The sequence below is a fragment of the Festucalex cinctus genome, chromosome 8, assembly GCF_051991245.1.
Source record: "Festucalex cinctus isolate MCC-2025b chromosome 8, RoL_Fcin_1.0, whole genome shotgun sequence".
In the NCBI taxonomy this organism is placed as follows: domain Eukaryota; kingdom Metazoa; phylum Chordata; class Actinopteri; order Syngnathiformes; family Syngnathidae; genus Festucalex; species Festucalex cinctus.
Window position 1 is genome coordinate 18521291 of NC_135418.1, and position 113802 is coordinate 18635092.

Sequence of the window (113802 nt, forward strand, 5' to 3'; positions counted from 1 at the left end):
TGAGATTATATGATTAATCAAAAAAAAAAAAGTTTAGCAAATCTGTGGAAGGCTGTATTTGTATCCGAGAAGATAACACAGCTTGCGTGCTCCTGATTGTTTGAAGTAATTTGTTAAGATCACCACAGTGGTGTTTTTTTTTTGATTATGTATATAAATGCACTTTTTTCCCACACTGCCAATCATAAGAAGCATCTGCTTTCATTGACACTTATGATAATCCTTGAAAATTTTTGCTCCGGGGGCACAGAGGTCACCATCAGTTACTTTATCAGGAGGCCAAAAGTGGTACGAAGGTGCGGAAGGTCTCTGTTTTCACTCTGATATGTGTTTCGGTTACGGAGGCATTATTGAATGACACAAGTCACGGGGGGGAACTTCCCTTAAGGGAGCTCAGAGCTTCTGAGAGGGATGTGCAAGCTAACCGCTGCCCAGCTTGGGCTTCCGGCTCTGGGGCAACTGAGCACGCCGGTACCCCTCGCAGCTCGCAACAGCACCACTATCACCCCGCTCCAGACACTGTGCCAGGATACTGTGGTGACACAACTGCGAGCCGCTGTTCCTCCCTTGTCAACAAGACTGATGGATACAGAAAGGATAAGAGGAGATGATAGCAGGACTGATTGATATCTAACGACGCCACAGAGTAACGGGTATGCAATGAAAAAGGTGCGGAGAAGATTTAAAAAAAAAAAAACTCCAGCAGGCACTTAGAGAGAGAAAATGCCTGACGGACAAAATTGCATTTGATGGACACTGTTTATTGGCACGTCATTGATGACATGAACACGATGCATTCTTTTGTGATTTACTGCTTCTTGTGCGTTTTAGCTTTATCTATAGTTTCTATAGTTGTCAGAGTCTAAAGGTACAAAGCACCCCAAGTTAAATTAGATAGACAAGACAATAAGTTTGTCAATATAGGACTAATCAATAGCGGTTTATCATCTGTACAATTCTCCAGTATGCTTTTAAGCCACCAGGGGGCAGAAGATTTTATTTTATTTTTTTCTATCCTGTACTGTTTAATGCAGCACAAAGATCAAACTCAAATTAAACACGATATGTATAAATGTGTTTAATGGGACAATATTATCTGGACAAAAATTGACAGAGACAGAAATGGACTCCTAGTGTGTCACTATTTCTGACAACGTGTCTGTTGAGAGAGCAAGTGTGTTATAGTGAAATACTGAGCCAGAAGTAGGTCTCGTCTGTGTTTTGATCAGTCTGTCGAGCCCCCTCGGTCGTTAATAATAGACTCCCGTCTGGATGAAGAGACTGACAGCTCATCGTGAACGTCCTAAAATTGGCACAGTCATTCACACTCTCACTGACCATGTAAACGTGCACACATGTGACTCAAATGTTTGTATGAAGCCCAGCCAGAAAGGGAGACACTCACTTGATGCCAAAGTAGGTGTAGTTTAGGGTATAAAAAGTCTACACACCCCTGTTAAAATGTCAGGTTTTTATTTTATGAAAAAAATGCCAAATTCATTCTTTCAAAGCTTTTTCAAGCATTATTGTGAACTTTTTTTTCTTCTTTTTTTTAAGAGATGGGAAGTAAATTAAACTTAGCACTTTAGATGGTGGCAGTTATCTGATGACTCCAATTTAACATGAGTTTCAATGTGGCTGGTTAACTCGATAGTCTATACACAGGCACATCACCAGTTACAAGAGGGTGTGCTCACTTATGCAACCACATTATTTCAGTTTATTTTTAATTCCCCTTGATTTTATTTTACTTTTTCCCCCCATCACTTGTACTGGTCATAGTTCAGGATAATGGTGGGAAAAAAGTTTTGAAATTATTTATCTTTTTTTTTTTTTTTTAAACATGGTTGTGTAGATACTTTACATTCATTGTAGATGAGTGCAGCAAAGTGTGAGTGCAAAAAGCAAATGTGTCTGTCTTGGTGTCATTGCTGAGATGTAACAGAGTTGCAGGCAGACCACAGAGGTCTATGAGCAAGGTTGTTGAATGCTTGTCATCTCTGTGCTGCACGAATGACAAGCTGAAAGATTTGGAAGCTAATTCAAGTACCACAGTGATCTGTTTAATGTCACATTCTGGAATTTATTTATAGTCTTCAAGTTGCATTCATTTTGGTGACATGTAGTCACAGTGTTGTCAAATAGAAAAGTACAGATTTTTTTTTTTTTTTTACCTGAAGTAAAATGTGATTGCAACACGCAAATGATTGTCAATACAATTTCTAAATCTACCGTGCGTCTCCTTTAGGGTGTAACAAAATTTTTTCCCATCTTTACGAAGAACCTGCAAATTTCTGCGGCCTAATCTTCATCTCTACCCTCTTAAAGGAGTACCGTTCGCCAGTTCGCCCATCAGTCAGGATGTGCCATGTCCCCCAGTAGATACCGTTAGTCACACCGCTGTAGCGCCCCCGGTAGTAGTGCCCGTTCAGGTTGGCGGCCAGGCAGGCGTCAAACCACCAGCCTGCGCCGTAGTAGTGAGCGCAGTTTCCAGCAGCGTAGCGGTCGTGATCTCGGTCGGCGGTGCTGAAAGATCTGCCGTCGTGGTTGTAACGTTTGCTGTAGATCAATGCATTGCCGGCATCACCGGAATACTCGCGCGATGTCAGGCGGTACCTGGAGGAGGCGGGAAAGATTGTCATTTCAAGATCATGTCTGTGAATTAATAATAATAATTATTTATTATTTCATTTTAATTTAATTGTACTATTTAATTATTATTATTTTTATTATTATTTTTTGCTTTATTATTATTTAATAATTTAATTACTTATTATTAATAATTATTAATTAAGTATTAACAGTGTAGTATTCAGAGGTATTCTTTTAACAGTTTTATTATTTATGGTTGTGGCATTTGGTAACTTGGCCTTCAGTAGAGACTCACCCGACTCGAGCCACCATTTAGTATCACTTCTATCACAATTGAAAGCGCACTTTAATAGCACTCAACACATAACGTCAATATTGATGTAATAATGTGGCAAAAACATAAACATTGTAAATAAAGTTCATCATGCTCACTAGAAATGCTAATTATTAAATATACTTACTGTAATAATGTTTGCAGATTATGACGTGTTTTACTCGTCAAACTTCACGTAACAAGTTTTGCTCTGCCAACCAATCAGAGGAAAGAACAATGCTGGCATTATGCTGCATTCGAGAAAGGTGGGAAGTCGGATTTATCCCACTCGGATTGTCCCAGTTCCGACCTCAATGCATTTGAGGCAAATGTAAACAACAAAGATGGCTGATTACAATAAATTGTAGGTTGTTCTGATTAATACAGTCAGCTGAAATCACGTTGGGGTATCTAAAGTTACTTTTTTCCCGAATATACCAGTATAATGTTATGATATTTACAATTGTGTAAATTATGTTTTGACATTGTCGAGTGATGTCAGATTTTACACTCTTAAAAACAGTTGGGTCAAAATAACCCAACAGATCCTCACTTGGGTCAATTTGACCCAACATTGGGTCAGTTTGAGCCACTTTAAGGTAAAAAATTGGATCATTTTCTATAAAACAATCCAGATTGTTGGGTGCAAAAAGAAATCCATAAAGTTGGGTGAGATCTTTTATTTGGGTCAATTTGACCCAACTTTCTATTTTTTGGTTTGTTATTTCGATTACAAAAGGGTAATTTTGAATAAAACAATCCCAAAAGTTGGGTCAAAATGACCCATAGTGTGGGCTGGTCCATTTTGTATCCATAATTGGGTTAAATTTCACCCAACTGTTTTTAGAGTAAAACCGGCCAGTGAAGTCGGGGTCCAAGTTCAAAGCATGAAGTCGGAAAAGTCCGACTTCCCACCTTCCTCGAACGCAGCATTATTGTGGCCCTTCCTCGTGAGGTGAATTTGAAATCGGATTGGTTAAAATAACAGTCACATTTGAGATATAGTTTAAGTTACAAAATCACACAAAAAAAATCTGACATCTACATACTGTTAGTAATTCAGCCATGTGAAATGGTCCATAATGAACAAAATAAAATTAATATAATTTTATGGTGGAAATATTGGACTTTATTCAACTGAACTGTTTTTCTTTGATGATTTTTTTTTTCTAGTTTCCCATCCATCCATCCATCCATCCATGCATTTTTTTTAAAACCACTTACTCCTCACAAGGGTCACAGGGTGCTGGAGCCTATCCCAGCCGGCTTTGGGCAGTAGGCGTGTGTACATCCTGAACTGGTTGGCAGCCAATTGCAGTTTCAAGTTTCCCAAATCTGCTATTAGGTTAACAATATTTTACCCATTTCATGTAGCTGAGGTTACGAAAATGGATGGATGTATTTCATAAACGACTATTATGTCTGTTGTGCTTCACCTCTGTGCCTCTGCGGCCACTTTGAAGTTGTTGTATGTGGCGTGGCGCCTCTGATGGTGCCAGTCCTCCAGCTCGATACGAAGCTGGTGATGGCCGGCGGACGTGAGCGTATGCAGTGCCGCGTTGCCCAGCCAGTGTTCCCCTTGCGGATTGCCAAAGCCCTCCCGGTATTCCCGCCATGTCCTGTTGAAGTCCACTGAGCCGTCCTGCCGATTCTGGATCACCGTCCACCCGCCTCCCGTCGTCACCATGTCACATTTAGCCTGAGCCAAAACAAAGACTTTGATATTCCAAAGCGCGGTTCTAAAAGAAGCAGGGTGCAACGGGGGTGCGCTAAATGTGAAATACCTCCAGTGCTGGTCTGCGCGGGTCAGGCTGAATGGTGTAGATGCCGTTCTCTTTGATCCCCAGTCTGTAAATCTCTGCACAGTCCTGAGGATGCAACCTTTCCAAAGGGGCGACTGACAAGAGTTCAATTTCATTCCATGAATTTGTCAAACTATCACTGCATTCAACAATAGTCACGTGACTTTTTTTTTTTTTTTGTCCTTGTACTAGAAGACCTTTTGGTCAAATTAGTCTGTTTTTCTAGCAGATGTTGCTGACAACTTTATGAAATTCCTAACAAAGGAAAAACAATGATGAGGACTATAACGCTATAACTTTATAAAAAGCCCATTATTATTTTTTTTTAATAACGGTGAGTTTACATTAAAGTTTTTTTTCACTGTTTAATCATAGTCCATACACCATAAGTGTCAAGATTGAGGTTTAGTGGCGGACCCAAATGCAGGCAAGCAGGGCAAGGAGGCAGAGATGAAGGTCATGTGGCGTTCGCAGTGATACCGTATATGCTGAATACAAACTAAGTCGATCATCATAACATGGACTGATTCCTTCATACGGTTATTTGTATTTTAGTCTCATTTATAATGGGTGCTTTAAATGTGTCACCTGTAGGAGGATGATGTGTGATGCTCTTGAGGAAAAGAAGCAGGTCTTTCACCCTCTCTCTTCCCACCGTCGCACCCTCTGTCAATGACAGAGACACATATAGGTTATCATCACGCGGGTCACGAACAGAAATAGAAGCACTTTTTAAATGGAACTCGTGTCAGGAGCCGTAAAAATCGGTGTCTGTGCACATGTGGACGTTTCCGTCCTTCACCTTATGGTTAAATTCTGATACACTCACCTATGACCGACACTTACTATTGCCTCACTGAGATTCTGTTTACTTTGTGGGGGGGAGTGAGTTCACTAGCATGTGTGTTTGTTTTTCTATTTGCATGTGTTGTAAAGGGGGTGGGGGTGCTCATATGTGCGCAATGCTAACCCAGTCGTTTAGCCATGGTCCCGAGGGCCTGGCTGTGACAGTGGAGGTCACACTCTGTCAGCACGGCTGCCATTAGCGCCAGGATGGCCCCCAGTGAGTTGCCGTCCTGGCCAATCCGAGCTCCTCCCGTTTCCCGGTGAGACAGCATGCAGCGCTGCAGCTGAACCAGACGCTCCTTCACACCTCCGTCCTGCAAAGACAGTGGCCATATATTCTCTTTACGGAAAAAGTGTAGCCTACTGGATACCATTTGTTATGATTATGCAGGCAACATGTGAGGTTATTTTAGTTAATGGAAACGAATGAAAATAATAATAAAAACAAAAATTGAAAAAACTATTTCGTTGACGAAATAAAATACAAATGCTTTAAAAAACAAAAAACAAAAAAAAAACTAACTAAACTAACTATACAATTATTGTGAAAATGTCCTTCGTTTTATTATGTTTTTGGTAATTAATTTAATTATGATTGGGGATGATTTTAAATGTGATTTTAAGTATATTTATTTTGATATTAACTGGAATAAGGACGTTTGAGAGTGTGTCACACAAAAGTGACGCCATCTAGCTGCAGCCAATAGAAAAGCACTTACAGATGACGTCGCTCCGAGTCGACAATTTTGCGTGCTTGACTTTTGGCTCCCGAAATGCAACGCTCTGTAAGAAATCCGTTGCTTTTTTCTTTTTACCATGGTGTTTACTATATATTGCGCAGAAGTAATACACATTTAAAAAAAACAACTATATATATATATATATATATATATATATATATATATATATATATATATATATATATATATATATATATATATATATATATATATATATATATTTAAATAACTAAAATAATAAAAACTAACTGAACCTACCTGAAAACTAATTAAAACACGATAAAAAAAAAGAATAAAAACGAAGTAAAAACTAACTAAAAAAATTCCAAATCTATAACAACCGTGGTGCTGACATTTAAAACCTAGTGTGAGTGTTTTGTGTCACTCTCAATCTCGTCTCTTACACTTAAATCAACCGCGCTGTCCCTCATCCACTTGTCGCTCGAGCTCAACACAAAACAAACAATGAGGACTTTTCTGATGTACAACAAATTTTATCCTTCAACCACTCTTATGAATTTCGTGGGCTTTCTGTCCCATGAGACAAGACCTGCCTGGTCTATGACTCAGCATCCAAGAACTCCTTGACAATGTAAGACTTTAAAAAAAAAAAAAGTGAAGCTGTCACTCACCTGTGGCTGAACCTGTGTGAAGTCCGGCCTGTGCTCCACCTTCCAAGGGGCATCCGAGATGGCCGGACGTGAGACTCCCTTCCTGCAAGCCTGTTGACCCTCACACGCGCCGGTTCCCTTTCCAATAACAGACGGGAGGGGTGCTGCCACCAGATTGTCCCTGCAGGGAGGCTGCGTGCAGGCTGACGATGCCTGACAGGCGAGCAACGCTCCCGCACACAATGACAACAGAGCAAGCATGCCCAATGAACCAAGAGGAGTCATATGAGTCAACGCAGACGTTGCTCCTGGAGGCCGGCGGTGATGTTTGACCAACTTGGAGATGTCTGTCCTGTTCTTGATCTCTTCAAACGTCTACTCTTGTCACATTTCAGGAATTGGCTCTTCATCTAGTGTTTTGCTGGATTATCCTTTGATTTTATATCTTTCTGCTGTTGTCCCCCTAGTGTCCTGTTTGCTGCAATTGATTCTGTCACCTCTCTTTTTGTCTTCTTCAGCTGCTCAGTTCATGTCAGTCTTGGTCATCCTCTTTCTTTCTTTCTCTCTGCTTTGGCTCAGATTCCTACATACGGACTAATGCCCCCCCCCCGACACACACACACATCACACACACACTCATTTACACCCACACAGACCCCACTAATTCTGTCACTCTTTTAAACTGCTCACAGCAATTCACACACACACACACACACACACACACACACACACACACACACACACACAAGCATCCCAAAGTGTTCCTGGTTTATAGACTTTTGCATTTTCACCCAATTTCACAAGACAGTTGCGGTAGTCCATATCTGTCAGGCCCATGTTGAAAGTGGTTTATTTTCAACGCGCCCACACTAAAGGGCATGAACCATGTCTTTTAGTCATGCCTATCAATACTGGGGATGAAGAAATGCAGCAGACGCGTCACGAATGTGTCCCTCTATTAGCCTAGTCTTTTGTGACATCTTCTCACTCACCTTCTTTTGTGGCGCAGTGTGTTTACAAATGGAGTTTGGAGGTTGAGGAGGTCATAAATACGTGGTCTTGAATAGGTGAGGGAAGGCAGGAATTTCTCAAAAAAACATCCCAGTAGAGCCAGTCAGAAAGTGTTCTGCTTGCTTAGCTAACAAGATGCACAATCAACGGACAAGTGACATTCAGTTGGAGAAAAAAAATGGTGAAGATTTATTATACACATCAACAAAAAATACTCGTAGTCATTAACACATCTGCAAGAGACCCCTTATTTCCCTCTGAATATTTCAGGAACCGTTATGTACATGTTCAAGTGTAGCTTGTCATAGATGGGCCAACTCTGGACTTAGAACTCTGCAGTAGTCTTTTATGTTAAACATGGTCGAACACCATCAGTTTCATTTTCATGAAAGTCCCTCAAAAGACTAAAAATGTTTGTTATGAAAATTACCTAGTCGGCATCGTTGGAATCTTAAGCAAGGGGACACTGCCACCGAGTGGTGGGGGATGACATTTCTATTTGTTTTTCATTCAATCAGTGCAAACTATGTTAGACAGTAATTCTAACATTAAAAACAAACAAAAAAACAATGTAAAACATTTTTAAACTTGAATATATATATATATATATATATATATATATATATATATATATATATATATATATATATATATATATATATATATATATATATACCATATAAAATATCAGTAAATTATATAGATATTTAAGAATAAGGGGAAACGAAAAATAGATTTAAAAATATATTGCAGTAATTACATTCCAAACAAAGATATCACTGAGTTATTTTAAAATATACTTCTAAAAAAATTAAAGGAACAAAGTGTTCCCTTAGTGTATATGCTATGTATGTACTGCTTAAAAAAAATCAAAACAATTAAGGAAACACCTTGTCCTTTAACTTTTTTTTAGCAGTGTATTTATGCATGAATAGCAATTAACAATGGAACGCATTAATTTCTTTGTTGCTGTGTTTTTTTTAATCATTCATTCACACAAGCCTACATCTCATAGGCCACACATGGTCTTCCAGGCGGAGAGGTGAACCCACACCAACCGGCACCGAAGGCAAGTGACTGTTCCACTCCTCCACCTGGAGCACCAATGGCGGGCATTAAAATGGCAACAGGTTGCGGGGTCAGACGTCACCAGCAGTGACGTAGATGTGGGCGGGGTTTCGGACAAGGAAGTGAAAGGGGAAGCGAAGATCCAAGAGGGGAGTGAGGGCGCACATACTTAGCTCGCTGGTGGGCTAGCCTTCTGATAAAGTGCCAAATTTGCCAAGTGACACTTAGGTACTGTTTCAGTTTATGATACATTTTGTTTTTAGTTGCTAAAAATAGGTAACTGTGTCACAACAGCGACATCGAGTTAGGCAAAGATTCCGGTGCCGGCGAGCTAGCTAACGTAGCGACTTGATAGCTGTCAGCGATCGACAATAGCTAGCTGGTTAGCCAGCACATCCCAGCCGGCAAGAATACGACATCCTGTGCTGTAAACAAAAAGTAAGTGTGGTCATTTTTACGATTGTGAAATTTGGAATGAAGGGAAAGTGTGATTACTGTGCTGGGACTAAATCAAATGGGGAGCTGTTTGTCAAAAACAAGGCCTCCTGTGGGCCTCACTTCATCAAGAAAGACGGCAGGTCCAAGTCGAATATTCTTCAAGATTTTACATAGAATGTGGGGGGTATTCGGACATGAGAAAATGGGAGTCACGTCAGTGCATAAATGCTGAGCGGCGCATTTATTCGGATATGTTTCAACACGTTTTCAATCCAAATATCAAAACGTGCGTGATTCTGTCGCCAGGAAGACTATTTTTTTTTTTTTTTTTTTTTTTGTGCATGTCAGATTTATACTGGGCTCGCTGTGACTCACAAGAGTTCACGTCGACACACGCTGCTCGCTGTACTAGATGACGTGAAGTTGCACAATAATGTACCCATCTGAAAGACAACACCTGGCAACGATCATGTTTTTGGATGCACAGAAACATTTTAGTAGATGGGCTCGATTTGCAGTACAAGAAAGCTCATGCGTAGTGTTGACTTTGAGTCGATATTTTTCTGATATAGTGTTTGGACAGAAGCTGTTTTTCATTGCAGTAGCATGATTATGTGGGCTGGACGATCACATGCTGGCAGAAAATACACAATTATCGCTTTTGTGCTCATTGAAATATTTAACCCAGTTATCAGCATGACTGTCTAACATTCATCAACGGTTTGTCACCTCAGTTTTCTTAAAAGTATCAACTGGAGTCAGCTACTGCTTCTCATAAAGCTGTACATGAGTTTCTGTGACATGTAGGGAAGTGAGAAGGGAAGATTGCTGAAGGAAGTCTACATTAATGCATTATAAAAATTAATTCATTCTACTTGTACACTAACCAATCAGCTCCGAGCCTGTTCCAAGCATCGCATCCACGTCACACAGTCCCTACTTTCCCAGCTGCTCATCAACACTGGTGCTTGGCTAGCTTTTGCACTAAAGTACAAGGACTAAAGAAGAAAAAAAAACATCAGCCAACCTCTGCTTTTCAACACTCTGCTGAAGTCTCTCAAAACTTGCTGATAGCTGGCGGTTGAATATGGCAAGGTGCATGTATGAAAGCCAGAGTTCAATCCGCATATCATATTTGTGCAGCGATATATTTCCTTATAAGGATACTAACATAGACAGTATTGTTTGTTACCATCCACTAAAATCTTTATTCAGATATTTGAACTGCTTACTGGTTTCCTCTACAAAAAGCAAAGTCAATATTCTTGTATTGGACTAAAGATTAACTGCTGGTAAGGAATGTGAGGTGAATGCTGGAATGTAAATGAGAGATTAAAGATATTTCACTCCAGTGTTTATCAGTCTCTAAATGAACGGTTTACTCTGTTCTGTACGTATTTAAAAAAGGAAAAAAAAGAAGTAAAAGCACAGCTTGCCTAATGCATAACTGCAATTTCTTACACAAGTATCTCAAGATTACTCACTACTGAGATTTAACGACAGTTTGGCAGCATGAACACTTAAATAAAAAAATACTCCAACAAATCTTTCTGCATTGTTGTTTACTCCAACACAGCGCTGTGACATGAAGTAGTAGTTATAGTAAAGTGTGACTTACTTGTAGATGAGTGATCTGTTCCTCGTGGTTTGTCCATTTGCACATTTACGTTTACAAACGGTAAGCATGATTTTTCTTCAGCGAGAGCATGGCAAACCTTCTTTCTGTTTTTTTAAATATAGCTTTTGAAGAATGACCTCCAGAAAGAAAGTTCTCTTGAAAGTCATTATCCTTGGAGATTCTGGGTGAGTTGTACTTTTATTTTCTTGTTTTAGTTGTCGCGTCACATTCTTTACAGATTTATAGTAACTACAGGGGTCCTTATGACAATACTGACATATGATTTTAAGATTTCAAGGATTAATACAAATTCCATTTATATCTGATTATTTACTTAAAGTCAACCCAGAAAGTTTCTTTACAATAATACTTTCTATTCAGCCCCGCTAGTCTAAACACGGGATTCTGAGTAATTTTATGTTTGTGGAATGAGTTATGTAGAAAAATACACCTCGAGGGGAGGCCATTTTGTCACTTACTGTCAAAATGGCTGCCCCCAGACAGAGATGGCGACAAATGAGTGGGGGAAAATTTGAACGCCAACCTAAATAAAATGTGTACCCAAAGCTGAATCACCTTTACCTTTAACGACGTCATTCAGTGTTTTTTGATGTCTATCATGATGGCACATCTTGACAACAATTGAGCATCACGAGCTTTCCTGCTGTCTGTCTGTCGTGTCCCACCAGCGTTGGAAAGACGTCCCTCATGAACCAGTATGTGAACAAAAAGTTCAGTAACCAGTATAAAGCTACAATCGGCGCAGACTTTCTGACCAAGGAGGTGATGGTGGATGACCGACTTGTTACCATGCAGGTTCGTCAATGCTTACACATACAAGAGTGACATCCGATTTCATTCCTATCAACACTGTAATACGATCCTGACAAGTAACAATTTTTCACTCCTCAGATTTGGGACACTGCGGGCCAAGAGAGGTTCCAGTCGTTGGGCGTGGCATTCTACCGCGGAGCGGATTGTTGCGTGCTGGTGTTTGACGTGACGGCACCCAACACCTTCAAAACCCTGGACAGCTGGAGGGATGAGTTTCTGATCCAGGCCAGCCCCCGAGACCCCGAGAACTTCCCCTTTGTTGTGCTCGGAAACAAGATCGACTTGGAGAACCGACAGGTGGGCATTAAGGATGATGTCGCCCACCTCTTTGTTGGCCAGACTACACAGCACATATTCAAATGCACTCATTTTCAAAATTTAAAACTTTCCGGTGGAATAAATTTGAATTTATTGGAATAAACCAGGATTTTTATTTTGCTATTGTTTTGCATGCATTTCCACTAATGGCAAAATAAAAACATTTATATGTAGGCTTATCATTTACTGAATTCCCCAGTAGGCGTTAGCCAATATTATGTTTTGACGGTACGATAACCATGAGCCAAAGAAAAAAAAAAACTTTTTCATGATATTAAAATTACCGGAAAAATTACCTTTTTAAAAAAAAAAAATATATATATATATATATATATATATATGTATGTGTGTGTATATATTTATATATATATATATATATATATGTATATATATATGTATGTGTGTGTGTATATATATATATATATATATATATATATATATATATATATATATATATATATATATATATATATATATTTGGTTAAATAAAACGGTACTTTTATTCCCACTGAACACAATTTATTCCATTTTAAAACAAAGTATAGAATTTTTGATACGATTAAAATGTATACCATTTAAAAATAATATATAAATATGTGAACATTCTTCTGTTTTAATTCTTCTTAGTAAGTTACAATATTTAGAAAAGACCCGTGGTCTAATCATGTTGTCCTAAGGGCTAACTAGTACACACAGGCACTTTTTTTTTTTTTTTTTTTTTAAAGCACAATATGCATTAAACAACAGACCAAAAAAGGCATCCGCGTTTTTAGTGTCCTCATTCCTCCCTCTCTGCCTCAGAAGGGGGGGAAGAGTCCACTGGAAGTTTTTTTTACTCAACTCTGCAAGCAGCCAATCATATGTGCCCTGCTTAGAAGTCCCCTCAAAAATGAAAAAAGGTGATTATTGGTAGTATTCGTAGTTATTGAAACTGCGACTTTTTAAACCACTAAACTGTGAAGCTAATCATTAGTTAACGCCTATTCCCCAGCTTAATTTACGATGGAAATTTACTAGAAATTTGGGGGAAATTTTCCACTCCTTAACAACCCGATGGCTGCATGACTTCAGCAATCAGTGCAAGTGCGGTTGCGTTTACAAAGCGGTTGAGGAAAGGAAGACCTGCTGAATGCAAAACTCTTCATTCTGTTTAGGTTAGTTGTTGAAACATCACGTCCCGATGACAACCTTGAAATCCAACTTAATTGTAAATATTGAACTTGGGTGTCACCAGAAGAACGTAAACAAAGTGTCCTCAGCGTGGCAAAACTGCTGCCTCACAAGTTTAGCAGTAGTGGTTCTCACGCCAGCTGAGCGTATTTTGACTAGTTCTGTTCTCATGCAGATGCAGTGTGACTTGAGTGCAGTCGTCTGTTGCGATGCGCCCTGGCTGATTGTGATTGGCTGACGACCAGTCTCGTCAACTACGATAGGTTAAAGTTCCCCCTTAACCCCTTGAGAGGATAAACAATTTAGAAAATGGAAGGATGTGTGATTACACGAGGACGAAGGGGAGGGAAAAATGGTTAACATTTGACATTCAGTGCTGATTAGCCATTGTTTTCACACAGCCCTTTTCTTCACGTCAACTCACAGGTAACCACCAAAAGGGCTCAGGCGTGGTGCCAGAGTAAGAACAACATTCCCTACTTTGAGACCAGTGCCAAAGAAGCCATCAACGTCGAGCAGGCTTTCCAGACTATCGCACGCAACGCCCTCAAACAGGTGAGTGGCAGCGACATGCGTTATTTGTGACGCCCTCAGGTGTGGTTTTATTTTGACCAGACCAGAGATGGCAGAAGTCTAGTGAAAGTAGTGATTGCAATTTTAATCCGTGTAGCACTTTAAGTTGCAATTCCTGTTTGAAAAGCACATTCTAAATAAAGTTTTGTTTTGTTTTGTAATGTTTTGACCGTGTTTGTGTTGTACAGGAGACCGAGGTGGAGCCGTATAACGACTTCCCGGAACCCATCAAACTGGATCGTAATGACAGAACAAAGCCACCAGGGGGCGGCGGCTGCTGCTGAGGGACTGCCAGCAACATCTCCTCTCATTTTTCGGCGGATCGGTCACCTCACCTGCACCTCGCTCCCAGGGAAATGCCCTTCCCTGCAAGTCTTCCTCCTTCATTTCATCCTCCTCACGCAATAAGAAGCCACTCACGGATGTACCGCCCCCCCCCCCCCCCCTCTCTCTCTCTTCAATTCCAACGAATTGTGATAAACTTGGTGTCCGAAGAACACACAAGAGGAGAACAGCGCCCCCCCACTGGCACTCCGTAGTGAACCATCAACTTGTTGGACCGGACGACGGCACCAAATGTTGAGACCGACTGGGAACATAACTGGACTGGTTGATGCTTACTCGTGTGTGATGTTGGCTTAGCTCAGCATCCCAAGAAGCTCTTTCTCTTCTCTTTACATTGCCTGTTAAAAGTAATCATCTTGAACTATATGTATACATATATATAAATTACATATATATATATATTTGAATTGGCAGATGTTACATCTCAAGCCAATCTGAAACGCCTTTTGTTTTGTTTTGCACTTTCTTTGACTTTATGTGTTCTAAATGTAGAGGGATGACTGATTTTCGGCAACGTCTGCCATTAAATATGCCTTTCCTTTGAGGTTAATATATATTTCTTGTCACTTTTCCCTGTTAGAATTCCCCAATTGAACACGTTGATTGTATGGCCCCCTCCAGTATAGACTTTTAATTGCTTCTCACTTCTGCAAATAATACACTCATTGAACTACTCCTTTTACTGTTTTTTTGTGTTCATCTTTCAATGCTACCAAATGCCTAAATATGTCACCCACGTCTCTTCTCACTAAAATCTGCTTGTAGCTCAGGTCAGCCAAGTACTTCATATTTTTAATGGATTCTGTGTTACGGTGTGTAGACAAGTCAGGCTGATGGATGGATGGAAACGTCCATGTCAACAAAATATCCATCATCTGTCATGGTATTATTCTTTTTCCTTGTAGAAACAAAATCACTGCAATGCCAATAACGGTGTCAATGGAAATTTGAACGTCGAATAAACCTCTTGAATATAGCTGCACTGATACTCTATTGGTCTTTAAAAGAGTCACCTGGGGTAAGTACTTCTCATATGTATATGTACAGTGAATGTATAATATGTATTTAAGTATGTGTGTATGTATAAAGCTCTCTCTATGATTATGACTAGTTCATAATCATTAAGACAATTAGCCAATGACCACTACAGGATTAAAAAAAACAACAACAAAAAACAGTACAGTGCTGAAAACCATTAAGTCTTCCTTTTACGACGTATTCTAATCAACTTAAAACGCAATTGTAAAGTCATATTGACATTAAATACACAACGTACAATGCATTAAAAAACAACAACCCTATTTGTCATACATGAAAAACAGGAAGAACGGGCGACGTATTCTTCCATCGCTAAGCAAAGTCCGTCGTACATCGGAATGTTCGTAAGTCTCGTCACCACGCCCCTCAAGTCAGTTTCCTGTTCCTCGCCTCGGTGACTTTGACTTCCGGTTGCTTGATCAAAGAGCGGCTACTTCCGCTTTGTAGCTGCTTTTCCTGACACATCAAAATGGTGAGCTGCAGACGTTTGTTCCTCGGTGCCTTTTTTTTTTTTTTTTTTTGCTTTTCTCTCCGTGCAGTAAACGTGTCGCCTAGCTTCGACAAATGCGCCATTATCGTCAACGCGCTGGGCAAAATGTAGCTACTGCTTTCCTTCAAACATGCTACGTAGCTAGTTAGCTAACAGGCTAATTGTAGCTAGTCGGTTCTGTCGTGGAATGTGCGTATTAATTTAACATTTAATCCGAACAGAGTCGACCATTGTCCTAAACGATGACTCTTGGAACAACTATAAAGGAAAATAAGGACTGTGGCAGTCAAGTGAAATGCTAACAAGCTAAGGTTAACAGCTGCTGTTGCTGTCAGTTGAGCAGCCTCCATCGTGACTTACGAACATAAAAAATGAATGAATCAGTAATTAGAAATTAATTTACTACAAACTGATTCTACGTAATACAAGTTTGTATGTCCTAATCAATAATTAAATGCAATACTGTAGTGCTATTTTTCGTTGTGAAAGCATGGATTGATGCCATTTCTATTTATTTCAGTGAGGAGCAAGGATTTGAAATAGAAGCATTTTGCGTTAAACTGTGTGTTCCTCAGACGGCCACCTTGCGGCCCTACCTGAACGCGGTGCGAGCCACCCTGCAGGCCGCCCTGTGCCTGGAGAATTTCTCTTCTCAGGTGGTGGAGCGACACAACAAGCCCGAGGTGGAAGTCCGGTGAGTGTCGCTTTTGTTATCTTCCGAGGAAGTGCCGCGAATAACTGCATTCTCTGTCCGTTTCGCGTCCACGTGCAGGAGTAGCAAAGAGCTTCTCCTCCAACCGGTCGTCATCAGCCGCAACGACAAGGAGAAAGTCCTCATCGAGGGCTCCATCAACTCGGTCAGAGTCAGCATCGCCGTCAAGCAGGTGAGGCCGTCGTCGTCGGTGGCAACCATCTCTCATCCCGCACAATAACACGATGGCACGTCGTATCCGCCAGGCTGACGAGATCGAGAAGATCCTGTGCCACAAATTCATGCGCTTCATGATGATGAGGGCGGAGAACTTCTTCATCCTCAGGAGAAAACCTGTGGAGGTGAGCAACAGGCAACAACCAATCACAGCTCACTTTAAGAAAAAAGGTGAGCCGTGATTGGTCGTGGCTTGATCTACTGTTGATGTCAGTTTCAGGTGATAGCAAGTAGCAAAATGGATAAAAATTGGTGGATTTTGCTGCTTAATTCAGATACTACAAACACAATACCAATCAGAATGCTGTGTTGTTTGTGTGTTCAGGGCTACGACATCAGCTTCCTGATCACCAACTTCCACACGGAGCAGATGTATAAGCACAAGCTGGTGGACTTCGTCATTCACTTCATGGAGGAGATCGACAAGGAGATCAGCGAGATGAAACTGTCCGTCAACGCCAGAGCTCGCATCGTCGCGGAGGAGTTCCTCAAAAATGTCAGATGTCAACGCTTCATTTGTTACAATGATGGGGGGGGGAATGGCAAATCTAACAAGAATCTTTTTGTTTTGCAGTTCTGATACGGGAAAAAAAACATTCCCCATGGGTGTTGGTGTGAGAAGAAAGACATCAGTCAAGATGACAAATATAAATAATGTACAAAATGTACTTACTGTGCTTCTTCAAATCTATGTGGACGAGCACAGGCTGGATTTGTTTTCCCTGATGATTGAAAGTGTTTTTTTAATATATATTTTATTGTGCTATGCTTTTTGTCATGACCATGAGGCAATCAATTGGTGCGCGTTATGTTTTATTACAGAGTTCAACCTATTGAAATCATCCAAAAATAAATATACTTGCTGGTAAGAAGATTCACTGAAAAATCTCAAATTTGCATTCGTGTGACGTTCCAGCTTATTGATGACCCGTTAAGCCACAATAGAAAGACAATGGCTACCAAGCAGAGAAACTTTATTGACATTTTTACAATAGAAAAGAGCAGCAAGGAAAAGTATACTTTTTCACAACAGTTGTGTACATAAACCAATACAGAATACAATAAAACAGACATAGATTACCTTTATAATCATTTGACAAACATGTTTACAGGCACAAATCTGAAAACTGTGAAAACAAGTATTTGGAGTATGAAAGTTGGAGCAAGTGACAGTTGATTAACATTGATTTGAAACATTGAGTGCACTTGCCTCTCCAAAAGATTTTTCCCCATGGTCAGTCCAAAAGATTTTTTTTTTTTTTTTAAAAAGCCACTAAATTGTTACCTGATTTTTTGTTTCCAGACGTATCAATGACATGTCTGCATTTGGAACATTTCATAAAATAACCCACTTGGTCGAAAGGCTATTGAAAAGAAGTTACAGAGAGCCGAAAAAGCACCAGTTGACGACCACTTCTGTGAACGTTCATAATTTACACAGCTTATGAAATATTTCCTCAAATAGTGGCCGTCCCTTCCACCAGTGGTGTGCATGCTCCCTCTAGTGGCACACAAAAGAATCGCTGCCTAAAGTCCGGTTCAAAATGACTTTTGCGTGCATCACTGCTATTTATATAGTGCTTTTTTTAAGCGACTCCATATTTGTCTTTTTTTTTTTTGGCACTTGACATAAATCTTTCTAAATAACGTCCTGTCCACTATTTGCAGAAATATTGTACATGTTTGTCATGTTCAAATCACTGAATCCATGACTGGATGTTTTTTATATTACAGTGTGACAAAAACGCACAAGCCGTCCATTTGGAAAGTTCCCCCCCATGGAGTCGGAGTAGAAAACGAGATGCTCGCGTCGAACGTCTTCATGTCGTCGACTGCGAGCGTCCTCGGACAGGTCAGACAGGAAGCGCGATCGAGGGCGTCAGAAGTGCGCCGGCACGGTTTTCAGAGCGGCTTCTGTGCTACGCTGCATGCTCACATTCTGCCAGAGCCACAGTTTTTGACAGCAACAGGGAAATAAAACAGATGGGAAAGTATTTATTATGTCGCAAATTTACAAGACAATACAAAAAATGGAAATGGCATTAACACTGATCATCATGGAGAAACGTCGTCAGGCTACATTCACAATGAGAACATTTAACATGATTGATGAGGTCATGTGCATTATTTATGAGGTTCCTTGTGTGTTGGCTTCATAGGACACATTAAGTGGAAGACAGACACTGGAGGTAGATGTTTGTAAAGCATCTATCAAGGCATGACAGGAAAGGACGGAGGCGTGCGTGTGGACAGCGAAGAGTTCTCCTGGTTGAGATGAGTCTGGGTACAAAAATAGTGGTGAGAGGAGGGGGTTCACTCCTGATTGGTTGTGGCCGTTCGCTTACATACCTCCGGTCGCTCTCGGTGTGTGTTGACGGCATCCACGCCTAAATAGATAGACTCCACTTTGCATCCTGAGGAAACAAACACTCATCATCATGTTCCGTTTTCTGCATAATGAGGAGGAAGACGACTTACCGTACGCCAACGGGGTCAATTTCAACACTGTGTGCAAGGGGCACTTCAGATAAGGCAACTCAACTGTGAAATGAGATACAAACACATTTCAATTATGTAGCTTGAAAAAAATAAAATGAAGTCAATGTGTGTTACCTGCCGTCTTGTCAAGGAAGTAAGCGAGGAGGCATCGCATGACGGCCTGGTGACAAATGACCAAAACGTTCTCTTGCCTCTCCAGCTCCATGATGACGGGCTCCAGACGCTGCACCAGGTCTTCGTACGACTGAGAGAACACGCCCTTAAGAACTATACTTTTTTTTTTTTTTTTTTAATAAATGAGCAGGTGCACTGCTGACCTCTCCTTTGGGGTAGCGGTAGCGGTATTTGTCCTGGTCTCTTAGTGCGAACTCCAGAGGGTAATGCTCTTGGATCTCTTCATACATCATTTCCTCGCACACGCCCTGCCACACGAGACGAGAAGAAACGACAAGTTAAGCAGCGGCGTAGCCAGAAATTCTTCATTGGAGTGGGGCTCAAGCTGAGTTTATAATAAATAAATACAATACATGCCTTACTATACATGGTCGTTTAAAAAAAAAACAAAAAAACGGCTTACTATACATGGTCATTTAAAAAAAAAAAAGCCTTACTATACATGGTCGCTTAAAAAAAACACACACACACACACACACGTCACTATACATGGTCGTTTAAATAAAAAACAAAAAAAACACCTTACTATACATCCATCCATCCATTTTCTTGACCGCTTATTCCTCACAAGGGTCGCGGGGGCTGCTGGCGCCTATCTCAGCTGGCTCTGGGCAGTAGGCGGGCGACACCCTGGACTGGTTGCCAGCCAATCGCAAGGCACACAGAGACGAACAACCATCCACACTCACACGCGCACCTAGGGACAATTCGGAGGGCCCAATTAACCTGCCATGCATGTCTTTGGAATGTGGGAGGAGACCGGAGTACCCGGAGAAGACCCACGCGGGCACGGGGAGAACATGCAAACTCCACCCAGGAGGGTCCGAGCCTGGACTCGAACCGGAGACCTCAGAACTGGGAAGCGGACGTGCTAACCACTCGACTACCGTGCCGCCCCCTTACTATACATGGTCATTTAAAAAAATAAAAAAAAATAATGCCTTGCTATACATGGTCGTTTAAAAAACAAAAAAAAAAAAAACGCCTTGCTATACATGGTTGTTTAAAAAAAAAAAAAAAAAACGGCTTACTATACATGGTCACTTAGAAAAAAAAATGCCTTACTATACATGGTCATTAAAAAAAACAAAAAAAAACGCCGTGCTATACATGGTCGTTTAAAAAAAAACAGAAAAAAAAACACCTTACTATACATGGTCATTTAAAAAAAAAAAAATGCCTTGCTATACATGGTCGTTTAATAAAAACAACAAAAAAAAAAACGCCTTGCCATGGTCGTTTAAAAAAATTAAAAAAACCGCCTTACTATACATGGTCATTTAAAAAAAAAAGAAAAAGAAAAACCTTACTATACATGGTCGTTTGAAAAAAAAAAACGCCGTGCTATACATGGTCGTTTAAAAAAAAAATGCATTACTATACATGTTCATTTAAAAAAAAAAAAAAAAAAACGCCTTACTATACATGGTCACTTAAAAAAGAATGCCTTGCTATACATGGTCGTTTAAAAAAAAAAAAAACGCCTTGCTATACATGGTCGTTTAAAAAAAAAAAAAAACGCCTTGCTATACATGGTCGTTAAAAAAAAAAAAAAAAACGGCGTGCTATACATGGTCGTTTAAAAATAAAAAATAAAACGCCTTGCTATACATGGTCGTTTAAAAAAAAAATGCCTTGCTATACATGGTCGTTTAAAAAAAAAAAAAAAACGCCTTGCTATACATGGTCGTTTAAAAAAAAAAAAAGAACGCCTTGCCATACATGGTCGTTTAAAAAAAAAAAAAAACGCCGTGCTATACATGGTCGTTTAAAAAAAAAAATGCCTTGCTATACATGGTCGTTAAAAAAAAAATGCCTTACTATACATGTTCATTTAAAAAACAAACAAACAAAAAACGCCTTACTATACATGGTCACTTAAAAAAAAATGCCTTACTATACATGGTCGTTTAAATAAATAAAAAACAAAAACAAAAAACGCCTTGCTATACATGGTCGTTTAAAAAAAAAATGCCTTGCTATACATGGTCGTTTAAAAAAAAATAAAAAAAAATAAAAACGCCTTACTATACATGGTCGTTTAAAAAAAAAAAAACGCCTTACTATACATGGTCACTTAAAAAAAAAAAATGCCTTGCTATACATGGTCGTTTAAAAAACAAAAAAAAAAAAAACGCCTTGCTATACATGGTTGTTTAAAAAAAAAAAAAAAAACGGCTTACTATACATGGTCACTTAGAAAAAAAAATGCCTTACTATACATGGTCATTAAAAAAAACAAAAAAAAACGCCGTGCTATACATGGTCGTTTAAAAAAAAACAGAAAAAAAAACACCTTACTATACATGGTCATTTAAAAAAAAAAAAATGCCTTGCTATACATGGTCGTTTAATAAAAACAACAAAAAAAAAAACGCCTTGCCATGGTCGTTTAAAAAAATTAAAAAAACCGCCTTACTATACATGGTCATTTAAAAAAAAAAGAAAAAGAAAAACCTTACTATACATGGTCGTTTGAAAAAAAAAAACGCCGTGCTATACATGGTCGTTTAAAAAAAAAATGCATTACTATACATGTTCATTTAAAAAAAAAAAAAAAAAAACGCCTTACTATACATGGTCACTTAAAAAAGAATGCCTTGCTATACATGGTCGTTTAAAAAAAAAAAAAACGCCTTGCTATACATGGTCGTTTAAAAAAAAAAAAAAACGCCTTGCTATACATGGTCGTTAAAAAAAAAAAAAAAAAAACGGCGTGCTATACATGGTCGTTTAAAAATAAAAAATAAAACGCCTTGCTATACATGGTCGTTTAAAAAAAAAATGCCTTGCTATACATGGTCGTTTAAAAAAAAAAAAAAAACGCCTTGCTATACATGGTCGTTTAAAAAAAAAAAAGAACGCCTTGCCATACATGGTCGTTTAAAAAAAAAAAAAAACGCCGTGCTATACATGGTCGTTTAAAAAAAAAAATGCCTTGCTATACATGGTCGTTAAAAAAAAAATGCCTTACTATACATGTTCATTTAAAAAACAAACAAACAAAAAACGCCTTACTATACATGGTCACTTAAAAAAAAATGCCTTACTATACATGGTCGTTTAAATAAATAAAAAACAAAAACAAAAAACGCCTTGCTATACATGGTCGTTTAAAAAAAAAATGCCTTGCTATACATGGTCGTTTAAAAAAAAATAAAAAAAAATAAAAACGCCTTACTATACATGGTCGTTTAAAAAAAAAAAAACGCCTTACTATACATGGTCACTTAAAAAAAAAAAATGCCTTGCTATACATGGTCATTTAAAAAAGAAAATAAATAAATAAAAAATAAAACCTTACTATACATGGTCGTTTAAAAAAACAACAAAAAAAAAAGCCTGACTATACATGGTCGCTTAAAAAAAAAACAAAAAAAAAAAACGCCTTGCTATACATGGTCGTTTAAAGAAAAAAAAAATGCCTTACTATACATGGTCGATAAAAAAAATAAAAAAAAAACACGTTACTATACATGGTCGTTTAAAAAAACAAAAAAAAAACAAAAAAAAAAGCCTTGCTATACATGGTCGTTTAAAAAAAAAAATGCCTTGCTATACATGGTCGTTTAAAAAAAAACGCCGTGCTATACATGGTCGTTTTAAAAAAAAAAAGAACGCCTTGCTATACATGGTCGTTTAAAAAAAACAAAAAACCGCCGTGCTATACATGGTCGTTTAAAAAAAAAAGAGCCTTACTATACATGGTCGTTTAAAAAATAATAATAATAATAAAAAAGCCTTGCTATACATGGTCGTTTAAAAAAAAAAAATGCCTTGCTATACATGGTCGTTAAAAAAAAAAATGCCTTACTATACATGTTCATTTAAAAAACAAACAAACAAAAAACGCCTTACTATACATGGTCACTTAAAAAAAAATGCCTTACTATACATGGTCATTTTTAAAAAAATGCCTTACTATACATGTTCATTAAAAACAAAAAACAAAAAAAACGCCTTACTCTACATGGTCATTAAAAAAACGAAAAACAAAAAAAGCCTTACTATACATGGTCGTTTAAAAAAACAAAAACAAAAAATGCCTTGCTATACATGGTCGTTTAAAAAAAAAAAAAGCCTTGCTATACATCGTCGTTTAAAAAAAAAAAAAAAACGCCTTGCTATACATGGTCGTTCAAAAAAAAAAAAAATGCCTTGCTATACATGGTCGTTTAAAAAAAAAAAAAAAAAACGCCTTACTATACATGGTCGTTTAAAAAAAAAAAGCCTTACTATACATGGTCGTTTAAAAAAAAAAAAAAAAAAAAGCCTTGCTATACATGGTCGTTTAAAAAAAAAAAAAAAAAAGCCTTGCTATACATGGTCGTTTCAAAAAAAAAAATGCCGTGCTATACATGGTCGTTTAAAAAAAAAATGCCTTGCTATACATGGTCGTTTAAAAAAAAACGCCGTGCTATACATGGTCGTTTAAAAAAAAAAAAAGAACGCCTTGATATACATGGTCGTTTAAAAAAAAAAAAAAAATGCCGTGCTATACATGGTCGTTTAAAAAAAAAAGAGCCTTACTATACATGGTCGTTTAAAAAATAATAATAATAATAAAAAAAGCCTTGCTATACATGGTCGTTTAAAAAAAAAAAATGCCTTGCTATACATGGTCGTTAAAAAAAAAATGCCTTACTATACATGTTCATTTAAAAAACAAACAAACAAAAAACGCCTTACTATACATGGTCACTTAAAAAAAAAAGCCTTACTATACATGGTCATTTAAAAAAAAATGCCTTACTATACATGTTCATTAAAAACAAAAAACAAAAAAAACGCCTTACTCTACATGGTCATTAAAAAAACGAAAAACAAAAAAAGCCTTACTATACATGGTCGTTTAAAAAAACCAAAACAAAAAATGCCTTGCTATACATGGTCGTTTAAAAAAAAAAATGCCTTGCTATACATGGTCGTTTAAAAAAAAACAAAAAACGCCTTGCTATACATGGTCGTTTAAAAAAAAAAAAAAGCCTTGCTATACATCGTCGTTTAAAAAAAACAAAAAAAAACGCCTTGCTATACATGGTCGTTTAAAAAAAAACAAAAAACGCCTTGCTATACATGGTCGTTTAAAAAAAAAAAAGCCTTGCTATACATCGTCGTTTAAAAAAAAAAAAAAAACGCCTTGCTATACATGGTCGTTCAAAAAAAAAAAAAATGCCTTGCTATACATGGTCGTTTAAAAAAAACAAAAAAAAACGCCTTACTATACATGGTCGTTTAAAAAAAAAAAGCCTTACTATACATGGTCGTTTAAAAAAAAAAAAAAAAAAAAGCCTTGCTATACATGGTCGTTTAAAAAAAAAAAAAAAAAAGCCTTGCTATACATGGTCGTTTCAAAAAAAAAATGCCGTGCTATACATGGTCGTTTAAAAAAAAAATGCCTTGCTATACATGGTCGTTTAAAAAAAAACGCCGTGCTATACATGGTCGTTTAAAAAAAAAAAAAGAACGCCTTGATATACATGGTCGTTTAAAAAAAAAAAAAAATGCCGTGCTATACATGGTCGTTTAAAAAAAAAAGAGCCTTACTATACATGGTCGTTTAAAAAATAATAATAATAATAAAAAAAGCCTTGCTATACATGGTCGTTTAAAAAAAAAAAATGCCTTGCTATACATGGTCGTTAAAAAAAAAATGCCTTACTATACATGTTCATTTAAAAAACAAACAAACAAAAAACGCCTTACTATACATGGTCACTTAAAAAAAAAAGCCTTACTATACATGGTCATTTAAAAAAAAATGCCTTACTATACATGTTCATTAAAAACAAAAAACAAAAAAAACGCCTTACTCTACATGGTCATTAAAAAAACGAAAAACAAAAAAAGCCTTACTATACATGGTCGTTTAAAAAAACAAAAACAAAAAATGCCTTGCTATACATGGTCGTTTAAAAAAAAAAATGCCTTGCTATACATGGTCGTTTAAAAAAAAACAAAAAACGCCTTGCTATACATGGTCGTTTAAAAAAAAAAAAAGCCTTGCTATACATCGTCGTTTAAAAAAAAAAAAAAAAAAAACGCCTTGCTATACATGGTCGTTCAAAAAAAAAAAAATGCCTTGCTATACATGGTCGTTTAAAAAAAAAAAAAAAAACGCCTTACTATACATGGTCGTTTAAAAAAAAAAAGCCTTACTATACATGGTCGTTTAAAAAAAAAAAAAAAAAAAGCCTTGCTATACATGGTCGTTTAAAAAAAAAAAATGCCTTGCTATACATGGTCGTTTAAAAAAAAAATGCCTTGCTATACATGGTCGTTTATAAAAAAAAATAAAATAAAAAATAAAAGCCTTGCTATACATGGTCGTTGAAAAAAAAAAAGCCTTACTATACATGGTCGTTTAAAAAAAAAAATGCCTTACTATACATGGTCGTTTAAATTAAAAAAAAACAAAAAAAAAAACGCCTTGCTATACATGGTCGTTTAAAAAAAAAAAAACGTCGTGCTATACATGGTCGTTTAAAAAAAAAAGAGCCTTACTATACATGGTCGTTTAAAAGAAAATAATAATAAAAAAAGCCTTGCTATACATGGTCGTTAAAAAAAAAATGCCTTACTATACATGTTCATTTAAAAAACAAACAAACAAAAAACGCCTTACTATACATGGTCACTTAAAAAAAATGCCTTACTATACATGGTCATTTAAAAAAAAATAATGCCTTGCTATACATGGTCGTTTAAAAAAAAAAAAACGCCTTACTATACATGGTCGTTTAAAAAAAAAAAGCCTTACTATACATGGTCGTTTAAAAAAAAAAAATGCCGTGCTATACATGGTCGTTTAAAAAAAAAGAGCCTTACTATACATGGTCGTTTAAAAAATAATAATAAAAAAGCCTTGCTATACATGGTCGTTTAAAAAAAAAAATGCCTTGCTATACATGGTCGTTAAAAAAAAAATGCCTTACTATACATGTTCATTTAAAAAACAAACAAACAAAAAACGCCTTACTATACATGGTCACTTAAAAAAAATGCCTTACTATACATGGTCATTTTTTAAAAAAATGCCTTACTATACATGTTCATTAAAAACAAAAAACAAAAAAAACGCCTTACTCGACATGGTCATTAAAAAAACAAAAAACAAAAAAAGCCTTACTATACATGGTCGTTTATAAAAAAAAAAAAAAAAAAAAAAAAAAAAACGCCTTGCTATACATGGTCGTTTAAAAAAAAAAAAAGCCTTGCTATACATGGTCGTTTAAAAAAAAAACACAAAAAAAACGCCGTGCTATACATGGTCGTTTAAAAAAAAAAAAAAAAACGCCTTGCTATACATGGTCGTTCAAAAAAAAAAAATGCCTTGCTATACATGGTCGTTTAAAAAAAAAACACAAAAAAAACGCCGTGCTATACATGGTCGTTTAAAAAAAAAAAAAAACGCCTTGCTATACATGGTCGTTCAAAAAAAAAAAACGCCTTGCTATACATGGTCGTTCAAAAAAAAAAAATGCCTTGCTATACATGGTCGTTTAAAAAAAAAAAGCCTTACTATACATGGTCGTTTAAAAAAACAAAAACAAAAAATGCCTTGCTATACATGGTCGTTTAAAAAAAAAAATGCCTTGCTATACATGGTCGTTTAAAAAAAAAAAAAAAAAGCCTTGCTATACATGGTCGTTTAAAAAAAAACAAAAAAAAAACGCCTTGCTATACATGGTCGTTCAAAAAAAAAAAATGCCTTGCTATACATGGTCGTTTAAAAAAATAAATAAAAAAAAGCCTTGCTATACATGGTCGTTAAAAAAAAAAATAAAAAAAAGCCTTGCTATACATGGTCGTTTCAAAAAAAAAAATGCCGTGCTATACATGGTCGTTTAAAAAAAAAATGCCTTGCTATACATGGTCGTTTAAAAATAAAAATAAAACGCCGTGCTATACATGGTCGTTTAAAAAAAAAAGAGCCTTACTATACATGGTCGTTTAAAAAAAAATAATAATAATAAAAAAAGCCTTGCTATACATGGTCGTTTAAAAAAAAAAAATGCCTTGCTATACATGGTCGTTAAAAAAAAAAATGCCTTACTATACATGGTCGTTTAAAAAAAAACGCCGTGCTATACATGGTCGTTTAAAAAAAAAAAAGAACGCCTTGCTATACATGGTCGTTTAAAAAAAAAAAAAAAACGGCGTGCTATACATGGTCGTTTAAAAAAAAAAGAGCCTTACTATACATGGTCGTTTAAAAAATAATAATAATAATAAAAAAAGCCTTGCTATACATGGTCGTTTAAAAAAAAAAAATGCCTTGCTATACATGGTCGTTAAAAAAAAAAATGCCTTACTATACATGTTCATTTAAAAAACAAACAAACAAAAAACGCCTTACTATACATGGTCACTTAAAAAAAAATGCCTTACTATACATGGTCATTTTAAAAAAAATGCCTTACTATACATGTTCATTAAAAACAAAAAACAAAAAAAACGCCTTACTCTACATGGTCATTAAAAAAACGAAAAACAAAAAAAGCCTTACTATACATGGTCGTTTAAAAAAACAAAAACAAAAAATGCCTTGCTATACATGGTCGTTTAAAAAAAAAATGCCTTGCTATACATGGTCGTTTAAAAAAAAACAAAAAACGCCTTGCTATACATGGTCGTTTAAAAAAAAAAAAGCCTTGCTATACATCGTCGTTTAAAAAAAAAAAAAAAACGCCTTGCTATACATGGTCGTTCAAAAAAAAAAAAAATGCCTTGCTATACATGGTCGTTTAAAAAAAAAAAAAAAAACGCCTTACTATACATGGTCGTTTAAAAAAAAAAAGCCTTACTATACATGGTCGTTTAAAAAAAAAAAAAAAAAAAAGCCTTGCTATACATGGTCGTTTAAAAAAAAAAAAAAAAAAAGCCTTGCTATACATGGTCGTTTCAAAAAAAAAAATGCCGTGCTATACATGGTCGTTTAAAAAAAAAATGCCTTGCTATACATGGTCGTTTAAAAAAAAACGCCGTGCTATACATGGTCGTTTAAAAAAAAAAAAAGAACGCCTTGATATACATGGTCGTTTAAAAAAAAAAAAAAAGAGCCTTACTATACATGGTCGTTTAAAAAATAATAATAATAATAAAAAAAGCCTTGCTATACATGGTCGTTTAAAAAAAAAAAATGCCTTGCTATACATGGTCGTTAAAAAAAAAATGCCTTACTATACATGTTCATTTAAAAAACAAACAAACAAAAAACGCCTTACTATACATGGTCACTTAAAAAAAAAAGCCTTACTATACATGGTCATTTAAAAAAAAATGCCTTACTATACATGTTCATTAAAAACAAAAAACAAAAAAAACGCCTTACTCGACATGGTCATTAAAAAAACAAAAAACAAAAAAAGCCTTACTATACATGGTCGTTTATAAAAAAAAAAAAAAAAAAAAAAAAAAACGCCTTGCTATACATGGTCGTTTAAAAAAAAAAAAAGCCTTGCTATACATGGTCGTTTAAAAAAAAAACACAAAAAAAACGCCGTGCTATACATGGTCGTTTAAAAAAAAAAAAAAAAACGCCTTGCTATACATGGTCGTTCAAAAAAAAAAAATGCCTTGCTATACATGGTCGTTTAAAAAAAAAACACAAAAAAAACGCCGTGCTATACATGGTCGTTTAAAAAAAAAAAAAAACGCCTTGCTATACATGGTCGTTCAAAAAAAAAAAACGCCTTGCTATACATGGTCGTTCAAAAAAAAAAAATGCCTTGCTATACATGGTCGTTTAAAAAAAAAAAGCCTTACTATACATGGTCGTTTAAAAAAACAAAAACAAAAAATGCCTTGCTATACATGGTCGTTTAAAAAAAAAAATGCCTTGCTATACATGGTCGTTTAAAAAAAAAAAAAAAAAGCCTTGCTATACATGGTCGTTTAAAAAAAAACAAAAAAAAAACGCCTTGCTATACATGGTCGTTCAAAAAAAAAAAATGCCTTGCTATACATGGTCGTTTAAAAAAATAAATAAAAAAAAGCCTTGCTATACATGGTCGTTAAAAAAAAAAATAAAAAAAAGCCTTGCTATACATGGTCGTTTCAAAAAAAAAAATGCCGTGCTATACATGGTCGTTTAAAAAAAAAATGCCTTGCTATACATGGTCGTTTAAAAATAAAAATAAAACGCCGTGCTATACATGGTCGTTTAAAAAAAAAAGAGCCTTACTATACATGGTCGTTTAAAAAAAAATAATAATAATAAAAAAAGCCTTGCTATACATGGTCGTTTAAAAAAAAAAAATGCCTTGCTATACATGGTCGTTAAAAAAAAAAATGCCTTACTATACATGGTCGTTTAAAAAAAAACGCCGTGCTATACATGGTCGTTTAAAAAAAAAAAAGAACGCCTTGCTATACATGGTCGTTTAAAAAAAAAAAAAAAACGGCGTGCTATACATGGTCGTTTAAAAAAAAAAGAGCCTTACTATACATGGTCGTTTAAAAAATAATAATAATAATAAAAAAAGCCTTGCTATACATGGTCGTTTAAAAAAAAAAAATGCCTTGCTATACATGGTCGTTAAAAAAAAAAATGCCTTACTATACATGTTCATTTAAAAAACAAACAAACAAAAAACGCCTTACTATACATGGTCACTTAAAAAAAAATGCCTTACTATACATGGTCATTTTAAAAAAAATGCCTTACTATACATGTTCATTAAAAACAAAAAACAAAAAAAACGCCTTACTCTACATGGTCATTAAAAAAACGAAAAACAAAAAAAGCCTTACTATACATGGTCGTTTAAAAAAACAAAAACAAAAAATGCCTTGCTATACATGGTCGTTTAAAAAAAAAAATGCCTTGCTATACATGGTCGTTTAAAAAAAAACAAAAAACGCCTTGCTATACATGGTCGTTTAAAAAAAAAAAAAGCCTTGCTATACATCGTCGTTTAAAAAAAAAAAAAAAACGCCTTGCTATACATGGTCGTTCAAAAAAAAAAAAAATGCCTTGCTATACATGGTCGTTTAAAAAAAAAAAAAAAAACGCCTTACTATACATGGTCGTTTAAAAAAAAAAAGCCTTACTATACATGGTCGTTTAAAAAAAAAAAAAAAAAAAAGCCTTGCTATACATGGTCGTTTAAAAAAAAAAAAAAAAAAAGCCTTGCTATACATGGTCGTTTCAAAAAAAAAAATGCCGTGCTATACATGGTCGTTTAAAAAAAAAATGCCTTGCTATACATGGTCGTTTAAAAAAAAACGCCGTGCTATACATGGTCGTTTAAAAAAAAAAAAAGAACGCCTTGATATACATGGTCGTTTAAAAAAAAAAAAAAAGAGCCTTACTATACATGGTCGTTTAAAAAATAATAATAATAATAAAAAAAGCCTTGCTATACATGGTCGTTTAAAAAAAAAAAATGCCTTGCTATACATGGTCGTTAAAAAAAAAATGCCTTACTATACATGTTCATTTAAAAAACAAACAAACAAAAAACGCCTTACTATACATGGTCACTTAAAAAAAAAAGCCTTACTATACATGGTCATTTAAAAAAAAATGCCTTACTATACATGTTCATTAAAAACAAAAAACAAAAAAAACGCCTTACTCTACATGGTCATTAAAAAAACGAAAAACAAAAAAAGCCTTACTATACATGGTCGTTTAAAAAAACAAAAACAAAAAATGCCTTGCTATACATGGTCGTTTAAAAAAAAAATGCCTTGCTATACATGGTCGTTTAAAAAAAAACAAAAAACGCCTTGCTATACATGGTCGTTTAAAAAAAAAAAAAAGCCTTGCTATACATCGTCGTTTAAAAAAAAAAAAAAAAAACGCCTTGCTATACATGGTCGTTCAAAAAAAAAAAAATGCCTTGCTATACATGGTCGTTTAAAAAAAAAAAAAAAAACGCCTTACTATACATGGTCGTTTAAAAAAAAAAAGCCTTACTATACATGGTCGTTTAAAAAAAAAAAAAAAAAAAGCCTTGCTATACATGGTCGTTTAAAAAAAAAAAATGCCTTGCTATACATGGTCGTTTAAAAAAAAAATGCCTTGCTATACATGGTCGTTTATAAAAAATAAAAAAATAAAAAATAAAAGCCTTGCTATACATGGTCGTTTAAAAAAAACGCCGTGCTATACATGGTCGTTGAAAAAAAAAAAAGCCTTACTATACATGGTCGTTTAAAAAAAAAAATGCCTTACTATACATGGTCGTTTAAATAAAAAAAAAACAAAAAAAAAACGCCTTGCTATACATGGTCGTTTAAAAAAAAAAAAACGTCGTGCTATACATGGTCGTTTAAAAAAAAAAGAGCCTTACTATACATGGTCGTTTAAAAAAAAATAATAATAAAAAAAGCCTTGCTATACATGGTCGTTAAAAAAAAAATGCCTTACTATACTTGTTCATTTAAAAAACAAACAAACAAAAAACGCCTTACTATACATGGTCACTTAAAAAAAATGCCTTACTATACATGGTCATTTAAAAAAAAAAAATGCCTTGCTATACATGGTCGTTTAAAAAAAAAAAACGCCTTACTATACATGGTCGTTTAAAAAAAAAAAGCCTTACTATACATGGTCGTTTAAAAAAAAAAAATGCCGTGCTATACATGGTCGTTTAAAAAAAAAAGAGCCTTACTATACATGGTCGTTTAAAAAATAATAATAAAAAAGCCTTGCTATACATGGTCGTTTAAAAAAAAAAATGCCTTGCTATACATGGTCGTTAAAAAAAAAATGCCTTACTATACATGTTCATTTAAAAAAAAAAAAAAAAAAAAACGCCTTACTATACATGGTCACTTAAAAAAAAAAGCCTTGCTATACATGGTCGTTTAAAAAAAAAACACAAAAAAAACGCCTTGCTATACATGGTCGTTCAAAAAAAAAAAATGCCTTGCTATACATGGTCGTTTAAAAAAAAAACACAAAAAAAACGCCGTGCTATACATGGTCGTTTAAAAAAAAAAAAAAAACGCCTTGCTATACATGGTCGTTCAAAAAAAAAAAACGCCTTGCTATACATGGTCGTTCAAAAAAAAAAAATGCCTTGCTATACATGGTCGTTTAAAAAAAAAAAGCCTTACTATACATGGTCGTTTAAAAAAACAAAAACAAAAAATGCCTTGCTATACATGGTCGTTTAAAAAAAAAAATGCCTTGCTATACATGGTCGTTTAAAAAAAAAAAAAAAACGCCTTGCTATACATGGTCGTTTAAAAAAAAAACAAAAAAAAACGCCTTGCTATACATGGTCGTTCAAAAAAAAAAAATGCCTTGCTATACATGGTCGTTTAAAAAAAAAAAGCCTTACTATACATGGTCGTTTAAAAAAAATAATAAAAAAAAGCCTTGCTATACATGGTTGTTAAAAAAATAAATTAAAAAAAGCCTTGCTATACATGGTCGTTTCAAAAAAAAAAATGCCGTGCTATACATGGTCGTTTAAAAAAAAAATGCCTTGCTATACATGGTCGTTTAAAAATAAAAAATAAAACGCCTTGCTATACATGGTCGTTTAAAAAAAAAATGCCTTGCTATACATGGTCGTTTAAAAATAAAAATAAAACGCCTTGCTATACATGGTCGTTTAAAAAAAAAAAAGAACGCCTTGCCATACATGGTCGTTTAAAAAAAAAAAGCCTTACTTTACATGTTCATTTAAAAAAAAAAAAAAAAAAAAACGCCTTACTATACATGGTCGTTTAAAAAAAAAAAAAACGCCTTACTATACATGGTCACTTAAAAAAAAAAATGCCTTGCTATACATGGTCGTTTAAAAAAAAAATGCCTTGCTATACATGGTCGTTTAAAAATAAAAATAAAACGCCTTGCTATACATGGTCGTTTAAAAAAAAAGAGCCTTACTATACATGGTCGTTTAAAAAATAATAATAAAAAAGCCTTGCTATACATGGTCGTTAAAAAAAAAATGCCTTACTATACATGTTCATTTAAAAAACAAACAAACAAAAAACGCCTTACTATACATGGTCACTTAAAAAAAATGCCTTACTATACATGGTCATTTTTTTTAAAAATGCCTTACTATACATGTTCATTAAAAACAAAAAACAAAAAAAACGCCTTACTCGACATGGTCATTAAAAAAACAAAAAACAAAAAAAGCCTTACTATACATGGTCGTTTAAAAAATAATAATAAAAAAGCCTTGCTATACATGGTCGTTAAAAAAAAAATGCCTTACTATACATGTTCATTTAAAAAACAAACAAACAAAAAACGCCTTACTATACATGGTCACTTAAAAAAAATGCCTTACTATACATGGTCATTTTTTTTAAAAATGCCTTACTATACATGTTCATTAAAAACAAAAAACAAAAAAAACGCCTTACTCGACATGGTCATTAAAAAAACAAAAAACAAAAAAAGCCTTACTATACATGGTCGTTTATAAAAAAAAATAAATAAATAAAAAAAAACGCCTTGCTATACATGGTCGTTTAAAAAAAAAAAAAAGCCTTGCTATACATGGTCGTTCAAAAAAAAAAATGCCTTGCTATACATGGTCGTTTAAAAAAAAAACACAAAAAAAACGCCGTGCTATACATGGTCGTTTAAAAAAAACAAAAAAAACGCCTTGCTATACATGGTCGTTCAAAAAAAAAAAACGCCTTGCTATACATGGTCGTTCAAAAAAAAAAAATGCCTTGCTATACATGGTCGTTTAAAAAAAAAAAGCCTTACTATACATGGTCGTTTAAAAAAAAACCACAAAAAAAACGCCGTGCTATACATGGTCGTTTAAAAAAAAAATGCCTTGCTATACATGGTCGTTTAAAAATAAAAAAAAAAACGCCTTACTATACATGGTCGTTTAAAAAAAAAAAGCCTTACTATACATGGTCGTTTAAAAAACAAACAAAAAAAAAACGCCGTGCTATACATGGTCGTTCAAAAAAAAAAATGCCTTGCTATACATGGTCGTTTAAAAAAAAAAAAACGCCGTGCTATACATGGTCGTTTCAAAAAAACAAAAAAAAAACGCCGTGCTATACATGGTCATTTCAAAAAAAAAAAAAATGCCTTGCTATACATGGTCGTTTAAAAAAAAACAAAAAAAACGCCTTGCTATACATGGTCGTTTAAAAAAAAAAAAGCCTTGCTATACATGGTCGTTTAAAAATAAAAAAAAAACGCCTTGCTATACATGGTCGTTTAAAAAAAAAAAAAGAACGCCTTGCTATACATGGTCGTTTAAAAAAAAACAAAAACGCCGTGCTATACATGGTCGTTTTAAAAAAAAAAAAAAGCCTTACTATACATGTTCATTTAAAAAACAAACAAAACAAAAACAAAAAAAAAACGCCTTACTATACATGGTCGTTAAAAAATAAAAAATAAAAACGCCTTACTATACATGGTCGTTTAAAAAAAAAAAACGCCTTACTATACATGGTCACTTAAAAAAAAAAAAATGCCTTGCTATACATGGTTGTTTAAAAAAAAAAAAAAAAAAAAAAAACGCCTTGCTATACATGGTCATTTAAAAAAGAAAATAAATAAATAAAAAATAAAACCTTACTATACATGGTCGTTTAAAAAAACAACAACAAAAAATGTCTTACTATACATGGTCGTTAAAAAAAATAATAATAATAAAAACGACTTACATGGTCGTTTAAAAAAAAAAAAAAACGGCTTACTATACATGGTAACTTAAAAAAAAAAATGCCTTGCTATACATGGTCGTTTAAAAAAAAAAAAAAAAAAAAAACGCCTTGCTATACATGGTCATTTAAAAAAGAAAATAAATAAATAAAAAATAAAACCTTACTATACATGGTCGTTTAAAAAAACAACAACAAAAAACGTCTTACTATACATGGTCGTTAAAAAAAATAATAATAATAAAAACGACTTACATGGTCGTTTAAAAAAAAAAAAAAAAACGGCTTACTATACATGGTAACTTAAAAAAAAAAATGCCTTGCTATACATGGTCGTTAAAAAAAAACAAAAAAAACGCCTTGCTATACATGGTCGTTTAAAAAAAAAAAAATGCCTTGATATACATGGTCGTTTTTAAAAAAACAAAACAAAACACCTTACTATACATGGTTGTTGACGTAGTCAGACATGGTCATCTTTTTAAAACTGTCATACTATACCCATGGTTGTTTAAAAAAAATCAAACAAAAAAAAAACCCTTACTATACATGAATTGTCGTTTTAAAAAAAATGCCTTACTATACATGGTCGTTTAAATAAAAAAAATAATAAATAAAAAAACGCCTTACTATACATGGCCATTTAAAAAAAAAAAAAAAAAGAAAAAACACCTGACAAGACATCATTTAAAAAGATAAATAAATAAAAATGCCTTACTATACCTGGTCATTAAAGAATAAAAAAAACAAAACAAAAAAAAACGCCTTACTATACATGGTCATTTAAAAAAAAACAAAAAAAAAACGCTTTACCCATGGTCAAAAAAAAAATACAAAAATAAAAATAAAAAAAAACACCTTACTATATATACATGGTCATTTAAAAAAAAAAAAACGCCTTGCTATACATTGTCGTTTAAAAAAAAAAAATGCCTTACTATACATGGTCGATAAAAAAAAAAAGCCTTACTATACATGGTTGTTAAAAAAAATAATAATAATAAAAAAAAACGCATTACTATACATGGTCGTTTAAAAATAAAAATAAAAAAATGCCTTACTATTACATGGTCGATAAAAAAAAAAATAATAATAATAATAAATAAATAAATAAAACGCCTTACTATACATGGTCACTTAAAAAAAAAAAAAAGCCTTAATATACATGGTCATTTAAAAAATAAAAAATAAAAAATAAAATAAAACCTTACTATACATGGTCATTTAAAAAAATAAATAAATAAATAAATAATAAAACCTTACTATACATGGTCGTTTAAAAAAACAACAACAAAAAAAACGTCTTACTATACCATCCATTTTCTTGACCGCTTATTCCTCACAAGGGTCGCGGGGGCTGCTGGCGCCTATCTCAGCTGGCTCTGGGCAGTAGGCGGGGGACACCCTGGACTGGTTGCCAGCCAATCGCAAGGCACACTGAGACGAACAACCATCCACGCACACAAGCACACCTAGGGACAATTCGGAGCACCCAATTAACCTGCCATGCATGTCTTTGGAATGTGGGAGGAGACCGGAGTACCCGGAGAAGACCCACGCGGGCACGGGGAGAACATGCAAACTCTACCCAGGAAGGTCCGAGCCTGGACTCGAACCGGAGACCTCAGAACTGGGAAGCGGACGTGCTAACCAGTCGTCTTACTATACATGGTCACTTAAAAAAAAAAGAAAAAAAAGCCTTACTATACATGGTCATTTAAAATAATAGTAATAAAAATAATAAAATAAAACCTTACTATACATGGTCATTAAAAAACAACAAAAAAAAACAACACTTTACTATACATGGTCGTTAAAAAAAACAAAAAAACGCCTTACTATACATGGTTGTTTAAAAACAAAACAAACAAAAAAACGCTTCACTATACATGGTCGTTTAAAAAAAAAATTTAAAATATCGCCTTACTATACATGGTCGTTAAAAAAAAAATAACAAAAAAAAACGCCTGACTATACATGGTCGCCCCTGCTGGCTCAGGGGCCCAAGCAATTGCTGGCTTTGCCTCATGGCAAACTACGCCTCTGGGTATGGGGGTGGTCAGAGAATGCCACCCCTGGCCACCACGTAGCTCCATCACTGGAGTTTAGGTGCTTCAAAATGTTTGGGCGAGCGCAGCATATCCCACTCACGGCGTCGATCTCGTTGAGAGATTTCCACTGTTCGTACGGCACGCCCAGACACTCGGCCGTCTGGATGGTCCTCTTCATCTGGCTGGTCCACACCTTCAGATCCTTGATGCTCTGCTCCTGGATGTACTTCCGCAGAGATTTGGCATACTAGCAAACAAACAAAAAAAAAAAAAAAGACTTGCAGTAAGAACTGCAGAGTCCAGTTCAGACATGTGACTTTTTTTGGAGCACCTCTTTCCCCCGCGACGACAACGCAGAGTCGCCCCCGATGCGTCCCTTGATGTTGAGGTCGCTCTCGCCATGCCGACTCAGGTAGATGGAGCGCGGCGTGATGTGGATGTTCATCAGGTAGTACACGATGCGGCTCTGGATGTGGTCCTGCACGCGGTTCACCAAGTAGCGCCGGCCCACGTCCATGATCTTGATGTAGGGCATGTCCCTGAAAGAACAGTTGGTACACGGCGCTCTTTGGATGGCTGTTTGGAAGAAAATGTGCACATTGATTGATTGATTTATTGCTTCAAAATCTTGAAATTGTATTTATTTTTAATTAATTTGTCTTTTTTTTAAATACATTTTTAATTTAGATTTAAATGGGGAGTATTTCGTGGAAAACACTATATATTGCTGTAAATTTAAGAATATAATGATCATAATAATAATAATAATAATAATAATAATAATAATAATATATAAAAATTCAATGCACTTATAATGGCCTTTAATTATACGCGGATTTTTGCTACCCTTATCAGGGTCATAATAATTTTGGATTTTTCATTGTGGTTGGTTTTCACTACATCTTGACGTTTGTTTGTTTTTTTTTAAATTTGGTTAGTTTTAATTAGTTAGAGCAGGTTTGTTAGTTTTTAACTCATTCAATCCCCCAAAAAAATGTTGTTGTTTTTTAATGCAAGAGCATACAGAAGGCTTTGATGCACCTTCTGAAATGAAGAGGTGGCTTAAAGCAATGATAAGTTATTGCGGCCGGCAGGTGGCAGCAGAGTATAAGAGATCAGCCAGGGCCATGTTTTCGTCACTGTTTTTACCAGGAATGTGAATATGGACGAAAACTTACCTATATTCTAATGCTAATTGCTGCAAAACGGAAACAGATACAAATACACTTCTAATCTTTCTTTAGGTGTGTTCCATGTTTTTATAGCAATAGAACAGAATATTCGGTGGGCTTTGCAGGATCAATCAAAATCCAACAAAACAGCCGGAAGCAAAGGGGCTTGCTTCGGTGAAAATGGCTGGGAGTGAATGAGTTAATTATTTTTTTACTTTTTTTTGTAATTCTTCATTTAAATTTATTTTTTATTGGTTTAATTAGGGATGGGCTAGTACCTATACCAGGCATCGTATTGGTACTCACAATGGCGGTCTCTTGTGGCTGATCAGGAACTACAACTAAGAAATTAGAATAGAAAATTGGCATTCATTTAAATTTGAACGAAAATGGTTACATTTGGGTATATACATCTTTCTTTAAAATTATTTGTCATTGTGTTTTTTGGGCAAAAATTATGTATCAAAAGCACTGGTGGTATAGTTATCAGTGACTACACACGAGTTGAGTACTCGTACAAGTATTGGTTTGGGGGAAAAAAGTATTATTGATAATCCCAAGTTTTAGTATTAGTTTTTTTTTTTTTGTTTTTCAAATATATGGAGCAATTTGTCCAGTGTAAAATAAGAAAAAAAAGTTCACAAAGTATTATGTAATAATTAATAAAGTAAACTACAATTCTCAAACAACTGACTTTTCTTCATCTGATCGGCCGTACAGCAATAATGAAATAAATATGTTTAAAATAAACTCTGAAAGTGTATGAAAACAATTGAAAGATGAAAATAAAAAGGCCATTTTCACTGTAATTATAGTTATATAATGTGACGTGTGTTATTTAACAAAAATAAAATAAATATTTAAAAACTAATAACTTATTTTCTTTTGTATATGAAATATTTTTCCAATTTTATTTTGTTATTCATTAGTTTTGGTTAACTGTAATAACATTGCTCTTTAAAAAAAATAAAAATAAATAAAAAATAACACCTTGGTCTCTAACTAGCTCATTAGATTGTGTAAATGTTGTTGTGCCACCTCACCTGTCCAAAACCTCGTCCAGAGGCTGATATGACGACTCGTAACACTTGATCCTCTTCATAAAGTCTTCAATGGCCTCTTGAGTGCCGCAGTGGATGTAGTCCGGATTGCCGAGCTTCACTTGCTAGTGTGATGTCAAACACACACGCTCACTTGAAGATGTTGCGTTTGTTTGAATGCGAACGGCGACGTCGTCATGACAACAGAACTCACCACGATATTTTGCGTGATGACATCCGGGTCTTCGCACACGGACTCCACAAAGAACACCTGAATGCACCGCAACTGCGTCAGCGAGCTGGTCGCACAACCGCTCTGCCGCACTTACCTTGAAACCATTTTGCTCGGCAAACTTGACGATGGCCCCTCGTCGTTCTCTCGTCGTGTTGGTGGCGTCGAATACCTGACGTCGTAGCAGAAACGTCAACTGGTGATCATTATTTTTGCTGGTTTTGAATGAAGGAGAAGACTCACGGCCACTTGGCCTCCTTCAACGCTGAGGTACTGCCGGACGTCGTTGAGAGCCGCCATTGCGCAGTGACTGCGGGGACACGCACGTCAACACACATGCAAGTCACTAAATGACAACATCGTGGAAAATGTTGACTTGTAACAGTTCACGTAAAACAAAATAAAGAAATATACACTCTTAAAAACTGTTAAAATAATACAAATTGGGTCAAAAACGGGGACCTAGCCAACTTTTTGGAGTTATTCAATCAAACCAAAAAGTTGTGTCAAATAAATAACTACAACAATTGGGTTGCTTTGTGGTTTATTACTTTAATTTGACCTTATCTTTAGCTCAAAAAGTTGTGATAATTTTTGACTCAATTCAATTTGGTAATTGCGTTAACTCCAACAATTGGATGAAATTAATAAGCCAAAAACAGTCCCCCAAAAATTAGCTTTCTTTGTTGGTCATGAATTTAATTTGACACAAAAAGTTAGGTTGGCTCATTTTTTACCCAATTCAATTTGGTTATTTAACTATTTAACTCATTTGCTCCCAATAACGTATAAATGTGGGGGGTTTTTGTTTGTTTTTTATGTTTTAAGTGTCCCAAAGACGTATTTATACGTTTTTGTTTTTTTTTATGCTAGAGCATACAGAAGACTTTGATGCAGCCTCTCAACTGCAAAGAATTGTTGCAGAAATGGTAGTTATTACACAAATGGCCAGCAGGTGGCAGCAGAGCAAAGGATATCAACCAGGGCCATGTTGAAAAAAAGCTCAGTTACTCACAATTCTAAATAGATTTGTGAAAATTGATAAAACTTAGCTATATTCTAATGCTAATTGATACTTGTTTTTTCTCCTGATGAAAGAAGACACTTTAATCTTTCTTTTGATAGGTTCCATGTTTTTATAGCAATAGAACACAATATTGTGTGCCTTGCAAAATCAGTCAAAATCCAGCAAAACAGCCAGGAGCAAACGGGATTGCTTCTGTGAAAATGGCTGGGAGAGAATTTAATTAATCCAAAAAGTTGGGTCAAATGAACAACACCCCCCCCCCAAAAAAAAAAGCAACCCCAAAAATGGGTTGCTTTTTGGTTTATTAACTTAATTTGACCCAATTTATAAACAAAGCAGCCCAATTATTGGGGTTGTTTTGTGTTAAACAACTCAAAACGTTGGGTTGACATTTTTTTTTTTACCAACTGTTTTTAGAATGTGATGATTCATTACACACACAGTTACAATTTTTATGATTTTTTTATTAATTTTTTTATTTTTATGGTCAACTTATTTCTGGCAGAAACCCCAAATGAGCTTACACTTAGCGCCACCTGTTGCTCTGGCATGCAAATGCATTACTTTTTGCATTTTATTTGAAACTAAACTGACATAATTTGCTCTATGTGCTAACTCACCGTCTGATTTGTAATCCCTCTTCATTATCTGGACTGAAAAACTCAAAGGATTTGTAGATCTTCACACACTCCCGACGGTACTGGCCCACATTGAACTCTGTTACACATTTGAAAAAACAACTTTCATGCTATACAGATGCTGTGGTTCACTCGCCATTTAGCTAAATAAAGTTGCAGGTACCTTTGGTTGGCACTCCGATCCAGTTTAGGTAACGTGTCAGCTTCTTGGAGATGTAGGTCTTCCCTCGCGCCGGGAGGCCCACTGTCACGATGAGGGTGGGGCAGTTGGTCATGCATACTGTCCCAAAACAAAACGAAAAAAAAAAATCTTTTCTGAACACTTGTCAACATCAACGTGAAAGTAATACAGGAAATGAGGGTCCTCCTGACAAGACAAAGACGTGAAATGTGGATAATCACAAAAGAGATGATGTAGCATGTCTCAACATATGGAGTCTGCTACTTTCTTTTTACCCATTAGCAATAATAATAATAATAATAATAATAATAATAATAATAATAATAATAATAATAATAATAAGCCTCTCTTGTCTTCCATAATTATAAACTCTGTGGATTAGCGTACACATCATACATGCAAATTCCAAATTGCTAATTGTTAGCCTAATTGAATTGCTGGTGTTTCTGCAGAAGTTCCAGGAGGAAAAGAGCAGCCAGCAAGTTGAGAGTGGACTCGTTCCAATGACTGATGCAGCAGCAGTGAAAGCTGCAGCTGAAACGGCAGCACATCACGCAGGGCTTGACTCAGCAAAAACAAAGGGGACCTGCGACAGAGCCATCCAGAGGGGAGAGGAGTTGGCCTGAGTGCGTTTGAAAACAACCCACTGGTGTTGTGGACACATTCAATTAAGTCCCGTTACTTAAGGCCGAAGCACGTGACCGTCTGGAGCGAAAATAGTGCCAAAAGCAAAGGGTAAATATTGATATAAAACACATACATGATACAACTTTAGACGACTTAGGAGCCGTCCTTTTGCTGCATCTTACCACGTCTCTGCGCAATGTGGCCACTCATGCCCGGCAACCAGATCTTCCTCAGCGGGTTCTGCGTGAGCTCCCGCGAGCAGGCGTCAACCAGATACTCCTCGTTGTCTAACATCATTCACTGCGATGATGATAATGATGATGAAACTGCTGGTCCTGCTGATGACCAAAAGTAACTAACTAAAAGCTCGGGCTCGGTTCTCCGCGCATTGAGGCTGCGGGGGGAGGATGTCTCATATCAGCTGAGGAACAGCAGGTTGTCGCTACCGTAATAACTCGGAGAGTGCGCGCAACAATAAACGAGGGGCAAAAAAACAAAAACTTAAATGTGTCAGTACAAACATCTGAAGGGTGATATTTTAACATCGTATTAAAACCACAATAGAATAAGATAAAAATACACGAAGAGTTTCGGCTTCGAGGCGTACAGCTTTTGTTACCGTAAAGCCACGGTTTGCGAAGAGTGACGCAACTAGAAAAACAGTCGTTTCATAGAAAAACAGCGTTTGCGTGCGGAGCACGTGTACAGCGAGTGCAAGCGGCGATCTTGGCCAATCAGAGAACCACCGGAAGCCCGGCAGCCAATGAGCGCGACGCAACAACACAACAACCAGCTCGTGCCTGGCAGCTGGTAGCCCTCAGATAAAAACAAACACAACCTTAATATTTTACTCACGATTTCTCATAAACTTAAAAAAAAAATAGTCGCCCAGTTAAAGATATTACACATTAAAATACTTACTTTTTTTGTGACTATCAATGCCGAAATCATTTTCATAATTAATTTTAAGTGTAGGTTTTGTGACTAAAATGTGCAATTTACTATTACAGTATTACTGACTCATTTAAATGTGTCCATGATGCAACTTAGTGTCCTTTCATGTGACACTTAGATGTAGTGACACAAAAACGTCACCAGATAGCGCTGTTTGACCACTTTCACATTCTGCATTCGTTTGGAAGACAAATATGCGGCTGTTTATATGGCCCCTCCAAAAAATTGCCACGGACGGACACTTATTCATTATAATTAAATATGTAACGCTAATATTTTAAAACAAGAGCTGATTTAATTGTGACTAGAGTCGAACGAGATTTACATGCCTGAATTTTCCCCGGCATTATTGTAGACGAAATATAAGACTGTAGCATGAATTGTGCAGCGTTACAGCGCCACTTCAGGTCTGACGTGTAAACTACAGCATTTCAGCGTCTGTGTGGACACATAGCTACTATTTTTTTTTTAAAGAATAATAAATTAATATTAATATTAATATTAATATTAATATTAATATTAATATTAATGTTAATGTTAATGTTAATGTTAATATTAATATTAATATTAATATTAATATTAATATTAATAATTCCGTGTTTACAGAAACCTTTTTAAAAACTAATAAGTAAAACATCGGCTCTGTGTGAGGGTGTACCCCACCTCTAGCCCAAAAGTCAGCTGGTCTAATCTAGAAAAATGGATGAATGGGCAATCAATTATGCACAAAATGTTACAAAATGTTGATGCAGGAAGCATGACGACTCACTCCAGTGTTAGAAATATCATCACATTATTACACGTAGCAGCAATGAGATTTGGATGGGGGGAGGGGGTGTGAACAGAATGGATTGACATCATCTTCTCGACTATGATGCACGGACAAAAAAGGCTCTGGTTTATGTTTCATTACTACACGAACAAGATGCAGCGGAATCCCTACCCTGGCATTTAATTGTGCCCAATATAACAAATGGCTCACATCTCCAGATGTAAACTGCGATGACAACAACACAGTGCACGCATGCGCATGCGCCGCCACAGTTCTGCCTGGAGCCTGTAACGAGCTTTGGAGCGAGAGGGTGAACTTTCCCCCAGATTCTGCCTCAGACTCCTCCGGGGAGGGAGGGAGCGAGCGAGAGGGATGATTTTATGGCATTATAGGCCTTCAGAGAAGCTAGCCATACTGCACACACAACAAAGTCATATTATATTTGAGTATAAAGATGGAAATCTGAGTTGTGCGATAGATGCTCGATGCACACGCAATCCACAGTTGGAATGTCATATGTTAGCATGACCAGCAGCAAGCCATTTGGACTAGATTAAGATCAACAGAGCACGGTGCCATGATGCCACCTTGCATGACGTCAGCTTGCCAGTACATATGTCCAACACATACAACAGCATCACATCTTTATGAGGGTTTGACACAAGGCGCAGATCCCTGCTTCATTCTGACATGACCGCCGAGTTGCATGCACTTTCCAGAACTCCCTCTAGGCATTATGAATTACATAATACAGTCACAGACCGTTTGTATTATCACTGAGTCATTGGCTTATATAGGTCGCGGTAAAAGGCACACACAATGTTTACAGTACACTCACTGTTCAATTTAAACACAGCTTCAAAAATGAAATGAAGAGGAACGAGGCTTTTTTTTTTCATCTATTACGTGCACCGGCATGAGGAGATCAAGATTCCAACTCATGACCCCTCAACCTCTGTACATTGCTTGAAATCCAACCCCTCACCTGTCCGAAACTTGATGCTGAATTCTAACTTGAACTTGAAACACTAAACCTAATTCCTGCCACTATAAACCCAACTCCATACTTCAAATTTTACTCGTTTACTAGTCAAAGCAGTGTCAGAGTAGTTAAGTACTCTGCTGTTAAATTACAAAACATATCAAAAAGAATGTCGCACAGTCGGGTGCAGACTGAAATAATACATGCTTGGAAAATAAAAATAAAAATAATAATCGCATAGTGTAAAATGTAAAGTTAGGTACTCTGCTGTCAAATAAATCACATCCGAATGGCATAATTAAAAAAAATAAAATTACTTGAGTAAAATCTACAACCTAAACATGCAAGATACATCAGAAAGGTTTCATGACTTGTGTCATGTCACAAAAGTTATATTTCAAATCCAAGTTTTCCCCTAATCTAATGCACGTTCGTAGCCTTCTTTGACACACCTTCAAGCTCTCCTATAAGATACTTCCGGCACAGCTGCATTGTCACTGCCATATTGATGTCATCTTCCAACTTGACGACCTGCTTTAGCTTAGGAAAAGGGGCGGAAATACATGTAGACAGATCGGGTGAGTTTAGTGGTTTAGTGGTTCGGTTCTTCTCAGCCAGGAACTGTCAGATGCTCGGAATGAAGCTGCCATGAGTTTTGCTGCGTCAACTCTCACCTTTTCTCATAATGAATAAAACAGCCATAGGATCTTTTTTTGCCCACATTGAAAGCAAAAAAATATATATCATAGGGTTTGAAATATCTTTTTGGACACCCGCCACATAACTTTTCTGACTCACCTCATGTGCAAATTGCAATTAAAAATATTTTTTCTTAACAAAATTAAATGGAATATAATGCTACTATATGAAAAGTAGACCGATTTTACAAAACGACAACAAAAGCATATGAGGAAACACTTAAAAGCGTTTACGCAGCTTCTCCACAACACCAGCTTACTTCCTTCCTTGCTAGCGAACTCGGTCCAAAAAAAAGAGAAAAAAAACACGCAATGGGCGACATTTGACAATAAAATAACAAGTGTGCATTAAACAAATGTCATCATAAAAAAAATGTTAATTTAGTGTAAGTGGGTGCTTTCCGCAGCTTTCCTCTCATCGGCATCCGGAAGCGAGCCTACGTGACAGACGCTTGTTTACTTCAGCCCGCTGTTAGCCAAAGTAGCACAGCTGTCGCTCCTAAAGCGACACTTTCAATAAAGGAACTCTTGCAAAGGTAGAGCGACAAAAAAAAATAAAAAATCCGGCTTACCTGCCCTGACCCGCGTGTTCCTCGGGCGGCAGGAGCCCCTCATAGTCCGGGTTAGCACTGCACTAGTTCCACGCGCGGAGATGGAGAGAGGAGAGAGAAGAGGACGTCCACACTGGAGAGCCCAGCGGAGTCGCTCGTTCCGCCAGCAATGAATGAAGGGCGCGCGCGCACCCTCCCGGGCACGCCTACTCACGTAAAGCAGCGCACGCGCACGTTCATTTGTTTTTGTTTTGGTCGTCCACTTCCACTGGCCCTGTCGAGTGATGATGACATCTTGAAACGACGCTTGGGCCACATATAATTTAAAAATAAATAAATAAATAAAATTAACCTCTAAAACAGTTCTAGATTTATATGTCAAATTATTAATTTCAACAATAACCTAGTTCTCATTTAACGAATTTATTTACTATCATAACTTATCCCCATTTAAAAAAAAAAAAACGTTATTCATAATAATTCAATAGAATAACACGAATCATTTACTAAAATGAATAAATAATACCAAAAGTAAATGTTAGGAGTCATTTTAAGAATTAAATTCTTTATTCTTATGTATTTATTATATATTCTTTATAATTAATGTACTTACAATTAATTCGGCAGTTATCTAAGCAAAATTATAAATGTACAGTATTCATAAAATTGGCTATTGTAATACTACTACTACTACTACTACTACTACTACTACTACTACTACTAATAATAATAATAATAATAATAATAATAATAATAATAACAATAATAATAACGTTTTATCCTGTATATAATTAAATTATGACTAATTTGAAAATTATTTAATCAAATACTTATTTTACGGCATACAGTATTAACATATATCATTTATATATTATACAACTAATTATGATTAATTTAATCAATTTATTCAATTAAAACATAGTTTATTTTATTTAATAAAATCATGCACTAATTTTACAAATCATATTATATATTATTAATAATAATCAATTCACAACAATTAAATCAAACATTGTAAATTTTAATCAATTATAACAATTTGATCTATTATTTAATAAAATGCATAAAACGTTAGAGTGGGCTATATGGGAGCTGCTTGATGTGGAGTTTTATTAAGATCTCCAACAAGGTTGGACATAATAATCGCCTTTATTACAGTATTGTGAATCTTTTGGCGCAAGCAACTGTCGTCATGGCAACAATTTACTATTATTATAGACCTGTCCAAGAAATTTAGGAAGTCAACCAGAAAACACATGTATAGAGACATTGTCAGGATGTGTTTGACGACTGAGGAAAAAGAAATGCCACTGCCCCAATCAGCTATGGTGACCAACAACTTGGACGGTGGACCTCTGTGATGCTTCCATTAAAGTGGACGTCAACAGATTTCAAGTCATTTTAACAAACACATTCTTGACACCACTGTTGCCACGTAGGAAAGTGCAGCTATTTGACTGGCCTGCCTGCATTCCAAACGTGTTTTGTTTTCAATTAGTACTGTATGGCACCAAATATGTGCACTACCGGTACTGAAAAACAAACATGGTAAATGCTATACTTGTATTTTGCTTCTATTTATTAGGATGTGAAGAAAAGTGTCCAATTCCTCACATGCAAAACCACACTTAGCATGCTCTTAAACGTGCATCTCGGCAAACCAAAACACCTTTAGGTACTGAACTCCTCCACATGGACTTGATCGGTTGATGGGTGGAATATAATATAATAAAACTCAAATCAAATGGCTCTACTATGTTGCTGTTAATAAATAGCCTAATAGCGATTGGATTGTTGTAATCCACATGAACTTATCACTGGATGTCTATTCCACAGTGCGGCTTTAAACTTGAGCCTCTTTTGCAAGCAAACAAGCTAAAATTCCTTTAGCTCGGCCTCACTGCAGCCAGAACAGTTAAACCCTAAGTCAGCTGCACAACTGACGAGACATAACACTCAGCGAGCTATGCAAAAGTCCATTTGCGTTTTGCAGGAAAGGGGAGGAAGAATTTGTAAACCTGGACCGGTCCAACAGTAACATGAAGCACGGCGGATTAGTTCTGCAAGTTGTGCGCAGTTTATGTGCGAATGGAAAAGTACAGACACACCCTCCACCATGAGAAACTATTGTTATTAAAAGGTCAAGGAAGACTGCACGCAATTGTGATATGAAAAGAATGATTCTTGCAAATGATGTGTTGTGACGGTGTGTCAAAAGTGGATACCTCAATAAGATTTTTTTTTTTCAAAGTAATTGCGAAACATATCGCAAACATCACATGACCCAGAAACACAGAAAATGCAAAGTAACAGGGATTAGGTGTGCATTAAAGCCCAGCTCATCTTGTGTTCTATAAAATAAAAATAGAGCCTGGACTGTCGACATTAGTGCACAAAATTGAATAAAAATGCATCATGACATCTGACAAAGACTTGTGAAGTTACATTAGTGATGCTTTCCGCCACATGCTCAATGTCCTCCAGGCTGGATTATGGCAGAATCTTAATTCAAGTTAATCGTTGATGTCATCATACACATTTTAAGAGCTTCAAATGAATAACCTTGAACATTTCCTGTCAAAAATATTGTTTCATATGACCTCACTAGTCTCAACATGGCATTCTGATTAATATTACATTTGTGGAATAGGAGTTTTTTTTTTTTTTTATCCATCTCAGGGGGCGGCCATTTTGCCACTTGCTGGCGACTAAAGATGACATCACAGTTGCTCAGGGCTCGGGCAACGACCAATCACAGCTCATTGGTTTTCTGAAGCTGAGCTGTGATTGGTTGTTACCTGAGACCTGAGCAACTGTGATGTCATTTTCACTTGACAGCAAGTGACAAAATGGCCGCCTTCTGATATTGAAAAAAAAAAAAAACTGCTGTATTTTGCTGCTTAAGTCATATTCCGCCAACGCAATATTGACCTGAATACCGTATAGTGGGGCTGCATAGAACATATTTTATCCATCCATCCATCCATCCATTTTCTTAACCGCTTATTCCTCACAAGGGTCACGGGGGGTGCTGGCGCCTATCTCAGCTGGCTATGGGCAGCAGGCGGGGAACGCCCTGGACTAGTTGCCAGCCAAGGCACATATTTTAGCAATAATTAAAAAAAAAATTTTTTATTAATAATAAATGCACAATCTAACTCTTTTAAGTTTCAATTTTACAACAGATTTTCACTACATAAACTGAATCCATTTTTTTCTTTTCAATTTTTTTCCTTTCATATTTTTCATTATTAAACATCCGTCTTCATAGCTTCTCATTAGGGTCACTGGTCAACTGCCGCCTCCCCCAGTTGACTTTGTGCGAGACAAACCACAATCACATTTATTAACCATAACCACTACTAGCAGAAGAATATATCACATCAATCACATTTCACTTTTATGTGGTGTTTTATGACGTTTCATGTACTAGAGAGGTCTGACGACAACGTTATAAAGCATTTAAAGTGCGATTTTATTTGAAATACTGCACAATATAGCTTTACATTCAACATAATAAAATGCTCCCTATACAATAGATAATGTACACAATATAGTGGCCATTTCTCTGTCATAGTTGTATTATGCTGTCATAACTATATATATATGTTTATTTATTTTTGTCTTCGAGGAAAGCAATGTGGTGATGACAAGGCCAGTTGTATAATTAAAAACATTACCCCTGGTCAGAAAAAGGACAATGTGTATTACAATTAAAATGAGCGTCATCGTCTGGAGGCAGCGGCCTCTTGCGTCTTTTATTGAGCAGAGGGTTGTTGGACGTGTCCAGGTCTTTAATCCTCACCTGTTCATAATCAACACGCATGGTGGCCAAGGCGCTGGTCATTTCCTCCTGATGGACACGCAAACAACAACAACAACAACAACAACATCTGAACTTGGCTCCCTTGTGGACACAAATTGCAAAACTCTCACCTTGACGTCGTCCCACAGTTCCTTGTCCTCCGTGAGAACGCGAGAGGTGTGGAGAGGAGTGAGCGGGACCACCATGGACTGCTGCGTGATCGATAAACACGTGTGAGAATAACACATTGACATGGAATAACACGGTGCGTGTGGATTGTCAACTTACGCTGATCCAAGGGTGGCTCATGAACTGGCCGATGGTCATCCTCTCATTGGGGTCGGTCTTCAGGAGCTGGATGATGAGCTGCTTGGCTGCGGACGACAACATCAAATGTGGTTAGGAAACAGACAGGAGAACATGCAAACTCCAGGCAGGAAGCTGACATCCAAACCTGCTGCTCTAATTTTAAAATCTTAACTCTAACCTTCCTCCGAAACATTCGCCCACTCAGGGTCGGGGAATTTGTATTGTCCCAGTCTGATCCGCTGCTTCATCCCAGGAGAGATGGCCTGGCCTGTGTTGGAGTAGAACGGAGGGAATCCGCACAACCTGACAAGACATATTTAACATTTTAGCCTCCGTAATTTCCTCTTGCTTAACCTAACGTACACAATGACACTCACAGAATGTACATGATGACGCCCAGAGACCACATGTCACATGACTTGTCGTATTTCTCTGGGCCGAGCACTTCAGGGGCTGACGGGACGGATAAAGAGCAACACACAAACCAAGAAATGCATTTTGTGTGAATGCAATGCTGTAAAACAGCTAAAATTGCTGGGAAATGAACTGCAGACCGCACAACATCGCAGCACACATATACTGCAACACAAATATGGTGGCTGATCAACAGACGGTTGACAAATACAAAATAAATTTGAATGTGAACACGTTTGACCAACGAAAATTATTACCATATTTTATCATTTCAAGTAAAGTTCAGATACTATCATTGACAAATTCAATACTTAGAAAAGTAAAATTACTGCATTTATGATTCCGAGTCACTAGTTGAGATGTTTTGGGGTTTTTTCTTCTTTTTTTCCTCTGACTTGTGAGCAGAATTTTGAGATTTGAGTGCTAGATTGTGGCAACTCACTTCACTACAATTCAAAATGTACTTTCTTTGGCAATCATCGTCTCCATGTAGCTACTCCAGAAGTCTGTATACTGTTTACTGCCCCCAGGTGGGCAAGGTACACACACACAACAAGGAGCAATACAGTTACAATGAATTACAGTATAATGTATAAAGTGCTTAATTGGCCAAAATAATTCTATTTAATTATCTTATATAAAGCACAATATGGTTAAGAGCTATTTGCCTTATTAAAAAAAAAAAAAAAAAAAAAAAAAAAAAACATTGCAAAAAATGTGTCTTTTTTTTTGGTAGGGGTATTTCAATTTATTTCAGTGGGTAAATAACAATTTGATGACCCCTGCATACTTGTGATTTGGCAATTGTGGATTCACCAATATAAAAAAAAAATGTAGGAACTATAATAAGAATTTATAATAATAAATAAATAAATTCATAATAATAATAATTTAATTTTTTAACTTTTTGATTCACCCCCATTTTTGTTGAAAACACTTATTGGAGGTTTATTCACATTTCAAAAATGTTTAATTTTTTAAAAACTATTTTTAATGTGGCTTCAATTCCAGGCGGATTTTCAATGGTCCGGTCTAAAACCCGGCAAATGGTGGGGGTCTACTGTATATTCTATTCTATTTTTTTATTTTATTGTATTTTTTTAAACTGTGCCTTTATTTCTATGCAGAAGTGATGAAAATGAAGAAGAATAAGAAAAAGAAGAAGAAGAAGTAGAAGAAGGAGGAGGAGGAGTAGGATTAATCCCGTAGAAGAAGATCTTAAGAAGAATTTAAGAACAATTTAAGAAGAAGGAGAACATGCCTGTTACATGATGAACTTACCGACATAATATGGCGTATAACAGGGAGTTTGGAGAGAATTGTGCACAGTGGTCTCCTTTGCAAAGCCAAAGTCGGTCAGTTTGAGTGACGCATTTGTCTCCTTGGTGCTGTAGAGCAGGTTTTCAGGCTAAAGCCACAGAGACAAAAATATCATCTTTAATCATAAACAATATTTACATCTTTAATGATCTGCTGTCTTACCTTCACATCCCTGTGAGCGATGTCCATTTGGTGAAGGTACTCGATGGCCGAGCCGATGTCACGCATGATCTCTGATGCCTCTAATTGGGCAGCCATAATACAGATATAATGTTTAGCGCCAGTTTTGCGAGTGTGTGGACCTGCGTGAGGAGGGCTTCATGAAGCGTGACCCGACCCACCCCTCTCAGTGAAGGCCTGGTCCCCTCTGGCCTGAATGCGACAGAACAACTCGCCTCCCTCCATGCTGAAACACAAAAAGATGAGCACTGAGGCAGCAGGAGCCCCCTACCAAATTACCATCAGAACAAAACAACGGTGCCATTATGTAACCTCAGTTTAAGTTTGCAGCTCACAATTTATGTGTAAAAGTAGCAATAACTAACTATGCATGCCTACATTCATGACAAATGTCACAATTATAGTAAAAGCAGGAAATTACATTTTAAAAACAGATCGCAGTAGGATGCAGTTGAATTGTACCTCAACGCGAGTGACAATTAAAATAATAAACACTGCAAAATGATTCAAACGTTCACCACTCCATGACGATGAGGAGACATTTCTTCCCCTTGTGCATGTTCTCATACAGGCTGAGGATGCGGACCACGTGCGGACCACCAGAAACTCGTCCGTGCAGCTCCACCTCACGGCGGGCTTTAGGTGTGTCGTATAAAATCTGCTCCGCACAATCATGATCAGAAGAAAAGTTTACACATTAAAAGCCCAAATTTTACAATAATATTTTCTGGTTTTTATATATCATATTTGTGGAATATGAAGGGAAATACAAATCAATTATGTTATTAGTCTTAACACAGCATTCTGTTGAATATTGCGTTTGTGGAATATGAATACAGCAGCAAAATCCACCTGTTTTTAATCCATTTAATGCGGCAGCCATTTTGCCACACAGTTGCTTAGAGCTCAGGTAACGACCAAGCTCACCTGTTTTCTGACTTTGGTCATGTGACATTCGCAAGTTGAGCCGTGACAGGCCATTCTGAGAAACTGCGATCTGTGATGTTTTCAGTCAACAGCAATGGCAAAATGGCCCCCTGAGATGGTTAAAAAAAAAAAAAAAAAAAAGGTGGATTTTTCTGCTTGATTCGTATTCCACATATGCAAGATTGTGTTTAGACTCATCGGGCTCCATAGAACATATTATTTTAAATAATTTTTGGAATTTACTTCACTTTTAAGCAGAAAAATCCACCTGTTTTTAGCCATCGCAGGTGGCGGCCATTTTGGTTTGCACTTGCTGTTAACTGAAAATTACATCAGTGTCTAATGGCTCAGCTTGTGAACATCACATGACCAAACCCCGAAAACAAGTGAACCGTGACTATGTTGTTAATTATGCTCTTGTAGTTTAAATTGTAATATTACCATTCACCACTAGATGGCTTAGTTGCACTTGCACCAGGCGTGATTATATTCGATTGTATTTTATATTCTTATTCAAAAATGTGTTTTTTCCAGATTTGGAATCAGTAATAGCATTTTGTGTGAGTAGTCGTGCAGTAGAATATATTTTTTTTAATATAATAATAATAATAATAACGTGCAAAATGAGTTCTTGCACTATTGATATTCTGTTCAGCAGTTTTGTGCCGTTCTGGGCTGGATTTTTCATCGAGGACTGAAATATATATGCACAGATTTTGTCCACATTTAAAATGACATTTTGCTCATTCAGCTGGTTAAGTTGTGGTCCTAGAAGTGTGCAATTGTGGGCTCCATCATTTGAGTTTAATTCATGCGCCACCGTGAGAGAACGAGTGCAAGTAACCTTTAGGGCGCATTTGTGTCCAGTCTTCTTGCAGAAGCATTCCAGCACTTTGCCGTTGATTCCCAGGCCGAGTACGTGCGAGGTGATCTTGTAGTCGTCAGTCACCGCGTTCTTCCTCAACTTCACGTGGGTCACGTGAGCAGGAGGCAGGTCGGAGAGGGCGACCAGGCTGCTGCTGCTGCTGCTGCAACCGGAGTCAACTCCAGGGAGGATGTCGCCCGTCCCAGGCTGCGTCATCCTCAGCTCGTCTTCTTGCTTGATGTTGTTGTGCGTGTTTTCTTCGGTACACATTACGTGTCATTCTAGTTCACGTCCGCACGCACCCGGCAACTTTTAACGCTAAATGCAACATACTGTACTTGATTGAAGTACGCCAATCCTCCGCGACTTGCTGCAGAAAAGGGGGGCGGGTACGTGCAAAGGCAAAAAACTGTACGTTCACAGAAGGTAAAGCCGAATGTAATCATCATACATTATTGAAAGGCTGAAAAGTGGTGCATGGTGTGCCTAACGACAGGATGTGCCTCTCCCTGCAGGATGAAGTTCCAATAGCTCCCATTCAATGACGTCACTCTTCCAATGAAGCCAGTTTCTTAAAGGACCAACAACGCGCAAATACGCATGGTGGCATCCAGGGTTATCCATCCATCCATCCATCCATTTTCTTGACCGCTTATTCCTCACAAGGGTCGCGGGGGGATGCTGGAGCCTATCTCAGCTGGTTTTGGGCAGTAGGCGGGGGACACCCTGGACCGGTTGTCAGCCGATCGCAATCCAGGGTTATAATTTACGCAATTAATGTTAGTTAGTTACACACATAAATTAATGAATGAATAAATAAATAATGCAGCAACATACACTTTTGAGTGAGGGTCTACTCTGTAGGCAAATAAGCTCTCTTATCCACCAGGAAATTAGAGAAGAGAGCCAAAGAAAGCGATTTAAAAAAATAAATAAATCTGAAAAAAAAGTGTAAGCCAAAACTCATGTGTGAGGGATTGTGTACATATTTTTGTGGTTGTAAGTTTTTCTTTATGTGGGAGAGGTTTTGTTTGGGCCTAAATGTCACCTCATACTTGGAACTTCTTGACAGGAAATATGAAATCAGCTCACCCATAACCCAAATGAAGACAAGCACTAAAGAAAATGTGATTTATTCTAGAATTAATTAATAATCTATATTGACACACCTGTATTGTTTGTCTCATTCGATAAACCACGTGTACGAAAGCAAATGTCTGGTGTTTGCATTCAGACACTCGAGCTATTCAAGGTTAGCCCTGCAGGGCCCGGTCCAGTACATGCTCATCGTGTACTGGAAAAGGCATGGTGACCCGCAGCTGCCGATCCGCCTCCATGGTGCGCTGGATTGTCTCGTAGGCGTTGGAGTTTCCACACCAGCTGCGACGAGCCACCTTCACAAACAAGAAAAAGTCATTCGCATCAGAAAGAAGTCATCTGTCAAATTCACTTTTCGGTATCGTCTCACCCCATTGGACACATCCCAGTTGAGCATCAGAGAGGCTCGCTTGGCCGCTTCGTCAGAGCCGTCCAAAAGCAAACCAAATCCTCCATTCATCACTTCACCCCTGTAGGTGGCGCAATTAACATGTTTATGTTACGAAGTCCGGCCCTTGGGGGACATTTGTGGCCCACTACATGCTTTTCATTGCCACAACATATTGCAATAAAAATGTTGATGTTTGCATGAGAGGTTTCTGTATGTAGCCCCCAGAGAAAAATATTTGGACATCCCTGACAAAAGCCACATCACTGACAAAAGATAACTGACCAAAGCCTTACCAACCAACACCGCCACCGTTGTGCAGAGCTACCCAGGTGGCACCCCTGAACGCATCGCCGACAAAGTTCTGGACTGCCATGTCTGGAAGAAGTAAGCTTGTCATTTGAATGAACACTGACTGAGGGACTCAAAGTCAACAGCATTCATAATACATTAATTAAGTGGAAGTCAGATGAGGCAACCTGCACATACCTGCACAGAAGGCAGAACCATCATACACATTGGAAGTCTCTCTGAAGGGACTGTCGGTACCACTCACATCATGGTGGTCTCTACTTATCACCACTGGAGCCTGACACAGATAAGTCCACTCATTTAGAAAAGGTCCACATAGCATATATATATATATATAAAAAAAAAAAAAAAAATCAAATAAAATGTGAACGCAAAATTGTTTAGGTTATGAATAAAATAAAAATAAATAAACAATATAAATAAATTAATAATAATAATAATAACAAAGTAATGCCTTCTCATTTGTATGCATACAAGTATTTTATTGTATTACATTTATGAATAGTAAAGCAAAAACATATAACAAAGAATAAAAAAAATATACATATTTTAAATGACCAATATTTGGGGAAAACAGCTCAAACACCAATAAATCAAGAAATAAAACAAAATTATAATAACAATTTAATAATACTGATACTATATTAATCCATTCTCATTTTATGCATAAAAGTATTTTATTGTATTATATGTATTTTTTTATAGTAAAGCAAAAACACATAACTAAAAGAATTTCAAAAAATATATATATTTTAAATGACCAATATTTGGGGAAAACAGCTGAAACACCAATAAATTAGTAAAAAATAATACAATTCTAAGAATTTAATAATACTGATAAAATATTAATCCATTCTTATATTTATGCATAAAAGTATTTTATTGTATTACATGTATTTACAGTAAAGAAATATATATAGCTAAAAGAATAAAAAATATTTACATATTTTAAATAACCAATATTTGGGAAAATACAGAGTAAAAGAAGATGCTTCACTTTCTTACCGAAACTTTTCTTTCAGCAACAGCTCTGTTGATTGCCAAAGCAATAGAAACTCTTCCTTTCTGGTCTGAGTAGAGAATTCTGGCCTGCGATCCCACAACCTACAGGAAGTGGGCGCACACGCACATATACAAGAAAATCCTCTCCTGTATCATACGAGCCGCTTTGTGAACCCCCACACACTAAGTACTGTAGTTCCAAACCATTTTGTGTTTTCCGGCCTCTCTGATCCAAAGGATGTTGTCGTTGTACTGTTGTCTGACTCTGTCACCCACATTGGCCTTCAAATCCTCCAGGACCGAGGCGGCGATGTCGTCGGTTACGGCGAGGTCCTGAGGGTCGCCGGATGTGCATACCCAGCGAAACGGACCGAAGCCCAAGGAAAAAATGTCTCTGGGAGGTGGAGACAAATTATTGCTCACAAGAGAGAAAATGGGACTCATGTCATCTTCACTTGTTCAATATGGAAGCAGCACGATTCATGCAAAGTTCAACTGTTTTGTTTCCTTTTTTATGTGCGAGGACCACTTACCCCATGATGTGTTGGACATAGGACGGGTAGCGGAATTCTGTCGCTCCGCCACCAACCTTTTCCACCTCGGCTCCTATGAAAACAACAAACAAAAGTTTTTGGTGTTAAAATAATAAATTCACTACTCACAATATGCACTACTGCACTTTTGGGTGAAATTTCAAACTTTCCAAGTTATCTTATTATGAGCTGAACATGTCCAAGTGTAATGCTTAAGGGATACTTAACTCATTGAGCCATTTTCAGCAGTAAGAAGTTAATATTTTGTCTATCATTAATTATTTTAATTCACTATTTTTCATGTACAATTAATACCTTTAAAAACACATATTGCCACTTGCTGTTGACTGGCTCAGTTTGCAAACATCACATGACCAAATTCTGAAAACAGGTAAGTCGTGATTGGTTGTTACTGGTTACCTGAGCTCCCAGCACCTGTGATGTCATTTTCAGTCGACAGCAAGTAGCAAAAATATGTTTGCAAATGTATTGTTTGTTTATTGAACATACAAACATAAACAAGTATCAGAAAAAAAAAAAAATTAAAACAATTAAAGGAAAGAAGAAACTTACACAATCATTGGCGATAGTTTACATGTTCAAAGGGAGTAGGAAGAATTAATTATTAATTGTATAAGAAAAATATTAAAGTTATTAAATTATTTCTAGACAAAATATTAACTTTTTATTGCTGAAAACGGCTAAATGAGTCAACTACCACTTTAACTACTGGTAAATAAATCTGGGTAAATCCAGACTGCCATATTTAAAAGTATATTCATATGTTTTAAGTTAACTGATTCACTTTATGCGATTGGCTGGCAACCAGTTCAGGGTGTATCCCGCCTATTGCCCATAGCCAGCTGGGATAGGCTCCAGCACCCCCATGACCCTTGTGAGGAGCAAGCGGTTTTGAAAATGGATTCGCTTTATTCGAATGAAATTCACAGATTTTTGGTGATTTTAAGGAATCTAAGTAAATAAATGCTAAAAGTTATATGATTTAAATGAAATAGAGAAAAAATACTGAACAGTTGGACATGTGCATTCCATAGTTTCGCAAAAGTCACATTAAGTTCACTGTAGTGCATTTTAGGATCACCCTAAAATATCACCCAAAAGCCGCTAACATTTTGTGAGTTATCGTGAACCCAAGCCAATTAATTACATTGTCTCATTAAAATGAAAATGAGTGTACCAGCTCTTTGTGCCTCCAGTAGAAAAGCGTTGCCATAATCCCAAAAGAACATGCCCGCATCCGAAAGTTTATTAATAGCATTCACCTGTCTCTGGAGGCTGTGTAAAAAAAAAAAGAAAAAAAAAGGATAGCGTGTTAGCTACTTTGATTCATGGATCCCACCGTTTTAGTATGTCCGACGTTACCTTTCTTTGATCATGCTGCGGAATCGACTGGGATCAGCGGACATGAGCTGGTTGGCCTGGCGGAAGCTGAGTTGTACCGGGTAATAGCCTCCATTGAAAGGGTTGTGGAGGGAGGTTTGATCCGAGCCCAAATCCACCAGGAGATCACCCGTCCTCTGGTACTCCAACAGAAGCCTTTCCCTAATCAACAATCACAAATGGAAAAGTTTCACACATGTATAAAAGATGCAACTTTCACTGTAAATGTGATTTGTGCTGTACGCTCACCACAAGTCCACAATGTTGCCATGGTAACCCAAACTGAGAGGAGTCTTTGAGCATCTGGTTTCCCTGTAAGGCGCCAAAATGCTCATTTGTAATTCCTGAACATGCACAGCTTGAATGGCTCAATAAGGTTTGTTATGACCTTAACAAATAACACAAGCATGCTCCTATTTAGTAGTCATGCAAACATGTACTGTATGTGTTACCTGATGCGTTTAATGCAGTGTTCCAAATCCCTAGTGACCTCCATCAACCAGCCTTGCTCATGTCTCTTTTTGAGAGGAGTCTCATCCACCTAACAGTCACACATGTGACGTCACTCAGTCACACGCTCTCACATTGAAAGCCATCGCTGCCTCACCTCCGCAATGACGCCAACGCAACCGGCAATGACGGCAGCTTTGGCCTGAGCGCCACTCATGCCCCCGAGGCCGGAGGTCACGAAGACGCGTCCCCTCAGGTCACCGGAGCCCAGGTACCTCCGACCGGCGTTCAGCACAGTCAGCTGCACAGAAAATTTGATCATAATGAGTATTTCCAACATGGCACAATATTAGGTACACCTCCACAGTGCAATAAGATGCATTAAAATCACAAAACTAAGAACTGTGAGTCAGATGTGCAAACCACGCTTACTGACCTCATGCCACCAAAATAAGAACATAAAGTATATAAATGTTTCTTCAAATTCGATGGTTTTTAAGATAGATAACACTTTGTCAACAGCATTGAGAGTCCCATTTGCAATACTCTCAACTTAAGTGGTCACATTCTCAACATAGGGAACGTGTTTGATTTTGTCAAGTCTTTCAATAGCAACTTTAATTAAACTATCTAATCTATACCTACATTAGCTATAGTCACACATTGGATTACTAATTACTCAAACTGGCAGCCATATTGAGTCATACACTCTAGTCACATTTGGGTCAAAAATAATAATTATGGGGGGGGGGGAAATGGACAGATCCTCTACTTGATTCAATTTGACCCAACTTTGGGTCAAAAATTGAGTCATTTTTTTTTTTTTTTTTATAAAACAACACAAAGTTGGTTCAGATGCTCCACTTGGGTCAATTTGACCCAACTTTGGGTAAAAAAATGGGGCCATTTTGTTTAAAACAACCCAGAATGTTGGGTCAAATTGACCCATAAAGTCGATCAGTCCATTTTTGATCCATAATTGTGTTACTTTTGACCCAACTGTTTTTAGAGTCTAGTTGTTATTTTAAATTACACATAATGGTATACACATAGAGTGACAGAATTTGATTTAAAAAAAAAAAAACTATTTTGTACCATAGTGCCATGAACAATCCCTTGAGGTCCAATGTAACAGTAGCTACCAGCTGTCATTTGACCATACCTAAAATAAATATACAAATTGACAAATACATACAAACATAAATATGCCAACATTTCACTGCATTACCATCATTGTAAATCATAACACGAAGAATGCCTTGAAAACCTACATTGACACACCAAGAGCAAACATCCTTTCATATTCCTCTCTGGAGGAGTAGTTTGGAATAACCTGAATGAAAGCATGAAGACAGTCATGGCATTAGAATGTGGTGAGAATAGCGTGTTACGTTGCAGGCTTTTACCATGCCGTTGGTGATGATGGCGCGGGGCGAGGAGGGCAGGCTGGGGAACAGACCCATGGGGTGACCACTGTACATGACCAAAGTCTGCTCTTCCGTCATCTCACTCAGATAATTCATCACAAGACGGAACTGAATAAAATGGAACTGCACTTTCAGTATCACTTCATAGTCCAGTAAGATTTCTCAAATGAGTTCAAATTTGAACGAGAAGAATAATGTTATAGTTTCTTTCATGGTAGATTAATGTGTTAATGTTTCTTTTGAGGTTGAAAAATAAGATTTATTAGCAATGAACAGCCTTTTTGAGAGGTGGAATATGCCCACCCAAATAATATGAATTACAAAATAAACCAACTGCAAAACAGATTTTGACATAGAACACACAAAAAAATAAAAATGGTATAATAAATAATTTGAACAGCATTTTTTTATTTAAAAATAAATCACTACACAAAAACTTTGTACGTTATATCACGCGTTACGCGTACTGAGGAAACGACCAATTACGGCTCGCTTGTTTTCTGGGTTTGGTCATGTGACTTAAGCAAATTGTGCCATGACTGGCCTGATTCTTGAGTACACGCAATGTCATCTTCAGTCAATGTTGTGTACATCAATAACAAATATTTGGCCAAAATAGGAAAAGATGTCACCGTACCTGAGCCCAATTACTGAAAACTTGCCCGTTTCCTCCATAGGTGACGAGTTCCTGAGGAAACTAAAACATAAAATCCAGTTAGATTATTAGAGAGTTAAGAAATCAAATAAATGAAGCTGCAGAAGAAACTTACCTGGGCCACTGCCGGGTCTAAGTTGTTCATGATCATCAGCATGATGGAGGCCGCTTGGCGTGTGCGGCATGGGTACTCGTGTATCGGGTACGCTCTGAACAAGAGAGCAACCCCCAAAACTGTCAACATGTACTTGTCACGCTCTTAAAAATATCATTGAAGTTTCTGACAATCACATTGCTGTCTTACCTCAGACGTAACGCGGGACAAAAGCGATACATGTAAATGTGCCCGTACTGGCGGAGCTCTTGTGCAAATTCTGGTGCGAGTGTTGCATGATGGGCCGGGGGGAAATAGCGCAGAGCATTTCTTAGTGCCAGCTAAATGGGGGGGGACATGTAAATATGCATAAAAAATATAGGTCACAAGCTTTTCTTAATTATTGACTCAAGTCTTTGCTTCACTTTTGGCCAATCAGTGACCTTGGAGAATAATCAATACTGTAGTGCACCAAAGCCGTCAAGTTATGTTGCAATATTGACCCCCACGTGACATGACACTCACAGTCACCAGTCTCACTGATTTTTAGTTTTTGTTTTTTTAATCTTGTTTGCAATAGCCGCACTGTGAGGTAGTGGTGGTCAGGACATCTACCTTACAGATCTGGGTTCGAATCTCAGCTCAGGCCTTCCTGTGCGGAATTTGCATACAAGTAGAAGTTCATTGAAGATTTACCAAGAGATACTTTTTGGGTACTGATTAATGCAAAGGGCTACTTTTATACACACTTCGGATATAATAAATTTGTACACTATAAATAAAACAAATAAAAAATAAAAAATGCACACTCGTTTTTCCTCCAAGAAAGCTTTGGTGTGCACAAAACTGACCTTTGAACTATAGTATTATTCATACTTTAAAAAAAAAAAATAAATGTTAATCTAATAGCATAATTTCCCAAGTCATTTTTAATGCGTCCAGAAAATAAATAAAAACATTAAAAAAAAAAAAAAATAATGGTAAAATTGCTTCAATGTAAGCTAGAGGCATAAAGAAAACTTTTTTTTTAATTTTTTCAGCTTATAGGCAGTAGGTTCTGCTCCCATGGGTGTGAAAGCTGTCTGGACCCCCAATTTCACTGGTGACCAGTTCAAGTTGTACACACACACCCACAGAAAAGCAAAGCACTTTGCAGACCAAATTTGTGAGGTACAAATGATGGAATCTACTTACCCGCTCCTCTTGGACTGTGAGGTTTGGAGTCCGAACGGGCGCATGGGGCACATTTGGGTCTCTTCCTCGATTCTGGGGCAAAGGATCCAGAGGTAAGCCGCTGCATATTTCCTTTAGGGTGGCCATCCTGTCGAGTCCTCAATTTAAAAAGAATGCGGAAGGACTGCTGCGGAATATTTGAGGCACTCGCTTCGGAGTTGTCCTATTGGCTTTTGGGTCATCTTTGCCCCCTGAACATCCACCAATGACAGAAAATGATGTTGGGTAATTATTGATGGCAAAGCATCATGTGCCTCAGTGGTCAAACGTACCTCTGACCTCTGGTACTTGCGTACACAAAAGTGAATGCCAGAACATTTGAACAACAGACCAAATACAGTGCACCCTTATGGTGCAGTATATTCACTAATTTTGATTATAATATTTTAAGATAATACACATTTCCCCCCAGGATTTCCACTCACATTTTCTGTGGAAAACAAAGTTAATGTTCATCAGTTTTTTTTTTTTTGAAACAATGCATTTCAATGGGCATCCATAACGTAGAGGTCTTTGCTGTTCACTCCTTCATTACACCCCACACAGAAAAAAATGATGGTATGCGTTTATTTTAGCAATTTAAGTGACTTGCACGCCATTGGAAGAGCTGAGGTAAATACTTTGCAGACGGTTTGGCCTCACAAGCATCATCACCCTTGGAAGGGCAGGGACCTGAAGTGTCTTCACCAGTCCACTCTATGCAGTACAATACATAAAAATGTACATTACATACATTATACGTATGAAATACAAATCAAAATAGTGAGACTAGTATGCAACAAAGAATGGATGTGTAAGCTTCTTTGTAAATAAACTTTTGTTCTATGATCAGCTTAGTATTTTACAATCAAACATTGGTATACAAACCAAAAATGAAACGAACTAGCACATGAAGGCTCACCTAAATCTTTCCCAAACAAATGGCAGTTAGCTTTCCACTGAACTCCCTGTGCTATTTGACTCCTGCACAGGGTCAGATGTGGACTTGGAATCAGCAGCTGAGTCAGAGGCTTCTTCTGAGGTCTGTTCAGCTTTAGATGCATTTTCTTCTGGTACCTCGTCATCTTCTTGAGGGTAGAGTTCAGGATAGCGCTGCATGCACTCTTGCATTGCTTTGAACTGATCCAGGCACTCTGAGCCCTTCAGCTCCTCTTTACTGTAGTGGAAACAGGAGAAGGCCTCCTTAAATTCGGTCCCACAGGGGCCACTGGCCATCCCACCCAGGCAGGGGCAGTTCCAGTTAATCTCCCCACTGGGAAGAATCAAGCCTAGTAAGACAGAGTAATTAAAAACTTAAGACTAAGATGAAGGTCAGCATAGAGAAATCCTCGAGTGCTATCAAGAACTGAGTAATTGAGGCCAGCCCCTATGGATGCTGCCTTCAACTACTTAAATATCATTTCACACATTAACAAAATAACAGATTATTTCATTTACACATAATTCATTGACACCAAGTACTACGTTACTGTTAGTGCAGGCTGTGGCGACATCTTGCGGCATTTTATGGCATTAGTCACTACTTTCAAACCTTTCCTTGTTCCTCACCTTGCTCCTCATAAGGATCATCTGGATCTTCCTCAACAAGCTCAGCGTTGCTGGGTGTTGCATGATCCTCTTTGGTGACAAAGATTATTTTGTCTTTACCTGTGCGGGAACAATCACGTGGTTTGTGTCATGTCAGTTGAAAACAATGGAAGAACAAATGATGAACATGTTACCCATTCAAGGTTAAGTAAACATTTTTAACAAATACAGGACAATCAATCTCATACGTTGCAGCGTATTTTCCTAAGTCTTAATGCTAAAAGACATGAATTTACATATTTACATACTGGCTCAAACTTGTGTCATAATTTACTTCCATACTGTATGAATGAGTTAGCCGAGCTAACCCAGGGTGCTTACCCTCTTCCCTAACAGTAGTCATTTCTTCACAAATGAAGACGTGAAACCCAATTTAGTGGAGCAGCAGCAGCCCGCCGGGTGCAATTGGTGTTATAGAAACATGTCACAGGCATACGACAATGTCATAACGTGTTAAGCATCTTCAGCTGTTTCACAACTGCGGGCGACGATCCAGGAAGCTAACTAGCTTTAGCACAAGTCACATGTGCTTTTGAGAGCCAATAGGAATTGGCGTATGAGGTCCTCGTTGCGTCACGTTTATTTTTTTATTTTTTTAATGCGGAATCGTTCTTTATTGCTTATTGATTTAAAAAAAAAAAAAAAAAGAATTGTTAATGTTACTGTTAATGATGCAAGAGGCTGCTCCTTGAATCACCTTGGTGTGATGTCAATGTCATGGCACGTCTTTTTCAAGTCACTATGGCGCCTCCTTCAGTTTAATAATTTACCCTACAAATAAATTATCGTGTACAAACAACCTGAACAATGGACGTTCTTCCAAAATGTTTATTGTAAACGTTTGTTCTGAAATGTTTGCATCTACTACGTATTCCAAAGCCTTAAAACAAATTCCATCACATTGCCTATGTACACAAAATAAATTATCTGTCGAGGGGGAAAAGTGACAAAATGTTTCTCGAAGCAGACAATAAAAACAAAGGACAACTGAAGGACATGAATATGTACCACTGAGTTAATACTGCAACTCTCTTGGATTGCCTTTAAAAAGGCAGAGACCTGGTTTGAGTGACTCAGTGGCAGACACACAAAAAGCAGTTGGATTTACCTGCCAGACAGAAATGTTAAGACTCGCATACTTTTGTTCTTCACTTACATTATGTTCTATTAAAAACATCCACAGGAACACTGATTGGGAAAGGACAGTACTGAACTCCATGTCGGAGACAGTTTAGCTTCTAGTCTGCACCTTCTTGAAGATGTGAAAAGGTTGTGTGCTTTCTTGCACACAGCAGGCATTGGCCCACCATCATCCCAGCCAAGTATGCCCGCATACTGAAGTTTTATCATGTTGGTCGGGGATAAAAACAGCCCCTCACAGTCAGCCATAAAAGAATATTGGGGAGCTTCAAAATGGAGTCAAAAAATTGTTCAGTCTTTTGTGTTTCTAGATGAGTGGAGGTAGCACAAGTTCTGTCGTCTCACGACATGTCATTTGATGTGAGAATCCTGGACGCCAAAATATCCTGAAGATAGGAGTGCTTCACAAGGGTGTCGAAAATACACAAGATGGCGGCGCTGATAACAGTTACAAGATTCCTAAAAGAAATATCCCCCCAGACTGCCTACTTCACTCTGCTCTTTGACAAAAATCTCAAAGTACTGATAAATGATGGTGACGGCCAGCAGGATTCCCGTGCCGGAGCCGATCGCGCCAAGGAAGTCAGCCATCACGGATAAGCCGCCGATACACAGCCCGCCGAATGCAGCCGCAGTTGGTATGTATCTAAAGCATCAAGGGAGAAGAAGAAAAGAGAAAAATGTGGAGTGAATACTTACATTATCCAGTAGAAATACAGTAAAGTGTCACATTTTGAATAATTTATACATGTTGTGTCTGTACAGGAAGATAAGACAAAAAAAAAAAAAAAGTGATTTTACCTGTTTAGTTCATGGACCATAGAAGTCTCTCTGTGTCCCCTCATCACCATTTGCTGCTCTTTAAGCTGTTTTGCCACCTGCACGATAAATGAAGTTATTATTGTTATGAGTCGAGTAGAGACTACACCACAACAGACGTGTGGAATTAACTTGAAAAGTATGTAGAAGTTTCATTTTACATCTTTTGCGGAGGAGCCCGAGACTTCGATCCAGGTTTTGGAGAAGAAGGCACAGGATCCAAGCATGAAGGCAATATAGATAAGCGCGTGGACGGGATCTTCTAGAACGGATCCAAATGACTCAGGCGGGGAGAAGTAGTAACAAAGACCGCCGACAGGATACGCCCGAGCTGGACCACCACTTGCAGCGTCCTACAAACGCAACAAACAACATGACATCATTTGTCATTTCATCAGTACCTTTCATGAAATAAAGTCAAACGCCGCAGTGACTGAAATACTGGACCCATCATTGTAAACAGGAAGTGTACTTACAGACCACGTTCCGAGCAGATTGACCAAGAAATTCCCACTGAAGCGCGTGGAAAGCATCTGCGATATGACGTACAAATTGGAGACCAGCGCCGACTGCAGGATGATGGGAATGTTGGAGGTGTAGAAGAGCTTGATGGGGTAGGTGTTGTACTGGCCACGGTAGCGAGCGGACTTGATTGGCAGATCCACTCGGAATCCCTGCGAGAGGTCAAGATATCTTTTGACAACACCTTCCCATGCATATTTCATCATAGATGCCTGTTAGGAGCTTTGGGATATGTGTACACATGAAAAAAACAACTCACTTGGAAATATATGACTACAGCAAAAACAAAGACTGTCGCAATGAGGTTCATGAGGTTGGGAAGGTTCTGTCTGTAGAAGGCCTCTCTCAGTGCACGCACTTTGTCCGTCCTGGTTGCCAGCAGATGGAAAAGAGCAATGATTGCGCCCTCAAATTCTGTGCCTGCAAATGTCAGCGCCATAGTAAGAACAATTAGAAATACGAACAAAAACACATATTCAGCACTTTCCCTGCAGATTCTTCATACCTCTGCCAGTGTTGACGGTGGTAGGACTGAAAGCCTTCCAGACAATCGTTTCACAGATGTTGGTTGCAATGAACAGTGAAATGCCCGAACCAAGACCGTAGCCTTTCTGGAGCAACTCATCCAGCAGCAGCACGATTAGGCCGGCCACAAACAGCTATGGAAAAAAGATGTGCGGTGTTAAAACTCACCTTGTTTGTTCAGACATCAAAAATAAGCAAAAAGAGGAACTCAATGTTTTTGTTGTGGCTTTTGGTGGTGCGCTTTTAAGATTTGATTAACTTTTAAACAAAAAAAATGTACCTAAAGTAGAGTCAACAAAACACTACACTCTACAAACATTTTTATTATGGCACTATCAGGATTTGTTGTCAACTGACTGGATGTTAATAAGATGGCATCAAGAGGAAGTATCACTAACGAGTGGGTGGATGACCTCATTCAGATGATGACACGTCGGAAGGGAATTGAGAAAGAACAGTGATTTCTACCCCCCTTTTCTTTAATGCATAATGTATAAGTCTCTCCATTCCATTTGTCCTCGTTTTTAAGTTGGTCGTACCTGAATTATGATGAGCAGACAGATTCCAGCTCCCATCTCTGAGGGGTCACCATACATGCCAGTCATTACGTAAACAATAGCCTGGCCAATGGTGATGATCATTCCGAACACTGAAAGACATTGAGAAACATCAGATTATCTTCATTTCAGTCACCAAGTGAAATTAGAGTACCGGTAGCTTTTTTTGTGTGTGTGTACATTTCTGCGCTCCATTGAAGAGGGCTCTGTCTTTGGGTGTGTCTCCAACTTCGATGATCTTAGCCCCAGCAAGTAGTTGCATGATCAGGCCAGAGGTGACAATAGGTGAGATACCCAGCTCCATCAATGTACCTGTGAGAACACTCTCATATTAAACAGTGAACCAGTCATGTGATACAGTACAATTCCATGTGTTCTATGTTAGGGTGATATGCTCATAATAGATACATACCTCGATTTGAGGCCAGAATCACTCTCATCCAGTAGAATGGATCTGCAGAGTCGGATGACATGATGCCAAACAGAGGGATCTAAATGAAAAAAATATTACAACACATTTCTGTTATCCATGCCTTGATACTACTACACGCAAACATCTGTTGAAGACAGTTTAATTGTAGATACACAAAATGTTATAAACCTTAGTGTGAAGCTAATCCATAGTGTTTGTTTTATTTGCCTGACAACTGTACTATAAGAATTTATTTATAACAATGTATAATAATCCTTTATTGACCCAGTGATGGGGAATTTGTTTTAGGAGCAAAAATGGCATTTTCAATTGACAGTTGCAATTAAATTTGTTTATCAGAATGCAACATTTAACAAAAATCTAGATCGATGAAACAAAACTCACTTGGCAGCAAACGAGGAAGATGAAAAGAGTGATGGCTGTCCATAGAACCTTCTCCCTGAACTGGATCTAAACCAAGACCATCGTAACACGTTTTACAACAGTCTCAAGAGGAGTTTACAGGTCCTTGTCATTACTTTTTGATTGAGTGGCACAAACCTTTCTTTCAGGTTTTTGGATTTCTGGCAAAACTGCACAGAATGGCTTGATCACTTCCAAGAATTTAACTGAAATCAAGCAAAGGTGGACATTTCTCATGATTTTACCTGCTACCGTGAGACGTGGCAATGAATGAGGGGCGGACTTTACACTACGAGGAAGAATCGCCGTTAAACGTGGGGAAAAAAAACAATACTGGATAAATAATAACATAACCTTTCTAGCTACATATAACACTGCATTACAAGTGTTTGCTTACAGCAGTTAGCGGATGATTGAAATCAGAAATTGACAATGAAACGTCGGCGGTGTTAAGCGTCGTCATCACTAACTTCCCTGTCAATGTATTTGAATGAGTGGCTAACAAGTTAGCATCAGACGTTTACCGTCAGTCAAATGACGGCACTCGGGTTAAAATATTCATCGCAAATCATAAATACATTGTTTCAACAAGCAGTTTATCTTAACCACAAAACTAGTTCGCAAGCAACATGCGCAAAGGGCAAACATTTGTTCTAAGCTAGCTTGCAACACTCGCTAACATGCAGCGCTACTACGTGTTCCATTTACTAAATTAAGTATACACAAGCAGACTAGAAACAATGCTGAAGTCACGCAAGAGGATACTCACTTCCCATGATGTCCCGAATGTCCACTGGATGTCTCTTTTGTTAAGACTTGTCTTCCTCAGCGATCAATCTGTGCAGGCGCCGGGAGTGTGCGACGTGCGTGCGACAGACCGTGCGTGTGTGAACAGTGGAAGAGAAACCCAACAGACACGTCACCATTTCTCGCGAGACAAGCAGTTTCCCCCTTTCTTTAAAGTTTAAAAAGTATATATTTATATTTTCACTTTTGGACTTTTGTGGCAAACTGCAGTTTCAAAGAATGAGCTCAAAATAGTAGCAAAATATGATGACTGTTAAAATAAATCAACATGAAGCCTTGTGTGTTATATCATGAGCCAGAAGACGGCAACAGAGAGCTGTAGATGAGAAGCTCAGCCATGAACCCTGCACATTAATTAAATGTCTCACCTGTATTTACCAATTTTTATTGATCCAGTTTACATGAGATAAATCTCACACTACTAAACAAAGATCTAGAAAAAAATATGACAATTGAAATAATGGTGATATTGTCAAATGTACTCCTTACTAAAGCTGAAAATCACAGGAAGCCATGACTTATTTTGTTGTATGAATGGCAACAGGTGGCTACAAATGTTTACTGTACCTCCTGCCATCTAAATATAAATGTGTATATATATATATATATATATATATATATATATATATATATATATATATATATATATATATACATATATATACACACACACATATAGAGACAAATTAAGAGAAATTTGCACCCCTGATAATCACTCACGACACACCAGTGGTGGGAATCTCTGGAATAGGAAGAGTGTCCTGCAAACCTGGCAGTACAAATGTGTCCAATTAATATATTAGCTTTATTCTATCTTGTTTACCAAAGGTTACACACACCTACCAACTATTGCGCCTCCTCGTTATTGCCATTATTCCAACAGCAACGTACAAGAGTGCAAACAAAGGCAAGTTCGTACAACACTTTCTGAGCGAAATGATGATTATCACAGTTTCTCCTACACAATAAGACAGGTTCATCGCCTCACTTCAACTAATTTCACACCCGCTGAAATGTACACAATTTAATCTGACCATTTCTTGCTTTCTTATTGAAAACTGTCAGCGATTGAACTCAAAACAAAGCTGGACAAGCATGTCTCTTATAATTCAGGAATACAATGACAAAGGCAACGCCTTGTCTCTTAAAAAAAATCCTGGTATACGAGTTTGACACACTAAAAGATAAAGATGAAAAGCTTTTGTCAAGAAGGTTGCAACAGTTCAGGAAAGTTACGCAAAGTCTGCATAAATTCTTGATGCTTCCCTACATCTTGGAAGTTTGACTGACACTGTCACAATAGAAGTTTTGATTATTCCACCATTAAAATTGGTTTACTTGTCATTTTTATTCTAGGTTTCTTTTATGTGTCAGTTTCCACAAATAATGTTACTTTTTTGTATATAACACACAAGGAAGATTTTGTTTCTGCCAGACTTACTGCACATTTGAAGTTATAGTGCCACATTTCATCACAAACAGGCAGATGAGGACAGATTTAGTGGTGTTAGTGTGGTTACATTCCGATACACATCCATGGAAGGGAGTTTGAGGGAGGGTGGGAGAGGCAATGAAACGAAAATGAAAACGGGTGGGAGCAAGTCAGAAGACCATGATTCCCAACAGAAGAGTGAGTTACTTCCTGTCTGGCTCTCCTATCTCTCTTCCCAAGAAAACTACTTACGCGACATATAATGGATGTTGATGTTGTGCTGTTAGAAATGTATATTGGTCAAGCTCCGACAGTTTCTCTGCACAGAGTTACACCCTCATGAAAATAGAGCCCGACATTCATCAAACCCTTCATGTAATTAAAAAAGGGAGTTTTTTTTTGTTTGTTTTTTTAACTATCCTGCCAACCAGGGAGTGTGGTGTCATGGCATGTAGAAAAACATGTACGTTGATTGAATACAGCCATTTTTTTATACACCACAGAACCAAAAGAAAAAAAAAAAAAAGACCACCACAGAATAAAACACCATGAGCACCTCCCACCCCCACCCCCATAGCAACTGGCCTTAAATGGAATTTAACCATGGAGTTTAATCCAGATTACTATCGATGCTCTCTCACTCTGCCAGTCTTGGCCTGAGTTATTTTTAACTCCTCCACACAGATGGATTCTGTGGGACAATTGAACGTGCAGGTACTGTCATGTGTTAATAAAACCTACCCCCCCCCCCCCCCCCCCCCGCCTATTCTGTGGTTTCTGTTTCATAACACTTCATGATCATCATCAGGCCTTCACACGCATATGCACTCACTCACCTTTGTTTAGTGCACATTACTGGAGCATTAAAAAAGGTTTTGTTTTTGTTTTTTTTTGGGTCAGCAGCTGGTGAGAAATGCCACTTTGCACATTTCGCTAGTGTTGCTCTTATGTTTGACCTGTCAAAACAGTACAGATATTTCAGAAATAGGTGAATAGTGAAGTAATGTTCGTGCTCCTTCCATTTGGCAGTAAAATCTACATGTCATAATCTTTAGAATTAAAGCATTGGGAGAGCAAAACATTGGGAAATTTGGGTAATATTTTAAGAAAGAGAATAATGTCCTAATTTTACAAACAAACAAACAAACAAACAAACAAACAAACAAATAAATAAATAAATACATTGCTGATTTTATTATAATAATCTTATATTTTGGATTTAAAAAATAATTAAATTTATGATAATTTAGTGGTAATATGAAAAAAAGTTACTTTAATAGTTTTAAGATGTTTTGCAGGGCAAATTTTGCTTACTCCATTGGCAGAATTTTTTATTTTTAAAACAAGAACATTTGCCAAAATTTTCGGAAATTTTGCTTATTTTTAGTATGGCAGTCCATCTGCTTCAAAAATATTGACAATGCTGAGATCGTCTGATCCCCTCGGTGAAGAAGAGCCACACAACCTGATACACTGGAAGTGGCGGCACAGTTCAAGGTATTATTGCTTTTAGTCAAATATTGGCACTTAGATGTAATAGTAATTTTTGGCAGTACAGGGCAGAATTTTAATAAACAAACTACCTTCACTACTCAAACAGCGAGTAATAGTTTAGCTGATTAGATTAAGTCATTGCCAGAGCGCAAGTTGGTCGGTCTAGTTAGTCATTTTAGAATTCTGGTAGTCATTGTGTTAAAGAAAGGAGTGGCCCCTGTTCTTTAGTTAGATTTAGGAAAAGGGTTTAACATTACATCTCCTCTGAAGTCTCCCCCTCACCGGAAGTTTCAGTGCATTATTACATCTAAAGCGGAAGTGCTGCGTGCATACAATCAATCCATAGTGTACAGTACAATAACACTTCGCACAGACAATATAAGTGATTAAACTCACCTTTTCTCATCTGCACACAATAACAAAGCGGGGAATAAAGCAGGTAAGTGGGAATAAAGCAGGTAAATAACTGTGAAGTTTCACAGCACGAACGAACACTTGCTGAGGTGAGTGGCAAAAGAAACCATAAATTAACATTTGGCACTTGACTTGAGGTGCGTTCAATGACAGATCACAATGTAGGATATTTCAAATTTAAATAGAAAAGCAAACAAATTGAACGCCAACAACTACTAATAGTTAAAAAAATGTGGGCTTTCTTGAAGAGAATAAAGTCGAAAATTACTATTTAAAGTCATACACATACAAAAATGGGAACTGTTGAGAATGTTGCCATTTTGAGTCTTCAAAGTTGCTTTAGGCTACAACTTGTGTGATTGTCAAACAGAAGGGTTTTTTGTTTGTTTTTAAGCCCTTATTTAGCATACAAATGCTATGAGAAATCTCTAGGGGGGGAAAAAACAGTTGGTACTGGTCTCAAACTTTTGCATTCATCTTCATAAGAGGAACTTGTCAATTTGGAATGTTTAGAATAAATAGGGAAGAACTGTGCACTTAAAATCCCCCAAATGCTGAAAATGTACATAAATAAAATAAAATGATAAACAGCAATAGCGTGTGTGCATGTGTCAAATGTGGGGGGAGGGGGAAAGTCACATTATTAAAAATGCTATATTACTTCTTTCATCATCTGTAATTTGATCTGGCAACTGGCAATGTTAGCTCATTCTGTTTCATCCTGTGGTGGAATGTTGCTAGACTGGCCATGGCATCACACACATTGGGCCAACATATATGTCAATTTGGAATTGGGTCAGGCTGTTAGAAAACCTGAGCGCATCCGATTAGATGTCCACTAGACCAATGTGGTTACGAGCTTCCAATAGCTAAACAATTAGATAATTCCACGACCTTTGAACTGTGATGACTGCTATGGCGTTTACACACACAAAACCATGTGTGCTGTGTGCGCTGCTGGCCCACCCACAGTACACATTTACATAGATACGTATGTGTGTCCTTTGATTCTTGTGAAAGTGTTGACTTAATTTGGTGAATAAACTTAACCTTCACCCAGAAAAAGCCTCTCATGATCGTGTGAATCAATTCAAAGGTCAGTGGTCAATTCCTATATAATATATATTGGAAATGTGTTATCAACAAAGCTAGTAAGATAGCACATTTTTGTTTATGCAGACCATTCCAATCTTGTCTAAGACTAAAAATAAGTAAGTTACACCCTGACGGACAAAATACATTAAACTTGACTCTCACTTGTACAATCTTATTTGAGCCAACGTGAGAGCAGTAATGTATGATGGTCAGTGACGTATGAATAAGTTTCGATACAATTCATTCCGTGAACATGCTTATAAATCATCTTTCCCAATGAAATGAATGAAAATGTTAATGTGAAAATGTTGACCTCACCCCACTCCCGACCTGTGTTTTTTTACTCAAACTTTTACTACAATATTTATTAATAAAATAATCAAATAGAATGTATTATTCAATTTGTGCATCATCATTAATTTATTGCGACTCCTAGTGTGCTTAGTGGCCACTGAGGGGGAAACAAACTAAGAAGACTTTCACAACTACGGTTACTCAGTAAACTACAGCAATATTAGTTGTTGTTTTTTTTGTAGAGGATAAAGAAAATATATCTATGAGTATTGTTATATTGTCTGTCTACACTGTTGGTGTTCAAATATATGTTGCAAAAAGTGTTTAAATTTGTTAGCCCATCTATGGGATTTTGCTAAAGGTTGTTTTAAACACACCCCATGTAATTCCCATAATTTTACATTTAAATCCAATTGGGAGGGGCTTCTAACAGCTTGAAGCCTATTTCTGTAATTTTTGTAATTGCTTTATGCCAAACCGTTTCTTTTTGTGAAGTTGAGAATATAAATAAATAAACAAATAAATAAATAAATACATGAGAAAAAAAAAGAATGTTAAATTAGAAAAGAACCCAACAACAATTAACTATAGTGTGATTAAAAACCTACACCCAGCAAGGCCTACAAAATACAACTTGTTGTGACCCTTATGAAGTAGCCACTCTGTTGGATACGTATGTGCAAACTACCACGTTTATATTCATGCGTCATAAACTAAGCGATATTACTGTAATCACAAAGTCACTTACGCCATGGCCCGCACCATCCACTATGCTATTGATGTCAGCCTGGCTTGAGCCTATTCGTTTTTCCAGTGTGTTACATAACAGTCAAGATCCAGAAGCTCAAAATCTGATCACATTCCAGCAAATCTGTCAGATTACACTGAATGCAGTTTTTTGATTAAAGTAAATTGCTTAAATTATGCAAAAACAACAGGATGCCACGGGTTTATGAGGCGGAACTTCTTGATAGCTGTTGCTAGACAGCTGGAATTCTCATAAACAAACATGCGCTTTATATGACTCATGAAACATTCAAATATTAGCATACATTCAACAAGCACACATTTGTTCCCATAATAAATGTTGGAATTGAAGTTCAACCGTGGGCAACATGTCTACCTTACAATTGTTAAGGTTGGTGATTCCCACACTTCTTCCAATATTAAAAAACGTGCATGATAGGTTTTAAAGTGTCCATATGGTTGTTCAATTGAATTGGCTGGTCACCTCTCGTCAGTATACAGTTGACAGCCTCTTGACCAAAATCAGCTGTGATAAGCTCTAACTTAAGGACAAGAATATAGAAAATGTGTACTGTACAGCCAGGCTATGGTTGAAGTAACAGCAGACAGCTTCATTAGGAGGAAAAAAAAAGCTCTTCAAAAAGTCATTCACAGCATATTAAAACTTGAAAACATCAGCACATCAGTCACAAGTGATGACACGCGACGTGGAACATGAACTGTAAGCAACAAAAAGAACACCTGTTTTCTCCCATCACTCACGGGCAGCCATTTTGCCTCTTGTCACCTGAAAATGACATAATCACAGTTGTTCAAGGTAACAACCAATCACGGCTCACCTGTTTTCTGATCATGTGACATGATCATGTGATCATGTGACAATTGCAAGTTGAGCCGTGATTGGTCGTTACTTACGCCCTGACCAACTGTGGTGTCATTTTACAGTTGACAATAAGTGGCAAAATGGCCGCCCCGCGATGGATTAAAACGGGTCGATTTCTGCTTACCACCAATGCAATATTAATCAGAAGACTGTGTTTAGACTAGTTATGGGCAGCACAGAACATATGCTGTTATTGTAAATAAAACTTGGGGTTTATCTCCCCTATAACCCTGTGAGTTTATTTTTTTAAGGGTTGAACTGGTCTATCCCTCTTGTGACATCCTCTTGTGGTCTAGTGGTGTGAATTTGTCGTTCGCAGTTGTTTTTTTGTGGCGTGTGTGTTTTTGGTATTTAGATTTTTCTTGGATGTTTCTTTTGTTGTTTTTTAAGTTTTTGCTTCCACATCATTTCTGTGGTTGTAAAATGTTTGCTGTATAAAACGATTGTGAATAGTTTCAATTACTGTATAGTTTTTTCCCGACAATGGTAATTTCACATGTAACATGCAATACAATTAAATGTAATGAAAGTACTTTGTACCTGTAACCAGCACTTGAAATAACTTTTGTTGCAAATGATACTATACTCATACAAGACCGATAATGCATTCCGGTCCATCACATTATTTCTTCCATTGCTGGAAAACCTATTTATATATTCATTAATTTATTCCATTGCTCAGCATGTTTATTTTTTCCAGGTTACAGTGTGCCGATGGTGTGTTTGTGTGCGCTGCCAAACAGCTTCTAATGCTTCCTGCTTTGAGCCGGATGCAGCCCTTCTGGTTTTTCACGTTGCGTTGTATAATCCGAAACCCTCTTGCACAATCCAGTCTGCAACATCGCTGCAGGATGGAAGCTAATTATCGTGGGTGCAGTTTGGGCTGGTGCAGACGTGAACTGCTTCAAGTACAATTTGCACCTAAATACAATTAGCGTCCACCATTAGGAACAATTTATCTGACATTTTCAAGAAATGGACTGTACTGTCTAGCATTTTATTGTTTTTGTGCAATCTGCTTCACAAAATCAGTAATAACCACACAATAGTAATCAACTGCTTACCACAAATGAATGTCTTTATTTTCAAGACATCGCCAACACACATGTATACAAGCGAGCTTATCCGCTCTCGCAATAACAAAATAAATTCAGTATAAGAGAACATATAAGAGTGGTTATTTGGAATGTGATTTTTCCCATTTCCCACAACCCTTTCAAATAAATAGTCTCTTGGTAGCTAGTAATTTCAAATCAGTAAATTCTCTTCATGTCCACATTTAAGGAATGAATAAGAGAAAGTCTAAGAAAAAAAAAACACATTGGTAATTAAAAAAATAATTTTCTTGTAATGTCTTGTTTGCAGAAAATTAAGCAGAGAGGGGAACTGTTGGAAAAAGGCAAACTCCTTGTCTCCTTCTTGTCCGTTCTGTATCAAGAGTCCTTCAAAGTGCCTGATTGGACACCAAAATGAACACAAAATGTCCTTAACAGGAGCTTACACTGTTGATTGCTACAAGGCTGCTGACCTAGCCAGCCAAGGTCAGCCCTTAAAGTCCCTCCCCCGCTATTTATGTGCTATACTCATAGGGACTTCCCTCAAAACACCAAATAAACTCAACACCACAGGTAAAGCACCATGTCAGACTCTTTTGAACTACAGTACACTTGAATTTCAACCACTTAGCTCGCCATTTCTCTCTCAGAGAGAATGCAAAATAAAGGAACTGTGTGTGTACCGCAGGAGGAGGGGGAGTGTCCTAGGATGCTACAAGTCTTTTTGTTGCGAGACCTCAATCTCGTGCCTCCTACTGTGCGCTAAAGGAGCAGTCTCAAAAGGAGGGAAAAGTGCGACCCAGGCGGGCCCTGTCCTCTTGGCAGGTGAGGGCGAGCGCAGGACCCACCGCGCAACTCTTCCTCCTTACCCCGAGGTTCCCTCCGAGCAGGCGGCGAGGCGTCGCACCTTCGAGACGGTGCACCTCGGGGGCGTGGCCTCTTCGGGCTCAATCCCCAGGCTTTGAAATTCAGAACATGCGGTCTCCGGTGCAAGCCTTCAGTCATTGCTGTGATCCTCCAGCTGGGAGATGATGGTGATCAGGTTCTGGAGCCCGAAGATGAAGCCGCTGTCCTGGCCCTCGTGCACCACGCTGTCCTCGCCGTAGTGACGACAGGTGGTGTGAGCGAAGTCGATCATGCGCACGTCCACGGTGGGGCTGCTGGAATCCGTCGCTGGGTTGTGGGCGGAGCGACCGCTGCCGCCGCCGTTGCCGCTCCCTCCGGCCCCGCTGGCGCTGCAGCTTGCCGAGGACGAGCGAGGGAAACCGAAGGCCCCTTCTTCCTCCTCGTCATCGTCAGACAAGTCATCCTCATCGCCTTCCTCTCCCCCGCGGTGTCTGGGTCGAGAGGGCGTTCGGGGAGGGTCTCCGTCGTAGATGATGAGCAGGGAGCTGGAGTAGAATCGGTACGACTCGCAAGACTCCAGCGCAGCTTGCATCTCGCGGAGGCGCTGGAGCACCGGCGACAGCAGCTCGCGCCGCAACCGGCGTCCGTCGTGGAAGAACTGGTAGAGGGCCTCCTCGAAGCCTGCGAAGGTCAGCTTTCGGCCGTGGTACTTGTTCATGAACATCAGCTGGCCAGAATCTGACTGGTACACCTGCGGACATCAAAGCCAAAAATGAGTACAACGGAATCAAATGCACGCTTCAGACTTGCATGTTCAGAATCAATGCAGTCATATCCACACAAAATTTTCGCTTCACTGGCACCATCCGACATTGCTTGTGTTTGGTACAAAATGAATGTGGAGGACCTTGGGAAAAATAATCACTTATTAAATTGCAATAAAAGACGTCAAAATGAATTCATTAATTGACAAGTAATCAATTATCAAATTAAACGACAACTATTTTAATAATCGTTTAGAGCAATTTTTTCATTGAAAATAGTTGAAATGATCTGATTTCAGCATCTCAACAGTCGTTAATAACTGATTTCTGTAGTCTTTCATTATCATGACTGATTATCTTCTGTGTTCAATCAAATAAGACTTAAGCAATGACCGAACCAGTAACAATCAGTTTCATAAAGGTTGACGAGTAGCTTTTATTGAAATCACAATTATTTTTTGGTACAAAATAGTAAAATGTTGAAACATAAAAAAAATATTTAGACAAATAAAATTCTTTGAAACACTAATTAAGCAAGATCCATTTGGATGAAACAAAATTTATTAAATCACATTTTAAAATTTAAAAAAGGTGCAAATGTACAAATTTAAACAACTCAAAATTAGTATTAATACTCTTTTTTTTTTTTTTATGATTATGCATATTTTGTAATTGTGGAGTGTAATAATTTAAAGTGTAATTGAATTTTGATTAATTACACAGCCCTACACTATACGAATATGAAATAAACAACAATTACTGGCTAATAGAGTGAATAGGGAAAAAATGCTTTTGTAAAACATTCGATTGAATAATCCAGTCTAAAAATAAATCTATAGCGGCAGCACTAATTGCAAAATTGAGGGAAAACAAACAGAAGTGTTTTCATTTTATATTTATCCCGTTCCATAAATGGCCATTTGATGCAAGGGCACCTTAGTGGCTGCATTTACTTTTTTTATTTTTATTTTTTTATTTCCGTTGCGCTTAAGCAGGGCTGAACTCAAATTTCGGTTCACAACTCCCAAAACTTGTAAGTTGGAGCACTTTTAAGTCAAGGTACCACTAACCACATAACAGTAACTAAAAAGGTTCGTCAGTGTCGACATTACCTGCATGCCACAGAGCCGCACTCCTATGGAGGCCGATGTGCTTTGTTGACACTTGCGGATCTGATTGGCTTTCTTCTCCTCTGATGCGTCGTCGCCATGTTGGCGGGTCCCCATCTTCAAGTCCAAGACACATGGTACTGTGTAACGCCATGTTAGGTTCTCCAAAAGGATGAACTCTGTGGAAGCGAGTCAAGGAATGCACGAAGAGACTGGAGCAATACGACGTGCTTAACTATGAACATGTCACGTGTTCCACGATGACATCATCATGAAAGGATACTGTATTGGTTCCTGTGCTTTGCGTTGTCCTTCATCCTCTGTAAATGCTGCTGGTGACATTTGAGACTCCAGGGATTGTGTTTGATCTGCGGCACCATGTTGCCCTTCTCCAGGCTTAAGTACAGAACCTCGGCCTGCGGCTGCGCCTGGACGTCGTCGCGGTAGCTACAAAAGAGCGCGCGCACAAAAAGGTCAACGCTCATGTCACAAAGTACTTTTCAGTTCAAAACGTACAACACGGCAACTTTACCTTATGATGTTGTCATCTTTGCGGCTCTGGCGAGCTCGCTCTTTGCTATAGTTGTCGTTGTCGACGTGCAAAGGGGACTGCTTTTTGTTGCTCCACTTCAACATCTTGCTCTTGGGCTCGCAATCGCTCGAGGGGTCCTTGTTTTCCAGGTCGCCCGATTCGCTATGAAGAGGGTACGCGATGAGGCACAGGTTCCCTCCCTCGTCCTCTTCGAAACTGACCGATACGACGCCTGTGAAAAGGGATGCGGGATCGTTTGAAAACAATAAATTCATTGCAACTGGAAGATCACAGCAATCTTTTATGCAAAGGATTTAAATGTGAATGCACTAAACAACCACAAATAATACATAGCCATGGAAAAAAAAAGACAGACAAGGCTGAAATTTGTTATTAAAAGCACATTTATTCAAAATTGCAGGGTAAGCACAAATACAGCTCATGCTTTTATTAGACAATAACAATACATACTCAAATGAGCAAAGAGTGTTCATAACAGACTCAAGAGGGTCATGTGAAAGGTAGAATGCATATCATGGCTGTTGATGTACAGGATGTGGTCAATAAGTTGGCAGAAATAAGGACGTAATGTCCCATCAAAAAACAACAGCGTGACTACGTATTAAAACTGCGGGCCTGAGGACCCAGCGGCCTTGCCGCTCCCCGAGCTTATGACATCATCTGCGCTGACATCAGCATCCTTAGGCCCTTTCGTTTCCCCGCCACTGCGGCCTGACGGAGACTTGCACAGTCATCGCGCCACAAACAGCCAGTGTGGGATCTTGTGATGCAACTGCTCATTATTCTTATTAAACAGGCAGTTTGACCCTGGGACCTTAATGTTGCCAAGGGATACACTTGAATTATAAATGTTGAGGTACACCCAATTGTGTGAAATACCTTAACAAGCTATGTGAAAATGTTTGATCGTTGTGGTGTCTTAGCAATCTGCTGTGTAACTGCTCAGACACCACACACGGTCTTTTAATAGTACACGCTACATTTCGGAGGAGTCAAATAACACGGATGTCTTACCTCCTTAACAGACGCCATTGGACATGTGGATCAGCATGTACTTAATTTCATTAGTCGAATGGGGTAAGACGAGGTCTGACGTCGACAATTAAAATTATACTACAATAAAAAGGTGCATGGCAACTAACTAATCCTGGATTTGTTAATGGCTACATTTACATTAGATTCACATAACTTGTCTCTTACAAACAATTTTGTTTGTGACAAGCCAAGTTTGGATGGATGTTGAGGCCTGCTTCACATGCAAGACTACCTTTTGTTTTTGTTTGAAATTAAAACAAAGTTAAATTTAAAATGTCAGTTACAGTATTTTGACAAAGGGAGCTATTTACCAGAAACGTTTTTTTTTTTTTTTTAACTTTAAAGTTTCTAAGACATGATGATGACAATGGGAGCTCCCTGAATTTTTGTTTAGTTTCTTGTCCAACATCATATGCTTAAAAACATTTGAACAAAGATTTGGAGTGACACCAATATTTACCCTTTTGCTGAAAACGAGTATCACATTCAAATATCAGTTATCAGTCAATTATTTTCATTTCGGGAGTCCATAATTTAAGGCCATGCGCTACCTTGTAAAAGTAATCTTCTCAGGACCTTCAGAATGTAGTGCTGGTCGATATAATTCAAATATTAGCAACCTGTTGGGTTATTTTATTTAGCCAACCACATTTCAAAATCGCCTCACAGGGCCCGCTAGCTGGACTACAAAGCCATAGGTTAGCTTTTTTTTCTTCTTGAATTGGTCGCATAAATACTTATTTTTAACTGCTCCAGATTATGTATATGGCACAGTTTGGTGCTGTATTATTATTTTGTTCGCCCCTGGATTGACGTTTACAATAATTGTTACATGATAGTGGTGGTATCAGGTCGTGCAAGGCTACACTGAAGGCCCAGGTACAAGATTCAAAGCCTGTCCCTGCTTTGCCATGTACTGAGAACACCACTGAGGTCTTGCCATCTTTAGAGAATATTAGTTTTCATATTCCGTTCTTTTGGGCCCCTTTCACGCAAACTATTCAAGCGAACATCCACGTGCAAAGTGCAGCCTACGGACCGTTACGTAATGCTTAGCATACAGATGAGAAACACGCGAGCTAGCTTGTCACCACCATCACAGGCGAGTTCCGATCTTAACAAGTCGCACTTACCTTTATACTGAGGGGTGAATTTCCTCATTTCGGCAGGGAGGCTCTTGTAAAACTGGTGCTCGCGGGGGATGAGCGGCTTGCAGATGGTCTGCTCCCCGAATCGCAGCACACAGGAGTGGCCCCCCACCTGGTGCACGAAGGGTTCAAGCATCACCCCCTTCCCCGAAAAGGGAGTCCCATCCGCCTGCATGAGGGCTTCCAGAGCGGGACTCATCCTCACTGCGCATCGGACATCTGAGCGTGGTGGACCCACGTCGCACGCGAGACGAGAGGCTCCGCCACTCGTCCGGCTCCCTATCCTGGACTTGTTTCCTATTTCGCCCACAGGGGGCGCTGCCAGTCGACTGCTCGAGCGAGCTTGGGGAAAAACAAAGGCTGAGCAGGAAGAACAGAGGCAAGAAAATCCTTTATACCCTTCGCGTAACCTGCCCTGGGACAGTGTATAGCCCTCTTCTGTAGAACTATATAGTCTCTGCGATTAATTTCGTGTCATCAAACGCTACGTGTGCGTCACTAAAGGCTGATAAAAACGTATTGGCTTGACGTGGACGTTTCCTGTCGCGCTACTGTGGCTCAACTGACGCACTCGTAAAAGTCCCTGCCTGGTAAAAAATCAGGAAGCCTCGCCCCCAAGCCACGCCTCCGTAGCGAGGAACAGCCAATAGCGGAGGCGCTGTTGTCGCTGGGAGGAGACAAGGCATCTCAGAGAGGATCACGCAAACAAAGGGGGAGCGAGAGAAACGAAACAGGGGGAGGGGAGAACAGGAAAAATACTAGACACAAAAACACAACACTGAAGGCATTTTTTTTGGGCTGTTTACTTAGGTTGCAGTTTCTTTGCTTTTGTTGCCACGGTGACAACCTGCAGTTTGCATATAAGGTTTGTATTTGGTCTTGAAATGTCAATGAGAAGTAAAACAAACCTAAGAAGAACATGTACTCAGTAGGTTTAGAGGTTTGCATGAGTTTATTAATGCAGTACAGGTACATCAAAAAAAAAAAAAATACTAGTGACGGGCTGTGTATTTCGCCTGACTTGAACCGCTCTTAATACCCCCACTATCAAGTCATATTAATCTAATAACATACGGAACAATAAAACATTAAGTAGTGCACAATATTTATTCATATTACAAATGCATTTATGTGCAGATCACTGCAGATGTGTTTTGCTAGTCAGAGTTGGCTGTAACAAGTTTTGCCCTGACCAACCAATCAGAGGATGGAAAAAATGCTTGCTGGCTCTTCGAGGACCAGAGTTGGGTTGAGTAGCCATGTATTAATTGTACTTTTAAAATAATGTGAGTCAAATTGTTTTCCTATTTTTGCCAGTAAAAATAGAAGCAGATGACAACGCATGATGTAGCTGTTTGTTTTCCAAGTCTGTGAAGTAACAATGGATTGAAGGTGAGGCCAGGGATGTTGTTTCTCTTTTGACCACAAGTTGTACACCATTGTTTCCTCCATCGTGCCATTCTTAACGTAAATTAGTGACTTTGAAAACTTGGCTTGTCTGTGGCCGTGGTGGATTTGCGTGGTGTATGTGACTCTCTGGCTCCCTTTGATTGGTGAAATGGATGTTAAAAGTCACTAGTCATGTAACAGCCCCCTGAGGCAGAAGTCTAGGACAACAAAAACAAATGCATAGTGCAATAATATAGATAAAAATAAAAGTGGAATGTGGCTCAATGTAACAAACTAAATGTAGCACATTGTGACCCACTTCTGATGAGGACAAATTTGAAATGTGATTGGTTAATGAAAATGATCCTTTGCTAAGATAATTAAATTTACATTTCCTACCACTACTGATTCAGAAGGGTCTGGGCAGATTAGATTGACATGGCATAGAGACTGAAATGTAATTGGACATTTGCAGACACTACTGGAAGTAGTGCATCTAAGAGAAATAAAGAGAATAGGCTGTTAGGAAAAAGTAATACAATTTTATGGAACAAATACTGTATACGAAATTATTTAGTAAGTAGGTCAGTGATTCTGATGGTGTTGACTCCGACTGTCCACCTGTGCAGAAGGGATACTACATCTAAAAATAGTATTTTAATGACGAATAGGGCACACAGCCTTGTTAAAAAAAAATTAATAAAAAAATAATAATAATCCAGGCCACTTGACATATTTGCAGTAATTATGTTAGCTTGTTCACATGTTGCCCACTGCATTGCACTTGAGCCCCCCAGCAGGAAACATGACACACTGCCTCCCACAAAAGCCCCTCCCAACAGCGGAACATGTACGCATTGTAACAGTCTAACGCCTCATGGGAATTGTATGTCCAAATGGACCCTGTTAGAGTGCCAAGGTAGTGGCTCACCGAGTCAGCTAGCTAGTTTGCCCGTTTCACCCCAGACATGCTGATCAGGCACACTGTGTGGTCACAAGCTTGTGTTGTTTAGTTAAGTTCCTCGTAGGGAATAGAGTAGGTGTCAAACTAAAGGCCCACAAGCAAACAAAAAAGCTGTTATTTCATTTGAAATGTTTTTAAATCTGTCCATGTTTACACAAAATATAAGCAATTTTATTTGCATTTTGTTACTTCTTCTGCACCTGAGGGCAACCATAATAACTATAGCCGTGATGAAAACAAGTTTGACATTCCTGTACATAGGGGTTTTCTAATAACATCACATTGCCTGACACCTTCCTCCAAGCACGAGGATTTGTGCATCTGGGCAGGGGAGTTGTTGACCGGTGCGTTGGGTGGATGACATCAATGTCAAGCATATCGAGTCAGGTGCTTTCAGTTGGTTGTGGGTGTCAAAGTGGCTTTGTTTTAAATGTTTTTTTGTCTTTAGTCATAACATGGGGCGAATGGTTGCGGTAGTCAGTCAGTGAAGGTCACGTCAGTCGGCTAAATATAAGCAAATTCTAACTGCAGGAAATGACATGTCAAGTGTCAACTTGATTCCACAAGCGACAAGCCAACAACAAGCTTATAATCTTTTGACGTTTGAAGTTAACAATGGTCGTAGAAGACAAACGTCTCAGTGTGAAATCCACAATATACACTTGAGTTAACCGTCATCCGATTTTTAAAATGTGATTGACCCAACAGAGGCAAAAAAAAAAAAAAAAACCTCTCCACTGACACCCTCTCCACTGACACTGCGGGTCTCCTCCACCAGACTTTATGTCAGTCTTACCTCCGTGATTTTTTTTGGCACCCACTGTATAGTTCGGAAAAAAATAAAATTTAAATATGAATTGTATATATTAGGTTTTTACTCATCCAACAGCAGATATCATGGGACTTAAATATATGGTGTTCATCATGCTAATGTGTAGCCACCTAGCATCATGATGTTTAGTTGTGACGTAACTAGGAAATTTCCCCGAAGAGCTCCTGAACGTGTCGACCACATGAGCTGGGTCTTCCTAAGAATTTCGCCTGCACTTGCCATCCTGTTCTCATTAGTATCACACACGTGAGAGATTTGGAATCAACGTGCCAAATAGCAAACATTCCTATTGTAGATAAGTGACGTCCTGTCTTTTTAAATAGATCTGAGATTTCTATCTGCTTGGTTTTGAAATAGATAACGGAACAAGACCTGAGCTAAAAGTTCGCCTAGCTTCTTCCATTTCTACTAGTACTACTATTTCTTCTTTGTATTTTCTGGCTATTTGGATGCCCTCTGGCACCATGCTGCCTATCACAGGTCAGTCCTGGTACTACAACTGGCGTCGTTATGGTCATCTCCAATTCACCAACCACACAGTTTTCCCCCCATTTTTATGTGAGGTCTCTCAGATTTTAAAAATAGGTTAAGATGGTAAAATTTGTTATGTGTGAGTGTGTACCCTACATTCCTGATATAGCAACATTTGGATATGAGCTGTTTCACTATGGCTCAGTGGAAAGGAAAATGCCATTCATTCCCACCGTGCTTCAGGAATACAAACCAAATTGGACTAGTGTTTTTGAGTGATAGTCAACTTAATGGGTCAGACTAGTGTGTCACTGGTTACAGTCTAATCACACTAATCTCTGATGTTCCAGTTCAGCATTGGGATTACAAATGGAAAAAAGAATCCTAGAGCCAGACAGGGAAGGGATTAAATGATCAGACCTTAAACAGGACACAAAGTCTTTTCTCTCTTGCTTTGCCTGGAAGGACTTCCCGGTAGTCTGTTTGATGGGGTTGATGCTACAGTATCACGCTCCTCTACACTGAACACAAGCATGCGTGTGTGGAGTTTGTGGGCAAAAGAAAAGGGTCTTTCCCAAACTGTAACTACAAAGTTGGCTGCATAAAAAATGCCCATTGACGTCTTTTTGGGCCTCGTCAAGCTAGCCTCACTGTTTCGTCAGTCAGTGTTTTGTTAGCTCCCCTCATGTCATGGGTCCTTGCGCATGGACAATAGAGTACCAGTACCACCGGGTTCTCAGTCCAGCAGTGACTCAGGGCAGTGATGTAATCTCCAACAACCTTTTTTTTTCCACATACAATGTACATTTCAGAAACCAGACTTCCAAGCACAGCAAGTCTTGTAAAAAGACAGAAGGATTCTCACCTTGATCGTATCTAACTCATTCCAAGGATGCACTTCTCTTATGGCTCAGTGACCTTATTCATGACTGCAAGTGCAGAACAACATGAACCTTCCAATAGTATCTATTTACAGACGTGAGTATGATCATCACTATGAATGCATGAAATCACCTGATATGGTGAGGCAAAGTGGAACTTTTTAAGCACAACCTGTTGGTGCTGGCCAATGCCCAATGTCATGCAAGTGTAAATGTAGGTTAATCAGTGCTGATGATAATACAATAAAACATGAATACAGTGATATGTCGCTGATCACATGCAAGTTTTTGCGTGACATTTTAGGCATACTTTTCTAAAAATGTTGAATTCTAAATTTAACTCATTCACTGCCAGCCCAGTTAAAATTGATTTGTCACGTCTATAGCCGTCAATGGCACTGAATGTGCCACTCAGTGTGCCTCAAATGTCATTTGCACATTTGAGGCTTTTTTTTTTTTTTTTTTTGCCACAAATGCCAGTCTGCTGATGCCGTTGATCATATTTTGCAGTGTTTGTTGTGCAGTTCTCCCAAAAATCAGTTTAGTGAGTCAACTCACGTTTGCTTTTTAAAGACACGCACAAAGACATTTGATGTTTTGTTGTTGCTGTTCTTTAAGCTATTAAATCTTCAATTATTGGACTGATTTTCATCTTTCACAACTTCATCTTGAAGCTATTGTTGCTGTCCTCTGTTTCTTCAAAAAGAAACAGTACATTTATGGGCAGAATTCAGATGTGTTCACTTCCGCAAAGAATGGATTGAATTTCAAGGTTGGGGGAGTCACACGGCTTTGTTGTGGACATCCCATTTTTCTGTGGATCATTGCGCCCTCCCTCTCACTCCCCAACACGTGAGCAAGTGGAACATGGCCGAGGGTGTAGGCTTGCTAGAGAAAGGGGATTGCTCCATATGCTGCTCCAATGAGGCCAGGTGCCACTCTAGCGCGCTTGCAGTGTTAATAGTGAATGTCAAAGGTGTGGAGACACCAAAGTCCATGTCAAGGACAGTCTTGTTTACTCCCACGTTCTCCAACGCCCACCCTTATTCCTTTTGTCTATGACGGAAACAAAACTCATCTGATTCATCTGATCACAAGATGTTGACCACCAGTGGTAAAAAATACAATCAAAGCGCCAGCTTGTCTCTGGCAGCATCATAAAACAACCTAATCACACGCTGCAGTTTCGTTACAGCCTTGAATACATGTTTTTACTCGGAAATCATTTCATTTGCTGCTACCAAACTACCCACATGAGCATTTTTAAAAGATTGATTACACTTTCAGCAAGAACTAAGGAATTGGATGGGTGTTTTTGTGTCAAACTGGGCCAATTAGGAGTCAATTCAATGTTTTGACAATAGACGTGTGCGCTGTGTTCAACAATATAGTGCGTTGTCATTTGACAGATAAGAATGAGGATGTTTGAACAGTAAATATTGTGAATCATAAAACGTGACTAAGGTCATATACACATAATCTACAAGGAAAATGGCCATTCTTGAGAAACACAAAACGTGCCTGAAAATGTAGCCAACGTTCAGCCTTCTTATTGCATGCGCAGATTGCACCATAAACTGACTGTGGTGTTTGACACAATAAATCATAACATATTGTTGAACAGGTTGAAAACTTGTAAGATGAAATGGTCGGCACTCAGGTCAAAGAGTGGAGCTCAGAGTTAAAAGTAATCATGGTGACGCAGCATTCAGCTGTTGTGATGCGTACAAATGGAATAAGTGTAAATGCTTTTAAATCCAAGTTAAAATAAGGTCCCATAAGTTCTTTTAAAGCATTTTTAAAATCGTTTTTTCCAAAGTCTTGTTCTTGCACTCTTTTAGTTTGTGACTTTTTATTTCTTTTGTTTGGTTTTAAATATCTTTAACCCTTTTATGTTGTAGTTTTAATTATGTGAAGCACATTGAGTTACCTTGTGTATGAAATATGTTTATGAATAAGGCTCACTTAACTCACCCATAATTATGAATCATTGAACACGATGATTCCTGACAGTCATGCAAATGCGAACATTATATTAGCACATAGGCTAGCCAAGTTCGAGTGTCATTATCTCTGCAATTGACAGTTGAAACTGCTGGGCTTACTGTCACATGTCCATGTTCATGTTGACATGCTCATAGCTCTAAACAACTCATATTGTGTTTTATGTTATGTACATTTGAGGGATAAATGTGTTGGAGCATTGTAAACAGATCATTCAGGTAATAAAGACACATATTTAATCTAAAGACTTCGAAAGATTTTTCACCTTAACCAACTAGTGTGCCATAGAAAATCTAAAAATCGTCTCCATCTGTGATCAAGGAAACTTAGTCAAATGCCCATCCTTAGTTGTCAGGTTAACTAAATAACTCTTTCTTATCATCACAACACAATCACACCGTAGGGCAATCTAGTAAATGTAAATACTTCGACAATAACGTCACTTTGGGCTTTTAAATTTAGTACATAGAAGTCACATTCCATGGCCGAATTGGGCCTACACGTGCAAGTAGTTTGTTGGGTGACGTAGAAAGCTCCTGACCAGTCTCACACATTGAGATTACATTCTTCAAGTCCACTGACACATTCCACACATACATTCCGGAAGCTTTGCATAGCCCATTACCTACTAAGTTATGCCTTTGCATAGTCATGATGCATGGAAACAGAAACTACTGCCCGATGCGGCCAGATATTGACGCACTGTACACGTGAGACAATACACCTCTTTTAAAACCAGTAACAGTGCGGAAACAAACAACATTAACGACTAAATACAAGAGTGGCAGATCACGTGCGGTGAAAGCTGAGCGCATGCAACAGCCCTTGGCATAGCACCAACATAAACTTGACCCCCCCCCATGACCAAAAAAAGCCACTTCCAAGAGGCACAGATGAATGCAGCCGATGTTTTGTCAACAGCTGGTTGCAATGTTGAGGGTTAATGCCATGCTATCAGCACTTTAGCCTGTCAGTCAACTAGCCAACAAAACCCTGACCCACTTTGGCTCGGTTCAAGGAGGACCTCCCGATGAGCTTTGTTTGTAAACACATGTCACGCTCTAGGCATGTAATCACATTCAACAGGAATGTTTGAAAGCGTGCGCCAAAAAAAAAAAAAAAAAAACACACACAAGGAGTGGAACAGTTCGCTTTTGTGCGGAGCATCACTCACGTGCTGGTATTGAAAGTAGAAAGACATGTAACGACTTGTAAACAGTGACTCCTTCGGTGCGATGGCCCACTTTCACCACATTGTGGATCAATGCAGGTTCTTCACTGGCACGTCACCATGGGAACAGTCTCCAGAGGACAGCATGTAAGCTATGAAAGCAGTGTGGGACGGTTTAGTCAATGTTTAAACAGATGTGTAAAGTAAGGACAAGATGCAGACAGATTCGGGAAAATTAAGCTGCATTATATAGCTTCTCCTTTGCCTTCATGTGCATGACTTGGTTCTTTGTGTCATGTTATGAATGCAAAACTTAAATCTGAACCGGAGTTAAGTAAACAGCTTTTCATTTAGTCTGACCTTTTCATGCTATGAGTGCTTAGAGAGTCAAAAATTCACACGACGAAATTCTGCAACAAAAACACCAAACATCTCTATTTTAACACTAAGGTCTCGATAGTCACAGTGAAAACGTGCATTGTCACTTTCGTGTCGGGGCAAGTCTATTTTAGCGTGTTTGTGAATTTGGTTCCATGACCCACGTAGATAGATTCTAGACTCGGTAAAACCAGGTCTGACTTGTGGTGCGAGTGATGTTAATGCAGTTTGTTCAAGGTTCAAGCAGACATTAGGTGCTCCACGGATGTGTGTGCTGAGGTCATCACATTTTATTCAGAAATATAACAGTGTAGGACAAGCTCTCTAAATAATTGTAGAAATTAAATAATTGAGCATATTTTTATCATTATCATCTTCAAAATATTTTAATAGCACCCCTCCGAGGATGTTAGGCGCTCTCCAATTGCCCACGTCACATTTGCATCCGACTACGTTATCTGCAAGGTGAGCGATTGCGTTTACCTGTAAAAACACATTTTGCGCAAGCCAATCTCATGCAGAGACCCCAGCATCAATTTATGCTCCCACTTCCCTGATTTCAATGGGAACGAGGGGAGCCGCTTTGATTGGCTGTGAGTCAGCTGCATTCCATCCCACAATGCTGCAAAACGCCGTGCTAGTCAAGCAAAATACCAAAAGAGAGAAAAGTCCATCTATGTGCACAATTTTGTTTGCTCTAGACTTGCGCTGGGCACAAAAATAGAGCCATATGACTTTCTTGGGGGGAAAATGCCTTTATTCCCATTACGTTACAATTTTTTTTTTTTTTTTTTTAATCCGAAACTATAACGTGTTTTTTTTTAATATAACTATGGCATTCATGGATGATACACATCTTTGACCCCAAAATGTTTCTGAATCCCAAAAGGACAACTGGTTTGTTCTTCAATAATATTAACAGCTCTCTGGTACCTTGAGACATAACTGGGCCATATTCCGCCTCCTGAAGCGCTTAGTGTTTACATTCTGTTAGCACATTATGTCCTAACTCATACTGAAGCTGTACTACTACAATTCAACCACAGTGTCTCTTCAGCGGTGCCCCCGTCCCCCTGCCTCTGCCCCACATCCTGTCTGGCCCACCATCACATCAACATCCTGTCACAACCAAAGGCTGAGTGTACACCAGAAGGAGCTGTTGTTGTCACATGATAACTAAACACACTGACTGCAAGTGTACGATTATTCATGCGCTAAATGGCTAAACGTGTTTGCAGACTCAAATTATTGTTCCTCACAATCTTGCCTTCAGGAATGAGTGTGATAATGTTGAAACATAGCATATGCAAAAAGGTTACATTTACATTGCGCACTCTTCTGCTTTCAACTGTTCATGACAACAATCCAGAACAACAAAAATTTAGAAAGTTCAGTTCAATTGGGTGTAAACAAATATCAGTATTTCACAATCAGCTGCTTGACTCTTTTCCCCTTGCAAATAGGACATTTGCAGAAAAACAAAACAAAAAATGTCCCCATCCTGCTGCACAAACACAACATAATCCAAAATGTCAGTACTGTAATGGCTGCATATTCGGGAAATGTAATAGATTGAATCACAATCTTATTTTGCAGATGAAAAAATGTGCAAGGACATTCTGTACTCTGGATAATTATCCAGACAGACTGTCATTGTGAGCCTCAACGCTGCATAACTACACAGATGGGGGGGGGGGGGGAAACAGCATCCAACCCATCCTACTTGAATGGAATTATTTGCATGGTGTGCCACTTTAAAGCGCAAGTTGGACCCAGTCCAATACTGGCACGACATACACAAGAATCCTGTATGTCTGGAAAGTTTAGTGGGTGGAGATGAGAACAAGAAAAGAAAAACAAACCTTATGACCTACTTCATTTTTTCGAACAGACAAATATTGGCTAAAAGTCAGTTTCATGACGTTCTCATTAATATAGTCCGGCCATTTACTTAGCCATCACTTAAGTGTGATTGCAGAAGAAGAGTTTGCAATGTGACAGAATCTCGACCGTATGTAAGCACAGCATTTCTCTCCCGACGCTAAATGTGCTGTACATGATATACTGTGGTTGCATATGACACAAGCAGACTGAACAAAAAAACTACAAAAAACAGCCAATCAGCCTACACGTGCTGCACGGGACATCACGTGGCGCCTCTGACTGCCAGCAGCTAGAACCATAATATTGTGATTCTCATGCAGACCCCCACACACACATATACTCGCTGCAACACATGCATGCTAAGAATTCCAAAATGAACAGGGAGATATTTACAATGTAAAGGCTTCGAAGAAGTTTATCGGGTCATATGGAAACGCTCAGCTTTAACAATGCTGCAGGATCGTGTCGTTCCACCTCACTGCAAGTTTTTTTTTTTTTTTTTTGCAATTCCTACCACAATAACTAAGAGAACCCTAAAACTATTAAACACTTATTGCAATCAATCTACCGACTCGGGCAAGCTAAAAAAAAAAAAATGCAAACGTTATCTTTATTTATGTACAAAGGTCATGGTCATGAATGCTGTAACCCCCGTTGGCTCATTGTCAAGTTCACTGCTACTTTTCTGTCATATCAGGAAAAAAAAAAAAAGGGTAAACATGGCGTGCTGTTAAAATGCAGACTCCTCCCTCCACATGGCTTCATGTTGTTTTGTCCAGCCTTTAGTTTCCCAATGTATAATTGTGGCCTTCAGTGTGTGTGTGGTTGTGTAGTCTTGTGCATACATAGTATTTGTGTGAGTGAGTAAGAGAGGAGTATACGTTCAGGCAGTTATGTAACAAGAGCATGCGCATAACATGTATGCTGACACAGAGTACAGACTGTTCTGAAGTAAAAGACCCAATTACACTGACAAAAACATGGACCGTCATGCATTACTGTAGGCTTTATAAATATTGCCTAACAGCAGATAAGAACAAAAACTGTTTTTATATGAGGGAAAGGTCATCTGAATGGTGACAAAATTATATGAACAGAAAAGCTAGGTAGACCAGAGGGCGTGACACTTGTGTGAGTCGATTTTGCTAGCTTGCTAACTTGTTAGCTACATGAATCACGATTACTAATGTCATAAAGTCTAAATGTATTTTATGTCTGATGAGTATGTAAATAGGCTACCACTCCTGAGTTACTGATAATACATCAAAAACATGGTACACAATGTTCGGCAATGTTCTGCCAACAGAGGCGATATCTGCTGAAGTCATTTGAGACAGTTTGCTCAACAGATAGCTTGTTGCGTGTGCGTGTAGTTTTTGGTGAGTTTTTTTTGCCTCATGAGTCTCGAGGTCTTGAGACGAACATGTTTGATATTTTTTGCCAATCTAGCCACATCCTTCATATTACATACACCACATTACACCAGATTACACCTGCTTATATAACCTAACATCTGCAAACAAAACAAAAGTTTAAGCGCCAGCAAGCTGACAGTTAAAGAGTTATGAATATGACGGACGCCTGGAAGTTATAAACTGTTCCCTAAAAGTCTTTTTTCTGATCCAAAAAGTGATGTGGAGTTCCTGGAAGTACTTTACAAAGAATCCATGACTGCATGTTTACCAGTTCCACATTTGGAGTCACAGAGTTTGTGAGGGATCAGAGTTTTTGTTGGAGTAGTAGAGTGCAAACATTAATCCACATTGTTCGACCAGTGTGCTTCTCTCTTCTTGGTAATCGAAACGTGGGAATGTGAGAAACCTTACACGCTACACGCCATATAATAAGGGAGTCTGAGCTTGAGAAGACACACAATGCCACCAATAGTGTAGCAAACATACTTTTCTTCACATAGTATAGAGTCTGACACGTGTAAAGTTACACTGTAACAAGATCTTAGCTGTTGACATTTCAGAACGTCACCCAAGAGTAAATAATTCACAACAAAGTTCAGGAGCATTTTCAGTAAGATAATATCACAAAGGCAGACAAAGACAAATGGATGGGCCATGAAATGCAATGCAAAATACAACAACATATGTACACAACATTGCAGAATGACAAAACTGAACAATGTTGCTGATTGTTTAAAAAAAAAAAAAAAAAAAAAGTCTGATTGCTGTCAGCACTAAAGCTCCACTTCCTGTCAGATGTCAGCAGCTGTTTATCCATCCATCCATCCATCCACAATTTGTTCTAATTTTTAATCTAATTATGTATAATTAACTTAATTCTAATTCAGTCGAATTATTCAATGATTTTTTTTTTTTGAAAGTCAAATGTACAGTGCCATGGATTATTATTTACTCTTTTCTGAGTCTTAGAAGCTTAGAAGAAAACATTTTACATGGTGATTATGTTTATGAAATGAAAAAAACTAAAATAAAGTAAACTCAAAGCTAACTGGTTCTGTGTAAAGAGCAAAATCTGCATCATGCCACCATCCAAAGCAATTCAAAAACATGCAAAACAAGCTGATGTAGGATGGATGGTCTGGGGCTGCTTTGCTATTCAAGACCTGGATATAAACCGTTGTGATTGATGGAACCATGAATTCTGATCTTCAGACCAGAATATTCGAACATCAGCTAACTTGGGATTTGCACAATATATTGAACCAAAACAAACCTACAGGAAAAAATAAAATGAAGATTTTAGAGTGAAAAATGTTTCATATAAGCCGAGTAAGTTTACAGCATGTTACAGCCATACTATCCTGGCGTCCACTTTAACAAATACATGAGATAACCCCAATTATTTCCCCCATGTTGTTCTTATGTGGGAAAAGTCGAAACCAGTAAAAATAAATAAATAATAAAAATTAAAAAAAAAGAAGGAAAAAAAAATGTCCAGCAGAAAACATGCGGGTTAATTAAAACTCATTCACTGCCAGTCATTATAGAAAATTTTTACATTTCCAATACTCACGTGATATTACATTCAATAATTATATATAAACCGAATCTACCAAATAACAGAATAGACTCCCTACTTTTTGTCCCGTCCCGTTCTTTTATAATTGACAGCAGAAAAATGTAGGTTTGCCAAAATACAGCCATTTCTCCCATGGACTCTGAAACTGTGTTTATTTCCTATAAAATGGGGCAATGATGTCATCTACCGGTGGTTGGGCATCAGTAAAGTTGTTTCCAAGTTTGAGATTTACAGTGGAGCATGCTCAGATTCGCCCCCATTTAGCACCGCTCTAAAAAATACAATTGACAAGTATACTTGTCAAAGGCAGTGAATGAGTTAAATACATGAATAAACAAAAATAAATAAATGCCAAATTAATGCAATAAATCTGATCTCAATTTATTTTTTATTCATTATAATAAAAAAAATAAGCGTTAACCTAATCATGGAAAAAACAAACAAACAAAAAACAAGGTCTTAGAATATATACTTGAACAAAATGATTATGAAAATAAGTATTGGTATTACTGGTCAGCTGGCCAGCTCCAGCCGTCCGTTACATGTTGCCACTCGATAACACATTAGTACCGCCTGTTGTTTGAATCGATGAGTGTGGAAAATGACCTGCAGGCAGGTTGATTGACTAACTTGTGACGTCTGTTGTGGTCCATGGTGTAAATAGATTATATACATAGAGTGGATATAAAAAGGCTACACACCCTTCCTCAAATGCCAGATTTTAGATACAGTATATAATTTGAAACATTTTCCCACCATTTGTACAGGTTTTAGGTCACAGATCTGGGTGTCATTTGTTATATTACAAACACCTGGCATTCTTTCAGGGGTGTGTAGACTTGTTATATCCACTATAGAAGGGCATCGTTGCATTGAGGTGTTGCCAATATTTTGTCTGGGCGCCACAAGTAAGCATGTTGTATTTGAACGGTGCGGGTGCACAGTACCTGACGTCGTGGCCGCTGTGGCATGATTCACAGTGCGGATGAGTTGTGTTTATGGAGGTGCAGTAGTATTGGGGCACTGCAGTGCTTTTCTGTTCAATCTCAGCACACGTGATGATTGATGCACGTTTCTGCAGAATTAAGTGTGTCCAGAGAGACGCATCACTCCACCCTCACTCACTCTCTCTCTGCCTCCATCTCATTTTGTACAAATTCAAAATGCAGCTCTCCCTCTGCCCATTGTGTTATCGGCACTTTATTTCCTGCAGCAATTTGCTGTCCTACTTTTTGCGCCTGTACTTATGCATGGCCGTGAGTGGTTCAAATGGATTTTATGGAGCACCATATTCAATTGCAGTTTTTAGCTTTAGATTTACTTTTTTCCTCATCATATTTAAATGGTTTTATTCAGCTCTGCACAAGGCGCCATTATTTCTCTCTTTACATCGTGAATACATTTACAATCATCATTGATTACTGTTTTAAAAAAAAAATAAAAAATTCTCATCTAATCCCTCCCACCTCAGTCCTACCTGCACCTCTTTCTTTCTCTCTCTGTCTCGCTCTCCCGCTCTCTCCTCCTTGACCACCCCTCTCTTTGCTGCAGTGTGGAATTTTCCAAGCTGCAGTATTCGGGCTCATGGTGATGAAGAAAGGTGATGAGGATGGGAGAAGCTGCTGAGATGAAAGGTGAAAAAAAAAGAAAAGCAAAACAAACAAGTGTTATGAATGGCCTCTCATCTTTCTCCTTACATCTAGTGGAAAAATACCAGCGCAGCACCAGCAAACCACATTCATGTATTCAATCTTAACAAAATATATCAAGCTTAAATTGCTTTTCAGCATGCCCATGCAACATCAATTAATGTCCAAAAAAATAATAAAAAAATAAATATTAAAATATATATATTTTAATAAATTGTTTGGCTTTCACAGTAAATAATGCATGAATGTTAATAACAGGTTATTTTTGAAGGTACACAATTGGTTGGCCTTGGCAGAGGTCTATATTAACTCATTGACTCCCAGCCATTTTCATTGAAGAAACCCCCCTTTGACTGATTTTGCAAGGCCCACAGAATATTGCGTTCTATTGCTATAAAAACATGGAACCTACCAAAAAAAAGATTAGTCTTTTCTTTCATCAGGAAAAAAAAAAAAAGTATATTTGTATCCATTTTGCAGCTATTAGCATTAGAATATAGCTAAGTTTAATTAATATTCACATTCCTGGTGAAAACACAAACAAAGCTTGTTGCAAGATGGCCTTGGCTGATCTCTTATACTGTTCTGCCACCTGCTGGTTGTGTTTTTTTTGTTTTTGTTTTTTATAACTACCATTGCTTTAAGCCACCTCTTCATGACAGAAGTTGCATCAAAACCTTCTGTATGCTCTTACATAAAATAAAACGTGTAAAGACATTTTTGGGAGTGAATGACAATGTATTAAAAACGTTTTTACACATTTTTGGGCTTGAATGAGTTAAATGTCTCCACTGACTTACAGAAACAATCATATAGGTGTGACTGTAAAAGAAGTCAGTATCTGATGGCCAAAAATAAATAAATAAATAAATAAATAAATAAGCGAATACCCTAATAATCTCCTGTATCATTCATTGCCATTAGTAAGCCTGGAAGAATTGTACATTGGTTGCGTAAAGGGAATAAGTGTGGAATGTCTTCACAGGAAAAGAAAAAAAGCATTGCAACATTTGTGGTGGGAAAGTGGAGGAGGTGAGTGGAAATGTGTGAATGACAATCTGTGAGTGTGACAACTGTGCCAATGGCCTTCTGTTGCCATGTGGTTGCGGATGCAGTTGAGGTCATTTAGGTGAGGATGTGACTGGGGGGGACTTTTGCTGCAGTCCGCTGGCGACGATGTGACATTATGACGTAAATAGTGATTGTAGAGGAGGCGTGTGTGGGGATCAGAGAGGACATCTTGGTCCTGCTACGCCACTGATGACAGCATTTAACCTGCTGAAGGCGATGGAAGAGAAATTGCTCCCCCCACAAATCAAACGTGAGTCTGTTAGAAGAGCTTTTTTTGGATTTGGTAGGAATTCACTGTATTTATCCCTCCGTTTTCTATAATGCTTGACATTAGGGTTGCGCCTTGGACATTTGGAGGCAGTATAATACATAAATAAGGATATAATATACCTCAGATAAAAAAATATATATATACATCAATGCTACTGTATCTATGGTCGTTCCCATTTTGTGTTACCATTAAGCTAGCAGAGGTATGTGAGTGCTTTAAATATACAATAATTCTCTTTGTTTGATGTTTGACACTTGAACACTGTATTCACAAACAACCATTCACACATTAGCCCCTGTGGACAATTTGCACTGAAACCTGACCTGCATGTTTTTGAAATGTGGAAGAAAGCCGGAGTAAACGGAAATAACCCACAAAATCACATAGAGAACATGCAAATATAAAATTCTATAAATTGGATAAGATTTCAAGTTGTCAAAGGAGCATGTGCACCATCTACAGTTGTGCAATTGAAATATTTTCAATGGTATTTATTTGGCCACATTTTATTTTATTGTATGACCTACAGTATATAAAATATGTTTATATAAATAAACAATAAAAATCCCCCAGAAAATTGCCATTACCTGTAATATTAAGGAAAATACTATATTGGGTTATATATCATTATCAGGACATACATTTTTGTCTATATCAGATCTCTGAGAGTTCCGGTAAATGCTTTCTGTTGTCTGTTTGTGTGTGTGGCACTTTTAGGTCTGTGCTCCTGGTAACAGAAAAACACATGACATACGACACTCTCAATTTTTCATATATGATTTCATGCCTACTGCGACAGCCAGCAAAACACAACACCACAAACAGATGGGTTTAAACGTAACACTGTTAAGATGATGTCAAGTGATTTTGACAAGATTTTATAGGAAACTACATTACATATTAACTTAGAGGGCGTGCTTCTTGTGCAATGAAAGTGTGTGTGCAAATCCAAGAAAACTTAGTCACTCATCACTAACTAATCCCCTCCCGTCATTCGTTGCTCTCATTCGGTCACATTGTGGTGCCAAGAGAAACTAGACCCGGCAGTCCTTCGTGACAGAGGGGCTTTAATGGGAATCCCGAGGGGCTTGGGATCTGGGCCAGAGGGGAGAGCGGGTCGGTGCCAGTCATCTGTGACTCTACTATGTGCAGTGTGAGCCTCTGTAAGAATGTGCACGTTTACTAATCAGCTCCCAAGCAATTAAGAGCTCAGTTCAACATGTTCTCACAAGAGTTTTCTCAAATTTATGGCTAAGCGTTTTCTGTATGGCTTATTCTGCTCAAGGTCATGGCAGAGACATTCATTCCCACTTAGGACAAAAGCTGGACAACACTATATGCACTGCGCCAGTCAATCACAGAGTGATTATGAACTGATCCCACGCCAGCTGTACAAAAGTCAGCTACGGTATTTGGATCACTAAGCACTATAATATGGTCATAAATGGTCATAACTGGAGTGACACTGTGCTGCTACACGACACTACATACACAAGTGCAAAATCCTGGCACTTCAAAAACATGGAACACACTTTTTAATGTGGAATTGTGATATTTATCACACTTTCTCGGCCACTCACAGCTGTAGATACCAACTATACATTGTATCTGGTAGTGATGTTCGAGGCAACTATTTTTTCACACCAGTACGAGAATATCGATACCACTAGTACATAAATTTCCCCCCAAAATGATAGCATTTTTCCTTAAAATTACATGAAATTCATGGCATTTTTCTATTCTTCTAAGATGTCATTCATAGTTCCTGATCGTGAGTACCGATACCTTAAAGTGGAAGTCAACCTCCTTTTTTTTTTTTTTTTTTGACAATGTCATTCTGTTTAATATTGCGCTAGTGGAATATGAGTTAAGTAGCAAAATCCAAATGTTTTTATCCATCTCAGGGGGCGGCCATTTTGCCACATGCTGTCGAATGAAGATGACATCACAGTTACTCATGTTTCAGATAACAACCAATCACAACACAGATTCAGAAAACAGGTGAGCTGTGATTGGTCGTTGCCTGAGCCCTGAGCAAATGTGATGTCATCTTCAGTTGACAGCAAGTGGCAAAATGGCCGCCCCCTGAGATGGATAAAAATGGCTGTATTTTTCTTCATAACTCATATTTCACAAATGTAATATTAATCCGAATGTCATGTTTAGACTAGTGAGGTCACATATAGCATATTATTGTCAAGAAATGTTTAAGGTTGACTTCCACTTTAAACTTGGAAAGTTGTGAGTGATTGATTAAAGAAAGCACCCCCCAAATTGTCTTCTTAGGTTACTGGCAACAAAACTGTCAAACTGTAACATCAAGGCCGCAACAGAAGATCCAGTATTATATGCCGCTGCCTTTTTATAGTTATCCCAGCAGATTAAAGATATTGACACAACTGTGTGCGCTTCAACACAGAGACAATACATCCCATGATACTTGTTAAATGGCAGCAATTGCTTTCAACGCAATATGATGTGTAAAGTGAGTGGCAAATCTTAAACTCCACAACCTGTTCATGACATTAGAACATTCACACAGGCACGTATGTCAGAGCTATGATACTACCTCGGAAAAATTGTAGCTTTTACAGGCAGTCTAAAACAGGTGTTGGATGTGATTGCCAGTCCCTACCTTAGGTTTGGCGTCTTTGAGAAGGGTCAGTAAGACTAGATTTACGATACAAGGTTAGAGTGACCCAATTAAAATTGAATTCACACACGTGTGTTAGACTATACCTAACGACAGAAATGAATTCATGGAGCTAGACATCAACACTTGATCACACACACAATACACCGGTGGTAAAAATGCTTGTTGTCAATAAACTTCAATACAGTATATCCAGTAGACAGTCCAAAAATCAAGTATTGGCCAAACTCAATCCGAGCTTAGTTATGGAAGACATGCAGTGTAACCTTAGAGACAATGTGCGACGTAGACAATGACAAAGAAACGAGGATCTTCTTTAAAATTAAAAAATCTTGATAACGTTGTCGTCCTATAGACACATCCTCCATCTTGCAGCTACCGCTATAACAACGGAGCGTTCTAACCGACTGTGTGGGAATGTGTTTGAACCTCGCCTATGTTCTGTGATTTCAGCCTGTCTGACTCAATTTGTTCATTTGAAATAATCCTGGAGTTGCGTAACCTTGACCCTCCTCCTGACCACCACGATGACAAGCGGTGGAAAATCCCAGAGATCAAGAAAGGGATCAGACAAAAGGAGGACAGTGAGGACAATGCAGAGATGGGATAAAATAGAACAGGTTGTGGGTGTAACGCTGCTGGGCTGGCAGGCAGGACATCAGGTCTCTGAGAACACAGACTCGCTGAGAACGCTGAGGCGGCAGACGGAGCCCTTGCCAGGAAGAGTGAGGTTTACTCTGTGAAAAGTCATTTCAGCACATGTCCAGTTGGTTTGTGCTGTCGGGAATAGGAAGGAAGCCTGTGCAGTGAAAAACTGTGATATGAGATAATACAAAATGGCAGATGAAACAATGGAAGCGTTCAAAATCTCTACTTCACCTCATCCTCAATTTTAAAGAGGAAGTCAACCTGCAACGTTATGTCATGTGACCTCACTAGTCTAAACATGACATTCTAATTAATATTACATTCGAATATGAGTTATGCAGGAAAATCCAGCCCTTTTTATCCATCTCAGGGGGCGGCCATTTTGCCACTTGCTGTCGACTGAAGATGACATCACAGTTGTTCAGGGCTCAGGCAAGGACCAATCACAGCTCATCTGTTTTCTAAAGTTAAGTGGTGATTGTTTGTCACCTCTTTTCAGAAGCTGAGCTGTGATTGGTTTTTACTTGAGACCTGAGCAACTGTGATGTCATTTTCACTCGACAGCAAGTGGCAAAATGGCCGCCTTCTGATATTGTTAAAAACTGCTGGATTTTGCTGCTTAACTCATATTCCACTAACACAATATTAACCAAAATACTGTATTTAGACTAGTCAAGAATTTTTGGGGGTGTTGAATTCCACTTTAATGTCTTGCAAAAAAAAAAAAAAAAAAACTGACATAATATCCCTGTTAGAGTGTGACGTGAACCATTTCACAAAGATTGGGGATGGACTCGTCCCAACTAGAATATTCTCATGGGTCTTTTGAGACAAAATAAAGAAATAACCTACATATACTTATAGCAGGACATGGGAATACAAAATAAATTGGAGCCCGAGCCAAAGCTCAAGAGGATACATTAGCTCTTAATAAGAACAAGTTTAAATATAGCCAGAGAGTGTGAGTGCTCAGACAGAAAGCATTAGCAATCACTTCTCACAACAAACAAGCTGCTATCATTTCCAACAACTGCCTACAAAAGCATCTAATATAGTCCCTTGTGGATCACAACACCAGACTTGTTGCTCATTATTTATGGCACTTGAGGTAACGGGTTTCCCAAGTATAAATAAACCTCAATTACATTGAGTATAATGGCCCGAAGGCTATATTCAACCCATATCAACAGGTATTGGTGTGAAAGCGTTTGTCGCCGCATTCCCCTTGCAATGCGAACACTGCAAGTGTGACCTGGGACATGTTAAAGGTCCTTCCATAATCCACTGCCATCCTCTTATGTCAAGGCGCATGCTCATTTCCAATCCGCGTTCATGCTTACGCAACGCATTTCTGCTCAATGATTGTTTTGTTTGCCATACTTTTCCTCGAGCTGCTGAGTTTATTGTGAACAACAGTCCCTTATCCTCGTCCAGAGAGGGGGACACAATGGAAAACACAGGCCATAGCCACAGACTATAAATCTAATAGAGCACAGATTTGCTCTGTTGTTCTCAGTTCATAGAGCAGTGTGATGCTTGCGCTAATGCAATATAGTGGTGATCTGATTAGAATGATTTGGCATAGGAAGTGCGTTGCTGCTTCCTTCCAGAAGGACCAAGATAATAGCAACACGTAAAGGCTTAAAATAAACAAAATAAAATAAGGATGACAATTGCCGCACAGAGCAAGTTTTTTTCTTTACATGGCCTCTGTACTGCTTCAATCAATTTGTAAGTTTTTAGAGAGGAAGTCAAACCAAACATTTTCTTTAAATATGTTCTATGCAGCACCACTAGTCTAATAATGTGTTTGTGTAAAAAAAAAAGAAAAAAAAAAGAAGCTAAATCCATGTTTGTATACATCTCAGGGGGCGGCCATTTCGCCACTTGCTGTTGACTGAAAATGACATTACAGTTGCTCAGGTGACGACTAATCACAGCTCAGCTTGCGAACATCACATGACCCAAACCAGAAAACAGGTGAACCATGATTGGTGGTTTGAGCAACTGTGTTGTCATTGTCAGTCGACAAAATGGCTGCCCCCTGAGATGGATAAAAACGGGTGGATTTTGCTGCTTCATTCAAATTCTGATTAAATTTACATCTGTGGAATGCGAATAATGCGGTAAAATCCAGCAGTTTTTATCCATCTCAGGCGGCAGCCATTTTGCCACTTGCTGTCAACTTAAGATGACATCACAGTTGCTCAGGCAACGACCAATCACAGCTCACCTGTTTTCTGAAGCTGAACTCTGATTAGTTGTTACCTGAGACCTGAACAACTGTGATGTCATTTTCACTCGACAGTAAGTGGCAAAATGGCTGCCTTCTGATATTGTAGCCCCTTCATCCACAGAAAGCTACCCCTACCCCGTCGGGCAAAACCATTCGTCACCACCAGCCAAAGTCAACACTAAACTCATACCTGCTTGGAAAATGTATGTGTGGGTTCAGCGTATGTGTGGCATGTGCATTCTCAGACATATCTTTTGTGGCAAGCATATGAGTCAGCAGACTTTAGTTGACCTGGAACCCCCCGCGAGCATCACCTGAGGCTGAAAGGTTGAAAGGAAGCCAAGGCGAAGGGTCATCGACACTGCTGACGTCCTGAACGGGAACATTTGCCTTACATAAGTTTCAGTGAGGCGGCACGGTAGTCGAGTGGTTAGCACGTCTGCTTCCCAGTTCTGAGGACTCCAGTTCGAGTCCAGCCTCGGACCTTCCTGGGTGGAGTTTGCATGTTCTCCCCGTGCCCGCGTGGGTCTTCTCCGGGTACTCCGGTCTCCTTCCACATTCCAAAGACATGCATGGCAGGTTAATTGGGCGCTCCGAATTGTCCCTAGGTGCGCGTGTGAGTGTGGATGGTTGTTCGTCTCTGTGTGCCCTGCGATTGGTTGGCAACCAGTCCAGGGTGTCCCCCGCCTACTGCCCAGAGCCAGCTGAGATAGGCGCCAGCAGCCCCCGCGACCCTTGTGAGGAATAAGCGGTCAAGAAAATGGATGGATGGAAGTTTCAGTGAAACCGATATAATGCCGGCACATTTTCAGTTATGCGGCAACTCAGCTGGTGTTTTCTTGGCTCCACAAATGAGACGTGATGATGTTTCAATAAAGGAAACGCAGTGAGACATATAATCACTTGGAAAGTCAAACTAAGTCCCTTCAAATGTTGTGTATACTGTGTATTTTATTATTATTATTATTATATATTCTATTATTGTTATTTATTTGTTTTATGTTCGATGTACAGCACTTTACCATTGTGTTTTTTTCTAATAATTTTACTTATTTTTTTTATTATTTTATTTTCCTTTCTGACATTTTATTACAGCAGCCTTCAACACATTTTTAAAGTGCTATAAAAAGTTGAGTTGCGTTACATAAATTGTACCCACAAAGGTTTTCATGAACAACTGTAACTTAACTCATTCACTGCCATTGACGGAAAAAGACATCAAATGATGCATTTTTGCTGGGCTGGCAGTGAATGTGTTAATAAACAGTATTTATTTTTGAGAGTCATACTATTTGTTGCTGTATTTACATCAACATAGTCACTTATTACACGCTGTACAGTACTCCATTAAGGACACTTATTATATAGCCCATTGGGAGTGATACGACTGGCCTCATGTGACAGTTCACGATGTCATCTAAACCTGACCATCCTCCTCATGTTCTGGGACACAGAGGACAAGATAATGTTGCATGTGTGCTACTTCTAAGCAGGATCAATAGATCAATGCTGCACTTAAAACCAATAGATATGGAACCTCGATTTAATAAAGGACAAATGGGGGAGGGGTCGTCTGTTAAATTGAAGTACTTTATTCGTGGCTTTACACCCAACACAGTACAAAAATAATTATTTTGTACTTTTGTTTGTGGCCTGAAAATGCCCAGTAATGTACTAAATTATTATGAATAAATATAAACAAAGCTTGGAGCTATTTGAAATTTTTTTTAAATGACGTGCAGCTGAACACTATTTTCTGTTTTATCCAAAATCTGTTAAATCTGAGTCAATTATACTGTGTATGTCTTTTTGCCTCAGTAAGCTCAAAGTGATGCACATGGCCTATTTTTGAGGTCCTCAGGAGAAAAAGGGAGGTTAGACTAGTAAGAGGATCTCCCCTATTGACCTTGTCTGACTCACGTGCAGAAGACAAGAGGACCTCGAGGGGTCTCATCATCTCAATGAGGCCTCTTGGCAGAGGATAGCAGAGATGAAGGATCCTGTACACAACTCTAAAACACAAGCACAAACAAACAAATGTAATTGGACTGATATAGTAACACTCGTATTATCGTAGGGTCAAATAAAGTTTACAAATATTAAAAAAAAATATTTCCAAGTAAATCCCTCTCTCAGATTGTACATAGAAAAAGGCAAACGGACTAGAAATGGGGATATAACGGCTTATTTATGCAGTCCTGTGATATGTAATCAAATTATTTATCAATCCTTGGGGAGAAAATTTTATAACGTCAATGTGCTGGGACATAATAATGATATAATTCATAGTAATGAGATAGACCTCCAAATCAATCAATCAATCAGTTAGGCGTACGTTAAGATAATACTTTATGGTTCCCAGAAGAGACTCCCAAGTGTTACAGCAGTACAAGGCGAAGTAGCAAACAACAGATTATTTAAAAAAAAAAAAAAAAAAAAAGAATAAAGCTTTGACACTCCAACAATTGCCTTCCATTTTCAATTCATATTGGCGTAATGGCCACGTGTCTTGATGCTAATGCTCGTAACTGTATACAACATCTTGTAAGCATAACCACACAGATGGAAGTTTATCAACTGGTGTTCTAACGCCATCACACCCGCCGAGCTAGCATGTAACGCACATGATGTCTGTCGCCCGCCTCAGACTACGTGCGGGGCGCAGGGGTTAACTAAATGACAACTTCGAGTGTCAATGTGTCAAGACTGGACTGAGTATTTATTGTTTTCCATGGTGGAACAGCAGGCCCACAAAGGTAAAAATAAAAAAAAAAGGAGCACGGCAATCTCCTTGGAAGTCAGCACTCATTCAGTGTTAATTCTCAGGCTATATTGAGACCTCAAGACACACCGGTCAATGACATTCTTAGCCTAATAGAGAAGGCCTAGTACTTTGAGTCCTGTTCTGGATCACATTACAATCGGGTCCGTCAGCAACTGGAGTGAGGCGAGACATGACGCGTGGTCATACAAGCCGCATAGAGATGATCTTGTAGAGTTCTGATTACAAACCAGGAAGAGAAGCTATTGATTTACTAGATACTGTAATCTCTCGAGACAAACATTACCAAAAGATAAAACCTCCACATTTCTTTGTTTAGTGCATCCTTTGGTCAATTTCCCAAAAAAATAATAATAATTTTCTCAAGTTCAAAAATACACTTTCAACAAATAAAATTGCCCTCTATCACCTATTCTTTATCACTGTGCTGAGGGATATCGATTTTTTTTCCCTCCCCATTTTGTGGTCTGTTGCGTAATGGAATGTAGCTGCAGGCCACAGACGATGGTTACCAGACTTGTTGACAGTGACAGTACATAATGAGAGCTGGGAAGCTAAATTTGGTTTCCTCAATTTGTTAGGCAAAAAGTGAAAAAACAAATATTGGGAACAGCTCTCCATGTGTTACAGTACAGTTGTACACCACTGCAAACCGCACATATTCTATCAAAACTGATGTTTTTTTGTTTGTTTTAATTTTTTCCTCCCTGATTAGAAAACAGATGTGATCGACTAGGAATGTTTGATACCACTTTTTTTTTTTTTTTTTAGTCAGAATGATCCCAGTATGAGTACTGAACTCTTGAGTAGTCAGTGAGACTGACACCAGTAATACTTTGGATACATAAAATTTCCAGAAAAAAAAAAATGGTACCGGTACTTGTCCATTCATCCGTATGGTCGACAATTACAAACGCAAAACTTGTTCAATAGCTACAATCACAAATCATTACGTGTGGCCTTTGGGGTCAACGCATTGATTGGGGCGGGAACTGAACTGAGTGAGCCTCCACTGTGGATTAGAACCAAAACAATGGAAAAGATGCTTAACAGGTCAGTTTTGGTACCATGACAGACATTTGGTTTGAGACAGCAGAGTGATGATTGTCTCATCATAAAAGTGCCTCTTTGACTAGCTTCCTCTTTCCTGCCAACGGTCTAGCTAAGAGTCACGTGACATGTTGGTGCCAGTGAGGAAGCGTGTTGGTGAGGGGAAATATGCGAAAGGGCAGGCCTCAAAGCAGCATGTGCCATGAGTATTATAAACTCAAGTTTACATTCGGCCACTGTAACAAATGAATAGAGGAAGTAGACTTGGGAGGGTCTGTCTGAATACAGGAAGTGCGAATATTGTACGTGCAAAACAAACCGCTTATCCTATCATTTTCTGCATGCTGACATACAAGGGGAAAAAAAGCAACTGACAGAAAGACAAAGACAACATGTCTTGCCATGATTGCCAATTGGCAGTGTGAGGTGATTATTTTCTGTATCTGTCACAGATGAACAAATGACATGTGCATTTTGTTCATGGTGTGACACGACATTCTATTGAGTTGCTGCGATCTCCAGTTGGGACAATGCCTATTGTGCGCAGCCTGTCCCTGTTGACATGAGGTCAGTGGGGTCACATGGGTCACTGGCCACAACAATAGGTACACCTGCACAATGCGATGACATTAATTTAATGGATTATCATTCAAAATGAACACGGCTCTTGCTTTGACACTCAAAAATAATAATAATAGAAGCTTGCCTTCCTTGGAGATCTGACGCGGAAGCGATGTCATGATTTGGGATGATGCCAGACATTCTGTGATGACTCGCTTGCAATAACAAACCATAGCCATAGCCTTATCGACTGTACACAAAACTAAAGGTGATAAGAAGCTGCTTGGAAGCGATGTGTGACCAGATCTGCAGTAGAAATAAGATATTAAACAACAACATAACACAAAAAAGTTATAAGGCAACGTTTCATCCTATGAAAGTATTGATACAAAATAACTGTATTCTAAAAACATGTTTTGATGACCACCTGGTCCGGGCTACTTGACAAACACACATAAACATAAAGTAAACTCCTCACGTGTCATATTTGGGGTGCAGTGGGTTCAGTCTGCCTTGAGAAAGGTGTGTATAAATAAACTAAGGAGTGGCCTTTTTACTGGCGGACATTCACGAAGAAAGAGAGGAAGTGAGAGCAGCCAGAGGCAAAGGTGACGAGGTGGGGAGATTAAAACTCATTCACTGCCTTTGACAAGTATACTTGTCAATTGTATTTTTTAGAGCGGTGCTAAATGGGGGCGAAACTGAGCATGCTCCACTGTAAATATCAAACTTGGAAACAACTTTACTGATGCCCAACCACCGGTAGATGACATCATTGCCCCATTTTATAGGAAATAAACACAGTTTCAGAGTCCATGGGAGAAATGGCTGTATTTTGGCAAACCTACATTTTTCTGCTGTCAATTATAAAAGAACGGGACGGGACAAAAAGTAGGGAGTCTATTCTGTTATTTGGTAGATTCGGTTTATATATAATTATTGAATGTAATATCACGTGAGTATTGGAAATGTAAAAATGTTCTATAATGACTGGCAGTGAATGAGTTAAACATAGTTTATAGAATATTGTATAGTTGCATACACGGCAGGTGGCGATAAGAGCAAAGACAAGGCCACTCACACAAATGAAGTCAGGAAGTTTGGATTTTTACCACTGTGCTGACCCGAGTATCATACAAGGATAATAAGCTCAATTGTGATGTAAGTTAACTACTAATGTTGAACACCTGAGATTACTGTACATAGGCTTTTTACTAATACGTCATACATTGGTTGATTTCATGTGAGACGAGCTCAAAGGATTTATTCTGGGTGTATAGTTTACTATTTGTTATCTTTGTCTAGATTTTTGCACAGTGATAGCTCCAAAAGGCCCGTCATCATGCGCATACAAGATTACTGCTTACCTCACGGGATTCAGCTCCCATTCATCATGGAATTAATTGTGTAAATTTGACTCTTCCCTTGTTTTTTTTTTTGTTTTTTTTGTAGGGACCAATGAATAGAAAAATAAGATAGACCAAAAGTTACATTTGGAAAGTGCATTCACATGTTCTCCAGTTTTACTATTACCACTCCTAAATTGATTTTCACACTTTCATGTTTGATGAAGAATGAAGAAGTCATTCTGACCCATTTTACATCATTAATGACTGTTTTACTTTACTATTAATTCATTTACTCCAAACAACGTGTAAATACGTTTTTTTAAATGTTTTAAGTGTCCCAAAGACGTATTTATACGTTATTTTGTTTTTTAATGCTAGAGCATACAGAAGGCTTTGATGCAGCCTCTCAACTGCAAAGAACGGTTGCAGAAATTGTAGTTTTTACACAAACGGCCAGCAGGTGGTAGCAGAGCAAAGGAAATCAACCAGGGCCAGCTAGAAAAAAAGCTAAATTACTTACAATTTTAAATAGATTTGTGAAAACTGATGAAACTTAGCTCTCTTGTAATGATAATTGCTGCAAAACGGAAACAGATAGAAACATACTTTTTTTTTCCTGATGAAAGAAGAGACTTTAATCCTTCTTTTGATAGGTTCCATGCTTTTATAGCAATTGAACACAATATTCTGTGGACCTTGCAAAATCAGTCAAAATTCAGTAAAACAGCCGGGAGCGAACGGGATTGCTTCTGTGAAAATGGCTGGGAGTGAATGAGTTAATGGTGCTTCAAGCACAAGTGAAATCATAGGTTTCTTTCCAAATACATTATACATTTTTGAAAATAATTGCTAAAAATATACAAAGAATAATAAATGGCACCCAGTGACAAACTTGGGAGTCTAGCATGTGTCGCCTGCCCCCCACACTCTTAGACTAATTTGGTAAAAAATGGATGTAGTATAGTATAATGTAGAGTCCATGTATATAAGAACTTGAGCTGGCCAGTGACGGGCTTATGTCCTTATTTTATGATAGTCCACGTTAACTAACTACTGTATTCAATTTTGAAGGTGAGTCTCCCAACAAGATTTTTAAACGTGTAAGGCTTTTAGCTACCATTGTTTTCACAGTGTATGTACACAACCTTGATAGGAGTGATATTTATTTAATTGACACTTGAGTGGGGCGTGCTTTCAGCAGGCATGCCCACAGTGTTTGAAAGCGCAGACAATGGCTTGATTTTTTACCGTGTTGTAGAGGTGTGCAAAATTTCCGATTCTTAGATTATTCCCGATTCGGCCGTGGAACAATCGAGAACGATTCACAAACGTCCAAATTCCGATTATATAAATATGCCAAGGGAAGCGAAACTAAAGTGAACCGGAGCGAAAAGTACGCGGAACTGAAACGCAGTAGCGCGCGCGGTCTTCGGGACGCTTTTGGAACGGACCGAGAGTACACATCCACAACTCACGCCTCGAGATTCAAAACAACAACAAGCATGGCTGAGCTGACCAACCCACCTCTTCGTGAGATCAGACCTGCTCCGAAAAGGCAAACAACTTCAGGCGGAAGTATCAGCTAGCTGGCTGCAGTGCGTCGGTTAGCGTTCTACAGGGCGCCGCGCAGTGATGCGAACGAACGAACAGAAAAGTAGTGGCTGGCGGTAATGGCGTCTGACTTTATTCAGAAAAGAGTATTGTGATGGAAATGTATCACGCTTTTGAAAACAAATAGTTTTTAGAAGAAAAACGCTTTATTTCCGAGACCCCAGCCAGCTTGCTGGACTATTTTCCTCTCGTCCAACGCCGAAGTCAGTGCTGATCGCACACACGGGAGGTGAGGATCAAATTGAGATTCATGTTAAAAAAGCCGAACGATCCCTTTAATGTTTACACGTTCATGTTTACACAAGTTAAAAAGCAGAAAAGCACTTGAGGGTTTTTTTTTTTTGTACCTCTGAGAAACTTTAATGTTTACATGTTCATCTTTACACAATTTAAAAAGCAGGAAAGCACTTCTTTTTTTTTTTAGGCATTTGTATTGAAGTAGTAGTTCACATTGTCTTTCATTTATACCTCAGTGCACTTTTGAGTGGATAAAAATAATATATTTTTGCTCAATGCTATGTTTTATTCTGTTGAAGACTGAATATACTTAAAAGCTGTTGTTACAGAATGAGGACTTGAGTATTTTATTTACTGTTTTGAACTGTTAACTTGATACTGAAATAGTAGTTTATTTAGGCCTGAGAGGACTTTTGTACTATTTTTGTAACTAATGTACGAAACATTAAAAGCACCAAAATACATTGTTTTTTTTCTGCTGCCTGGGGGGGGAAATCAATAATCGTTTTATAATCGAATCGTAGCCTCCGAATCGTAATCGCAATCGAATCGTGAGGTGCCCCAAGATTCCCACCTCTAGTGTTCTACATATCTGGCAAGGTTGTTTTGTTTACAACACTCTTCTCTGTGGTTTGTCAAATTCACAAGACACATTTGTGTTTTACAGGGTCACTGTAGTAGTCAAGTATCTATACAGACAGAGCGACACAGGTGTAAAATCTAGGAGCAGTGTCAGTTAGTAAGGAGATACTAAAAATTTCTGATGTGCACCGTTGGCATGCGATGTAAAGCTCTTATATAATAACAAGATACCCATATATGGTTTGTGTAGATCAAATTATCAGTATAGCTTACCTTGCATGGCGCCTGATGGTGCTAATAGCTACTGTAGACTAATGTTTCCTAACCCTTACAGAGCCAAGGCACATACTTTCCATTTCATTTCATCATCACAGCATACCACCTAGCATAAATGTCACAACACGATCTGTATACTGTATACTGTATACAGTATACTGGAATAATGACGATCTTGTCTGAATTTGCTCATATATTTACTTAGTAAGTGCAAAATCATGACCTGTTTTGTAGAATACAAACCCGATGTACTTGCAAAAAAAATCCTTAACTTATTCTGTCTGCATTAAGTTTGCGCATGCGCGAGGGAAAAAAAAACGAGGCTACTAACTACCCTATCAATTTGAATGGCGGAGATTAGAGTGGTGACAATCTTTGCCTAAATGTACACTTTAAAACTTTCAAGTCAACTTACCCAATGTCAGTAAACCACATGCTATGCACGTTAATAAAAAAACAGCAACTTTCCAGCCGTGGAAACGTTTCTACCAGAGCCGATTCCATCGGATCCAATTCATTTTCAATGACCGTTTGGTAGTTTCGCCTACCCACAATGCACCTTGAATTCGAGATGCGCACTTCGCTTATTGCAACAGATGGACACACAGGTTACAGTGGCAGAACATTTAACATTTGGACCAATAATATCAAATTGAGTAATTGCTTGTGCCACAGAAGACCACTTTTAAAACTACAGTTTAATAATAATAATAATAATAATAATAATAATAATAATAATAATATATAGAATAAGCGATCAAGAAGATGGATGGATGGATGGATGGATGATAACATATATCAAAGTGGTAAGTAGAATTGTGCACAATATTTTTTTAATCACGAAGCAGCTATGCCATACGTTGAATGTTGCATCAGAATGATTGCACAATAACAGAGAGCTTGTTCTTGTCAAATTGTGGCCAAAACTCCGAACGTGCCAAAGATTGAATTCTCTGTGGACAGTTTGTATACTGCTTGAAGTGAGACGTTCCTTATTCAAGCACGTTTTGCTATCACACCATGCAGCAGTTAAACCAAAGTCCCTCTTTTAATGTATAGAGCAATAATTCTCAAACTTTTTATACCCAGTAACACCTCAAAAATACTTGTACAATTTCTAGAATGCAAGTGAGTTGTACTTGATTAAAAGGTTAATACTGAACTGTGCTCAACAAATGTATCGTGCTGGGTTTAAAAACAAAAAAACTGTAACCTGCATACCACTACGTGGTAGTCAATGTACACACATTTTGAGAATCACTGTCATAAAGCATAATGTGACTTGATGTTTCATGTTAATACATGCACACTAAAATAAACTGTTTATGGGATTGATGCTGTGATTCCCAACTAGGGTGCTGCAGGAAATTATCCAGTTCCACTAAATTTGCCTGAAAAGTATTTTTCATTAATTAGATCTTTGTTCATTGCCAGTGACGTACAATGGCAGGCAGAAAAATTACTGTGAATGCTTTTCCGATCGATGGTGCAATAAACCCGTGTATCCACCTGTTGCATTCAACAAAACAATAGGCTACTGTGGTTTTTGTGTTAAAATAGGTGGACCAAAAAAAAAAATAAAAAAAAAATAAAAAGGTCAAACAGAAACACATTCATTTGCATTTTAGTATTGTTGCTTTGTCTGACATTTTTGTTTGTCTTTATGTTTTTCTATTATGTTATTATTCTATTTCTATTATGTATTTTCTATTGGTTTAACCGATTGCATGACGTGGTTGATTAACACCACATTCGTGACTGGTAGTAAAGTACACTATTTGAGAAAATAAAACTTATATTTATGGTTCCAATCGTTGTTTAAAACTTACA

At 38.0% G+C, this 113802-nt stretch overlaps 9 protein-coding genes across 15 annotated transcripts; 2 read left to right on the forward strand and 7 right to left on the reverse strand.

Moving 5' to 3' along the window:
* Nucleotides 1-2093: 2093 nt before the first annotated feature.
* LOC144024552 (fibrinogen-like protein 1) lies at nucleotides 2094-7485 on the reverse strand. Its single transcript, XM_077530935.1, has 6 exons — nucleotides 6926-7485; nucleotides 5678-5867; nucleotides 5296-5373; nucleotides 4690-4802; nucleotides 4342-4604; nucleotides 2094-2616 (listed from the first exon to the last, which is right to left on the reverse strand). Exons 1-6 carry the CDS (start codon nucleotides 7187-7189, stop codon nucleotides 2274-2276), a joined length of 1251 nt encoding a protein of 416 aa, XP_077387061.1. The 5' UTR covers nucleotides 7190-7485; the 3' UTR covers nucleotides 2094-2273.
* A 1627-nt stretch (nucleotides 7486-9112) lies between these two features.
* On the forward strand, nucleotides 9113-15255 carry LOC144024553 (ras-related protein rab7-like). The gene is made up of 6 exons (XM_077530937.1): nucleotides 9113-9421; nucleotides 11162-11224; nucleotides 11729-11855; nucleotides 11952-12170; nucleotides 13788-13916; nucleotides 14123-15255. Exons 2-6 carry the CDS (start codon nucleotides 11172-11174, stop codon nucleotides 14216-14218), a joined length of 624 nt encoding a protein of 207 aa, XP_077387063.1. The 5' UTR covers nucleotides 9113-9421; nucleotides 11162-11171; the 3' UTR covers nucleotides 14219-15255.
* Nucleotides 15256-15799: 544 nt separating this feature from the next.
* On the forward strand, nucleotides 15800-17609 carry arpc4 (actin related protein 2/3 complex, subunit 4). The gene is made up of 6 exons (XM_077529294.1): nucleotides 15800-15914; nucleotides 16383-16501; nucleotides 16580-16691; nucleotides 16765-16860; nucleotides 17061-17231; nucleotides 17310-17609. The coding sequence occupies exons 1-6, from the start codon at nucleotides 15882-15884 to the stop codon at nucleotides 17313-17315; spliced, it is 537 nt and encodes a 178-aa protein (XP_077385420.1). The 5' UTR covers nucleotides 15800-15881; the 3' UTR covers nucleotides 17316-17609.
* An 83-nt stretch (nucleotides 17610-17692) lies between these two features.
* On the reverse strand, nucleotides 17693-46127 carry LOC144023632 (6-phosphofructo-2-kinase/fructose-2,6-bisphosphatase 4-like). 3 transcript variants are annotated; one of them, XM_077529291.1, is made up of 15 exons: nucleotides 45158-45186; nucleotides 42180-42297; nucleotides 41353-41469; nucleotides 41172-41268; nucleotides 39768-39834; nucleotides 39622-39696; nucleotides 39507-39563; nucleotides 39296-39417; nucleotides 37412-37619; nucleotides 37181-37327; nucleotides 19552-19656; nucleotides 19349-19478; nucleotides 19214-19276; nucleotides 19085-19149; nucleotides 17693-19015 (listed from the first exon to the last, which is right to left on the reverse strand). In XM_077529291.1, exons 2-15 carry the CDS (start codon nucleotides 42292-42294, stop codon nucleotides 18947-18949), a joined length of 1437 nt encoding a protein of 478 aa, XP_077385417.1. In that variant the 5' UTR covers nucleotides 42295-42297; nucleotides 45158-45186; the 3' UTR covers nucleotides 17693-18946. The 3 variants fall into 3 exon arrangements, with proteins under 3 accessions (XP_077385417.1, XP_077385419.1, XP_077385418.1); XM_077529293.1 differs by lacking the exons at nucleotides 42180-42297; nucleotides 45158-45186 and adding an exon at nucleotides 45976-46127; XM_077529292.1 differs by lacking the exon at nucleotides 45158-45186 and having other exon boundaries at nucleotides 17693-18674; nucleotides 42180-43249.
* A 3295-nt stretch (nucleotides 46128-49422) lies between these two features.
* On the reverse strand, nucleotides 49423-54818 carry LOC144023828 (MAP kinase-activated protein kinase 2-like). Of its 2 annotated transcripts, XM_077529720.1 has the most exons (10): nucleotides 53754-54818; nucleotides 52501-52640; nucleotides 52144-52208; nucleotides 51965-52044; nucleotides 51764-51890; nucleotides 50446-50521; nucleotides 50247-50371; nucleotides 50048-50133; nucleotides 49891-49971; nucleotides 49423-49807 (listed from the first exon to the last, which is right to left on the reverse strand). In XM_077529720.1, the coding sequence occupies exons 1-10, from the start codon at nucleotides 54042-54044 to the stop codon at nucleotides 49631-49633; spliced, it is 1248 nt and encodes a 415-aa protein (XP_077385846.1). In that variant the 5' UTR covers nucleotides 54045-54818; the 3' UTR covers nucleotides 49423-49630. The 2 variants fall into 2 exon arrangements, with proteins under 2 accessions (XP_077385846.1, XP_077385847.1); XM_077529721.1 differs by lacking the exon at nucleotides 53754-54818 and having other exon boundaries at nucleotides 52404-53057.
* Nucleotides 54819-54891: 73 nt separating this feature from the next.
* Nucleotides 54892-62477, reverse strand: uroc1 (urocanate hydratase 1). The gene is made up of 19 exons (XM_077529719.1): nucleotides 62329-62477; nucleotides 61345-61475; nucleotides 61156-61249; nucleotides 61023-61082; nucleotides 60365-60493; nucleotides 60230-60291; nucleotides 60054-60120; nucleotides 59116-59259; nucleotides 58961-59049; nucleotides 58758-58820; nucleotides 58491-58670; nucleotides 58306-58403; nucleotides 57108-57180; nucleotides 56779-56968; nucleotides 56578-56676; nucleotides 55750-55849; nucleotides 55557-55638; nucleotides 55243-55342; nucleotides 54892-55168 (listed from the first exon to the last, which is right to left on the reverse strand). The coding sequence occupies exons 1-19, from the start codon at nucleotides 62452-62454 to the stop codon at nucleotides 55028-55030; spliced, it is 2028 nt and encodes a 675-aa protein (XP_077385845.1). The 5' UTR covers nucleotides 62455-62477; the 3' UTR covers nucleotides 54892-55027.
* A 25-nt stretch (nucleotides 62478-62502) lies between these two features.
* LOC144023829 (mitochondrial intermembrane space import and assembly protein 40-B-like) lies at nucleotides 62503-64468 on the reverse strand. Of its 3 annotated transcripts, XR_013284615.1 has the most exons (5): nucleotides 64276-64468; nucleotides 63916-64014; nucleotides 63269-63635; nucleotides 62988-63063; nucleotides 62503-62558 (listed from the first exon to the last, which is right to left on the reverse strand). XR_013284615.1 is itself a non-coding variant. In XM_077529723.1 (4 exons), exons 1-3 carry the CDS (start codon nucleotides 64295-64297, stop codon nucleotides 63295-63297), a joined length of 462 nt encoding a protein of 153 aa, XP_077385849.1. In that variant the 5' UTR covers nucleotides 64298-64468; the 3' UTR covers nucleotides 62540-62558; nucleotides 63269-63294. The 3 variants fall into 3 exon arrangements, 2 of the variants coding, with proteins under 2 accessions (XP_077385849.1, XP_077385848.1); XM_077529723.1 differs by lacking the exon at nucleotides 62988-63063 and having other exon boundaries at nucleotides 62540-62558; XM_077529722.1 differs by lacking the exon at nucleotides 62503-62558 and having other exon boundaries at nucleotides 62918-63063.
* Nucleotides 64469-64764: 296 nt separating this feature from the next.
* Nucleotides 64765-71446, reverse strand: LOC144024192 (protein transport protein Sec61 subunit alpha-like 1). 2 transcript variants are annotated; one of them, XM_077530316.1, is made up of 13 exons: nucleotides 71428-71446; nucleotides 69122-69189; nucleotides 68491-68558; nucleotides 68335-68400; nucleotides 67930-68008; nucleotides 67698-67829; nucleotides 67500-67609; nucleotides 66941-67094; nucleotides 66695-66855; nucleotides 66390-66587; nucleotides 66075-66266; nucleotides 65896-65972; nucleotides 64765-65740 (listed from the first exon to the last, which is right to left on the reverse strand). In XM_077530316.1, exons 2-13 carry the CDS (start codon nucleotides 69126-69128, stop codon nucleotides 65554-65556), a joined length of 1431 nt encoding a protein of 476 aa, XP_077386442.1. In that variant the 5' UTR covers nucleotides 69129-69189; nucleotides 71428-71446; the 3' UTR covers nucleotides 64765-65553. The 2 variants fall into 2 exon arrangements, with proteins under 2 accessions (XP_077386442.1, XP_077386441.1); XM_077530315.1 differs by lacking the exon at nucleotides 71428-71446 and having other exon boundaries at nucleotides 69122-69299.
* Nucleotides 71447-76578: 5132 nt separating this feature from the next.
* On the reverse strand, nucleotides 76579-82607 carry LOC144023710 (inositol hexakisphosphate kinase 2-like). The gene is made up of 5 exons (XM_077529461.1): nucleotides 82014-82607; nucleotides 79825-80056; nucleotides 79576-79739; nucleotides 79296-79471; nucleotides 76579-78170 (listed from the first exon to the last, which is right to left on the reverse strand). The coding sequence occupies exons 1-5, from the start codon at nucleotides 82225-82227 to the stop codon at nucleotides 77571-77573; spliced, it is 1386 nt and encodes a 461-aa protein (XP_077385587.1). The 5' UTR covers nucleotides 82228-82607; the 3' UTR covers nucleotides 76579-77570.
* Nucleotides 82608-113802: the final 31195 nt, after the last annotated feature.

Excerpts from the sequence above, each read along its gene's own strand:
- LOC144023632 (XM_077529291.1), bottom strand. The coding sequence starts at position 42,294 with ATGATGTTAGACAACGAGGAGTATCTGGTTGACGCCTGCTCGCGGGAG. Across the intron at positions 41,269-41,352 it reads GATCGGAGTGCCAACCAAAG|AGTTCAATGTGGGCCAGTAC; the intron begins GTACCTGCAACT and ends AATGTGTAACAG. Across the intron at positions 39,697-39,767 it reads TTGAAGGAGGCCAAGTGGCC|GTATTCGACGCCACCAACAC; the intron begins GTGAGTCTTCTC and ends CTACGACGTCAG.
- LOC144024553 (XM_077530937.1), top strand. The coding sequence starts at position 11,172 with ATGACCTCCAGAAAGAAAGTTCTCTTGAAAGTCATTATCCTTGGAGAT. Across the intron at positions 11,225-11,728 it reads ATTATCCTTGGAGATTCTGG|CGTTGGAAAGACGTCCCTCA; the intron begins GTGAGTTGTACT and ends GTGTCCCACCAG. Across the intron at positions 13,917-14,122 it reads CACGCAACGCCCTCAAACAG|GAGACCGAGGTGGAGCCGTA; the intron begins GTGAGTGGCAGC and ends TGTGTTGTACAG.
- uroc1 (XM_077529719.1), bottom strand. The coding sequence starts at position 62,454 with ATGGCCACCCTAAAGGAAATATGCAGCGGCTTACCTCTGGATCCTTTG. Across the intron at positions 61,083-61,155 it reads TAGACCCGGCAGTGGCCCAG|TTTCCTCAGGAACTCGTCAC; the intron begins GTAAGTTTCTTC and ends TTTATGTTTTAG. Across the intron at positions 59,050-59,115 it reads GCGTTGGCGTCATTGCGGAG|GTGGATGAGACTCCTCTCAA; the intron begins GTGAGGCAGCGA and ends TGTGACTGTTAG.
- LOC144024192 (XM_077530316.1), bottom strand. Across the intron at positions 66,588-66,694 it reads CTGTAGTCATATATTTCCAA|GGATTCCGAGTGGATCTGCC; the intron begins GTGAGTTGTTTT and ends GACCTCTCGCAG. Across the intron at positions 66,267-66,389 it reads ATCTGCTCGGAACGTGGTCT|GACGCTGCAAGTGGTGGTCC; the intron begins GTAAGTACACTT and ends TTGCGTTTGTAG.
- LOC144023829 (XM_077529723.1), bottom strand. The coding sequence starts at position 64,297 with ATGACTACTGTTAGGGAAGAGG. Across the intron at positions 64,015-64,275 it reads GACTACTGTTAGGGAAGAGG|GTAAAGACAAAATAATCTTT; the intron begins GTAAGCACCCTG and ends GTTCCCGCACAG. Across the intron at positions 63,636-63,915 it reads TGATCCTTATGAGGAGCAAG|GCTTGATTCTTCCCAGTGGG; the intron begins GTGAGGAACAAG and ends CTGTCTTACTAG.
- LOC144023828 (XM_077529720.1), bottom strand. The coding sequence starts at position 54,044 with ATGTGTACCGAAGAAAACACGCACAACAACATCAAGCAAGAAGACGAG. Across the intron at positions 49,972-50,047 it reads TGAGCCACCCTTGGATCAGC|CAGTCCATGGTGGTCCCGCT; the intron begins GTAAGTTGACAA and ends TCGATCACGCAG. Across the intron at positions 49,808-49,890 it reads AACTGTGGGACGACGTCAAG|GAGGAAATGACCAGCGCCTT; the intron begins GTGAGAGTTTTG and ends CGTGTCCATCAG.
- LOC144024552 (XM_077530935.1), bottom strand. The coding sequence starts at position 7,189 with ATGACTCCTCTTGGTTCATTGGGCATGCTTGCTCTGTTGTCATTGTGT. Across the intron at positions 4,803-5,295 it reads CACACATCATCCTCCTACAG|TCGCCCCTTTGGAAAGGTTG; the intron begins GTGACACATTTA and ends AACTCTTGTCAG. Across the intron at positions 4,605-4,689 it reads CGCGCAGACCAGCACTGGAG|GCTAAATGTGACATGGTGAC; the intron begins GTATTTCACATT and ends GTTTTGGCTCAG.
- LOC144023710 (XM_077529461.1), bottom strand. The coding sequence starts at position 82,227 with ATGAGTCCCGCTCTGGAAGCCCTCATGCAGGCGGATGGGACTCCCTTT. Across the intron at positions 80,057-82,013 it reads ATTCACCCCTCAGTATAAAG|GCGTCGTATCGGTCAGTTTC; the intron begins GTAAGTGCGACT and ends CCCTTTTCACAG. Across the intron at positions 79,740-79,824 it reads AAAGATGACAACATCATAAG|CTACCGCGACGACGTCCAGG; the intron begins GTAAAGTTGCCG and ends GCTCTTTTGTAG.
- arpc4 (XM_077529294.1), top strand. The coding sequence starts at position 15,882 with ATGCGCCATTATCGTCAACGCGCTGGGCAAAAT. Across the intron at positions 15,915-16,382 it reads GTCAACGCGCTGGGCAAAAT|ACGGCCACCTTGCGGCCCTA; the intron begins GTAGCTACTGCT and ends TGTGTTCCTCAG. Across the intron at positions 16,502-16,579 it reads AAGCCCGAGGTGGAAGTCCG|GAGTAGCAAAGAGCTTCTCC; the intron begins GTGAGTGTCGCT and ends GTCCACGTGCAG.